Source organism: Salvia hispanica, chromosome 1, assembly GCF_023119035.1.
Source record: "Salvia hispanica cultivar TCC Black 2014 chromosome 1, UniMelb_Shisp_WGS_1.0, whole genome shotgun sequence".
In the NCBI taxonomy this organism is placed as follows: Eukaryota; Viridiplantae; Streptophyta; class Magnoliopsida; order Lamiales; family Lamiaceae; genus Salvia; species Salvia hispanica.
In genome coordinates this window covers 28117284-28250979 of record NC_062965.1, presented here as the reverse complement: position 1 = coordinate 28250979, position 133696 = coordinate 28117284, and the positions used below count along the sequence as shown (strand labels likewise).

The following is a 133696-nucleotide window of genomic DNA, read 5'->3' as shown; positions in this document are numbered from 1 at the left end:
TTTCATTAATCAACTTATAAGTTATTGATGCCCATATGTAGTTTTCGAAACAGAAACCCAATTAATCTTCTCTAAATGGAAGTTGTTTCATCGGGAATACTGAATACGTAATTTTCTGTAATTATTACGTTACATTTTGCATTGATTTAAAGCATCCACTCATCTAAAATTTGGCTTAATTTACTCTTTACTCTCCAGTGCCTTATTACTTGTCCCATTTTAACCCATCACAAGTTTTAAGAAATATATATATATATATATATATATATATATATATATATATATATAAAAAAGAAATTAAAAATAAATGAGAAAAAATATTTATGTTAAAAGGGTTAATAGAATATAAGATTTTTACCGTAATTAAAATAAAATTTAACAATTATGGCTAGGATTAAAAAGAAGGAGATAGATCAAACTAAAGGGAGAAATATCATGATTTATTTTGCACGACAATTGAATTATACTTCAACGCATGAATCATATTTCAACATCTCAATAAATCAAAACTTCATTATAACAATGAATCACACTCTATGACATCATTGAAACATACTTCTAACACAACAATGAATGATATGCAGTTGTAAGTATGATACAAAATAAAAATTACAAATTACGTTTGATTTTAATAACATATTCTTCTTTTTAATATGAACATATACAATTAGAATTTCATTAGAATCCATATAAATTTATATATAAAAAATAATTTAAAATAAGAGAGTTATATAAGATTGAAAAGTTTTGAGATGTTTTAGAAGAGGGAAAATAGGTACACCCTCTTACGAGTTGTCATGCGAATGATCGAATTACCACACACACAATAATAATTAAAATCGAGAGAGGTATAAAATTTAAAATATTGAATGTTTTAAAACATTGTAATGACACATTTGACCTTTACATTTTGCCAGTGCAATCTTCTCTCTAAGAACAATGTTTGTTTGGACCTCTACATTTTTCCAATGCAATCTTCTTTCTAAGAACATCTGTTTGGTTCTCATAACTCTATCAAGTTCACTAATACCTACAGAGTTTAAAGTGTTTCTACGAGGAAATCATTTTATCTTTAAACATCGTATGTCAATCTTAATGCATTAGAGATGCATATAATCTTGTGTAAATGATGTTTTTCTTTGACCTCGATTTATAATTTCATTTGTTTATTATTTTTGTTTAAAAAAATTTGATCTAGTTAGTAGTACCACTTATACAACGACCGAGTCTTTCCCCTTTTTGTAACAATTACTCCAATGAGAAGAATCTCAATTTTGGTAGGCCTGTTAGAAACTACTATTATTCTAGTATATCATTAAAATTTAATGAACACACATGAGTATGGAAACATCCACAAGGAATGGTTTCCTTTATTTTTCCATCTTGAACGTCATATTTTTAATTATAATTTTCACTTTATTGAAATTGCCTATTATTAGTTAAAATTACTTGACTAGTAACATTCTTGTTGGATTGTCTAACACATCTTATTTTTAATTGTATTTTCACTCATTAAAATTGTCTATTATATTAGTTAAAATTAGTCGACTAGTAGCATTCTTGTATCATTGCCTAACCCTTGTTAGGTTGTTCGTCATCTCACACGTTTAATTTCTTTTCAAAACTCAATTGTAATACCAAAGTAATACCCAACTAAAATTAATGATCAAGTGTTAGATAATTTTATTCATGCTAATGAAAATATGACAAATCATATTTCGTAATTCTTATAAGACTGTTATTAGTATTGACCGCCTAACAATAAAATCAAGTGGTGATATTATCCTCCTATTATTTTTAAAATTGCCAATAAAAAATAAATATAAGGAATCGGAATGAGTGATACTCCGTATGAGAGTTGTCTATTCTTAGTTATCTAATGATTAGATATTAAATAGTATGAAACAATCTTAAATTTTTAAGTTAGATGTCCTACCTTTTGAGATGTTTATAAGTCAGTACAGAGAATAGTAACTAGAATATAGATAATAACAAACAAAAAAAGCCAATAAAAATACTTTACTTGTTATCTCCAAAAGTCTTTCAGATTAATATATTCATATAATTTAAAAATATTGGTTGACCTATTATTATCGCATATCAAAGGATATATGTTCATTACTTTCGTACCAAGCATGAATAATGCTTTATGATGTATAACGAATTTGACTTCTCAATCCCTTTAGCAATTTGTGTAATAAACTCGATCACTAAGGAAGGTCCTCTACAATTTGCATAATCTTAATAAGATTCCACACTTCCCTATTTCCCAATTAGATTATAAACATATTTAATCTAAATTGCAGATTATTCAAAAGGCGATATTCTTCCATTGTACCCGAATAAATAAAATAGCACTATTATAGGAATTGTGACCATAATAAAATAATGTGAAGAGAATGAAAACGAAATCTAAAATCCACAGTTTCAAGTCTTCATTCTTATTCCTCCTCTTAAACACAACATGCTGTGAAAATGGAAAAATATCAGAAGAAGCAGAAGCTTGTTTTTCGTCTCAATACATTCATTTTACTACTTTCCTTGCCTTTGCTCTTCTTTGGTCTCGATTTCTTCGTATTCGGGCAGAGAATTTCCTTCGATCAACACTTTTCCGGCGTGAAGAAGACGGTGGATGAGAAGGAATTCATCAAATTTCATTTATCAAGATTAGTTCGAGGTATCTACATCGTTCACAAATCACAACCTCTCTGTTTTTCATTTTTTTTGAAGAAGAAAAATTGCTCTGCTTTGAAACAGGGGAGGATCGTAGGAAACTTGATGAGACGGGCTTCGCCTGCGACACGGCCGTCCACTCCGTCCACTGCGTATCCACTAAACCCGTAAGAATCGACACACGGAACATGACCGTGTACATACCCTCCTGTTCGGACTTGCAGAACGAGACGTCTCTCCGGCCGTACGCGCGACAAGAAGACTTACCTAAAACGGTCTCCCTGTCCGGATGATCTTGTATAGGAACAACACGGACCCGCCCCGTGCGAGTTCCACCACGGCCTCCCGGCCGTGGTGTTTCCCGGGAGCACGGGGAACGTGTTCCACGAGATTAATGACATCATCATCCCCCTTACATCACCACCAAGCAGTTCGGGTCTCGCGTGCTACTCGTCGTCGAGGACTACAAGCCCTCGTTTGTCGCGAAATACCCGCAATCCTCTCCCGTCTATCGTACCACGAGCCCATCAACCCGGCCGCAAAGCTACAATCCATTGTTTCCCATCTACTATAGTCGGGCTAAAGTACCATGACAACCTGGCGTGAATGCCAGTGACATCCCAGGAGGGTACGGAATGCCAGCATTCGTACCTTCCTGCCACCTTTAGCCTGCGGTACGCGCATGTGTCGCAGGTACCCGGGCCGAGGCTGGTGTTTCTGTCGCGCACTGGCACGGGAGGATCCTCAACGAGGACGAAATGATCGAAATGATCAAGGACGCCGGGTTCCAGGTACTCGTGGTTAAACGGTCGAAACAGCGTCGAACGTCGAGAAATTCTCGCGGCTAATAAACTCGTGCAGCGTGCTGCTCGGTGCCCACGGCGCCGGGCTCACGAACGAGATATTCCTGCCCACGGGCGCCGTGATGATCCCAAATGGAACTTCTCGGCACCGAGTGGGCTTCCAACACGTATTGCGGTGACACGGCCCGCTGATGGGCGTGCGCTACTTGCGCTACCGGATCGACCCGACGAGGCTCGCTGGTCAAGCTTTACGGCCGCAACAGCTCGGTCGTTACCGATCCGGGATCGGTGTTCATACAACGTGGTCTAATACCTGCGAGAATTGTGTTTCTTGATCAACAGAATGTAAGAATCAACGTTGCTCGATTTAGGGAGACAATTGTTGAAGCGCTTAGTATTGTTACGGATTCATTTGCTAGATAATATGATTGTTTTGGTTACAGTCACAAAGGATTTAGTTTGTCTTTGTAAATACATGCATACAAGAATTGCTAGATAACATTTTGTTTCTATTTGTTATGATTTTCTAATTTCAACAAAAATGTATCTCATATGAGAGATTGATTTGTTACCTAGTATAACTGGTCCCAAAATATACTAGTCCATCAAATTGTCGTACACGTTGAGTAAATATCGATTTCATTCTAAGAATCGACGTGGATATGGTTGTTTTTTCACGTTGCAATGGAGTTCGCAACAATACATGATAAAATCGATTTGGTGTGATTAGGATGTAGCATTTGTACTAAGTGAATGTTGGGATTGTGTATGTGTTAGTGATGTGAAGACTAATCAAATGCAAAATAATCGAGATACATTTCATTTAAGAGATGCATTCTACTATCCCCTAGATAGTGAAAAAGAAAGGATGAGGATACCCCATTTGATAAACAAAATGGTAATTCCAACTCATTAAATTCGGATCATTTCTTTTTCGACACAGGGACTTACATCACATGCAATGTTGTTTTTGACTTTTGAGTGAGCCATCACGAAAAAAATACTCTCTCCGTTTCTTCATAGTTAAGTCATTTTTCCATTTCGGAAAATTTTATTATAGTTGAATCATTTTCATATATGATAACTTTTTCCTCTTTCTTACTTTACTTTCTCTTACTTCATTTCCTTTACTTTATTCACTTTATACTCTATTCTCTCTATAGTTTCCTTTCTCTTACTTTATTCACTTTATACTCTATTCTCTCTATAGTTTCCTTTCTCTTACTTTTTTATCTATTAATTTAACACACTTAACATTCATTTCTAAAAGTCCGTGCCAACAAGTTTCGCCTCAATTATGAAGAAACGGAGGGAGTACTATGTAACTTGAAAGTGCTATTGAGAAAGTATTTGTATCATGATAATGCTTCATTAATACTACCTCTGTCCTTGAAATTTTTTCCTATTTTTTCATTTTCGTTCGTCCTCCAAAATTTGTCTCATTTCACTTTATACCATTTTTTGTAGTGGACCACATATTCCACTAACTCATTTATACTCATATTTTATTATAAAACTAATATATAAAAGTAGGACTCACAATTCACTAATTTTTTTCAACTCACTTTTCATTATATTTTTTAAAATCCGTGTCGGGTCAAAGTGAGACAAATTTTAGGGGACAGAGGTAGTAGAGTATATATTATATCTACGTAGGCGGTCACACATAGAAGCAACGAGAGAGTTAAGCTTACTACAAAAATACTTAGTATTTTAGAAATACAAAAACTGAGAGCAATCACTTGTGTTGAAAAGTTTTACAAAATAACAACAATTTAGGACGCAAAATAAAATGTCCCTAAATTAAAAATAAATTAACTTAATATTTTGTTTGTTACGATGCTTCCATTCGCGTCCTTTAATTTTAGTTGAAACACCAACAATAAAAATATTTTTTGAAGCATCAGTAGTATATTTAGAAACACAAATTAACGTCCTTAATTGTATTAAAAAACATTCCTTAAGTTTTTTTAGTGACTCTTACTAAGATAATTTTTTATATACAAACAATATTATCAAATTTTTAATATTTATATGTGAATTGTTGTCAAAAAGCTCCCATGATCACAATAAAATGATTATAAAATTATTATTGTTTCAAAACTACGAAACTAGAAACCTATATAATTTATAAATATGTCAAAACTAATTTATTTATCTTTTTGGTGGTGCGTTGAACTTCCACACCCATTAAGCCCATCTTTTTTAAGTGGGGGCATTTCTAAATAAAATTACACACACTATTTAATAGTAGTATGTATATATAATATATTCGTTGACAAATTAGCCTCAATTATTACTACAGTAGTCTCTCTATGCAGGGTATATGGTAGTCAACTAGTATTAAAAAATTAGTCATTTAAATCATAAAATTTTATTAATTCTAATATGCCAATTTTGAAATGGGAATATTGTTTCAATTTTTGTGAATTATGTGATCCACTCACAAAATGTGTAGTATAATGTATGTATATATATAGAAGTGGCGTTGCAATGCCCGCCTTGCTCAGAAACTGCATGCCCAGTTGCAACTCAATATATATAGGCTTCAACTCTCAAGTTTATCCATAGCTCTCCTCTCCAACTCTATCTTCTCCTCTCCACTCTCTTTCTCTAACTGCTTTTGTCGCAATCCCCACAATTAATTCCACTGCTCCATTTCTCTTTATAAATGATATCAACAAAATCAATTCCATCTCCAATCTCCATTCCCTCATGTCCGCCCCAGCGATTTCTACGATGAGAACCTCTCGAATGCGCCTCATGTCCGATTTAGCTTACGATCGAGGTTGAAAAATTTCGAAACATTCAGATCAATAGATACAAATTCATACATATACAGTAGATTTAGGAATTAATGAGGAAGGAAATCAAGAGGTCTGTGATGAAGAAGCTGGATCTGTGGATGCGCAGAGGCGGCGGATCGAAGGCGGTGGCTCCGGCGGGGTGTTTCACGGTGTATGTGGGCCCGGAGAAGCAGCGGTTTGTGATAAAGACGGAATATGCTAACCATCCGCTGTTCAAGATGCTGTTGGACGATGCTGAGCTGGAATACGGTTACAACTGCGACGGGCCTTTGCTGCTCCCCTGCGACGTCGATCTCTTCTGCGGGATAATCGCCGAGATCGGCGGCGACGAGCGCGCTTCCGGCCTCGTCCACGCCTGCAGCTGCAGCCCCTTCGTCAATCCGGCGCGGCGCCTCGGAAGAGCTGGTGATATGGCCAAGAGCTGCGGCGCGTACGGACTCCTCACGCCGCCGCGATTGGTTGGGATTGATCGAGTTTGACGGAGAATTAGGGAATATTCCGGTGATCGTGGCGTTTTGTGTATAAGTAGTACAAGTGTAGCTAACTAGGGTTTCATTCGGCATTACCTTATGTAATGTGTTGCTGGAAATTCAAAGGAATAAATAATTAGTGTAGCAAATTAGCATTTTCTGAAATAATATTTGTGTTGTTGTTTTTATAAATTTTGAAGGTCATTCATTATTTGGTTGAATTCATCTCCGCCAGATTTTTGTTGAAATTTTTGTTTCTATCAATAAACAGTAGTACTCCACAGCTAATAAAAAATGTACAAAGAGGAAAAGAACATGCTCTGAGTGAAGTCAACTGAAAGAGCATATAGTGGGAAACAAAATAAAGTCACAACATACATATTAATGGCACATATATAAAGTTATTGAATTTATAATGACAATTTCATTATAAAAATAAAATTAAATGGAAATTTTGTTTTTAATGGTATTTGAAATTTTGAATACTATTGTTGCACTTATCCATTAAGTAAATCGATGAAATTGCTGTACGAACTTTCATCTAGTGCTTCATTTATATGCAAATAGATTCATGCACAACATATATTTGTGACGAAAAACTGAAAATAATTACTCATTCTCACAATTAATAATCAAGAGTTTAAATTTGAACTAGTCACCGTATACTTGACCCCATAAGCGGGACCAAGCATGTTGCCGCCAGAAGCCCATATTTCTTCTAGAGAATCTCCTAATTGTTCCAGAGCAACTAGAAAGAGATTCTTTAACCAGAAAGAATTCGGTACAGATGTAGCATACCTATCCCGAAGTTTTCGTAACTCAATCATAGATGATGGAATCATCAAAGATTTGACCTTTTCGAACTCTGTCTGTAACTCACTAGAGGCCCGGGAAACAAAGAAAAGATGTGTACGAACGAGATATCCAGCAACAAGAAGAAGGAAAATGATTGAATAGAGGAACTCCCAAACATTTGGCGATCTCGGGTGCACACGGATCCAATCCGATGTGCATCTGGTCCGAACCCGAGTCTGACCTGACTTGATTTTTTTATGAAAATGATAACTTTAATTAATTAATACAAGTATTTTTATTAAAACAATAGTCTCTTATGCAACTGCCATTTTGTATTATAAGAAGTGTTGGTATTTTATAATTAGAACACACTTTTAATTTATTCTTGAAACTCGTCGGGAGAGATTAAATTATGCAGTAATAGTGCACCTTGGAATGGACACATCAACCCACCATTATTAATTAATTAAGACAGTATTACTCACTATATACATGTGTGTATGATTGGAAGAATTTATTTTATATACTATATTAATAGTATATCAAAAGGTGGCAATTTAAATTTGACACATCCATCCTTTTCTCCTTCAAGACTTCAGCAATCGACTTGATCATTGATTCGTATTGTTCTCTCTGGCGTTCCACCAATTTGTATTCCACTCTAAATATTGTACAAACTTCAAACTATAAACTATGATCTTGACTATTAAAAAATGTCAACAGATTACAAAATAACAACAATAGAAAATATCAGCACAGTATCAACAGTTGACACCATGTTAATATTGTGTTAACATTGTCCTGAAATTGTAATCTTGAAACTTTACATTTATTTTGACATTGTGTTGGTACTGTGTTGAAAAATTTAGAGTCTGCACAATATATGAATTTACATTTTATTACAACTCACGGTGTAAATATATGTATCAAGCATCGTAACAAAGTAATATCTTACTCTTACCACGATCCTATTTAATTTCCCACTGTCACAAGTAAAAAGCAATAACATAAAACAAATAAGGCTAGCAGTAAAATACTGCACATTTATTACAGTCGTATGCTCCTATTACTAGAAAATTTATAAATTAATTTTACAAAATCAAGTATAATCATAAAAAAACCCTACAAATAGAACCCTAATGCCGCATTCAAAACAGAGCAAATTGCTAATGTTGTGACCCCATTTTGAACAGTCCTCCAAAAGATTAAACTATCAACTCAGATGTATATATATACTATACACCATTTGATCAAGCCTAGGCTTCATCATCCCCTCCATCTTTTCCCGATTCGTCGCCGGATTCGGAGGCTTCGTCATCCTCGTCCTCTTCATCATCAGACATATTCTTTATCACTTCCGTGATTATATCTTTTACTTCGGACTTCCTATGCAAAAGATCTACGCTAAAGTGGTTTCCTGATTGTCAACCGGACACAAAACAGTTAGTAAACCAGAAACTAAGCTTATATAGCAGTGGGCGTGTTATAGAGGTCATACCAAGTTGTCTGAGGATATCAGATAGTGTCGCCTGCATTTCACAAGCAAAAACGGAACGACTCATAAATAACGAATAATGAATTTAAGATTAATCATAACACGCAGTGTGTATGGCAAGTGGATAGCTTACAGTATTAAAATCAACTTCCTTGAGTATGTTCACTACAACTTCATGCATTTCTTCCCGGGTAGGCTCTTCTTTAGCCTTTTTACTTTTGCCTTCACCTGCTCCAAAACGAAAAAACAATGCTCAATGAAACTATGACACTATAGATGAGATTATTCTCAAGAAATCTGACAAAGGTTACTGGGTCGGGTGAAAAACATGGGACCATGTAGAACCAAAAAATGGATTTTGACTCAAGGTGCATTAAAATGTAGTTAAAGTTCAGTCAAGTAGGGACGCTTCAATAACTGTTGGCATGACGACTTTCATGCCAAAGATAACTCATTGCAGTTTTAACAAAGGATAGAAATAGACACCGTTTAACTGCAGATACACAGGATAGGTATGAATTGCTTCCTCTCTATGCATTTTACATCATCCAGATGAGCAGAAAAGACTAATAAGCATAAGGATTGAAGACCATACCTTGATTCTTCTTCAAAACTTTGGTTGAAGACTTGCTTGTAGCTTTAGCCTTTGCAGGTGGACTTGTATCGACCTCAGTTTGCTTTTCAGCTTTTTGTTTCTTAGCTGAAGTCACCTTCTGTTTACTCTTTGACTCAGTGTTAGCAGCACCTTTCTTTGATACGGAACTGGACGACTTTTTAGTCGATTTAGCAGGAGTATTAGAAGCATTTGTAGGGCTTTTCTTACCAGCAGACTTCTCAGCTGTCCTACCAGTATCTTTTTTAGTCCTCTTCTTTAAAGAACTCGGCTGGGTATTGGGTGAACCATGCTCTTCATCTGTGTCTTCCCCTGAGTTGGTCTCTTTATCATCGCTGTCCACCTGAGCAACTTTGTCATCCTCATCCTGATCTTCTTTACTTTCTAAAGATTCGCTTTTGTCATCAATTTCTTCGTTAGTTGAAAGTTTTCTCTTTTTTCCAGAATCAGAATCCGTTTTTTGCTTCTGCAGGAAATTAAAAATGCAACAGTAAGGAAGCAGAGGATTTTGAACATAGACCCATCAAGGCAAGTCTACAATTCTCACTACACTCTAGAGACCTAGAACTTTCTTAACATGAATACTCCCTCCGTCCCATAAAAATATGTGCACTTTCCATTTTCGTCCGTCCCATAAAAATATGGACATTCCATTTATGGAAAGTTATCCCAATTTATTACCCTTATACATCAAGTTATTTACAATTATACCACCATTAAAACACTAATAATAATATGGGTCCCACTATCCACTAATGCTACTTTAACTACCCTTCCTCTCTTCTCTCTTACTTTACCAATTTTGTCTTGATTCCCATGCCATATCATATGCCCATATTTTTATGGGACGGAGGGAGCATTATATTAACGATGCGATATTGTAACTATTGAAGATACTAAGCAAAACTAATGTAGTATTTAAATAGGGCTTCATTCTGAAAGTTAGCAATTTCAATCTGCACAGCGAGTTAGTAGGTTCCAACTTCTAAAATCTACAATTGGAGACAACTATTTATAGCCTAACATTGAGATTAAGGTAGGAAACAAATACAGAGCTAGCACCAATGTGCAACATGCAAACAAGTATACATGCATCACAGTAAGCCATAGTCAACACAGTATAACAGTGATGACACAGAAGAACGGAGAAAGATAACCAACCAACTGTCCATTGAATTGACTTTCACCACTAACATTATTTACACACAACCCTTTCAACTGAACGAGAAAGAGTCCAACCTTGGTAGATTTCCCTCCAGCCAGGTTAGAAGAACCAGGGCTTTTGATTACTGGGTCATTACTCTTTCGCTTCTTACCCTTCAGATGTTGTAATGGAAGAGAAATATTAAAAAAAAAGAAAAAAATATTGTTATTACTTATCAGGTAAAACATAACATGCAGCAACAAAGGTAAATGAAAACATTGACTAACCTTTTCCTTGTCAGCAAGCAACATCTCTGATGTGACATGAGGAGATTCCAGGAATTCCAATAACTTCACTGAGAGTTCTTCCTGGATGATACAAAATAATATTAACAAGTGGAAGAGATTTCAAGAATTATAACATAGTAGAACACATTACAAAAGCTTACCTTCTTTACAGAAGCCTTATTGTCAATATTAAGAACATCACAAAAATCTATCAATTTTTCTTTGACACATTTATCAAGCTTCTCCTTAACTTTGGTCCTCTGTTTTCCCTGTTAAGACATATAGCATATGCTATTCTTAGTGCAAAACTAGCTGTAGATACAAGAATTTAAAAATTCAAATATAATAAAGAAAAAAAAATACACATGCTCGTGCCGTAAAGAAGTTTCTCAAGCACATGAGAAACAACATAAATATCTCATCTTAGTAGGTGATCATATTTGAGAGTCAAATCTTGTATATCCAAACACTATCACATTGGAAAGACTTGAAGAGCACACTATAAACAAATAAGGATCTGCTTAAACTGCAAATGACTCAATTTTTTTGTCTCAAGACACTGATATGGATATGCAGAAAAGATATCTTTTAGTTTGTTAATTACTAGTACTATTAGTTGTTTATTGTTATCAAGAGTCTTGTTATTAGTGGAGTCTTAGAGATAGGTTTATCTGCAAGAGTTTTATTTACGTTGGAGTCTTTTATAGAGGAGTCATTTATCTTTTATCTTTTTTTACTATCTAACCTTCCAATCCTATGTTGATATCATGCTGCATCTGATGTTTTGTATGATGCATAGCAATGGAAGGCTTAAAATGAAAGTCTTATTTGAAAGTAGAAAGTAAGAAACCTAGGGTTTCTTAATAGAAATGTAAACTTAAAATAAAAACATATAAACATCGGCCTACGTGCACAGAACCAGTCACACAGTTTAACACTGAGAGGGATGATTTAAAAGATGAATATTTTGAAACTAGGCAATTCTCAGTAGAAAAGACTACACAATTGATGCTTGTCACATCATCTGCTACCAAATCATAAGGTTCAAAAGTGAAGTGCGATCAATCAGAGTATATTAGCAACCCCTATGGTGAGTGTATGATGGCACAAAAGATTATTAAAGCCTTTCTCATCAGAAAGCTAGAAGAACCATGCAAACTAATGTATTTACTTAATGAAATCAATCAAATAAGGAGTACAAAATTATTTTACCATATGAAGGTTTCCTGAAGATATTAAATTTAAATCTCTCAACCAATCAAAGGATGTGAGCAATAAAAAAACTATTTATCTAGTTGATACAGTAAGATAGCCATAAGACTCGAACAATGTAAACCTCAAAAAGAAGAGAAGAAAAAGAGAGAAACACCCCACCTCGTTCTCAGTCCATACAAAACCTGAAAAGAGGCCGATATTTTTCTTCAGATTATGCACCTGAACAGAAGGGGTAATCATGAGACTCCAGATGATGACAGAAAATCAACTGGGTAATTCAAAATCACTATTGCAGCGAAGTTGCAGGATAAGCACAACAAGATATATTTCAATATGAAACCTTTGCTTTTTTCCCATAAAGAATGGTGTGAAGAAGGTGCAGGTTCTCATCAGCTTTCCTCTTGGACAACTTGAAGGCCACTGAAACATGCATAAGATCATAGAAACAGCATGACTCATTTTAGCATAACAAATTAATTCGTTAAAAACATCAGTAGATAAAGCCATATACCAGAAACACATCATTTGTAACTACAGCATTATGCCATTATATATGCTCATAAGGCATAAGCTATCAGCTAGGACTGTCTTGCCCTATCGTAGAAAACACATGTGATGCACTCACTTCATCCTCAGGCTCCGGATGCAGCCATGTATAAACACAAACAAAGCTCATCACATGATAGTCATGTTTTGGCGACCTACTAATGACAAGACAACTAGACTTGTTCGTTGATGTAAACCATTTGGATCTTTATAGGAAATACAAGTAGCAAAATTAATAGTAAAATTTTCATAAAAGAACTTTTTAGTAGTACCAAGCTAGTTTTATAAGTACATGAATGGACAACTTACTAGTTCATGTTCCGCAACTGATGTAATGCACATAAACTCAACTAGATGAGGGACTCAGTCATCTCACTCCAAGTCATATAAGAAATTCACATAAGCAAAGATCTGCTTGCAGAACACACATGACATCATATATTTGAAGTTTCAAAAGAAAACAACAAAATTTGCAGCAGCAATCATCACACAAAAATGAATTTTGAAATCACAACCCAGCTTATAGATTTCCATTATCTAATACTATCTCCCTACTTCATTGACCAAAAAAGGTAAATCCAAAATGACTGAAATATACCATTGGGGATGTCTTTGAGCTGTGTGCCTTGACCCTGTCAGAATACAGCGAAAGTAGCAATTAGAAATCTTAAAGACAACCCATATAAAAAACAAAAACTAATGATATAACAGCGAAGAACATCGAACAAGATATATGAAAATTAGCAAAATTTCCTTCTACTGCAGTACCATTCAGTCCGCATAAAACATACCAAGTGCATGCTATCAAGGTAAGAGCATTCTTTTCAGTAAAAATACATGTCCAATTTCAGGAAAGTAGTAACTTTCCGAAGGCAGGATATATAAAAACTATATTTATGTAATGAGATTGCTGCTAGTTAGATAAAATACTTATTCTATCTCAGAAATTATTAGCTTGGATCGACAACAAGCATGTAATGAGATCATTCTCTCTCATTCATGTCCGCTATTAATTCTGAAACTTTACTGTTAAAGCAAAATGATACTCCCTACTATATCTATTCTTATGAACTTAATTGAATCAAAACTATGAAACAATTTCTGTATCAGTTTATCGTCTCGACTTTCAAAATAAGACATGATTGCAAAAGATAACAATTTTAACCAAAAAAAATTATGTTAATCACAGTAAGTAGACGGATCATGGTACCTTCTCAATTGCCAAAGGCTTGCGAGCAGAACTCTTTGCCGACTCATTCACCGTGAATCTCTCAACTGTCTTCCTCTCCCTGGTCGGCCTGTCACTCACAGGCGTCCTAGGTGACGACAGTTCGTCCGTCTCGGCCGCTCTCTTTTTTCGTGAATTCGTTGCTGCACTCTTCTTCTCTTCTCTATCTTCGCCATCTTCTTCTCCGCCACTTTTAGCCTCTTCTACTACTTGTTCCTCCCCCTTTTCCTCTACTTCTTCGTCTTTCGCTCCCTCGTCTTCCCCCGCATTCCCACCTACTTCTGCCATCTCATCATCCTCCACCTCCTTCTCATTCTCCTGTTGCGTTTCCTCAATTACCTCCTTTTCCTCCAGTTTCGCGGCTTCCACGAAGCCAGCATCGTCCTTGAGTACCCCTTTTTCTTCAGCCTTCTCCTCCTCTTGCTTATTGCATGCTTCCGACGTTTCCTTCTCCGATTCCATCAGAATTATTCGGTAGCGATCAACCAAAACCCTAAATACCTGCTCACGGTGGTTTGTATGTATGAGTGTAGCAGTGTGTTGAGGATTTTCAAGTAGATTTTGTGCAGGAAGCAGTAGATCAGGGAAGCTAAAGCTCTTCGTTGTGAGTGATTTTGTGATCTTAATCAGAAATACTATAATTAAAAATTAGGGCAAAAAGTTGGGGTCACAATTTGGGGATTTCGGGATTTTGTAAATACATCATGAATTAGATTATGATTTATTTATGCCATTTACTAAAAATAAATTGTTATGGAGGAATTCAATTTATTGGGTGATTAACACTTACTAAAAATAAATGTTATGGAGGAATGCAATTTATCGGGTAATTAACACTTACTAAAAATAATTGTTATGGATAATTGCAATTTATTGGGTAGGTATATCATGAAAAGTCTATCCAATGGGCATATATATTTAGTAGGACTATTCAAAAATTAAATAAGAAAAATAATCAGAATCTTATAACTAAAGACGGTGTAATTTTTCATTAGTTTTTCTAACTCTTCTTAATTAATACTCCCTCCGTTCCATAGTAATGGAGACATTTCTTTTCGGCACGGAGATTAGAAAAATTTTGTTAGGTGAATTAAGTAAGAGGAGAGTAAGGTGGAAAATGAAAAAGGTAGAGAGATGAAGAGAGAATAAAGTAAAAGAGAGTAAAGTATGTGTAGAAAAATGTGTTAACTTTTACTGAAAAAAGAAATGACTCTATTAATATGGAACGTACTAAAATGGCAAAATGACTCTATTACTATGGAACGGAGGGAGTATTTATTTCCAATTTTAAAATACTTACAAATTTAAATATTTAAGGCTCCATAGCAATTATTAAAAAATTAATAGTAGTAACTATTACTCCTAATTTTTTGGAATCATTCTTAATATAACAATAACATAAATAATAATTATTAAAATAACTATTATTGTTATTATTATTACAATTAATTAATAATTTATGAAAAATAAATTAATGTAATTAAATTTATGAATCAGAATCAGAATCATATAAATAACAATATCACTACTTATTATTTTTAGGGATATTGGCACCTAATATCATGGAACTTTCAAAAAGTTAGATTTTTTCCACAAATTTTGAAATTGACAAATAATATCCACGAACTTTACCCCGAGTCTGTTATTTCCCACTAATGAAAAAAGTCCGGCTATATTAATACATTGAAGAACAAATTTGGAGGGTGTGCTTCAAGAAAAACTATTCTCAAAGATTGAAAATCTTGAAACTCTCAAAGTTGTTGTCGAGAAATTAAGAAAAAAATCCGTATCATGATGTTAGTTGCGGGAATTTTTTTATTGGTGAAAAATAACAAACTCGAGGTAAAGTTCGTGATATTAATTATTTGTCAATTTCAAAGTTCGTGGGAAAAATTCAACTTTCTGAAAATTACAAGATATTAGGTGGCAATATCTCTTACCTTTATTATTTCGCTAAATAAATTTTAGTATAATTTTAAAATTAGTAATAATAAGCTTAATTAAAAACTCTAATATTTAGTTAAAGAAAAGCTTGCTTTGGTTTTTATATTAGTTAATTAATTAAAATTAAATTATTCAACACTGTAAATTGATAACTCTAACAAATTTTTTTTTTAATGTTTCCAAACACGTGATATAGTATATCAGGAATCATATTTCGTACCTGTATTCTTAAACACGTGATAGGACATATTTTTAATAATAAACAATTTTTTAGAAGAATCTAATTTTGTTGTTGTATTAACTAAAATTATGCTCGGATAAGTATCAAATTAAACTGTGCATAGAAAAAAAGTTAGAGATTGGATTTGCTTTCGAATACGGTTTAACTCTCAATCAATTCTTGCGAATTTGGCACATGGCGGCCATCTGTTCTCTTCCTCATCACCACCCTGTTCAATCACACAACTTATGCTCAACAAAAAATGGAGCTACAAATATCCAAAAAAAAAGAAAATTTGAGCATTAGTTTACCATGATTCTCTTGTTTTTAGGCTAAGACTTCACAAACAGAGGTTTCTTGGTTCTCAATCGCCAGCTTGATGATTTATGATTTTATTTAAAAAAATAATTTTGATGATTAAATAGTTAAAAATTATTTAAATTGGTCTAAATTTTGATTAAAATTGTTGCCTGTTAAATATTAACGGAATTGTTAGCAGATGACCAATTGTAATCCGATTTGAAATGTACAAAATCAAAAAATTCAAAAGATAAAGTTTATGACAAAAATGAGGCATATGTTCAGGACCAATTTTGAGCAATACTCTTAAGAAAACTAAAATTTAAATTTATAACGTTAAAATAAAAGAAATTTAGCATAATTTATTTTATTAAGATCTTTAATGGAGTATATACTGTTTTAAGGGCAAAATCGATATTTGCTTCTGAACACATTTTAAACCCCCAAAAACAAGACCTATAACCCCAAAATTCAATCTTGCTTCGCCATGGAAAGAATCACTCCAGAGTTGGAGCTCTACACCATTCCCAGCTACTCCAGTAAGTATCCATGAATCCACCATCCCCCCATCTCTCCATAGTTATAGCACACACGACTACAATTTCGCACTTCATTAGCCCTAATCTTGAAATCTGTGTTTTTTTATTTCTTGATTTATCGAAAAAAACAGGTTGGTTCTCTTGGATTAACATTCACGAAGTCGAGAAGTTTTCTCTGCGCGAATTCTTCGACGGCAGCTCAATCACCAGAACGCCCAGAATCTACAAAGAGTACAGGGACTTCATCATCACCAAATACAGAGAGGACCCTTCCAGAAAGCTCACTTTCACCGAGGTCCGGAAGTCGCTAGTAGGCGACATCAGCGTTCTCCAGAAAGTTTTTACGTTTTTGGAGAAATGGGGTCTCATTAATTTCAACGTTTCTGGTAGTGATGTGGGGGGAAATAGTCGTGAGGGGGGCTCTGGAACGGCGTCGTTTGGGGATGAGGAGGAGGAGAGGGAGGGGGATTGGAAGGGGCGGATGAAGGTTGAAGAAGGTGCTCCTCATGGGGTGAGAGTGGTGGCAGCGCCCAATTCCATGAAACCGCTAGTGGCGCCGCCCCAACCGCCTCCTTCTGTGGGAGGGGATGGCGGCGGGGTTGTTGGGGAGGTGGGAGAAAGTGGGTTTAAGTGGCCGCCGTTGGCCTCTTATTCGGATGTTTATGGGGAGTTGATGTTGCAGGAGGAGAGGAACAAGGGTGGTGTGGTGTGTGGGAATTGTAAAGACAATTGTGATTCTAAACAGTATGAGTATACGAAGGTACCGTAGCTATGCCTATACCTTTCAAGTTGTGTTTTCTTGTTACAGAATATCGAACTTACTATCTGAACTAGTCAATCAGGATTCAGGAAAAGTGCAATGTTTCTGTTTTTTCATGTATGTACGTTATAATATCATTTTAAGAGAAACTTTGTATGCCTTACTGTTTATATGCCATCCATGACAAAGGATTGTTGCCTTGAATTCTTGCTCAAGTTGAATTACATACCTTTAATTTGATGCCTAGGAAACAGATAAGCATCCTCTATGTAACTAATTGGTTTATGATGATTTTGAGTACTTGCAAATGAGTTATTCTAACTCCTTAACACTAAAGCCAAAGCATATACCTTGTCTCTTCAGCTGGCTGAATGAATTTATCATGTATCCCTCCTATCAATCACCAGTCTCTCTCCTATTAATTTGTTCTTTCCAATTTATAATAAGAAAAGTTATGATTATATTAAAGCTTGGAACCCTCTAAATTATGTGATTTGGAAATTCTCAGATTCAATCTGTCTGTTTTAACAAAATTTATGGGTGTTAAGTACAATTTGGATAGCTATGGCCTGAACTGCCACGGGTAGCTATGTCTGTTTCCACTTCACTCCAATTGTTACTTCAAATGCTCCATAGGGTCATTTTAAAGAGGTTGACGGTTCTTCTTGTTTTGTTAAATGAGATGTTTCTTCTTGCTTGCTTTCCTTTCTACAACATCTTGCTTTGTCCGCGCGTACACACATTTACACTTATGCATAGGTTTTAGAAAATATACCTGGTAAAAAGGGCATATTATGCAGTGATTCTAGAAAATAACAATTGCTTAGTGTTAATATGTAGCTATCTGTTGAAGATAGGTTGTAGTGTTAGTTTGCATCTTAGATGCTGAAGTAAACCCAAAAAAGAGACATACAGGTAATATGTGATGACTTGCACTTCTTCAAAATCACCATTTCTTTCTGTTTTGCCTGTATCAGGAGGCAAGTTTTATTCTTTGTGAAAAATGCTTCGAAAGTGGGAATTATGAGAAGGAAAAATCGGCAGATGACTTCAAGTTAAAAGATACTGTTAATCAGGCAGTTGGCTGGACAGAGGAGGAAACTCTACTTCTTTTAGAATCTATCTTAAAGCATGGAGATGACTGGGATCTTGTTTCTAAGAATGTTCAGACGAAAAGTAAACTGGAATGCATCTCAAAGCTTATGCAGCTGCCATTTGGCGATCTTATGTTGGGGGCTGGTCTTAGAAAGGGTGGATTATTGGATATAATTGGTGATGGCAAACAAGCACTGGTACCTTCTAGTGAATCACTAGAATCTGTGAAGGCTGAGGAACAAAGCTCCGAGGTTCAGAATAAGGATCAGCAGAACGGAGATGCCAATTGCGAAGGTCCTCCAAGGAAACGAGTGTGCACTGGACCAACTTCTGATGCTGGAAATTATATGATGAAACAGGTGCTTAATCAACTTCTACGAAAAGCTGTATATGTTGTTTGGTGTTGGTCTATTGACGTCAAGTTTTTCATATCAACCATTCTGAAAATCATAACTTATACTGCTTGACAATGATGAGATTGCATTTAATCTTTTTGAAGAATTAAATAGCCGTGTAGTGTTCTGGGGTAACTCGCATTTAATTATACTGCTTGTTATGATCTGATTCCCTCTTTACTAAGCTATTGTCAAGTTTGTTGTTATTTGTGTCTGTGTTGGCTTTTGACATCTAGTCCACCAGGTAACTCGCATTTCCACGATGTTGGATCCACATATCACAGCTTCGGCAGCTGATGCTGCTGTTACTTCCCTTTGCTACGAGAACCAGTGTTCAAGAGAGCTATTTGACGACAATGATGGCAAATTTTTTGACTCAATAGCCTCCCCTGAAGCCAGTAATCCTGAGAGGTATGTGTCTAATTTTCTGTCAGGTCTTACATCTTCAGATAAAGTATTGAATATTAAAGTCAGATTAAACTTGTTTCTACTCATCAGAGACGCAGATTGCGATGCTGATAATGCAGAAGAAGATAAAAACCCCAATCAATCAGGTATAAAGAGTTACATTTTATTTGATTCCAATCACGCTCTTCTTAATCTGTATTACCTCCGTTCATCAGAACTTATGGAGCTGTTGTTGATATACCAAATATATGACAATTTTTTGCAGAAATTGGGGGGATATCATCTGTGAAGAATATAATACCACTAAATTTGAAAACGCGGGCTGCAACTGCAACAGCACTTGGTGTAGCTGCTGCAAATGCAAAGATGTTGGCTGATAAGGAGGAGAAAGAGATTAGAAACTTGGTTGCTATTATGATTGAGACTCAGGTTTTATTCTTGAGATAAATCACAAAGCATCTGACTTTAAAACTAGGATTCTGAAGTATGAAAGAAATTTATTTGACATGTTTGTTTTATAAATTGTTGCAGCTCAAGAAACTGCAGGACAAGGTGAAGCATTTTGAAGATCTCGAGTTAATTATGGAAAACGAAAACACCCAACTTGAAGAAGCCGAGCAATCTCTCATCATGGAGAGACTGGACGTGTTACAAAGGGCGTTCGATGCTGGTATACCCAGATCAAAAGGAGCATAACTTGACCAAGTTACAAACAGATTCTCTTTCACATTTGCCTGTATTTGTTGTTATACATTAGTTCTACTAATTGATTGATAAAAAGCTAAGTAAATGCACGATTTGTAAACCCTAGTGGCATTCAATATTTAACTCTAAATTGAATGAATATATTCACATTAATCTATTTTTCATATAAGATGTGTTATATTGCTAACTCACTCTTAAGTTGATATCTACAACTAAATAATCGATAATCAATCATTGAATCAAGGTATAAGATCATCCACGAATATCAATACAATGCATAAATAATGTTGATTAATAAAAAGTTAGTTATAACTAACTTTTAAAAAATATCTTAAAATTTAAAATGATTATAACTATACCAATTTATATTATTTTTTATACAAAATATATCAAATTAAAGATAATTTTATAATGATTCTAACTAGATATCACTTGCATATGTTCTGATGTCAATTTTTTTTTATTTTTAAATTTCGTAATTATCAAGTAGCAGTTTAATGTCGATGTAGCTATCAAAATATGTCAATATAATACATATACAATGTCCATATTAAATTGTGTTGACATATTCAATGAATTGTATTCATGTTTAGTAAACTATATTGACAACTTGATTCAAAACCCTAATTTTGATAGGTTTCTCATCTTTTTTAAAATTTAAATAAAAATAAAATAAAATTACACATGAAAATTTATAGAACACTAGATCTTTATAAATCTTATAATTTTAAATTAGTTATAGTTAACAATTAAATGTTAAATTAGCAATTGATCACACATCTTTTCTAGTTTCTTTTTTAATCCCTATTAATTACCCTTAAAATTTCAAAAAATATGTCATTGTTGGTTTATCATGCATCGCGAAAAGTGCCAAAATAAATCACAAATTTCTGGAGTAAAAATTCTATAGTCCATCCACACCAAAGTGGCATAATGACTTGGTGTACCTCACCAATAAATCCTTGACAAATGGAAATAACATGCCACCTCAATTAAACACCTACTCACTAATCTAACGGTTAAATCAAGCTATCCGTTAATTTCATTATGGAAAGTGGGCAAAACTATTAAATATGGTGATCAGAATTTGCGTTCCGTATACTACAATTTATATGTGATTGGCCTTATAATATAGGACTAATATTTTATACATAAAAAAATAATCATATACATTACTTTTCATGTTAAAAAAATAAACTGTACCGTCCTATTACAACTCTCTGTTTGATAATACTACAATTTTGGAATTTTATGAGTATTATCTTTTTTTTTGTTTTATACATATATAGATATGGGTTTGTGTTAAAATGACAACTCCTCTTAAAGTGACACCGTGACACTACTTATACATCAATATTATAAACGCTACACAACAATATTACAAATACTACACAACAATCTATAGATTGCTGTATAGTGTGTCGGATATTGCTGGACAAGAAAAATTATTGTATAAAGACCAGCAAATTGCTGGCCGTCTTTATCAAATTTTTTTATTTTTTGCCACGTGGCAGCTTATTATTCGTCCACGTGTACAAATGATTGGCTAAGAATGGTGGTATGGTGTTATTTTAAGGAGTGGTGGCACCCTAACATGCCCCGATAGATATGTATATAAATAGAAATTATAGCTATAACTTATATTTTGTTAGCATATTAAGTTATAGTTTTCATTATATTTTTGAAAGAATGTAAATCTGAGTTGAAGCATGTTGAGGGACATCATTATCCTGATTTCTCATGGTGTTGTTTGTGCTCTTACAAACCGAGGAGACATAATTTCTAATCTCAATATCAAGCTCATGGAGTTTCTTTTTTGCAATTTTAACGGTTTCAACATCATGTACACTTAAGCTCATAACGTCAAAAGATTGACACATCAACTCCTTCAGATGAAAAGTTCTTGACATTGTCAAATCGAAGGAGCATGAACCACCGTCGTTACGATGAACTTCTCGTCTTGCACATTTTGTCCACCTCTTTAGTATGTATTGCATAGGAATAGCAGTCATATTCAAATGATTATTCATTACCGTCAATGCATGGCAACATAACCATCCCAATAAATCAAATAACCTGCATGTGCATGAGATGATAACATTACTTGAATCAAAACTTACAGAATGCTCTGCATGACCTAATTCCCTCCTCAAGGTGTAAGTGTAAACTCCGCCTTCATGCTTAGAACTTGTCACATGCCATGACAATCCTTGAAAATACTCAACTTGAAATTTTTTGAATATCTTCAACGTATACACTTGTGCCGCTTGCCTCTAAATACCACAATCCACACCGATTCTTGGCACCCCTCGAGTACATTCAAAATCATCGGCCACTTGATTATCACGCATCTTTTCTGCTTGCTTCTCATAGTGATAAACAAACTCGGTCAATGTCATTGTCTTACAAGACAAATGTTTGAAAACATTATTCGTGCTTTCACTTCTCTGTGTAGATCTTATGCCGGCCGAAAAACTAGCACGGTTAAACGCGGGGCACCATTTATGACGCAACGAGTACAAATTACACAACCACTTATTTTCCCCAACATTCCATTCTTCACATAGATCTCTCCAAAGCTGCTCCATCTCATTCTCCATTTCAACTTCATACAAAATTTTATTGAATTTTGCCTTAAACCGAGAATCCGAAAGAAGATGCGAAATACGTTGGGTGGAATTTTTAGAGATATGCCAAACACATAACCGATGAAAACTGTTGGGAAAACCTTGCCAATAGCATTGGCCATTGCACTATCTTGATCAGTGAAAATTGTTTTAGGTGCCTTGCCTCCCATTGCCTCCATGAACGTCTCAAACACCCAAATAAATGAGGTTATTGTCTCATCTAGCATAAAAGCACAACCAAATAAAACATTCTTCCAATGATTATTAACCCCCACAAAAGGCGCACATACCATGTTATACTTGTTTGTACGATACGTCATATCAAACATGACAGCATCACCAAAACAATCATAATCTATTCGTGAAGCACCACCGCACCAGGAAAAATTAGTCATTCTATTCTGGTCATCTACCTGGAACGAGTAGAATAGATTACTTCCAGAAGCTTGTAAAGAATGTAAATGTTTCAAAAGGCTTTGACAATCTCCTGCACTTATTAAGTTCATCCTTTTTTATTGTAAAAAATTTCTACAATCCTGAAGAGCAAACCCCACATTTTGTGCTCCCCCCGCTTCATTTGTTAGGTAAGAATAAGCATCTGTAGCTTTTATCCCAGAATCCACCATAGTGTTAAGAATGCTTCCCTTCGTTTCCGTAATCTTGCGACATGATCTAATCAAATGCTTATGATTATCATCAACAAAAGGATGATTATGGAAATCACTAAATTCAACCACTTCCCAAACATTTTCTTCGATATGAAATCTAATGCGAGCCGTACACCCACATCTTTTTAACGATCTTTCAGTTTTTCTGTCATCTGAGGGGGCAAATTCTGAGTATCCCTCACAACAGCATAGAAACATACATCCCCGAAGCTCATTTTTACGGTTATAGGTTTTCTTACCTTTTCTAATCCCGAATACCTTGTTGAATGCATGTGCATTATACGCCTTGTATGCTTCTTCTTCATTTGCAAATATCATTCCAACTTTGAAAATAAATTCAGTCTCCATGACCCGCACGTATGAATCAGCTGGAATTTCTATAAGAGAAAAAACATGTATAATTAATACTACAAATTTACGGAACCAAAAATTCTGCTATTTGCTAATTAATTCAAATAAAGGATTCACTATCTTATCTTTATACTATTAAAATGAAATTATTATATTAATAAAAGAATATCAATTATAAAATCAAGAACAAAGAGTATTTTTTAATATTTATTAAATACATAAACAATATCATACTCCCTCCGTCCTCGATTAAGAGTCACACTTTTATATTTTGGTCCGTCCCCAATTAAGAGTCATACTTCATTTTTACCATAAATAGTAAGTAGGTCCCACATTCCACTATCTCAATTCACTCACATTTTATTATAAAACCAATATAAAAAAATGGGTCCCACATTCCACTAACTTTTTCAACCAACTTTTCTTTACATTTTTTAAAACCCGTGTCCCGGTCAAAGTGTGACTCCTAATCAGGGACGGAGGGAGTATCTCACTAGCTATGCAGTTAAACAAATAAATACGCATATACACCGTATATTATAAAGAAAGACGTATATAGAATATAAAAAGGGAGAAAGACCTACCCATGGAATTCAAAAGGATGGTGGTGGCGATTTCTTCTTTGTATTATTATGAAAAAGAAGGAATGACAGTTCAGTACAGATAAGAATATTTGTTTATTATGAGGGAGATATGTTATATAGACATAAGAATATTTTATATTATTAGAGAGATACTCCTATGTTATATTCATATATATTAGGCACGCATATTATTACATTTGGTGATTACCACTATATTTAATAGTTTTGCCCACTTTCCATAATGAAATTAATGGATGGCTTGATTTAACGGTTAGTTTAGTGAGTAGGTGTTTAATTGAGGTGGCTTGTTATTTCCATTTGTCAAGGATTTATTGATGAGGTACACCAAGTCATTTTGCCACCTTGGTGTGGATGGACTATAGAATTTTTACTCAAATTTTTGACCAAATTTATTCATTTCTATTTTATTTTTAGTTTCTTTAAGATAATAGTAGTAAATTAATTTAAATTGGTTGCCGGGCGTGGCCGGAATTTGCGGATGAAACCTATAATTTGTATCTCAAAAATCAAAATTTGGGGGGAAAGTGAAAAATGAATAGAAGGCGCCTCCTTGTAGTCTCCTCCTCCGACGAAGACGACGATGATAACCTCCGCCCTCCTCCTCCGCCTCAACAGCACTGGTTAGACGAAGACGACCTCATCGCCGATGACATCGACTCCGATTTCCAAACAGTTACACTGAACTCCGCAAATCCTACTCCCGGCAGCAACAATTCCTTCACCGCACCCCCCACCGCCACTCACACACAAGGAAACCACCGATTCGAGCCGATTCCACTTGATATCTCCGACGAAGATCCGGAAGATGTTTCTACCGGCGGTGACAATGCCTTCCCTCAAGCCACGAACGCTAATCACGGTCATTTTCAAGTGTCGGAGTCGCCGGCGGTGGATGGGGTTTTGAAGAGGCTAGGGCTCAGTGTTAGGGGAGAGTGGCTGGATTCGTGTTTACAAGGTTTGCAGGCATCCACTCCGGGGTTTCAGAGAATGGACGATTCATCGAAGGCTAAGCTTTGCTTTAAGCAGTTTTTGTGGTCGGACATGAATTTCTGCGGCGCAGGGGTGCTTCCGCCGAATGTGCACACCTTGCATTTGGTTGATCTCAAGGGGCCTTTTGTTCTTCAGGTGAAAATCGCTCAAATTCTACATCAATTTTTTTAATCAAGAGGTATTATAAACACTGTTTAAAACTGGAATTGAATGCGTGTGGGACTTACTGTAGAAATCAGTGATGGTTGTATTATAGGCAAATGCGAAAACAATTAATTCTGAGGTTTTAGACATTATTAGGGCTAATTGCATGTTTACGTAGGTGGATGAGGCAGTAAACATAAGCAACCCTGTTCGCGGGAGGTACCAAAACGCTGCTCCGGGAATCAAGAGATGCCTTAAACTGTCCATGACAGACGGAATCCAACGTGTGTTTGGCATGGAATATCGACCCATCAAAGATCTTCAAGTTTTGGGGCCGGCAGGACTGAAGGTCGTGCATATGCTTCTCTATGTTTCATGGTTTTCAGTCCTGCATATGCTTATCCATTCATGATTAGATATGTAGGAGGTTGTAGCAATTGATTAAATTATGAAAAAATTGCAGGTAGTTGTTTGTAATGTACATGTTAGGCGTGGGCTCTTGATGCTAGTCCCTGAAGTTATTGAGGTGTTGGGAGGAGCCGTAGATGAGTTGGAAGCTGCACGACAGAGGCTTGTTGAAGAAGTAAATAAGCCACCTCGGGGAAGAAGGTACTGATGAACATTTTAAAATTGAGTATCTGTTGCATTTAACTCCATTGAATGGTATTACATACATGAAAGTTGGCCATTTAGTTTGACTTGGCAATCTTTCTTTTGTTCTTGCTGAAGTTCTCACTATTTTCTAGAGAACAGAAGGAGATGAATGTAGGCAACTATATATCTGTGGCTTATGCTTTTATTTGCATGCTGATTGTTCCTTCTGATGGGCATTTCTGCAACCGGAGTTTGGAAGATTTAATTTTCCACAGTTTTGGCATAATCTGATTCATCTGTAGTCTACCCTTTTCCATGTTTCATTTAAGCTATTCTTGACCTTCTGTGTTACATACCTAAAGTAAGAAATACTAATAGAATTGCCTCGGCTGAATGAATTGAAGTTTTTTTCAGTGTATATACCGTAACAGAAGGTACTGTTGATGACAGAGGAATTGTTTGCATCACATTAGGATTGTTTGAAAGTGTATTACAAACTTGAGCAGCACTCTAAATTGCGAAGATGCTTGTAAAATTTAAACCTTAGAATTCAAGGGTGGGATTGGTCAAATAAATTTACTACTCTTATCTGATAACCCACATAAACTCTGTAAATTCAGAACTTTTGTGTTGCTTTGGATAACTCTCCATGACTGGGAGATGACCTATATTTAATAAATGCAGAAATAGGACAGGGGAGGTTGTTCCTCTGACAACTAGGGCAACACTTGCTGCATGGCCTCCTAGTAATGATGCAGTTCCAGGGCATGTAGATAATAACCGCCCAACGAATGTAATTCCCCAGCAAACAAGCAGGCAAGGTATGGCATATTGAACAGACTTGCAAACTCAGACCTATGTTCTGGTTCTCATATTTTTGTCCACTTACTTGTTGCTTACCAACTTGTAAAGGATATGCAGCTAGTGTACCTACCAATGATGTGCACAGACAAGACTTTGCTACTCCAATTAATAGAAATGATGCTGTGGCCAACACTTCACATACACCCTGGCCACCTGAACAAGATGAAATTCAAGGGCATACTGATCCTCCTATAACTACCCATTCACGACAAGGTTCTTCTATAATCTATAATAAGAAAACTGAATATCTTTTTCCTGTAGCTATCTCCCAATGCTTGGACGATTTTCCTATTTTTTTTCCATGATACTATAGGCCCTGACAGACGCGGACAAGACACTGAAGTTCCTGTGTATCAAAGTAATCCTCAGCCTAGTACCGTGCCTGCACTGCAGCGTGCACAATCTGTCGCCACTGCTCAGCATATTAATGAACCCTCATCAGAAGTTTTGACACCTTTAGGAGGGACTAGGCAAGGTATATTGAACTAATGTACATATTTCTGGTTGTATGACTCATGAAATGCTCAGTTTCTTATGAAAGATATTAACTTGCTCCATCATGCGAATCTCCCAGGCACCCCTGCCAGTTATATGCCTGAGGAGGATGTTCATGCACCTGTCAGCATGGATGATGACGAGGCTAACACATCTTCCATACACATGGATGTTGATGATATATCTACTGTGGATAATCCGGAACCGCATTTTATACTTTCTGGAGATAAAGAACCCCCTTTCATATATTTGGCTAGTTTATCAGCAAAGTATGCGGCTATTGATGATGAAACATCTGTTGTTCGAGGAAAAATAAAGGTATGATCATAGCTGGATTACAAATTTTATCCACATTATTTAAGAGTTCCTCTTCTTCTCAACTTAACAACCATAGATAGACATATCTTCTAAGAAAACAAAGAGTTATAGACTTGGAAACTCTCATCTTGAGCTTGTGCTTATATGGATTTCATTTGATTTCATATGAATTATGCTTGAATATTCAGCATAAGTGTATCACCTGCTTCCTTTGCAGTGTATAATAACTGGTGTCAAGGGATTTCAATTCAAAGGAAGGTCTACCTTTGAACTTCGTGTTTATATCGACGATGGCAGTCTTATCTCTGAGATCCTCATCGACCACAATGTGAGTAATTCATTCATGACTGTCCTCCTAAATGGTTACTTCTGTCTAATTGTTTTCTCCTTTAGGTTGTACGAAATGCAATTGGTTATTCTACTCAGGAGGTTTCAAAGGCCTATGAGTTTCCGGAAATCAAACAGATCAAGGAGGCAGCAAAAGAATTTCAAAAATTTCTAGCTAATTTTGAGGTCAAATTCTGAGTTTGTATCTATTCCCTTCCTCTTGACAATATATCTCTTTCTTGAATTTAAGATTTATTGTTTATCAGGGGACATTGCTTGTAGAGATGCGCAGAGAGTCTCCCGTCCCAGTTGCCGTGGAGATGGACCAGGGCTGTCCTACCTCTGATGCTCGGTTGCTTCTTGGGAGGGTCAAGTCGCTCACTTCTACCCCTGTCCCCCTAAACCCTAAACCCTAAACCCCATAAGCTCTAGACATTAACAAGAGGTACATGCATATATATAGATACATACAGTAATTACAGCTGGTGACATTATTTGCAACTGTCTGTTTCTATGCTGCAAATCTTAACTACCCTTAAGATTTTGATTCAAAGAGAAGTAAAGTAGTACTAACTGGATTATCCTCTTCTTGATCAGTAAGTCTTGATGGTGGGGGATCGAATGGAATCTGGCCACATGATGTCCTTTATTCCGGGCAAGTCTACTACTTTCTTGCTTATAGCTTGTGTGGGAGGAACTCCAGGGTCAGTGAGCAGGTACCAATGGTTGAACCAGTCGACAGCCTCAGGGCACAGCGCCTTGACGAAGAAGGTGGCCCCCATCCAGGGCGGCCATGTCAAGTATCTGTCTCCACGGCACGCGCTCTTGACAACTGCCTCCGCACATCGTCCCACCGTCTCTACTGGAACAGCACTCATCACTACCTGGAGTTTAACAAATTCACTGCTCAATGTAAGATAAATATTCGAAAACTGGCTAATGATAATGAGATATCCTTACATCCCTCATGTCTTGGTCTACCACCATTTTGCCTTCCTTGTTAAGGAATTTGCCTTTTGTGACCTCGGATTCTGTTAATCCGGGAGTGACGATTGTGATCCCAATATCGGGTGCAACCTCTACCCTCACAGTTTCTAAGAAACTCACCACTGCAGCTTTACTCGCCTGTGAACAATGATCGGGCATTGCTTAGATAAAGAAGAGAGGCACGTGAAATAATGAATATATGTATAATGATACATTATATCATTTGATACTAGACATTGTAAAAGCTCAGCCTCGGTGCATTGAGCCAGCTCGTGGAAGAAGCGATCACCACCATCTTCCCCTTTGTCATCCTCAAGTAGGGAGCACCATAGTAAGTCGCATACACCACACCCCAAAAGTTTGTATCCTGTCAACATAAATATTATTCTCTCTATCCCAACGAAGATCAAAGATAGCTTACTTTTCTTTTTGATTTGTTCTATTGATGGTCACCCATCTTTAAAAAATGAAATCTTTTTACATGATCTATTTCTAAAAATGAAAATACACATCATTTTATTTTTTTGATCTCCTACTTTATTATTTTTTCTTTATCTAAGAGGTCATCCTCGTTATGATCCTGCATAAATCGGTGTCCCAGTTGGGCACAAGGAGTATTATAGTTGGATTTTCAAATAAAGAACTAGGATTGACGGATTTACCATTGCCGGTGAGAAGTTGTCAACCTCAAACGTATCTTCAAACATGCTAACCGGAGTAACACCGGCACTCACCACAAGATGATCCACTAAACAAATTAATTTGAGAAAAATCATATTCATGCAAAATCAAAACATGATAGCAGTTCATACATAGTTAGTTACGTACATCGGCCAAATTGGTTGATTGCCTCCTCGATCAATCTCCGACACTCTTGATCATCGGAGACATCAATCTGTAGAGGCACGACACCAGGGGACCCGAGCATGAAGGCTCTCTCGGCCACTTCACTCAGAGCATTCTCTCTCCTGGCCCCGATGACCAGAAACGCACCCCTCTTGGCATACTCATAGGCTATGTGCTGTTTACAAAAATGCATTAAAATGACTGTTGGGTTCTCATATCGGAGAATTAGAAAATGTGCAAAACCGTGAGACATTTGCTTAAAGCGGAAAATATCATACTAATGTGGAGTAAACGAAGAGAAGGGTAATGACAAACCTCTCCGATGCCGGAAGAGGCTCCGGCGATGACGACGACCTTTCCGGCGACGTTTTCGGGGAAGATGGAGCGGCAGAGGTAGCTGAGGGATTTGAAAGCGAGGTAGGGAGGAAGGAAGAAGAGGAATGCGGCGGCGGTGAAGATGTTGAGAGTTCCGGTGATCAAATCCATGGAGAAAGTGAATGAAACGGTGAAGCATTGTGATCTGTGATTGAAGAAGGAAATGGTAGCATGAATCTATATTGACACGTATGCACACTGTCGACAGCTATTGTAGTTTTCAGTAACTTAACAACTTTTAAAGTCACCATCAGATGGCAAGTCAAATGTAAATACTTCTACCTAGTGCACAAAGTGGTTGTGAGACTCTTATGAGAATGCTCGCGACCTTAGTTACTACTCCAAACATATTAATTTAATTCTAATATTAAAAGAATATTTATAAAAATAATTAGGGAGTAAAAAATCAGAATTAAAAGTTTAATTTGGTCAAAATCAGGATTAAATCCGTTGACCATTAGTTTTTAACGGAACAGTTAGTCCAGGATCAAAATGATCAAATTTTCATATGTTTAGGACCAAAAAATCCAAAAGATAATGTTTATCACAAAAAACGTAGACCAAAAAATCCAAAAGATAATGTTTAAGACCAAAAACGTAAAATGACCATATGTTCAGGACCAAAAAATCCTAAAGATAATATTTATGACCAAAAACGTAAATTGGTCATATGTAAAAGACCAATTTTGACCTTTACTCTAAAATGTGAGTAGGAATGAGTTAGTGGAATATGAGTCTACTACCAAAAATGGTAAAAATTGAAATGGGATAATCTTTGTGGGACGGAGGAAGTATATTTTATGGAAACTAATACGTACTTTTATGATGCTTTCCAATTATTAATTAATACTGCTTCACTCCTGTAATAGTATATGAGTAGATCCAAAGTTTTGATTTAAGGAATCATATAATTGAAAATGTTGTCACACAAAATATTACTACTACAATTACACTTACACTTACCAACATTATGATATTATTAATAATCTTATTCAATTTTCAATAACAAACACCTTCATCATTCGCCCTCTATAAGACGATTCCAATCAAACCTTATCTTTGGATTGATCTCGATAATATATATGATATGATCGAAAAATAGAAAAAGTAAAGTAAACCATACTTAAATTACATTATTAATGAATCAAATAATTACAAGTGGTGGCTATAAATAGAGATCCGGATAGCCCAAGGCTTCAAAGTAGGAGTTGAATGGAAAAGATGAAACAACGACCCGATTCAGCCGTCTCCATCTTTGACCGCCACGTGTCACCACCGGTCAACCCCATCCTGACCATCGGACCACGAAACCAGCGTGCACCGCGCCGCACCCGAACAAGATTCCTCCGCATACAAATACTCCCATTTTATTATACAGCATGATTGGTTTTTGGGTGTGCGTCAACTTTCAAAACAAAGTGATAACATTTCAACACCTAATTTTATTCCTGTTACTCTTTAGTGGCTAATAAAAGTGATCAATCCTTCATTGGTGATCAAGCTCTGTGTAGTTTTTAAGAGAGAGGGGAGAGATGGCAGTGGAAGAGGGTGAAACGCCGAGAAGCCCAGAGGCGAAGCTGGGGATGCAGGTGGAAGATTTGTGGGATGTGATGGAGCCTCAGCTGAGTCCCACTGAGAAGCTCAATGCTTGCTTTGAGAGCATCCCTGTCTCTTCTTTCCCTACTGCTCCTTCATCGGAATGTAACCATTTGATCTCTAATGTCCCAGAATTTCTTCTTCTTCTTCTTCTTCTTGTTTTGTTTGATGGGTTGGACTAAAGATTTGATTTTTATTCATGTATGTGCTGATCTGGACTATCAAGATGAATAACTGGATTACATACCTTAAAAGGTTTGATTTGTATTGGTAATTTGTGGGTTGGTGTGTTGATGGGGATTCTTGCAAATATGGTTTGTTAGCTTTGATTTCTAATGTCCCAGATGCTGTTTTTCTTGTTCTTGTTTTGTGGGTTGGAGTAAAGATTTGATTTTTATTCATCTTGTTTCTTTGCTTGATTTTGTATGTGCTGATCTGGGCTATCAAGATGAATATCTAATTACATACCTTGTAGGTTTGGATATGTATGTGGTAATTTGTGGGTGGATGGGCTCGCAAAATATGATATTAGTACATGTTTTGGAAGCTCTGTTGCTTATTGTTTCTTGGATTGGTTTAGGGTTCCTTTTATGACATCTAGTGAGTGAAGGAGACAATAATGCTGATTGTTTGATTTTTGTGGCCTTATTCTTTGCATCTTTTGTGTGATAGTTATTGAAATAAAGTCAGACACAACTGTGGCAGAAGCAGTCAAGTTGCTTGCTGGGCACAGAGTTCTCAGTGCTCCGGTGGTGGACTTTATGGCGCCCGACGACGCCAGTTGGATCGACAGATACCTCGGCATTGTGGAATTTGCGGGCATTGTTGTGTGGATTTTGCATCAGGTTCGAATTCATTTTTCAGCATTTTGATGGGTGATGATGATCAGATGCAATGTGTAAGATGAGGTAGCATTGAACTTGTATTGCAGTCTGAAAATGTGGAAGGCGGCACTCCTTTCGAGGCGGCTATGAATAGCCCGGACCGTGACATTGGCCCTGCTGTTGCAGCAGCAGCCGCCTCTGGGATGTCTTCTCCGAGATATATAAGCATCAACCCAGACTCTCCCACAGCAACGTGTGGGAAATTCTTTGAGACGCTCACTGCTTCTGATCTGTACAAAAATACGAAGGTCTTTTACTATCCGACTTACTGTCTTAGAGACTTACCCTATGTCTGCAGATCGTTCTTCCTAAGATACGTGTGTGTGTGCTCGTTTGGTAACCAGGTTGGGGATATATCAGGGTCTTTCCGTTGGGCTCCGTTTCTCGCCTTGCAGAAAAACAACTCGTTCTTGACAATGCTCTTGCTGCTATCCAAGTACAGAATGAAAAGCGTCCCTGTGGTTGATCTGGGGGAAGCAAAGATCGACAACATAATCACTCAGAGTGCGGTGATTCACATGCTACAAGAGTGTGCCGGCCTCCCCTGGTTCGAAAGCTGGGGCTCCAAGAATCTCTCTGAATTGGGGCTTCCATTGATGAAGGCCAGTAGCATGATAAAGGTAAAGGTGGGGCTATAATAACATCCAATGCGGCATGAGTGCTTTCTGAGTGGTATGTATGTGCAGGTACACGAGGACGAGCCTGTGCTGCAGGCGTTTAAACTCATGAGACAGAACGGAGTAGGAGGCGTACCTGTGGTTGGCGATGACAATAGCAAGCCCGTTGGTAATATAAGCATTAGAGACATACAGTTCCTTCTTACTGCACCTGGAATCTACAAGGAATACAGGTCTGTCTCATGATGATAAGCAGAAGAATATGGGAGTTCAGTTAGTATTATTAGGGGTTTCGCAGTGAGAGGTAAGTGGTGTTTTTTGTGCAGATCGATTACTGCCAAGAACTTCCTGACGGCTGTGAGAAGCTACATGGAGGAGCAGCAGAGGACAACGCCTCTCCTGAGTCGGATGGTTACATGTCGCAGAAACGACACGCTGAAGGATATCATCGCGAAGCTGGATGAAAAGAAGATTCATCGCATCTATGTGGTGGAGGAAGAAGGTGGGGAGCTCGAAGGAGTCATCACTCTACGAGACATCATCTCCAAGCTGGTGCACGAGCCTCGTGGCTACTTTGGCGACTTCTTCGATGGCGTCTTGCCACTGCCTCCCAATAGCAGGGTCTAACAAACTCGACATGGTAATGTTTGGCTCAACATTGCACTTGATTTGGTGAAGAATAACTGAGTGGATTTGCTGATGATATCTGTTTTGATGGGAGACTAATAATAGGCTAAACCCCATTGCTTTTTCTTTCCTGTTTCTTTGTATAGGGGAAATGGAACCTTTTGTCATTGCTCTCTTGAGAAATTGCAATAACGATATTTGTCTTTTCATTTGTGACATGGAAAAGGGTCCCTCCACAAATGTCAAAAACCATATGATCAATGTAAAAGGTGGTGGTTATTTTGATGAGTAATCACTTTGAATAGAAACCTACAAAGTGATTGTAGAAAGATACTAACTCATCATGCACTACCTCTTAACACCACTGATTCAATAGTGGATGTGTCAAGGACTCAAGATCAATGGCTTAAACATGATGGAGTACCACAGAACAAGATTGTTCTGAAATGACTGGGTGGTGTGATGGAATAATACCTTAAATAGGACTTTGATTCTACATTGTCTGGAAATCTCCACAACTATTATTAGGGGAATAGAAGTGGTTCCCCCACTACCATCACATCCATACTCATTCCTTACCCCCACTAATCCTAAAGTTTAGACATAAATTAGGAGTGTACAAGTAATATGCAGTCTTTGCAGAGAAGGCTGGTAGCATATCTTAAAATCAAACCACAAAGACTAATTACAAATCAGGAACTAGAATCCTATAGAAGAAATTTCTAAAACAATAGCCTTTCCTACAATGATCAAATCAGCTAATCAAGATCTAATTTCTGAATTCATACTGCGCACTTTAGTAGTAAAGGCAGATGATGCAAATCTAATCATCCAAGGAATTGAGCATATTGATGTCATAAAATGTCCTAGATACTTTTTCATCATAATTCAAGTTGACCTTTTTCCTAAGACAAAGAGCAGTCAATATACTAGTTCCCATGCCCAGACCACCAGCAATTATTAGTAGACAGAAATAAGAAAATGAAGCAGAGAATTTGAAAAATACACGACACAGGTTGCTAAACAGTGTCTGGACATCTCTACATCTTAACATGAAAGAAGCACACAAATTAGTAATTCCAGGACAGTCCCATGATCCAGCATGAACAAACCTGAGAGTGGGACTGAGAGTTAAGTGAGCATCAATATTCACACACTAAAAGATTGCCCAAAATGAACAAGTCATACCCAAATATCATGTAGTCCAACTCTAAATGTGGTTTCACAAAATAAGTACAAGGCATATTTAGTTCCACAAAGAGGACAAGGTAAAATGTACAAATTATTACACTACATGTAGAAGGATGTGGATATTTCACAAAAAAATTGCGTTCAGTACATCCAACCTATGGAGAAGATTACAACACCAAGCGGAAAGTCAAAGTTGCATTACTTCTTGAAGAAGCCAGAAACCATACCTATAACCACAGATCTGTGTTTTATGTACTTTTTCTTCTCATATGGTGGATGATAAGGGGCGTTCCTTCAAATAAATCCAATAAATAATTCTCTAAATCCTCTGGATTATATTTGATGTATTTTCCCGCATGCCTTCCACTTTCCAGGTGACTCCCAAACCTTCCCATGAATGAGCGATAAGCTGGAATCACTTTTTCCGAAATGGATATCCTGAGTTCTTCACGAAGCTGAGGATCAGGGACTTTCCAAGATGTTTGAACCCTATAGATTTCTTCAAAACAAGCATTGAAATTCTTGAACCTCTCCTTCAAAGCAACCTTTGATGCATTACTCGAGCCCCCACCAATCCCTTCATCCTTCAAACAAGATAAGACCTTGGTCCATGATGCTCTGAGGTACTGTGTGGCATGCTGTCTGATCAATCCCCGCCGCTTCCTAATCCAATTATCACCCAAAAGATTTCTCAGCTCTGAGTCCTTCACCTTTTGCACAATGTAAAGTATGTTGTTCATCAAGAATATGTATTGCATTGCAACATCCTCATACACCTTTGACTTCTCCTCAATATTCGATTCCAAAGACATCATCAAGGCAGACAACCGACGGGCAAAAGGGGACATGCTTTCCAACTCTGAATTATTAGAATTCCCCCTATCCGACTCACTCGTCTCAGCATCCAAATTCTTCAATAATAAGTTCAGAGTATTACGATAATCCCCAAGCAACTTTGCATAGTTCATTACATATCGAGCAAGAGGATGAATCTCAGCATTCTGGATGGGCTTCCTTGAAGCTTCCCCCTGAACTGCATTCTCAAACTCCACAAAAGTCGCAATAGCAGCTTCTCCTAGTCCATCCAACACACCCTGAGCCTCCTTGCACACCATATCACCTGCATCTTCATCCATAAATAATGCCTGCAAATTGGGTAGAACCTGGGCCAATGCTTCATACATATCAAGAAACCTAAACAATTTCTCCACGGACCTCCTTCCAATCGCAACCGCCTCACCAAAATTCAATAGCTGCATCACACAACCTTTTGCAGTCTCTAGAAAACAGACTTCCTTAATCAAATCAGACCCATCAAAAATCTGCTCGCATAAATGCTTTTCACTCGATAAAAGACCTCGAACAACTATTTTCACTGCCTGAATCCATTTCTTCATCTTATCATCCAACGATTTCCAATCAATCTTCTGAACCTCCTCGATGCTCAATTTCTCTACTCCAAGAATAGACATACAATCCTCTAGAGCATCACGCCGAACACTACAATAGACCTGACAGCATTCCTTCTCATACCCAGATCGGATCATCCTATCAGCAATCACTCCCAGTTCAGTCAAAGCATCGGGGTGAATCAATTCAAGGGACATATCGTCCCCTCCAAAGCTCACACCCCTACCATGGCTATGATTGCTATAACGCCCGCTGCTGACATCTTCAAGGCTCTCACTCGCATCACCATTGAAAAACTCCGTCGCAGCAATCGCGATTGCAGCGGCGGATGAAGACAGCGTTGAGCGGTGGAGGCGCTCGGTGTCAAGGGGGACGGTGTTCTGGATCAGCACGTGGCGGAACTCGTCCTCCAGCCGCGTCATCGCGAGCTGCAGCGCGTTCTCAGCACGTTCCATCACCTCCTCGCTGGCGTCGGAAGTGCCCAGGTTCAACTCCTCGGTCAACTGTATGATCTCATCGACCGCATCCAAGTAGTTGTCGGGAAACGAGGACGAATCGGCGTGGCTCAAAATGATCCGCTCAGCATCGTCGAATCGGGAAGGGGTGGCGGAGGACTCGTCGCCGGCGGCGGAGGAAGGATTCTCGACGAAGGAGGAGAGAGTGGAGAGGCGGTTGTCGAAGGCGGAGAAGATCAGAAGCATATCGTCGGTGTCGGAGGTGTTGCCGAGTGACTGCACGATCCGCTGCGCGGTGGCCAGCACCTTGTCCTCGCCTCCGATTGCCGCCGCCATCTGCTTCAGTGCTTCCGAATTGAGTGTGTGAAATTGATCGAGGAATTAGGGCACAGAAATTGGGGGGAAATGGAGTCCCTTTTATCGGGAGGTAGTATTAGGAAGGTGAGAGGTTGCCTTGTTTGGGGAATTGACTTAGTTGAGAAATTGAAATTGAAATTGAAATTGAAATTGAAATTGAAATTGAAATTGAGAAATTAATTAAAGTTTATTTTTGGAATTTAAAATTAGTGGAATCAAATTCGATTTGATTCTTTATTATGTTAGAACTAGGTTCTCAAATGATCTCATTAGGTTCCCTTGCCTAAAATAATTTGATTATGATCTTATTTCCTTTCTTTTTTCACATACTAGTACGATCTAAATTCACTAAAAATAGTCGAATGAAAGTAAATTAATTATTGTTAGGCATTACAGAAAATAATGAATTTTAGTGAATGAATAAATACTAATATTGGCGAGTCAATCGAATATAAAAAACAAATTTATTTTTATGCAAGATCAGTATTTTGGATTACGAAATATTTGACGATCGAATGTATGAAAGTTAATTTTCTTTTCTAAAAACAGTAAAAAAACATTAATTAATTATTTAATTTGCATGAGCCATCACGTTCATGAAGGCGTTGACTTTTCAACGAATTTAATTCAGTTTCACATTTATATATTTCGACATAAATCTTGACACAATCATATGATAACATTTCTATATACCTAATTATTCAATCTTATGTGTTTGTAAACTCGTGTTATGCATTATTATAATTTTTAGTTTTTGTAGCTGACTTTTCAGCAGAACTGACCACGATTATTTTCAATCCATCTTGTTTCTGAACATACCGATTTGAATGAATATTTTAATCTTATTACACATTACTAGTACTTATTTTCAAACTTCACGAGTTCAAATTAAAGGAATAATCACAGTTTCACACCATCTAATTGGTTCCTGCTCATTAATTATCGCGTATGCAATGATGGATGCATAGATTTACACTTACACAAAAAAAGAGTGATTAGTGTAGAATGAAGTCACCAATATTTTTAAATATTATTAGTTTCTATTCTTGTGGGCATGTTAAATCATTTTATTAATATATTTTATTTTATTTTTCTCAAAATAACATGGTTTTATTTTCAAATAGTCCCCTGCACGTATGTATACTAATTTTGATTTATGACGGTCAAAGAAGAAGAAGAAACTGACGTACCACTAAATAGAATTTTGAGCAAGCATAAACATGACGATATGGAAATTATTTAGTGCTGATCCTATTATTTCATAATATTATCTGGTTGTTGTGTGTCATGATTTGATATTATTGTGATAGTTGACTATCAATTTATGATTATAAGGGAAGTTTGTTGGCTCAACTTTTAAACCTAATTAGGATTGTTAACTTTGAAATGGAGATTTGAGTATCAATGTATCATCCATATTGATAAGAATACATATTTGCTCAAAACATGCCTTGAATAGAAAAAATAAATAATGCCACGTGGATTATGATGTGTGTGATGTGGCTACTATTCTGTATGAATATGATAAACTCAGAAAAATAATTTTAGTGAGGTGAGGTGTGTGATAGTATCACATCATTAACACATTATAGAAATAATAGGATCAACATCAACAAGTAGATGAAATGATAGGATCAAGATGATTGAAATGATAGGATCAAGATGAATAAAACAAAATAGTCTCGATGATCAAGTAGTACAAACAAGTAGATGAACAAATAAACAGCTTTCTGAAGACCGATGTTCGGATTTTTCATTGTGTCAACGTAACTCAACGATGTAGTCAACGACCTAACAATACAAACTTATAACCAAAAAAACAAAAGGGTATGCAGAAGAAGCCAATACGAAGGGAAGAGCCTGGATTGGCAATACTAGATATGCCAGAATCAGGATAATCTGAAACAGACAGAAGAACTAACTACATTTACCTTTCTAATGACTGCTATTAGAGCTGAACCACGTTAATCCTGGACTAAGTGTCGTTATGGAGTTTCGTCCTGACATGAGAAGACGGGTTTGAGGGATGATAGTACATTGGACATGAATATAAACCCGGAAAAAAATGCAATTGCACTTACAGGTTCAGATAGCTCGTCTCGTATACTGTACATGGACTTCAACATCATTTCCATAGTGTCTTTCGCCAATAGGAATTTAACGTCTCGTTCACCCATACCTGGTTGAGCATCACTGTGAAGCTGGAAAAAGCATAGTAGGACTTCAGAATGATGTTGCAAGAATCAGCAGTTCATCTCATATGCAAGCAAAATCATACCTGCAAGTTCATAACTGCAGCAGGCCCTGTTTGTTCCCCACTTTGATTTGCCATGTTCCAGGTCATTGACTTTTGCCGGGGCAAGATGAACTAACCGAATGAAAGGAATGTTGGTCACATATGAGCATTTCGCTTAAGTAATTTGCACTTCACTCTCTCTAGTTTTACTATGAATGCAAGAATTCTCACCTGGTCTTTTGAAATATCCTGTCGCCACTCCCTTTGGAATTTTTGCAGTAGAAGTGTCAATAGTCTTTGCAGTTCGGGCAGAACTTCAGCAGGGAACAATTTATGAATCTCGTCTTTATTAACATTGTCATAAACACACCTCCGGATCAATACTCGTAGACACACTAATAGCTGCAGTAACACACTATCCATCAACTTATTTTTATTTGAGTTTTTGGATAAGACAAAATACAATTTACTACTATTTCACAATCAAAATGTCTACAATGAGTGGGCAAGATATCCAGTATAACTATACACAATAAAAACACCCCACGCTCGATGCTTGAAATATATCTACATTTCACATATATGCCTGAAATCTTTATGCCTTTGCAGCCTTAAAGACACCCAAACTTAACTCTATCCTAGCAACATCTTTATCCTCAAATACTTTTCACTTTCCTTGAAGCCACACACACTAGCATGAAATGGGAAACATGCCATTTACAAACCATTACCTCTGCCTCCCAAGAACTTCCCTACATCAATCATTAAAAGGTCCAAGCTAAAACTGGGGGATACCATACAAGATCCATCTCAGTGAGCTCCAGAAGCAGAGAGACTCACAGAATGGCAGTTAAGAAAGTATACCTCCCGAGCCTCCAGACACTCCTACAGAACACACACACCAATTCGAGACAAACAATAATTGGAATTCAGAATTCTCACCCATGAAACCCATGAAACACTAGAATTTCGAGGTATTAGAGGATTGATTTAAGTAATGTGGGAAGAAAGAATTAAAGCAAAATTTTAGATAATGATTTCCAATGGCTCAAAATTTGTTCAACTAGCCATCATATCTGTTATCTTGCAAGCCATAATTACTAGGAGTAACATTTACCCTTTTCCACAGAGAAACCCTTACACCAAAAAAAAGGCACCACCTTTACAAAGCAACCACACAATTGAAGTAATCAATCTGGAATAATCCAAAAGGAGGTATAGTCTGCTAAGCTACCCACTAAAATTATATTTGAAACAGTTCTGACCGTGATGTCCAATGCCATTCATATGCTATGTTGTCGAATAGCTCATCAGATGATGACACACACACTAGGAGAAGTCTCAAATGGCTCAATCAAGCAGTATACAGAGTCTAAAGACACTCTATTAAGCTAAGTTATAAAGAACTAAAAATGAACACATGAGTCCCAATAAAATCCAATGAAAAAGCGACAGCATAGCATCTTCATGTTAAAGAGAGGTATATGAGTCGTAGCAGCGAGTTTTGTTTTGCATACCTACAACAACACTATTTGCATAACCATTCTAGAAAACACATGTGTTTCTCATAATAAAGCATATTCAATATTTCTAATTATTTCTCCTCCCTCCTCTACAACATGCACCAGCGCCTAGCATTACCAGAATTAAACCTACCCAAACAGGCTAGGACTGGTATTTCCCCTTTGAATTTGACCGTTTTTCAATCTCAACAACAGTGTAGCAATGACGATAACACTAGCTATTCCCCCGCCCGAAACCAATCCCCTATTATTTCAATTCAGCAGCAACAACTATAAACCAGCTCTTCTACTGCCCTAGAATCAAATTCGTCTTATAAAAAACGAACAGCATCACTTTGTAGTTTGTAGGCATATGTATACACGATTGGGATTGAGCATTCAAGGCATATAGTGAAAATTAATGAGGAAATCGGCAAGGCGAAAAATGTAGAATAGGGGATTACTGACGGGGTCGAGGTCGGAGTCGTCGGAGAGTTGAAGAATATCGCGAAAGATTCGACGGTCGGTGGCGTCGAGACCGGTGAGTCGGGTGCGCCAGAGAGCTTGGAGTATGTATTCCACGGATTCCTTGGAGCTAGCTCTCACCAGTAGCGGTAGATGACCCCACATACTGTGATTCTTTCCATCTCCCATTCTCCTCTTCGCCTACTGTCTTCTCTTCCAAATATTACACTGTTTTTTTAAAGGTCAGTTTTGGTTTTAATTATATCTAAAATATTCCCTTTTTGAAAAACAGATCCATAAATATCGATGAAGTAGTTTTTTTTTTTTTTTACGATTTCGTTAAAAAAACTAAAAAAACTAACGGACGCTAATTGCATTAAGCCATTGAATTACTTGGAATTCCATAAGGGCTATTGAAAACCTAAATAGGAAAAAATTTGCAATTACATACGAAAAATCAAAATAAAAAGACGGGATGGTTTTTAAAATGTTACTATGGTCTGAAAAAGTTTCAAAAAAGCAAAATTTCTTTTAATTAATGGACCTTCGATGATATTCTTTTAGGGATTACGAATGCTAGGCATGCAAGTCAAGTCCTATGTAATTCATTCTTATTTCAATTGTATATTGTAACGGAGGGAGTACATGATAAATATTCCATATGTGATACATTTCTTTTCGACTCTGAATTTAAGAAAATTGTATTAGTTGATCAAATGATTATATAATAAATAAGATAGAGAATAATAGGTGAGACTTTAAAATTTTATTTTCTGTATGTAACCAATTCACTAATATGAATATCGTTTTCCACATGCATTGCGCGGATATTGATTTATAGTAGCATTTCTAAAATTCATTGTGACGATAATACATAATTATGACTCGTTTCTTTACTGTATTCATTTGATACATTACAGCAGTGTATTCCCCTATAAAATACAGTATAGTACATACATGCATTAGGTGTTTATAGTATTTTATTACTTCGAGTATTATTCTTTAACTATAATTCATTTAATATATCCTAATAAATATTTAATTCGTTAACTATATTTTACAGTTGACTACAGCTCTCACATTGTGCAATCTTAAATAGAGAATGGTACAGATGAGTTTGTGAATTTCTTGCCAACATCTTGGCCACTACTCTCAGCAATCTCCTTCAGACTCGTCCACGTCCTCTTCCTTCTCTTACTCGAAGCTTGAGTGCTCTTCTCCGTATCTGCTGCACCCAGGCTGATTTGAGGTTCATCGGCTTTCTTTGCACCGGGTCTATTTCTTTTCCTCCGCTTTGAATCCAATAAAGAAAGACCACTTTTCGACAGTGGAGTGGCCAGAGAGCTTCCTTCAAGATCCTGTCCATCTAAAGGCAACAAACCACTGCACTCGACAGTAGTTGTAGCGTTTTCCGAGCTAGGGTGGTTCTCCCGCACTTTCTTTAAGCCCGGTGCTGGTTTAGGCTTTGGCGGACGTATCTCTTTGACATAGCCATTCGGTGTTCCTCTCATCGTATTTTGATGAGAACAAAAGTGACATCTGTAAACAATATTGTTCTGCACTATAATCTTCGATCTCTTTCGCCTATGCCTCCCTTTTGACTTGTTATTCTCAATCCGAACACTGCAATTGTTACCGGGTTGCAGAATAGATTCACATCTGTTGAACAACAAAGCGTTCAAAACCTCATCAGTCGATTTCAAATGTATGCAGAAACAGTCCAAGGGAAGAAGTAGGAGAAAGATGAACACCTCTGACTAACTTAAAAAGCAATAGCATACTTGAATAGTCAACCAGTTATCCATATAGGGTCCGTTCGGTTTGAAAGATTATATCCCATTATCGATTATGTAATAATGTATTATGTTAGGTTTATGAGATTGAATCTCACAACTTAATCCTAGATGGATAATCATATGATAATGAGTCATAGCAACCGAATACCACCATAGTATAGTATTATCTCCCAAACAATGCTGCAAACTTAAAGAAACACATGAATCTATCAAGTAGAAACACAGGAGTGTCACAAGTTGAATGAACAAAAAAACCAAGTTACTTTAGCAAATTATGGAGCTCAAATTACAGAAAGTTGGAACTGTTTTTACTACATTTGCTGCTGTGTTAAAATCTTCTTCTCACCACTCTCAACTTTTTAGATTCTGCCATGCTCAATCTTTGCAACACGAGTTAGGCTCCCATATGAAGCATTAAACAAGTCACTCAAGTTAGCAACACAAGTATCTCTTGTTTTTAAAGCACAACTAATTGCTTGACTTCTCTAATCCTAGCCTTTCAATGAGAAGATGTAAATAACCGATGATTTTCTCCAATTCTACCCTTTCAATGGCATATGAATAAGCAAAAGTAGTTCAAATTAGATAAGTTATTAAGCTAATCCTCAAAAATTAAATGCTAACTAAATGCATATTAATCAACTAAACAGACATAATACCAACCGTGAACAAGATAAAATTTTGCAATCCACTCCACGCTATAGCATAATAAACCAGTAAAGGCTTAACCTTTCGCAGACAAATAAAGCAGGGTCGCCCCGAACACCCAGTGCTTCGTTGGTGGCAGAGAGGCGCTCCCCGAAGTAAGCGGCGAGGGAAGGAACAGAGGCATCGGCCGCCCACAATGCTACTTCTTTCAGATGGTCGATCTTGCACATGGTTTTGGCATTTATGTTGCCGTGTCTTTTACGAGCCGATTCTTCTCTCAGCGTCATGGAACCGCGTTGCCGTGTCTTTTATCCGGTGAGAAGAAAAAAAAAAAAAAAAAAGACTGGCTGAGTCATGAACTCTTGCACAATTTTGCAATCATGAATATTTGGAGAAGTGAGAGTTGGAACTCTTGCAGACAAGTTTGAGAGCATCACATAATCCAATCCCAATTCGAGCTCATAATATTTGGAGAGGTAGAAATACCCCCAATTGTAGTCATAAATTCAAAACAATTCTACCAGACAAATTTGAGCATTACATAAAGCCAATTACTATGAAGTCATAAACTATCGCCCCCCTTCGCTAGCTCAATTCAAGAAAAAATTTCACCTACTTTAGTATTTGAATTTTCAATTCAGTTCAATGTTAGTATACAAGAGGAATAAGGTATATACAAAATTGTTACCAATGTTTGGCAATGGGTGTGGAGCTTCAAGCTTTCAAATATTCTTCATGTAGGATGGAGAAGTAGTGATACAGGAAGAGGCAGAGGCGTTGGAGAACACCGGCGAGAGTAATTTGTGAAGGAGAAGGAAAACGGTAAATGTGATGTAGAATTTAAAAGGGCTTTTTCTATCTTGGGCTTCTCATTCAAAACTCATTCAGGCCCAACGATAACGACTCTATATAGAGTAAAGGCCAAAATTAGTCCTGAACATATGACCGTTTTACCTTTTTGCCCTAAACATTATCTTTTGCATTTTCTGGTCCTGAATATATGAAAATTTGATCATTTTGGTCCTGGACTAACTATTCCGTTAAAAACTCAACGATCAACGGATTTAATCCATATTTTTACTAAATCAGACTTTTAATTCTGATTTTTTACTCCCTAATTAATTCTCTAATTAAAATTAGTAGATATTCATTTAACAGTCTAGTCAGCGGCTCCGTGATGGAATCTAATTTTGCTATTGTTGTTATTAATAATATTATTACCAGTCTCCTCGTCAAAATTGGAAGGGTGAGGGGTGGGGCCACGGGAAGGTAAAGCCTCGCCGGCGCCGAAGTTGGAGTTGCGGTGGGCCATCATGGAGTAGAAACGGTGTGGTTGAAGCTGGAGCCTCTCGGGTGGGGTTTCGGGAGGATTGGAGGGAGTAGATCTCGGTGTTGGTGAGATTGGAGGGGCGGGGGGTGTTGGAGGAGAATCCCATGGAGCGTCTGGAGAAGATGTCGGATCTGGAGGCGTTGGATTTTCATACGGAGACGTGGAGTTTCTGTCTTCTTTGACTTCGGCCTCCGTCACGAGGGGGTGGCAGCCGTCGAGGGACATGACGTCGGAGTCGACGTGGATGGAGACGATGGAGGGTGTTGGGGAGGGTTGATATTAATTAGGGAATAATTAGAGATTTAATTAGGGAGTTAAAAATTAGAATTAAAAGTCTAATTTTGTCAAAATCTAGATTAAATCCGTTGACCGTTAAGTTTTTAACGGAATAGTTAGTCCAAGACCAAAATGATCAAATTTTCATATGTGCAGGACCAAAAAATCCAAAAGATAATGTTTAGGACCAAAAAGATAAAACGATCATATATCCAGAACCAATTTGGCCTTTACTCTATACTCTTATTTCATTCGAAACTTATTTTTTCAAAGTACTCTAATTAGAAACAACACACATAATTATTAAAATAAATTTCTAGCATATTTCGATCAGACCCATTTTCAGGGCATTACTGTAACTTACATGCCGATATACTCTCTTCCTTTTCTAAGTATTTCTTTAAACTATGATTCATAATAGTTTATTAATATTATAAAGTGTCAAATATGTTTTAAAAATACAACTAATTTATTTTAAATAGTGGTAATATTTCAATTAGTACAAGCATCGCTATTAATTTGTTAATATCTGATTTCCTACAATGAGAAATCTTGATTTTCAATAAAAATAGTTTCCTTTCACATTTGAGTTTTTTTTAATTGAAAATTAATATTTATTACTTTAAATAATTAATTTACTTTAAATGTTGATCTCAAAATCCTTTAATGCAGTGTTTTGAGATTGTTTTAGTATAAATCTAAAATGAGTACTTAGGCCATCTCCAGTCATTTACGCCAAACTCAAATCCATTTTTAAGTGTATGTCACACCAAAAAGTAGTTTTACTCCAACCATTTATACCATCTTTAAGTTTATACCATTTTTGAGTATTTATCTAACAAAATTTTGGCGTAAACACCATATTTGGTGTTATTCTATTGAAAAACCCAAAAATGGGTTTGAGTTTGGTGTATGGTTAGAGAAATTATCCACACCAAAAATGAGTTTTAGTGTGCAGTTGAAGATGGTCTTACTAGTATGACCATGTAATATGAAATGTGGCTACATGGAGTATATATTTTGAATTTTCAAATCCTGGAGCAACAGCAAAAATCCCAAGAGATTTTCCATTACATAGTGATGTGGTCATAGTTCTATACAGTCAAAAGAAAAATGATTGTTTCAGCAGAAACAACAATTTCAATAGTGCAGCAAACAAAAAGATGATGGAACTATTTGAATAGATATAGAAACACGACAATCTGCGAGTAACCATCAAATATTATATATAATCACATATGTCGAAAATGGAATATTATACCAAAATTTCCATTAAACGTGGAGGGCACAACAATTAACAATCATTTATGTTTAAAACATTGCTAGTGCTACTCTGTGATTATAATTCACAAGCCCTTCATTTCAGTGGACCAAAATTTTCTGGCTCTCCCGTCATCCATATATATGATTGTAGTTAGAATCTCCAATTATACACTAAAATGAGTTTTAATATAGAAAATTTCTTCAGTAATGCATTAAATTAAAAACCAGTTTTTGAGTTTTTCTATGGAACAATATCAAATATGGTACAACTACAAAAATTTTGTGAGATGTATAGACTAAAATGGTGTGAAATTTGAATTTGATGTAAATATTTGGAGTAAAACTACTTTTTGTGAGATATGCATACTAAAAAATGGGTTTGAGTTTGGTGTAAATGGTTGGAGATGGTCTAAACACAACATAATTGAAATCCAGAAAAATATTAGTTTGCCGTGATTTAAAAATAAACCAGAAAAATCATGGAGTTTGAATTTATTCATAATAATACTACGATGAAAAAACCAGGTCATTTGCATATATTATTGTTATTTTCAACAAAACGAAGTCTTTTTTTATGAATAGCAAGATTGTTTGACTAGCAGTCGGTGACATTCACATATGTTTTGGAGTGTTATATCAAATTTAATTTCACCAAATTTTTTCGCATTGGGAGAATTGTGAATATGCCGTTAATTGTTTTAAAAAATATAATGGAAAAATTTATGCAGCTAGGCCGGAATGTGATCTAACGTTATGATTTTTTGGACAATTTGCGCATGATATTAATACTGATTAATTGTACTATTAGACTTCAATAATTTTCTTTAATTACATTTATACAACTGGCTATAACAGTTTGGTATCCAAATCAATTTATCTAATTCTTGATCTTTTTTCTTTCTTGAGTACTTGATCTCTTGTTGATTCTTGACTCAATCTCTTAATTATTTTATTCCTGATTGCTCAATATAAATATTTCTACTATTAAAACGTACACTTGGAATCAATCATCAAAACTTTATGTTTTTTCTGAACTTTTTGGTTTCCAGTAATAAAGCATATCCAAATCACCTCTCTTATTACATGCATGTTACGTTCTAGCTATGGTGTTATCCTCATATCCATTTTGCTAGTGTGACTGAGTCCCACAAAAAATGAAAACTTGCCCACCTTCAAAAAAGTGATGATGTCATGTTCCTTTATAACAAATGTTTCCAACATTATTCAAAATAGCAAATGGTTCCGATATTAATCAATCCTCCCAAAATCAACCTCTTTAATTTTTCTTAATATTCTTATTCAAAATAACCCACTATTATGCTCAAAAATCAAAATTAATGGCATAGCCAGCAATGTATATGCATGTGATCCCCCAACTTGGAAATGTTTGTCGCATTTATACAAGTTAATTACTTGAACAATACCTCGAGTTTCAATAATGGAATATATATGATGATACTCTATTATTAATTCAACAGTTATATCGATTAAAGCAATGGATATAAGTTGTTTGGATTATGTAAAGCCCACTGTGTGTTACACATATCCTGACAATTTGATAGGACAAAATGCTAAGGATTTGTCATAATTACTGTGTTGATGATCCTACAAAGAGCCCATGTCCTACAACTTTTCAAATTGAGTGTGATGTGTGTTGCTTTCCATCTAAATTTTGGTTGCTATTGCAACTCTCTATCTTCAGAGTCATGCATAAATCAAGTGACAGCACGACTTCAATATTATACAAATATTTTTAACTTGATAGCATATATACAAAAATATGGATCAAGAAAAACCCTGACCCAGTCGATCTCTTTTTTACTTTCACATTTTCGACCTAATTATCTTTGAAACATGTCAAATGGGATGCTGTTGATGTTACTACAAATGATCTTATCCAGAAATGTTTATATATTTTGCGTTGGATCCCAGACATTGGTAGTGGGTATTTGGTTTCTTGGGATAATTTTTACTAAAGTTTAACAGTTAGAATACAAAATTTATACAGCTATCATGTATTATTTGTCTCCTTTTTGTTCTGATTCATTTGCCTTTTCCAATCTCTGCAGGGTTCTCACCTTGACCATTACCATTTCTCTAATTGTCACTCATCACATTTTCATTATTCAATCTAGACATATTCAACTCTATTAATTGCATATTGTGTAATGATTAAAATCTCGAATTTTATCGAAAAATGTTACTTTTAGCCTACTTTTAGCCTATTGAGAACATCGTCTTAAGGTTGAAATAGTTTTTGGACATATTTTTCTGAATTTATTAGTTTTTCATTTTATTTCTTTTTGAGTTACTAGGGTATCAAAAGCATAGTGAGATTCATTATTAGTTAATTTTGAATTCAAGAAATCAGGGTTTATGTGTTTCTCCATCAATTTCGGCCATTCGGCCTCGTATATTTCAGGCAAGAATCTGGCGAGTTGATTTAAATTTCGTTGCCGGATTTTAGGTTACAAGCCAAAATTGGAACTTTGTGTGAACTTCAAGGGTTTTTAAAAAAAATAGACATAGGTTGAACTCATCCAAAATTAAGACAATGAACTATATTTTGCCTGTTGATGAATAAGATTATTTACAATCTCAAATATTGTCCCACATGACTCATAGATATACTTTTGAAACTTGGCTCACATTCTATGACTAACTTGTCTACTTGCATTACAATGATCATCGAGGGCAGACAAAGGGCTACCTCCATAATGCTGTGTCCTGGACAAGATTGAAAACTGATAATTTGATTTTGACCATAAATTCATAATGTAGGAATGAGATTAATGATGAAACCAGAACTAGATTTTTTTTTACTTTAATTAGCTAGATTTTTACTTTAATCATGTTAGTACGTCTAATTCAAAGATATCAACATTCACCACTTGATCAGGTCCATTAATTCATCATGATTTGGTTTACTAATTATACAGGTGTTAATTGTGTTTTAAGTTTGAAAAATATGGTAAAACCAAAAATTAAGACAAATTCAGAAATGGAAATATCTGTATATCATTCAAGAAATTTAGGTCGTCTCACAGTTATCTTTACTGAAGGAAAATGTATAGAAACTAATAAACTCCAAGATTATTTCATTATATAGTTGTAGGAGTATAATATAGCTAGAGTTAATTGCAGAAAAAACAATTAAATTTTGATTTGTTCTCAATTATTACACAACGAAAAAATCAGGTCACTTATGTGGAACATACTATTGAGTATTGATGATTTTCAACGAAACGACATCATTTTTTAAACAATACTAAATCGTTTAACTCACTGCCGGTGACGTCCACGTATGATTCCTCGGCTTCCATATCAAATAATTCCACCAAATATATTTGGCTTGGGATAATGATAAACAAATCAATACTCTTTATTTTTCTGACTTATTTTCAAAATTGCAAGACTAACAAAAAAATTGGCAAACATTCGCTCATGAAAGCATAGAACGTACCATCTCAAAATGGGTAGATGAAGACATGAAGTGATCATGAGCCACAAATATGTAGGAAGTATACAAAAAAATCTTGTACAACTTCAATCATGGAACTTTGACACCATATATACAAGAGAAGCTCAACTCAATTATTTATATTTTTGCACATGAAAAACTGATATCTCTTTCATCATGATACATGGCGCTGCAAAAATTTATGTCATATTCAAAGATGAAACTAAAAATCAAACCTAATTTGGAGAAGAAGAAAAAAAAAGGAGTTTTAAGGTCTAACGTTGTTGGGTCCCGCAGGAGTGACACGTGGCGGAGATGGAATCCAGCCTCTCCTTGATCCTCTCGGCTCTCTGCAGCTCCTCGCGCGCCCTCTCCCACATGGCGCGCGCGCGTGCGAACTCCGACTGCGCCATCTCCATCTCCCTCCGCGTCAGCTCCCTCACGCGCTCCGCGTACGCCTTCTCCGTCGTCGCCAGCCGAATCTGCTCCGCCGCCTGCCACCGGAGAGCCTCCACGCAGCTCGGTGGGGCCCTCATCTTCCTCATCGCCGGCGTGCTCAGGCTTATGGACAGCTGGAGGTCCAGCGGCGGATCGTGATCGCCCGGCTTTGACAGAGGAGATGCGGCCGCGGCGGCGCAGGAGAAGAGCTGCATCTCTTGATGGCTTCCTTCCATAAGTATCTATATAGAGAGCCAAGGAATGTGAGCTATATTTATATATGGTGGGGTTGCTTGGTTATTGGGAAATGAGGGCGATGTATTATGTATGCATATATAAGGGTGAATTAATTGCGTGTAAATCACCGAGTTTGGTCAAATTCTAAGTCGTTTTCATTTTTCAAAGTTTAATGACAAATTGTGAAGATCATAAATTCGTAATTGTTCCACGACGATTTAATTCTTCTCTAGTAAATATGGTGCTAAGTTGGCGCAAACATCTAAAGTTTGGTGATGTGAATGAGTAGTGATGAATAGTGACGCAAACACGTACTTATTGATTAATATTGAAACATGAGTGATTGAACGATCTAAAAACCTAAAAAGTAAAAGTATATAGAGATGATCGTCATTTTAAATCACATTTTTTTGTTGACGATCTATTTGATCTCTTAACTTTTGAAACTTAAATATAAAGTTGCAACTTTTCAATTTTGCAATGGTTCCATAATGGTCAAAATTGAACTAACTAATATAATAAAATGATCAAATATGATGTGAAAACAAAATAAAGTTATTTTGGAATAATGTCGACGTGGTTTTGTTGTCGTCGTTATTAATTTCGATTTTGACCATCACATTGCAAAAAATAAAATAAAAAATAATTTTATGTTACAGTTTAAAAGGTTGTAGAATTGCTAAAAATCAATAAAAGATTATGGTTTAAAAATACTCCCTCCTCCTTCCACAAAATAATGTCCATTTTTAGTAAGTGGCACACTTTCCGTTAACACATTACACTCACATTTTATTATAAAATCAATATATATATAAAGTGTGATCCACATTTTACTTAATTTTTTCAACCAATTTTCATTCACATCTTTTAAAACCCGCCCTCAGTTGAAGTGGAACTTTAATTGATGGGCAGAGGAAGTGTAATTACTTCAAAATTATTATAAAATAATTTGGTCAAAATAGAATAATTGCATGAGAACTTTAAAGTGGTGAAATTTTAAGTGTTTGCTAGAAAAAAGGCTAAATTTTATTTACAGTATTGAGTCCATTTTCCCATGCAGAGAAGAGGACGGGGGACCAGCAATCATGTAATTCTTGCATCTTGTATGAATAAAGGGATCTTGGACTATATATTTTAGTACATTGTAAGTTGTAAATGTGTGAGTGTGTGTTTGTTGTTTGAAATTCAACTAGTAGTAGTCAAGAATGTGTTCAACCGATCCATGGAGAAACGACGAGAGTATTGGATTTGGTGGTACATTTGGTTTTTAACTTTTTATCATGTGGTGCATACAAATAGAAGAAAGAAAACAGTTTGAATTAATCTGTATATTGTAGCACAATATGACACATCACATAAGCAACATGTATAGCAAATGTTGACAGGTATTAATGCTCCTCTTGACTATAGATATAGCTAAAGGTGTTCTAGATCGAAACTGGACCGGAACCGGTGTTTCACGGCTCTGTGAAAATGGAATCAAAACCGGACCGTGCAGTAGGGTTGGCAATTTTCGACGAACAATGGATGGAGTGACTAATTGAATCACTTTACAAAGTTGATCGCACTCTATATATCATCGGCGCCATATGTATTCATAATTTGTAAGAGGGCTGCACAAAAATTAGGAAGATTTGAGAAGAAGATGAATGTTATGAAGAATACTGGTTCTACATATCAATTTTTTCACTAACCACACAAAGCTACTTTTGAAACAACATATAATGAGATATTGCAGTATTTCAAAATTATAGACATACAAATTGATAAAAAAAAAAAATGCATTCATTGACAATTGACTCCTTCAAGTTAAAATTTACTTATTAAATTATTGAATTTGCTGATGAAACTGAGGAACCAAAATCTCTTCTTAGTTAGGTCTTTGATATTAATTCTTGGTAATAGATACACGTATGTAAGTGATGGCATAATTATGTAATTTGTGTCTAAAACAAGTTGGGGTAGTAAGTTTAATTTTTGTAAGGACAATTGATTTTGTGTGGTGGACCTAACCCGTTGGCCCTTAAAAAAAAGAGAGAGAAGAAATAATAAAAGGATATCAACTTTTCTTGAACACAAAAAGGCCACATTGTGGCAAGTGGAAGACTTGGGCTTTAAAATAAAGTTGATATAACATCATCAAATCTTTGACATGTGCCGCTGCCGCCAGTTTGTCAATAAATTTCACCTGCATATTATCTTGATGATGATTTTTGTTTGGAATCCATTTCAAATTTTTTTCTACTATAAATGATTTTGTGAAAGTTAGCATACAATCTAACGGTGGATTTAGGAAACAAAAATCATAGTCAAAAGATATATGTAATGCAGCACTTATCACTGATAATGGATCAGAATAGAGAGTAAAAGTGAACCTTAATTCTGAAGATTCTAGTGGCGCTATTGCATCATAGATTGACGATAGAGTGAACTACAAAAATGGTCCCTGGACTATGGGTTTATTTCGTCCATAGTCCCTGGACTTTAAAAATATCGCCAGTAGTCCCTGGACTAAGGGTTTATCTCGAAATTGGTCCTTTTGGCTTTTTTGGTACGAAAATACCCTTTGATATTATTTTGGGGGTTTGGGCAATTTGGTCTTTTTACACTTTTAACATTTTAAATCTGATATTTGGGGTATGTTATTTAATGAGCTCATCAATTAAACAAATCAAGATTAAATACTCCACTACTAATACTACTTTAGGAGTGAAAAAAAAAAATCGAAAACCGAATATCCAAACCGATCTAAACAAAAATTTGAAATTCGGTTCGAGCGGAAAAAAAAAAGAAAAATCGAATTGTATTTTAAATATAATATTATATATATACTATTAATTTAATACATTATATTACATAGGAGTATATAATATATATATTCTTTTAATATATTTCATATAATATATAGTATTACAGAGTTGTGATCAATGTCGAACCATTCTTAAGGACCGAACTAGAGACCAAATTAGGGCCCTCCATGTTTTTAATCTTGTGGTTAGGATTAATTTACCATTATTTTATTATTTTATCTCAAAAAAACTTGCTGAAGGGTATTTTGGGAAATCAATATATTATGAAACATAAATACTTGTTTCCTCCTATCTCTCGATTCTTCAATTGCCGATCTGCTTGAATCGATCTATCTCCTCCATCTTCATCTTCATCGATCTCCTTCATCTTCATCGATCTCCTTCTCGTAATCGCCTTCAATCTTCATTGATCTCCATCATCGGACAATTGTTTTGCCTCAATTGTTTCAATCGCGATCTGCCTGAATCGGAGTCACTGGTGTCTTCATCAATTGCCCCTCCGTCGTCATCGATTGCCCCTCTGTGGCATAATCGGAGTGACTGGTGTCGTCAGTCAGGAGTTTCTCTCCGTCATTCCAGACAGAGACTACCCCTACCAATCCCTCAATTTGCTCGCCTCCACGCGCTTCGCCGAAAATCGGATTGTTTGTGAAAAATTAGTAATGATGTGATTGTTTGTGATAATTAGTAATATGAGAAAAATTAGCGATGGTGCTTGTGAAATTAGTAATGATGTGATTGTTTGTGATAATTTGTAGAAACCGCATTGGATTTCAATTACTCTGCACTGCTTCTGGCTGCGATCTGGACGAATTTGGGGATTGTGTTGTTGATTTATTGTTTTATTGTGCATATGTGTTTGTTTGTGGATAATGAGCTGCGTGTGTACTTCAATTTGCAGATCTAGCTAGTTCATGCACGAGTTGTGCATTTTTTTCAAAAAATAAGAGCATTTTTCACTGCTGAATTTGGAAAATCTTCTTTTTTGATAAAGAGCTGAACAATTCTGCAACCAAACCTTACTTATTAAAGGCATCATCTTTTTTTTATTGATACAACAGCTATGCAAATTGCACTTGGAACACGGACACACACACACACAAGCATGATATATACAAAATCGAGAAGAGGAAGAAGCTGCAGAGTAGCGTTGTCTTCCTCAATCGCCGTGGTTGATTGAAGACATTTCAAATTGGAGAAGAACAAGTGTGGAAATCGCCAATATTTAGATTTCTATATTACTTCATTCAACTAGGATATTACTTCTTTCAGTTAGATTATTACTTCATTCAGTTAGATTATTAAGTACTTCATTATTTAACTTTCTTATTACTTCATTAACTAAGTCATTACTTCATTTTTTGTTTTACTATTTCATTCAAATAGTTCTATCACTTCATTCGACTAGTGTATTACTCTAAAGGATTTTGGAGCAGATAAGAAAGAGTGATCACTACTTCATTCAATCGTGCAATTAATTCATTCAACATGTATATCACTTCATCAAAATAGGTTTTTATTTCATTGAACTTCAAGTGAGTTATTACTTCAGTCCACTACCTTGTTAAATGAGGTTATAACTTCATCAACACTGACATACGAATACATAATAATAAATAAAAAATACTTCATTGTTAAAACACTTCGCATTGTCCATTCACTTTAAAGTTTGCAAAAAGTTTAAACAAATTTAAATTCAAAGTGGAATGAAGTAATAAATTACTGAAATGAAGTAATTAACTACAATAGTGAAGTAATAAACTTATAATGTAATTTGACAAAAAAAGACCCTTGGTTGAAGTTATTCTGATTCAGAATCTCATAGAAGAATTCTGATTATGGATGATCTACAAACACCAATTGGCACTCTTCTTCATACAAATTCAAATTTAGAGGTAGAAGAAGACGACAACTCATTTGAAGGTTCACGGTTTTTTCGATTCATTTTTTTTAGATACCTGATGTGTTTTTAATTTTGCTAAAGTTTTTGAACACATCCGATGAAAAATCTACGTTTGGACCTTGTTTATGAATGAATTATATTTAACAAGAGATTAACAATTTGTATATTTTTTTTATTTTTTCGCGTTTGTAGTAATAAATAGATAAGTATGAAGTAATGGTTTATCTGAATGAAGTAATCACCAGATTGTACTCATAATGAACTAAACTTTGGTTATCCTGAAGTAATAACAAGTAAAACTGAACTTCTGTTCTTGTTGAATATTAAATGCTGATATTATTGTAGTGTATATGCGATTTGTACTCATAATGAACTAAACTTTGGTTATTCTGAAGTAATAACAAGTAAAACTGAACTTCTGTTCTTGTTGAATATTAAATGCTGATATTATTGTAGTGTATATGCTGACTTGTTTGCACATTAAAATGAACTACATATTCTTTTTAATGAAGTAGTAAATTGATAAGATGAAGTAATAAACTATGATAATGAAGTAATATAATTGATTTGTTTATATAGTTAGGTATATTACCAAAATGAAGTAATAAAACATGATAATGAAGTAATAGTCTATAAATATGAACTATAATGTTTACTTCACCCCCAAATTAAATATGAACAATGAAAAAAGAAATATCAGCCCCAAATTAAAGTATGATTTCTAAGACTAGTAAAGTATGCTGACATGCTCTGAGTCGAATTAATGCGGGCGGTAACAGCAGTGCATACTTTTCTGTTTGATGAAGTAGTAATTTCATAAGATGAGGTAATAAAACATTTGTAATGAAGTAATAGATACTAAATATGAACTATCTATTTACTGTGTTGCATGGGTTTAGGGTTTTAGGATTTAACTCAGCTGCTGACTTGTTTGCACATTAAAATGAACTACATATTCTTTTTAATAAAATAGTAAATTGATAAGATGAAGTAATAAATTATGATAATAAAATAATATAAATGATCTGTTTTCCTATTAACTATAATCTAGTTAGTATGAAGTATTGAATTCATATAATGAAGTAATAAGTTGTGATAATGAAGTAATATAAATGATCTATTTATACAGTAGGTTTTATTACTAAAATGAAGTAATAATACATAATAATGAAGTAAATCATAGTAAAAATGAAGTAATAAAACATTATAATGAAGTAACATCTTTAACTGATGTATTGTTTGCACATTAAAGTATGCCATCAATTCGACTCTTATTGAACTAAATTGTTGTTATAATGAAGTAATAACACAGCTGAATGAACTAAATTGTTGATATAATGAACTAAATTTGTAGGCATAAATTGTTTGTTTTAATTTTCCACTAACAGTAGTTTGCATGTTTTATATCAGTGTCATACTTACCTGACTGTCCATCCCAACTGAAGCCCTATATAGGACAGATTTTTCCTAAACTTGATGATGCTACTGAGTTCTATAATAAAGGTTAAATTTTGTAAAAAGGTTAAACAAATTCAAAGTGGAATGAAGTAGTAATCTACTGGAATGAAGTAATTAACTATTGGAATGAAGTAATAAATCTACTGAAGTAATAAACTATAAATATAAACTATATTATGGAGCAGATGAGGAAGAGTGATCATTACTTTATTCATACGTACATCTACTTTATTCTTTGCGTGTTAATTCATGATTAGTTGTCAAATTCACATTATTTGAGTTACTTCATGATTTGTTGTGTTAATCTTCGTGTGTGTTTCTTATTCTTTCTTGTTTCGTATATTTTAGTTGTTATGCAGATTACTGGAAAATTTATACATTGGAAAATAAAATACTACTCGGGAGAATTGCTCGAAAAAGAAATGCATATATTGCTTGATTCGGGCTAGAGAACAATTTATCGTCATCTGGTTCGATTTTGAAGGATTTTTGTTGGAAATCATAGCGGTAGATTGAAGGAATTTTTTAGAGTGGGGAAGAACGGATGGAGAACTGTGTTGTATGTATAGTTTGTGAAGAATTAGTATTGTAATGAACTAAATAACACACGTGATGAAGTTATAAAGCTCAAATAATGAAGTAATATGAACTGAACTGTATTGTATGCATAGTTTGCGAATAATTATAACTGTAATGAACTAAATAATGCATATGATGAAGTTATAACCTTAAGTAATGAAGTAATATGAACCGAACTGTGTTTTATGCATAGTTTGCGAAGAATTATAATTGTAATGAACTAAATAACATACTCGATAAAGTTATAATCACATGTAATGAAGTAATATGAATTGAATTGTGTTTATGTATAAGTGTGCAGTTGGACTTGTACCTGTATTGACTAAATAACCTAATTGATGAAGTTATAATCTCATTTAATAAGGTTGTGAACTGAAGTAATAACCCACCTGAAGTTCGATGAAGTAAAAAGCTATTGTGATTAAGTGATATACTTGTTGGATGAAGTAAATGCACGTATAAATGAAGTAGTGATCACTTGTCCTCATCTACACTTGAATCCTTTATATCATTGGTTTATAAACTTCATCTCATAAATGATTTAATTTATTTCTTCTGTTCATTACTTTGAGTCAACATAAAACAAGACAAAAACTATTGATAAATGATTGTCCAACAGAACACTTATCATGATAATCTTATCATATACTATATATTTTGTTTGGTAAGAGATTGGAAGGTTACAAATAATGAAACAAAATGCATAAAAGTACTTCGTTAGTAGAGTTATTATGTGTTTTTTGAAATGAGATTTTATTTTACCTTCAAAAATTTAAACAACAACAAACTATACGAATACATCATAATAAATACCGTGGATGTGGAAATACCTTAATAATGCAGGCACATATAGTTTTCTTTAAATGAATAGGTTCAGTATTAACATATGAATAAAAAACTTCATACAGTCTATTCACTTTAAAGTTTGCAAAAAGTTAAACAGATTCAAATTCAAAATGGAATGAAGTAACAAAGTATCAAAATGAAGTGGTTAACTACTGGAATGAAGTATCAAACCTATTTGAATGAAGTAATAAATTACAAACAAATAAATGTATCACAACATTTTTAGAAAATCAAAATCCTAACAAGAGAATATCAATAAAACAACTCATTACTTATAGTTGTTTTTTCTTCTCATCTGTTTTGTCACAATTCCTTGAATGCCGACCAACCACGTAGCATTTGGCAAATCTACGACCAAGCTTGGACAAATCCTTTATTTCTTCATTTGGCACATCTACGACCAGGCTTGGACATATACTTTATTTGGCAAATAAAACAAGACACTGGTGTAAAACATAAAAACTAACTGTTTTTAGTCAAACACAAATCAATCCGGTATATAATAAATTAAAAATGAATAGATATTTACTTCATTCTAGTAGGATTTTACTTCATTTTAAAACATTATTACTTCATTGGACTACGGTTTTACTTCATTCCAGTATTTGACCAAGCAAATGCCATGTACATACGAAAAACCAAGTTTCCCTACGTTTTCACTATATATGAATTAATCAAACCTTTACATTCTTTGAAACATTTCTACGAACACATCAAAGGCACAACTCCAAGCAACCATCTCTTACCTTAGACTGCTTTCCTCTTTTACTATGTCTCATCATGCTCGAATCACAATTGAAACCCCACAGATACTCCAAGCAAATAGGCAGTTTCACCTTCGATAAACGATTTGTGAGTGTCAACATTTCGAGTGTCAACCACAGATCACATTTCGACTTGAATAGGTTTGAGATGTCGTCAATTGTAGAAGAGGAAGTTGTGGAGTCGTCGATTTTGGCAGAGAAACAACGTTTGAGCATTGATTTGTAGTAGAAATGAGCGTCGATTTGCAGTAGAAATGAACGTCGATTTGGAGAAGAAGATTAGTGTCGCTTTGTAGAAGAAAACGTGTCGATTTGTAGAAGAATTCTTCGATTTGGAGAAGTATTCTTCGATTTGTAGAAGAAGAGAGCGAGAGAGATGAGAAAGAAGATGCGCAGCGTGAATGAGGAGAAACAACGTTGAAATTTTTTACCCTAGATGTAATTTGACCGAAATACCCCTGATTTGAAGTATATTGCTTACATAATGAAGTAGCAAAATTCATGAGGCAAGGTTTAATCTCATCCATTAAAATCTAGATCTAAGGGCCCTATTGGTCTCTAGTTCGGTCTTTAAGACTGATTTGTGAATAATTGGACTCTAGTATTACATATATATTTCATTAATTTTATATTATGTATATATTGTATGGGTTCTGTTAGGTTGAGATTTTTAGGCCTAATTGAGAATTGAGATGCAATCTCAGCCACTCATTCACAATTTGCATGTGATGTCAACAGCGTGTAGTTTATGTCAACAAGGGGGTATTTTTGTCATTTTCGCGCGATGTCAACAACGGAGTCAACAACAAACGTTATTTATGTCAACTACGATGTCAACAACAAACTTTATTTATGTAAACTATTATGTCAACAACAAATATTTTCATGTCAACGATATATTATTTGTGTCAACAATAACGATTTACATATAATTTATGTCAACAACAAACATTTTCATGTCAACAGCTTATAGTATAATTTATGTCAACAATAATATTTTAGGCAATATCACAAACACATTATCTACACAACTCACGAATTTCAGCAACACAATCGAATGAAAAAGTGCATCCATATATTTAAAATGCATTAACTATCAAAGTTTGGCTACTGCACACCCTGGATCAAGAGCTCAATCTATTGAAAAATGCCAAAAATTAGAAATAGAATTACAATTGAAAAGTCTAGATACTAAAATTGAATCTCGTTTCCAATTCCAGAACTAAGAATTCATCTGTTCCTAACCTGCGAAGCAGAAATCCTCAACAATCCCCTACGAATCCTCGAATCAGCGGCCTTGGAAATCCTCATCTGAATCCTCATCAGCTCTCCAATTGTCACTGGCTTCTTCACCTTCCCTCCTGAGCCCAAATTGGCCGAATCGGACTCTGCTTCGAGCTGGTGGATCTCATTCCCAGCGCCTTCTTCATTTTCGACGTCGCCGCCGATGTCAGAGACCTCTATAGATTAGAATTCGAGCCGCCATTGGAGTTGCTGCTCTCGACACATTTCATGTCGTTTCTAAGGTACGGCTGATTTCGATTGGATTCAGAATTGGCGATTCAAATTTCTAGATCATGAAGTTGTTCCTTTGAAATTTGTAGTTTAGGAGTTCATATTGATTGGATAATGTTTGATGAAATGTGAATGTGTACTGCATGTCTTTATTTGGTGTGAAATGTAGCAATATCTCTGAAGACATTGATTTTGTTCCTTTGTATGTTGTAATTTAGGAGTTCAAATGGATTTGATAGTGTTTGATGAAATGTGAATGTGCGTGTCTTTATTTGGTGTGAAATGTAGCAATATCTCTATGGACATTGATTTTGCCCTAGTGAATCATTTCAAATCATAGCTATCATACACTGCTAGCCTTAACTCTGAGGAACAGAACAAACCACTTTGCTACTGGTATTTCTGGTGAGGGTCCGTCCATGAATATGGAGGACGAACGGCGCTGGAGGTTGCATTAGAAATATCTTGTTTAAAAAAGTTTGTTTGAAATGGATGTGCTACTATCATGTCGGATCACACACAAAGTGTTAGAGTACTTCTTTTCTTCACGACCCAATTACAAGAGTCGGCCTTTGACGACTGATCTGTATATCATTTTTGTGGGCTATATGGTTTTTATTTTCGTGTAAGGTGCAATGAATGGGGATATATGGTTTGTAAAGGAATTCCTATTTTGAAATTGGAGGAATATGAGTTAGACTAATAAGCATCAGATAACTAAGGGAGCTCGATGCTGAAGATAGTTGCAACTCTAGTAAAGAAGTTTTTCAATTTACATGAGGCTTCCACTGTCTTACATATTGGTTCTTAATTTCTTATATTGGTTCTTAATGTCTGCTTCCAGGTTGAAAAATTGATAAAGGAACTGCCAACTGTTCCAGCTGATTGGCCAAAAGGCAGTAACATCAACTCTGCTGAGAAGGGTCAAATAAGCAATAGTATTTCTTTACAACATGCAGAAAACGGAACCAACCTCCGTGAAACACAAAGCATGCTCCTGGAGAGAATTGCTAGTGAAATGAACCGCCTTAAGTTTTATATTGCTCATGCACAGGTCTATCTTGCTCCATCTTGTACCGAGGCTTACATCCTTCTCTTCATTATAAAATTATGGCAAATGCACTGAAGACTTTTTTCCATGTTTTGATAAAACTATACTGGACTTTTATCATTGTGGATTTTTGTTCAACAACTTATTGACTCTATAGTAATTTGACTCTCGGCTGTTGAAAAATCGTATTTTACATATAGAGACCTGTAATACTGATTCTGATTCTGTCTGTGATGGCAGTACAGAACATGCCCTTCATAGAGAACATGGTGAAGAGGATTCAGAATGCTAGCTTGTTGCTAGATACAAGCTTGGGGCACTGTTTCATAGATGGGCTGGAGCACAAGGATGCAAGTGTTATCTACAATTGTTTACGTGCATATGCTGCTACTGATAATACCAATAGTGCTGAAGAAATTTTTCGCTCAACCATTGTAGCACCATTCATACAAAAAGTCATCCCTCATGGCTCATCTGTAACTGTTGGAGGGTCCACTGGAGATGATCTTGAGCAAGACTATGAAAGGATCAAGCAACATATTGAAGATGACTGTAAATTTCTGTTGGAGATATCTTCTACAGGTGTTCTTGTTTTTCAGTCAAAATAATGCAATTCTCCAATTCTGTTCTCCTGAAACTATCATGTTACAATGCTATACTAGTTGTTGCTAGTATCAAACTGTAAAAATGAGGATTTCTTAGTTGATTTGTTTTGCTTTGTATTTTCATTTTTCATTTTTTGCATTTATTTCTGGACCCTGTGCAGTGTGTGCATGCGATATGGACTTGCATCTCTTCATGACTTGATGTATCAATAGTATTATAAGTTTCTTAACACATGTGCTGATTGTGTCAGTATCTCATTTTTTGCAGAAAATTCAGGTCTTCATGTTTTTAGCTTTCTGGCAAATTCTATACTCAAGGAGGTCTTATCAGCCATCCAAAAGGGGAAACCTGGGGCCTTCTCTCCCGGAAGGCCCACGGAGTTTTTGAAAAACTATAAGTCAAGCCTAAGTTTCTTGGAATATCTTGAAGGTGGTTGATGGGCTTTTAACATTCTATTTGCTCGTGACTTTTATCCTGTGTTACATTTTATGCTCATGCCCTTTGGTATTTTTCAAGGTCACTGTCCCTCTAGGTCTGCTGTTGCCAAACTCCGTGAAGAGCCAGTCTATATAGAGTTCATGAAGCAATGGAATACTGGAGTTTATTTCTCATTGAGGTATGTATGACAATTTATATAATTTCCTATACTTGATGCAAGGCCTTAAAAATCTTGGTATGGTTGAAATTTGAACTGTTGCTTTGTACCCTCAGGTTCCAGGAAATAGCTGGTTCTTTGGATTCTGCACTCACGTCTACTACACTTGTGCCGTCCCCGAACCTGGAAAACTCTCAAAGCTTGGTATTGAAGCAAAGTATCTCTCTTATGGATTGCTTGAGATCGTGTTGGAGAGATGATGTTCTCCTGCTTTCTTGTTCTGACAAGTTTCTGCGCTTATTTTTGCAACTTCTTTCAAGGTCAGCTTGCTCTATAGTTTTGGTTAATAAACTCGACCATTAGGATTTCAACCTGAACTAAAGTTTTTGTGTGAGATCTAATTGTTTATGGTGCAGATACTCCAATTGGTTGTCAGCTGGACTTAGTGCTCGAAAAGCTGGTAATGCAGCTGCCACTCCTGGATCTGAATGGGCAACATCTGCTTCCCCAGATGATTTCCTCTACGTATGTATCTCACCTAGTCAGATGATATCTCTACAAATAGATTTTCTTGCTGCCTTTTCCCCCCCGTATTTAGCTTTTGTTTACCTACCAAGTTGAGGATGCCATATGCTCTATGGAAGGTAGATTGCTATGTCCTGTAAGACCTGAAATGACTAACTAACCAACTGACTCCTGAAGAGGCTCTTATTCGAATTACCTTCCTGTCAAATAAAATAAGGATATTGTGCTACTTGTCATGAAGTTCTGTAGCTACTCTTTGCCTGACAAAATAGGTTTTATGTTGCAGATAATTCATGATTTAAATAATCTTGTGGAGGAAGTTCGCAGTGATTATCTTGACCATGTACTAGGGGTTCTCAAGTCTTGTTCCTCTGAAGTACTTGATCTTGTGAAGCAGAGTATTTTACAGGGTAGTGATTCCCTAAAAGTTCTTCAGACTCCTGTAATCAATTCAATCGTAGAAGCTCTTGTTGAGAAGTCTGTGGAGGTTAGTGATCTTTTTGCCAATTTCATTTTAATTCCTAAAAGATAGTATTAGAATGTAATGCTGCTGCTAGCAATAGAACCTTTTTGCAGATTTTTCTGGCAGATCGGTTTATCCTAACATTATTTGTGGATATTGCGTTGATGTGAGATGAAAAATTCTCTACACCAGAACCACCCTTATGCATGTTTCAATAATTTGTGTAGGATTTGCGACAAATCAAAGGAATAACTGCAACATTTAGGATGACGAACAAACCTCTTCCTGTTAGGCATTCACCCTATGTATCTGGGGTATTGCGCCCTTTAAAGGTAAGAGTGCTTTAGCTCATGAAACTTTACATCTTAGCAAGATCGAATTTCGGTCTACTTTTCTTAATTACTGGGAGCAATTGACTTGTTAGAAGTATTGTTTTCAAATGTACATACTGCTATTGCCTGTTGACCCTGAAACCACTGATTTGAGAAACTAGTCTGTTCTACGTCATGCTTTGTGCAGCTTTTTCTGGAAGGGAAGCAGGCTGCTACATACTTGACCACAGAGCACAGGGAGGAACTCCTACAAGGCACTGCTTCTGAGATCACTCGTCGATATTATGAATTAGCTTCTGACCTTGTTAGTGTGGTAAGTGATACCATCCGGAGAACTTTTTCTCCTGGTTCTGATTGTCCATATTTTTGAGCTCTTCTCAAAGTTAGTTTCCTATTCCTAGCTCTTTCTTAGGTGTTCAATAATATCATATTATGCGAACCTCATGGAAAAAGCACTAACATAAAAGCTACATTTCTTGTCATAATAGGTTTGAATTTAACCAACCTGAACAATTATGATATATAGTTAGATCTCTTAAGAATTTTTCTTGCGCCCTCTTTTGAAACCTACAATAGAAGAATTAACACAAGGTCCGTGTATAGGATTTATTGTGCTATTAAGAAGGTAGTTGTAGCTGCACTCAAAAAGTTTTAGGCATCAAGTAAATCTGCGATTTCTGTTTTATTTTCGGGGAGATCACCTACAACCTGATATTCAATTGACAGGCCAGGAAAACCGAGACATCACTTCAGAAAATACGTTTGGGCGCCCAAAGACGAGCTGGAGCAAGTTCAGATGTCTCAGACAATAACATATCTGATACAGACAAGATATGCATGCAGTTATTTCTTGATATTCAGGTGATATATAACTCTCATCAAATGCTGTGGAAACCGTAAGCCTGGCACTTTTTGGCTCACTCTTAGGAGTTTTATTTGATATTCAGGAGTATGGGCGTAACCTTGCTTTGCTCGGGGTTGATGCTACTTCTATGCCGGCATATCGTTCCTTGTGGCAGTGTGTTGCCCCTTCGGAAAGGCAAAACACCATAAGCTTCTAGTGCAGAATTTCGACAAAAGTGGACTCATGCTAGAAGAAGAGGAAACGTGAACCACAGCGGCCAAGATATACTGTTTTTGTTGTCCTTATATTGAGCCATTTTTCATGTGTAGGGTAAATTACTGGCTTATTTTATTTCATCTTCCGAGGTCATTCTGTGTTTTTTTAGCATTCTTATATGTATAAAACTGAATGACCGATGGAATCAGTGCTTTCTTGCAATGGTACTGTTGTCAAGTTTGTTTCCGATACAACAAATATACATACATATCTTATGTGATTACCATCTAAGAGCATTACGCTAGTCAATTGCATGTTTATTGTTGTTTGTTTTATTTTATACATTTAGTTTGTTTCTAGTATATTAAAAATTGTTATTCATATTTTAAATTTTTTAATTTTCCTGTTAATCAAAACTATAAATTCATATTCATTTATTTGAAACTGTAGAGAAAACATACAAATTGAATTTTGATTTTTATCAAAATTAAATTTGCTATTAATATTTTTAGTGTATTAGAATCAAACTAAATATATATAACAAAATAAATAATTCTAAATGTGCAATAACCGAGCGTGGTGCTTGCATAAGGTAGGTAACATGTTATATACTTATATTAATCTACAAATGTTAATAGATAAAAATAAATTCATTGACAGTCCTGTGATTCTGTCTGATCCATTGTTACATTTGTGTTACTACATCCAATTTGGTCACAAAAATTAGCAAAAAATTTTTTGTATGCACAGAACAACTGTTGAGACGAATAACAAGGTCATGAAATTCAACGACTTACTTAATCAATCAAAGAATTAGGATAAGAGATTAGCACTAACAAAATATGGCCAGCTAAAAGGAGTTAAATTTACAGTGTTACGAACATAGACAAACTTAAAACTTGTTTACACAACTAACCTCAAACAACTAAGCCTCATTATCTCTTGTGAGATAACTCCTTCATCTCTGACCACAGCCCGCATCCAAAGCTCCATAATTCTTTGAAAAAAGATTCATATAAGTAGTACAATCCCACCACCTACAAAAACAGTGTTAACACAATCTCTCTAAACCAAATTCAGAAACAAACAGGATCAGGTGATGACCTCGCCATAGGCAATGTACGATTCACACTGTCGTCTAAGGCCATTCAATTCGAACCGATCAGCTGCTGCAAGAATCTTGAGAGCGAACGAATTCGAACTAGCAATAGCCTCTACATCTCGTTTGTGAATCAATTGATTATATATAATCTTGAGAGCAAAGAAATTTGAACAAACAATAGCCTCTATATCTCGTGTGTGAATCACTTGATTATATATAAACCAGAGGACAGCCTGCAAAAAATGAAATGAAGAGTATAATAAGTAAACAATCATGGTTGTTGTTTTGTATCTCAAATCGAAAGGATTGATGAAGTGAATACCTCAAACACATTAGTCTTCACATTTGAAACGACAATGTATTCGGATTGGGATTGGGATAACGAAAGAAGGTAAGGGCACCGTGCTGCTATAACAGCCTCATCAGCATAGTACATTCGATTTCCCACTTGGAAAACTAGGCAGCGCGCCAGTGGAGGGCCAGCCTTGGACGGCTGATCGACAAAAACACCTAAGGTTGCTCTGATTGTGATAGAATCATCTCTGACATACTCACTAGATTCGATATGGAAGTCGATCTCCCCATATCGTTTCCCAGCCCCTATAGTGACAACATGCTTGTAAACTTTTCTATCATCAAAGCAAGAATATCCAGCATGAACAGCAACATTTCCTCGGTCCAAAACCTCGAGAGAAGCAACGAGTTGCACGCTCGTTGCACTCTCATTCTTAATGAGTAACGACACTAGGCTACGGTAGTGCGAAGATATGTCCTTCCCTTCAGGATAGAAATGTAGTCTAAATCTGTGGCCTCCTACAACAAAAGCTCTACTCTGAATCCAGTTACCCATCGCAATTCCTTCATATGCAGAGTAATTCCTCACCACAAATAAGTAAGACTTCTTTTCCATCATTTTCACTCTGGTTTGCCCCTTTTCCATGATAGAAAAGCTTTGCATACGGCGTCGTTTTTCCTCTTGAAGCACCAAGGAGAAAACCTTGCTTAGATGTGGTAGGGGTTCCGATTCCTCGTAGATGAGTCGCGAACGTAGCTCGGAATAGGAGTCGTTGAGCCCCATCAGAAACTGGATAACACACTCTTGCTGCTGAAAAACGGACGCAATCGGCTGAAATTCCAGCAATTCATCCCAACATGCTCGGAATTTGTCGTGGTACGAATGTACATCCATGGATCCTTGCTTTAAATTCGCGAGCTGTCGCTTTAATCGGTAAATGCAAGCTGCCGCGTTACTGTGTGAGAAGCGTTTATGGAGATCCTTCCATATCTGAGCGGCGGATTCGAGGTGGAGCAAACTCGATCGTATCTCTGGATCGACCGAATTCCGGAGCCAGGAAATCGTAATGCTGTTGCACCGTATCCAATAGTTGTAACTAAGATCGAGCGTATCTGGTTTCGGGGTGGATCCGTCGATAAAACCTAGCTTGTTCTTCGCGGTGAGAGCCGTGAGCATACAGCGCCTCCAATCGTCGTAATTTGCACCGATCAGAAGATCGGAAACGAGTATTAAGCCAGGTGAATCGCCGTCGTGGACGTAGAATGGACCGCTGACGTCTTCCAAAAAATTGACTCCTCTTGAATCCTCGTCTCTTTTCATTTCAATGCATGAAATTTACAAACATCGATTGCACGATCATTTTTTTGATCGATGAAGAATCAGGATTGAGCTTTGAAGAAGAAAACAGAGAGGATTGAAGAGTTTAGAATGGAAAAGGAAGATACTGTATTTCTTCATGATGAAAAAAGATATTTTTGAACGATTTAAGGTTGGTGATGACAATAATACTCTCTCGATTCGTATTCTTTTTTTGAGACAATGCAAGCTAAATAAGTCTTTTCGAGCTATTTCGTTATCTACTTATTTTATCTTCATTTTACTCGGTACCACTTTCAATCTCGTGACGGAAAAAAATGTCTCGACATAAGGTAGTAGGGGAGAGGACAAATTAATAATGCTTATTCTAACTAAATTATCTTTATATTCATGCAACAGCTTTAACTAAAAATTGCTAGGCTACAAAATTGGTTATTTCAACATATTCTTCCCGCCAAAACTTTCAAACGGGTAACACTATTTTTTAAACTTAAAATTCTAGATTTTACATGAATTCTTGAATAAATCTTGTTGATACCAATTTCCCACGAGCCAGGCAGAATCATTTGGAACTACCACTTGTTTCCAAACTTGATAAAATGTTGTCTAAATCTTGAAAATATGGCCAGCTCGACTGGTTTTGTTTATCGCTCTTGCTTTCCTGTTCAAAACGGATCAGATGTGAGAGTCGAAATTAGTCACAGAAACATAGGATACATGAGACATCTATTGAGGAAGTAAGAGATGTACGTATGCGTAGATTAGGAAACGAACCTCGTATTTTTGAACAAGGGATGTCCAGAGAGATTTACATTGTCCGGGGCTTCTACTGACTCCATCTGCCAACAAATTAGACGATATCTCTTCCCAGAGAGCCATCCGTCCTTTCTGAACTTGGAATCGATTATGAAGCTCCCCGCGCACTTTAATCAGCTTCTTGATCTCTTCGGGTCTCCACTTGTTCCTTTTCACAGTCTTGGATGATTTAGCACGCTGGTCTGGCAACCCAGGGTCAACTTCACTACGTTCGTCTTTGCCTTTTTCTTTGACTTCTGCTGCTGGAAGCAATTCGCCATTAGGTTCAGCTTGAACTGGCTCTGATGAGGATACAAATGGCTTCCAAAAGTTATCTGATTCATCGGTTTTTGGTGCTCTATCTGGCAATCGAGAATTTGAAGCAGCTATTTCACCTCGAACCTCATCAAAATCCTGATCTGTAAAATCAGCCATTAAAAATCTTAAGAAATGTACAGACAGGGCTCCAAACAGATATAAATGCTATGTGATGACAAACAACCAGCAAAATCGCAGAGAGTCGTCTTAGAAAACTAACCTTCTAATTCTTGTACTGATGTACTTTTTTCAAATGCAAAGTCATTGCCATCTTCCTCTCGCCTAGCAATTGGTTGTTTTCTCTTCTCGTGTCTATCGATTGCTTTTCGCGATGCTGAGAACTCAGGATTGATATGGGCCTTTCCAGATAGTTTTTCATTGATTTCATCAGCAACCACTCCAACTGGATTCTCAATAGCAATTGCTATCACTTCCGGTCTTTTGCTACTGTACTTCCTCACCATTTTTCTCAAAACTTCCGACACTATTCTTTCCATATGAGCTAGAGGGCAACTCACTGGGCAGCTCGACAGAGCAGCATGTGCAGCCTTATGAAGTGCATCCAAAAGCTTCCCTTTATCTAGCCATAAGCATCGCGTTGTAATTCTTATTTTTCCTTTCAATGTCTTCTCACCCGAACCATCTGGACGCATAATTTCCATGCTGCATTGATAGGCGAGGCTGTAATCATGCGTTCAAAAAAGCAAAGACCAGTACAGGCAGGATTTCTGGATGACATACCTGACAACTATAATGCCATCCGATGCAATTCTCATTCTCTCATCGATACATAGTTCAGTTGCTGTGCCAAATGCTTTGTCACCATCGCTGTACATCAACTGGTGTTCAAATACAATAAGTAGGATATTTATTAGCTATCTACAGGTTGTGATGTGCCCTCATCTAGATATATGTACGAAAGAGAGAGAACAGATGAGGAGTTCCCTTAACCTGCAGATTCTCTTTACCAAGGGCAATGAACCCATTTGATAGAACTCTTCTATTTCTCAGATGTGACACCCCTAGCATCTCCCCATTCTTTATAACCTGAAATCGAAAGGGGAGTTACATAATTAACGCCATGTGATGCAAGAATTCAGTGTTCCATTTTATTAAAACATCTGTGGGAGATGGACATGAAAACATTAGAGATGGACCTCCATAACTAGTGTCTTAATCAAGATAAAGAATGAAACTTACAGGAAATATCATATTAAATGGAAGCCAGATTAGAATTTAAACTGAAATTAATTACTTACAGTAGTATGCCGAACCCCAGTTGATCTTCCCAGCAACTCATGCTCTTTCAAGAATAAGAGCTCTCCATGAATAGGCAGGAAGTGTTGAGGTTTAACAATTTTTAGCACTTCATCCTTACAAAAAGAATACAGTAAAACTTCATTATATGAATCCAACCAGCTAATTTTGGGGACATGAAAAGTGATAACAGCATCATTTACAAATTATGTCAAGGAAATATCAGTATCTAAAAATGCCAGAGAGATTAGTAGGCTATTTAAGTGACATCATTAATAATGTGTACGGTAAAAGATCCACTTGGAAATGTGCAAAACATGATGGATGGGAATGAATAAACCCCCTTCAGCATTCACACCAAGGTACAAGGCACACTTTTAAATATTTTAATCATTAGAACAATCTAAAGCTAAAACCGTCAGTGATGGTAACAAGAATTTGTATGCAGCGAACACAATAAGATCTGTGAGCTGAATGATTGCTTCTGAACTTTGAAGGTGCGGCATATAGAACCCAACCTTACATCATCACTGCGTGAAGTAGCACATTACAAGGATTTTCTAAAGCAATCAAATGTCTTACCAGTTCTTCACGATGGGCGTGACCAGATGTATGCAGCAGTTCATTCTTCCCCATAACTATTTGTGGTCCAATTTCTGCAAGGCGATTCATCATTTTCATGACTCTTGTCTCATTGCCTGGGATTACCTATAATATAGAAGTTATAAGCAGTCCACATGAAACTACTCAAACAAAAGAGTCAGATATAGAATTAGGAATGCAAATACTTAGAGAGCCCATAAATCCCCCTGAAATGAAAGATCTGGATGCATTTGTGAACAATGATGGGACAAGTTTTAATTCAAAGAACATACAACAATTTAGTTTAGAGTCTTCACTGCAAGGATAAGGAGCATGTAAGATGGAATTCGGTGAGCACTTCAATAGGAAAATTAACCCACTGGCCAATTTTTACCGCAAAACTAGGCTTCCAAAACCAAGAGGCTTGTTTCGGAAATGCTTAGTTTCAATATATGAGGTATCAGTTCACATACAGTAACAGAAACATTCCAATTGTCTTGAAGGACATGTAAACTATAATTTCAAAGAAATAAGTTCGGATATTTAGGAACTTTTAAGATCAGAGGATGTGCTTTCGTGTTCCATGAATTCAGTAAGTAAAACCAACTAGAGCTCTAGCATCTTGCACAAGCATAGTTTTGTTTCCTTTCTCATCATATGATGAGGAATTGAGATTTTCTGGTGCAAATGTAGCATATGCAGAGTTTTAACATCATAGTAATGAATAAAATCTCAACAGAAGACTTTCTTATACTAGTATGTTATTTATGACAACAGTGAATCGCAAGATCTCTAAAGACCAAGAATTTCAAAATTAGTCTTAAATCTATCAGAATATCTTTTACCTTAGCAGAATATAAGATTAAATCTTCTTTGTTCAACTTGAGGGAATGGCTACTTCCATGTGAGGCAAGATTCAGTGCTGCACGTGGTTCTGCCTGACAGAGTTGGAGATTAATTCATAAACCAGACATTTTACAATCAAACATTAACAGAAAAGGCTAGAGTGGCCTACTTGAGAACCAGTGGTGACAATTAGCAAGTCTTTTGGGGCATAAGCATCAATATCTTCCACTTTCACCTGTTTACCAAAACTTTATCAGAAAGTTGACAAAAGTACATTACTTATAACAAGTGCAATATAGGGGAATAATCAAAGGTATGATTGACATTCTGCTTTGATATTTGATAATTACACGTGAAAGCTAGTAATCAAAGTTCCATCAGGGTACAAATAAAGCAAGGATATGGCAGCTGTTTATTTTATTCAAGATATAATTTACATAAAATTTAAAAGGCTAACATCAACACAGGGTGAGGTGTTGGGAGGATCTCTGGAAGATGGCGTCCTCTTTCTCCAAGTTGTTTCGATTGATGTATCACATTTTTTCATTCCATCATCAACTCATGGCTTCTATTTTCCAACTCTCCTATTCAAACTTGTTGGATCCTGAGAGATTCTGATTGTACGTCCTACTATTTATAGCTAACAAGAGCGCTATGACAAACACATGGACATGGTTCCAATGCAACTAAAGATTGTCTGAAGAAAGACTAAATTGTAGCGAGTGAAAATGCAAGACATTACCAGAGTTGAAGGATCAATGGGTGCCTTTCCATCTTTCCACGCAGCATCAAGGTAAGTCCTCAAGGACATGCCAACAAATACCTAAATTATGAATGCCAAAAATTGCCAATGCAATTTCTTTCTCAGATAATTTCGACAGTAAACTTCTGAGTGAAAAAATAGGGAAAAATAGATGTAGCATACCAGCTTCCGCCCAGTCAGATCAGCTGCAGCCTTTACACTGCCAAGCCGATGAATATTCGAGGCAAATTGAGTGGTGATAACCCTTCCTTTCGCAGCTGATATATGTCTCAATAATGAATCAGCCACGACTGTCTCACTTAGTGTCCTTCCTGGTGAAAGCACATTTGTCGAATCACTCATCATCTACAAACCAAGAGACAGAAAAAAAAGATAGCTATTTGAGCCTTTCTGAAGAATGATTCATGAATATAATGTATTTATTTTAATAATACAATACTAACAGCATTATTAATTAGTATAAAAGAATGTATAAACTTGGAGGGTCTTCAAAGTTTTCCTACTTTATTGCATCGTCTTCGAATTCAAGAATATGTTATGGTCATGAATGAGCAGTGCAAGAATAGCTCACGCGAAAATTGGGCAATATCTGACACCCTTGAGCATTTTTTGGTTAATCATGATTATAAATCAGTAAACATAACTTTATACTCCGGAAAAGATTTACTATTGAGCAGAGATTAACAAAGAAGTTGAACTGCTCACCAAAGTCACTCCTTCCTTTGAAAGTTCTTCCAGAGCTTCACGATCAAAAACATTCCCATCTAATGGCGCCTCATCTATCTGAATTTATTTGTTAATATCAATTATCAAAACACTGAAAAAGTAAAAATAATTATCCACAAAAGTAAATATCCTAAAAGAAAGGAATGATATAGATATGCAAAGTACCTTCCAGTCTCCTGTGTGAAGAATAGTACCATCAGCACATCGGAAAACCAACCCACAGCAATCTGGAATAGAATGTGTCACTCTTATTGGCTCAACTTCGAAAGGCCCAGCAACAAATCTTCTCCGTGTATTGAACACCTTAAGTCTAGATGGGAGAAACATCCCAAACTCCTTTAGACGCTTCTTAATAAGCTGTTTTAAAAAAAAGAATGGACATGGGATTAATAAGTATCAACAGTTTGTGGTCCTTCCAATACCTCATGCGGATGCATATTGAGATATAGAAATTAGAACTGCTAGATTGAAAGAATGATAGGACGTCTAAAGAACCTTTAGCATAATCACGACATTTAATAATGCCAGTATTGAATGGATTGAGTAAAAGTGAATCGCAAATGAAAATATCACAAACCTCCATCGTGAAGGACGAAGCAAATATTGGTGTATGAGAATCCAAAGCTGGAATAACCTGAAGTGGGCAAAACCAGTGAAAACATAATACCATGATTCAATAAAAAGCAACATTGTCAGGAACTTATAACAAAACTACTAAGGATTTGGAAACTCTCCATAAGTCTCTTACTCTGTAAGAATATGCAAGAGTATAAGATGGAGATACATTCATAGGTTGCACTGTTGCAGAGTATTGAGTGTCCCCAATATTTAGCAGTTACATAAATTTCCAGCAGCCTCAAAGAAGGTTCACATATCAGTTTTTCCCGTGATAAAAAAAATGCAGAAGTAATTTACAAGGACCAGACGTAATTGGTGAGCCCAAGATCAACAAAAAAGCTCATGCAAAAATCACTTAACACTAACACCACCCCACTTTGAGAAATGAAGGGCAAAGTAGAGGCTTAGTTAAAACAATTTGTTACATAGAAGGAAAGCTATAAATTTCAGAGAACCCTGCATTTGAGGACTTCCTCGGGCAGGAAATGTATCACATAACCATAAACCATCACCAATTCACTACGTCATTTCACTGCTTAGTCAGCAACCTTGAAAGTTAACCAGCTTTAGATCTACCCTATTTTAATTGCAGGAGCAAAGAAAAAACACAAACATCTACACACATCTTAAAAAGAGCTTATCTAGGCTAGTTCAACTTGCATCAAAACTTCAGAGATGACTGCACTTTTAAGTTTTCATGCACTCTATATTTAGCAGGTCTACGCTGTCAATCATGGCATAATATATTGCAAGAAGTAGAATTAGAAACTTTACCCAAGGCAACGCACCAATGTGATCTTCATGCCCGTGAGTAATAACTACAGCTTCAATTTTGTGGCTCCATTTTTTGATAAAAGTGGTATCAGGAATAATCTTCTGGATACCAAGCTCGTCATAGCTGAGATGCACATATAGAGCATTATCAAGATTTAAAAATGGACAAAACAGTAGTGATTAGAAAAGGATTAAAGGACATTGATGTATCTAGAATTATAGAGTTTCTGGCGGTTGGACTTAAAATAAAAAGAGTCTTCACAAGGTCATGCGATAAACTAAAGTTTTACTAGTTTTTAATGAGATAAGACAGAACAAGATCAAGAATATGCCGTTCAGAAAAAACCCAACGTATAGATTCTCAACACAACAAATACTAACTACTCGCCAAGAACAACTATGTCTAAGGAAATAGACTATATGTACGTCCTTGCGAGCTTCCCTGTGGTGTAGCCGTGTAGAATGTTAAAAAAAATTACAGTTTCGTTAGAACTTACTCTGGGAACATAATACCAGCATCGATTAGAATATATCTGTCGTAATTCCCCACTAGCATGCAATTCATCCCTATTTCTCCTAAGCCACCAATAGGCAGTACACGTAGAGGCGGTCCATCAGAGCCTTCATAAAATTGCTCCATCTTGCGTTTAACCGAATCCTCCATACTCTTTCCAGCTCCTTCTCTTCTTCCATACCGTCTGTTAGGTACCGTAGAACCCCTTGTACCTGTAATTCATACACATGAGACACTTCTCGCATTGCTTGGGATCAAGATACCTCATTAGTACAACTAAAAAGTAAAAAACTGAGAGAACAAAGCATAAGTTAGTCATAGCCATTCGTTCGCGCCCGAATCCCTAGTTCGAACACCGTGGGTAATGATCAATCAATCAATCAATGGCACGTCCAAGAACACACAATACAGTGATAAAAGCCACAATAAATATTAATACATCCACGTTTTCATCCTCATTAAGTATTAACAAGTGTAACAAATTTAAAAAAAAAAAAAAAAACTTACAGTTTATCCCCAAATGAATTGCTTGAACAAAGTTCACATTTTTATCGAACTCGACACAGATAAGAAGCTAAAACAAAAACACAAAACAGACTAGAATTGTATGAAGCACACCTTTTACAGAAGGGACGGATACACAGCAGGTAATGAAGCGCCGTCTGGGCTTCGGCTGACACCAAAAGAGCTTGTTCGGGCATAGCGAAATTGCGCTCAAAGCCGCCATAATTAACAGTGACACGAGTGTTGACGATAATCTATACGCTATACATAGATTCGGGAGAAGCGAAAATTGAAGCTTAAATTCAAAACCCTGAAGAAAATGTGTGGGCGCGCGAAATGAATGTGTCGCAGGGTTTAAGGCGGATTGCTCACTTCACTTTGCTATGGTGGCCAACAAATATCTTTTGCTTATCAACAAAAAAAAGAGAACACCAAAGAGATTAGATTTTAGAAGCGGCACGACACTTTCCTATAAACAAAACGCGACTTTCCTATAACTAAAATGCGACTTCTGTCTAACTAAAATATGGTAGTACTTGTCTACCTTATAATATATTGTGATTATACAATGGTTATTTTCACAGAATAACTTCCATAACTGTCTAGCATTTTATTGTAACTCTTTTTCTTTTTTAGGAACCAAACTCTTTCGTCGTGTATAAACAATAGCGTGCTAACCACACATGACGTGAGTCGAGAAATGGGAGGGGAGATGTAATACATTGAGCTATTCATATCAAACCAAGTATAGTAACAGCCAAACATGATTTACAGTTGACAAAATCTTGTACTGATCAAAACTTAACAGATATTAACATTCACAAATGAATGCATATACTACCAATCAAGATAGAGAGGAGAATTTCAAGTTATGGAGACATCAGTGCTTTCACTGATGCGGGATCAACGTTTGGTGTCGCCTGAACTTGAGCCGCGTACTGCAAGTTCCAGAGAATATCCTCAAAAGACGGGCGAGTTGATGACTCGGGGGAAATGCAGTTGCTCGTCAAGGTTATGGCAATGGAAAGTGACTCCTGCGAGCAAGATGCCAGCACGGTCGGATCAACTACTCGCCTCTGCCCCTCTGGATTGCCAAGATAAGCCTGTAAATTGCACAAAACAGTTATTCAGATTGACAAACTCAATGATCAGTAAATATGTTCCAATTCTAAGCCATCCAGGAATATAGTTACCATTTCATTGAGTAGAAACGACTCGTTTCTTGAACGAACAGACGGCCCAACAAGCGACTCAAGTAGTATGATGCCAAAGCTATAAATATCATCCTCCAGGCTCTTCGTCTGCCTGCAAACACGGGTTCGAGTCAAAACCAATGCAACCACAAAAGGGCGAAAAACAACAACTATTGATGGATTTATGATGGAGACGCGATCTTACCATGTTCTCAGTGCTCCTTCTTTCTCCTAAAGAAAAATGATCAAGACACAAAAGAGTGAGTGATTACAGTGGATTGCAATATCTTCAACCAACTAATACACAGAGTGAGTGTCAAACCTTGTCATTGTCAATATCTTGAGCTACAACAGACAATCCGTAATCACTCAATTTTCCAATCCTATGCTCATTTAGCAAGATGTTGTTGGCCTTCAACCGGTTGCTGTAGAAGCCGGGAATAACTCCAGTATGCAGAAAATGGACCGCCTTGGCAATGCCGATCAATACAGCCAGCCTATCCGACCAGTTGAGCACCTTCTCTGGATTCGTTTCTGAGATCGCAATGCAAAGAAGGCGTAATATTAGTTCTGTTTCTGACAGAAGTTGCTAAAAAGATATTTGGGGGCGATCCTCACCAGATAGATGAGCTCGATAGTTGCCATTCGGTACATATTCATAGATGAGGTAGACATTGTTGGCACCAGACACTTCTTTTCCTTCACTCTCGATGCAGTGTCCCAAGAAGCAGACAAGATGAGGATGCCTGAGCTTAGCCAGCAAATCGAGCCTTAGTTTGAGATTCCGGATTGTGTACTTTTTCGACACCACCAGGCAGCGTATAGCTACCAGTGTGCCATTGTCCAGCCTTCCTTTGTACATCTGAGTAGAAAACAAGATATAAAAACTTGCAACATTTGGGACATTTCGTTTCAAATAGTGTTCGATCAATCATGTATTCACAACATTAGTGGCCTATTTATATACAAGTAAAATGATCATCAATACAAGAGGCGTTTGTACCTTTCCGGTCGACCCTTTGCCCATCAACGCAGAACTCTCAAAGTTGTTGGTAGAAGCCTTCAACTCGTCCAGAGAAAACGGACGATGAGCTGGTGACTCTTGCAGGCTTAACTTGCCCGAGACGGAAATATACCCTGTGGAGTAAAATGCAATGCTTTAGAAAGTCTCATGAGGTTCAAACAGTTAAGTTGGGATGGGAGCATACTAGCACTGGTCGGAAACTCTGCATTGTATCCGGTGACAGATATATTATCATGAACTGCATTCTGGAGCAAGTGCTGCTCGGACGTCCCATGAGTGCAATACTTTCGACACAACACAAGAAAAACAACTGCTAGAAGCACCACAACTCCACCAATCACACCTATCACCACCCCCACACTTTTCCTCCCTCGTGATTTCGCCTTCTCTTGGAGAATAGCCGCACAGTATGTTTCAGAATGCTGCTGATACTTTGGATCAGTCGCCAAGCAATTCCAACTGAACTGCACTGTTCTATTTTTCACAACAGAGCTCAAACAAGGCGGCAACATGCCTCTCAGTCTATTATTGGACATATCAACCAGCTGAAGCTTGCTCCCACAGCTCAAACGCGGTGGTAGAACTCCATCCAGCATGTTCGACTCCAAGTTCAGCAAAACCATATCAGGCAACGAAACGAGCCCCTCTATACCAGCCACCTCAGTTAGAGCATTGAAAGAGAGGTCAAGCTGCTGTAGCTGACTCAATTTTCCATACTGCTTAGGAATTCCACCTGAGAAAGAGTTGTTGCTCAGCACAACCGCGGCTATGCCACTTGGCAGGCTAGGAAGGCCGGAATCCAGCTTGTTGTTGCTCAAATCCAACGAATGCAAGCTCGTTAAACCACTCAGATCCATCACCTTCCCGGATATCACATTGTTGGACAGATTGATATCAGTTAATGAAAATGGACTTATCCAATCAGGGAAAGTGCCATTCAAGAAGTTCCCTTCGAGTTTAAGCACTCGAAGAGTGGAAATTCTTGGGAAAGAGACAGGAACAGATCCATACAGATAGTTCCAGCTCAAGTCCAACGATTCGAGAGAATCCAGCCGATAAATCATGGCCGGGATGGGGCCCCAGAGGCCCAACGAGACGAGGGTGAGAGCTCTCAAGCTGTTCAATCTCGACAAAGTGGCCACGAGTGAGTCCATGGAGAAGTTCCCAGACAGTGTCTGCGGAGGAGATGGGAATCCATCGAAGCTAGGTGGCCTTGGCTTCGTATCACCGTATATTCTGATCTCAACGACGATGCTGTTTTGGCACGAGACGTTCACTTGTGGAGTGGAGGTGAAGCAGAGATCAATGCCGGGAGTTAGCCAGTGATCTAACTGTTTTGGATACTCTAATTGCTTTCTCAGCTGTTGAAGAACTTGTGTTTGAGAGGATTGGAACTGATGTGTCTCCCAAATCAAGAAACTCCATGATAAACAGAGTGACAGAATGAATCTTGAGTATGAAAATGACAGTTTCATGACAAAAACACAGAGAATGCAGAGATAGAGCAGAAAGCAGCAAATGAAGTTGCAATAAAAAGGTAACCAAAAAAATCCAAGAATTCAACAAAATTCACCAAAAAAAGTGAAGTGAAAAAAATGAAGGAATTTTGAATTGAGAGTGTAGTATTTGTCGAGGCACGTTTTTTTTCTTGTTCTTGAAAATTGGTGGAAGCCAATAATGGAGAGGAATTTTCAGTGATTAATTAAGAAGGTGGAGGTTGATGAAATTTATTGTTGTGACTGTGAAGTCAATGCTTACAGTGAGGATATATAGTTGGTGTCTTTTTATTAGATTCTCTATCATATTGACTTATTTGTATATAGTATTTTTTTTGTGGTAAAAGAAATCTTTTCTTCATAGGAGTATAGCTTTCTCTTGGGATAATATTGTGCTTTAGCCTTTTAGAAAGATTCCATGTAAAAAAAGGAATTCAAATTTGTTTTCAGAGCAACCAGTCAAGTGATATGTAAGATTTAAAAAAATTATTGCAATATTTAAGTAGTGAACTATATGGATTTTAATATAAATTTGATAAAATATGAGAGAGATAAAGAGAAAAAATGATTTAGAGTATTTATTAGTGAAAATTGTAATTTACGTTATTAAAAATAAAAAAAAATGCCTAATTTTATAAATTGTCCAAAATGAAAATGCATGACCATTAATTGTGGATGAACATTTTTTGTGGCAAGATAAATTTGAGTACTGGAAAGGTGAGTATTATTGCAAAGTTGGGATAGTCTTTATTCTTGAAGATATAAATGCGTCGAATGTTTGATGCATACAGCTAGCATACCTTGAAAAGGTATGAATGAAAGGATTAGAAGATTAGTACTAATTTCCCATACAATTAAATTGTGCATTTATTATGATATTTGTTGCAACTTGCCATCAATGAGACAAGTTTCTAATCCATAGTAGTATTATTTTTTCAATTATTTAGCACAAAATCGTTATACATTTTTTCAAATGAGAGCTGGAGCCTGGATGTGTCACAATCATCATCTATGTGTTAAATTTGTCAGATTGTCGATGCAATATAATTTCCTAGTATCTCTTTGTGTTTCAGTAGATCTAATCTTGTCGGTGCCATTAGGAATTTGACGTTGGATTGGATTAGGTAAATTGATAAAGTCAGAGTTCAAGTATTATTACTGAAAAATAATAACTACTCGTAATTGAGAAATTATTAGATTAGTAGTATTAGTGAAAACTGATAGTTATATTAAGTAAATTGATAAAGTTATTGTCGTGCCATTAAGAATTTCACATTAGAATATAATATTAAGTAAATTGATAAAATTAGAGAAAGATAAAATGAGAAAATATTTGAAGTATTATTAGTGAAAAATAATAGAGTAATCATAATAGAAAGGAAATTATTAAATTATTAGTATTAGTGAAAATTGATGGTACTCATTATTAGAAAGATAAATTCACCGTGTATAGATAGAGACAAATTTAACGAATGTCTAAAATAAAATTATTTTGTATCATTGTGTGGACAATCGAGTAATATAAGATGCCAAGTGAGACTAATTGCTTCAACTCATTTTAAAAGACACGTTCCTTTAATTCCATTCTAGATGACATACTATTTCTTAAGATAGAACTATCATTTTCTTCTCTTAAAATAGAGATTTTGGTGGAACTGTTCGAGCGTAACAATTTGTTATGTTAGTCATCTAATAAGTCAAATGGTTACAAGATTCTTCCCACTTAATTTTGGAATTTTGAATTATATTTAGTCTATGAATATCTTTCAACTCTCAAGAACAATTCAACAAATCATCTAAGAACAAAATCTATAATTAGATCTGTGTCGATGTTAATATGCTGCAATTGAAGCTAAGTCCGTTAATTATTTTTTCACCGAATACGTAATGTCATCTATAAAGAATATATGTCATGTTTGGTTGGCGGGAAAGTAAAGTTGTCAAGGAAAATAATTCCTGGGAAAATAAATCCCGGAAATATGATTTCTAGTAACTTTACTTTCCTGTGTTTGGAAAATATCAAGATTTTAAATTTATACTTAATTTAAACACCAAACTAAAAATATATACTTATTATTTTTTTATATATAAAAAAAATAATATTGTACAATTTTTAATAAATTATGAATTATAAATAATAATTATTATATTATTATATTAATTACTACAATGGATAGTTTAAATATGGATTATCCATCTTATATAATAATATAATTATTATTATAGTTACATGAAGTATTATACTCATTTATTATAATAATAAATATAATAATTATTATATTATAATTATAACACTTACAGATATTATAATTGAATAAAAAATTTATAATTAGATTTGCACTATGACTTTATTGATTAATTATTAATTTATAAAATATAATAATTATTATGTATTATATTATATAATTATATTTTAATTATTTAATAAATTATTGATTTCTATTATGAATTATTATAAAATATAGTTATAATTATTATAATTTTAATTATAGTTATTCATTATAGTAAAATTAAATATGATTTATAGTTTTAATTTATTTTTAAAACATTGTCAATAATAATAGTAATAATAATAATAATAATAATAATAATATACTCCCTCCGTCCCACAAAAGATGTCACACTTTCCTTTTTTAGTTTGTCCCACAAAAGATGTCACATTTCTTTTTTTAGAAAAAGTTCTCTCTCACATGAATATAAAAATTATATTTTCTCTCTCCATTTAACACACAAAACAAAACCTCATAAAATTCCGTGTCGTCCCACAAGTGTGACATCTTTTGTGGGACGGAGGGAGTACTGTATTGCTTAAATATGTAAGAATCCTAGAACTGGGAAAAAGAATACCTAAGAAAAGTTAGGATTCATAATCTTGGAAAGTTGTACTAACTTTCCCTGTTCTCGGATTCTGATTACTTTCCCAGTTAGATTAAAAACCGAAACAAACACATAAATTTAAAATTTAAGAAATCAGATTACTTTCTGTTAGATTAAAACCGAAACAAACACAGAAATTTAAAATTTAAGAAATCAGATTACTTTCTCTTCCTGGCAACCAAACATGACCATAGTGGCATACACTGCTAAAATATTCAAATAATATCTCCAAATTAAGGGGGCTGAGGATACCTACTACTACAAATGATTTAATGCATGAATTTATGCAGTAATGCAAAACGTACAATCACAATTCAAATCTACATGCCTGTCTCATACGACAAATTATGAGAACGAGAGTGACCCACATACGTCCTACTCAAATAATTGAATTTCATTTTATATCTTCACTTTACAGTAAGGAATTATTTGAATTAATTCCTCAATTTAACCTTTTATTTTTCTCTTTATATTTTGACTGACGACATTATCAAGCTATCGACAGATTCGGTAAACAAAACTCGTAAAGTCTGATAGAGTAGAAAAGATCATCATCGGGATAGGGACTAGTAAAGTCTGATAGAGTAAAAAATATCATCATCGGGATAGGAACTAGGAAGACAAAAGAAGTGAACTTACAAATTAAAATTGGATCTACGAGCTTAAAATTATCAAAATTGGATGGGTCCAAAACCCGACCCGAAAAATTATGCACCATAAATAGTGTGCAGGCTAGTTGAGTTCAAAATTTTGGCCCGGTTTATTTTCAATTGGCCCAGTACCAAAGAGATTAGCTATTTAGTTCCTAATGAACTCTCAAGTAATGTTTCAAGAATGTAAATGCACATTCTCAATTCAAAACCCTGTAAACAACAAACATTGGTGAGATATTTTAACTACTTGCAATCTCGTGGCATAAAGTATTGAACAATTGACCCTATACACAAAACAGAATGTCACATACCAACAAAAAGTTTGTTTCTTCTATTTTCTAATAATCCAACCTCAAATTTGTTTCTCTCTTTTTAAGTGGTGAGCTTCATTCTCCACTTATAATATTCCAATTGCTTTTTCTATATCTCTTTTATTTGACCAATTAATATTATTGTTTCTAAAATCTTTATTTTTAGGGTACAAATGCAATACTGTTTATTCAAATGGAGGCTATAATTACAAAATGGTAGCTTCGTACAGAATCATCCATCAAGTAATATATTGGTCCAGAAATTGAGATGAAAAGCCCAAATCTGAAACGACGATAGCCGAAAGCCCACAAGAACAGCTTGTTTATACAAACCCATATAATGGTGAAATTGAGAGGTTTCAAGAGAGTTCAAGATCTTATATTATTCAAATTAATACTAGTACTCATATTTTTTTTTAAAGTTCCCAATACTATTAATTTATAACGTGACTAAGAAGCCTGCCTTAAAAGTTAAATCTACTATGGTCTAATTACTTTAGTAAACAAATACATTAGAAAAAACAATGAACAAAAAGTCAGAGTTGCCATTAATAAAGGTTGACCAAAACATGTACATTTTCCAATAGGCAAGGTTTACAAATCATTTTTGGTTAATTTTTTTAATTGCCATCTGCATTTTGTAATTGCAACATTGGTTTATGGTTATGGACTTATGGTTATAAAACCCTCCTTGCCCTCACAAGTCACAACGAACTATAATTTCATGAAAAAATGGGCTCACTAAAGATCTTTATTTTGAACTTTCAGCCACCTTTTGCTTTATTAGTAAGCGCTTTCAAGTTAATTAAATACTAGTAGTATATTTAACAATTAATAGGCATTAATTCTTCTCAAGGTTTCACATTTGTATGATAGGGATTGTGATCAAAATTGACACATATCTTCTTGTAAAACACAAAACCATCATTTTCAAAATTAATATATAAGTCAATTTTTTTATAATTATCAAGGATATCGATCCCATAGCTAAAGGAGTGATCGATCCCCTGATCATTTGATTAAAGATGGACAAGTCTGATGCCACTCGACCACATCCATTGGGTTCTGAGTAATTTTTAGTTCATCTTATAAAAGATTATCTAAAATTGTATAAAAATGACTTTAGTATTTTAATTATGTATTCCCTCCGTCTCAGATAATTCGCCTCAATATTCCATTTCGGGCTGTCCCATATAATTTGTCACACTTCACTTTTACCATTTTTGTAGTGGACCTCATATTCCACTAACGCATTCCTACTCACATTTTATTATAAAACTAATACTTTAAAAGTATGACCCACGTCCCACCAATTTTTTCAACTCACTTTCCATTAGATATCTTAAAACTCGTGCCGGGTCAAAGTGTCCCGAATTATTTGGGACGGAGGGAGTATGTATTATGTAATAAGATTGAGCTAATAAATAAATGTGAACAAGAAAAAGGAAGAATAAAATAATAATAATAATTAAAAATAAAAAAAAAGGCAGTGGGTCAATGCTGTGCTTGAGTTTGAAGCATTGGAAGGTCCGAATTCTCAACTCCCAAATTGCAACTCCTAACATTTCCTCACCCACCAACTACCTCAGTCGTTTGAACTTGAATAGAGAGAGAGAGACAAACAACAATGGCGGCAGCGGCAGCGGCAGATCTTGAGGATGTCCCTTCCGTCGATCTCATGACGGAGCTCCTCCGCCGAATGAAATGCGCCGCCAAACCCGACAAACGCCTCATCCTCATCGGTGCCTTTTCTCATCCTCACAATTCTCGCTTTTTTGCATTCTGTTTTGCCTAATTACGCGTTTAGGGTTTTGGTGGTTGCGTTTTGGATAGATTAAAGTTGTCCTTTTGACGAGCGCCTAACAGCATATGCCGGAGAAAGTTCCAGAATCTTTATTATGTTCATAACCTTTGAAGTCTTACCGATATTGTTAGCTAACACAACGAATAAGCATAGTTTCCTCTTGGAAATAGATCCCAATTGGCAATTGTTGTACACACTTATATTGTAATTTCTTTGTTTCAGTGCCCATCAAGATAAAGCATACTAGTATGAACTTTTGGACTTTTAGTCCATTTAATAGGATATTGAAATATCATAGTTGGGGGAAAAATTGAAAATGGGTTGTTATGATGTACTTGAATTTTGTTTGTTTTGGATTATGTGCACTCCAAGAGATGCTATAATGATTAGAAATTATGCATAGTCAGAGTCCAGTAGGATTACATGGATGATAATAATAATAATTAGGTCATATTCAAACTTGAGTCAAATATTTGCCAAGATCAGTCAAGACAACTTCAAAGGATCTTATGGCGTATCTGCAATTATGGATCTCGGCTACCTGATTTCTTGACAGTGAATCAGAGTAAAAAAGCATTTACTTTCCTCAAGGGCTCATTCAAGCAGTAGTAGGTTCTATTTAACGATTATTCTGATGCTTTGTATCCGTCACGTTGATATTCAGGTCCACCGGGATCGGGAAAAGGTACCCAGTCACCAATAATCAAGGACGAATATTGCTTGTGCCATCTGGCCACTGGTGATATGCTTAGAGCAGCTGTTGCTGCCAAGACACCCCTTGGGGTTAAGGCCAAAGAGGCCATGGAAAAGGTACTCTCGTCTCTCTCCATGACATGTTATTCTGCCTCCTGATAAAGACTTTAGAACTTTTAACTGAAAGTGCCTTCTTGTGATTTTTCAGGGAGAACTTGTTTCTGATGATTTGGTTGTTGGGATAATAGATGATGCATTGAAGAAGCCATCTTGTCAAAAAGGTTTTATTCTTGATGGATTTCCTAGGACAGTTGTCCAAGCACAAAAGGTCAACTACTTGTAATGCCTCTTTTTCACTTTGCGTGCAACAATCATGACCTAATGACGGTGTTTTTCTTATATCCAGCTTGATGAGATGCTTGATAAACGTGGAGTCAAGGTTGACAAAGTCCTTAACTTTGCGATTGATGATGCTATCCTGGAGGAGAGAATTACTGGTCGCTGGATTCATCCTTCTAGTGGTCGTACTTACCACTCGAAGTTTGCACCTCCAAAAGTGCCTGGTGTTGATGATGTAATTAGTGACTCATCTCTTTTTGACATTGAAAATGATACCATCAATGTTATTATGTACTATTGATTTGCTTTTCTTGATGTGGGTAACATCATAGCATGTCATACTAGTTCATTGTGTGTTAAAGAAGTATTTCTGGTCTTAATCCATCGTATTTCTGGTTACTTTGCTGTAAACTTTGCTTCTTAGGAGCTGATTCTGTTTCGTCATGTTTGAAGGTATCTGGGGAGCCTCTAGTTCAACGGAAAGATGATACAGCTGCTGTTCTGAAGTCGAGGCTGGAAGCTTTCCATAAGCAGACTGAGCCAGTATGTTTCCCTCCCTCATATTTCTATTGTTCTGCATCTCCTTTCAACCAAGTTGCAATTGCTGTGCAAATATTGTTAGATATGCTTTCTCTAACCTGTTACTATTTACTTGGAAGACTGATTGAAGTTAATTTCATGGTCTTTTACTTGTTCATGTTTTCTATGCTCCTCCCCAAATGCTGTATTTATAACTTACCCAGCTTTGCTTAACAGATAAGCCCAAAACTTTCAAGTGACTTTTAGTATGAGAAAAAATCGTAACATACTAAAATTAGGTTCTTGGTTTGGTCAGATTATGTCATATTCTATAATGGATGATTTTGTGATTACATTTACTAGAGGAAAGAAAAATAAACTAAAAAAAGAAGACAAAAAAGTTGATAGTTGAGCATTGCCAATTGTTTAACTAACATCGGTTGTTTGGTAATCCTAGTCAGAGATCATCATATACTGCTAGTTACAGCATACAAGACATGTCGTAAGGCTAAGTTCATGGCTGCTATTGCCGCGAACATTTTGCTTTCTGCATATTACCCTGTTTCTTTTAGCTTGTAATGGTGCTTGCATTTCACTTTGGCTCCTTGGTCTCAAATTCCTCTGATCCACTGGTTTTCGACTGCGCAGGTTATTGACTACTATAGCAAGAAGGGCGTTGTTGCTAACCTTCCGGCAGAGAAACCTCCACCAGAGGTAACAACAGAGGTGAAGAAGGTACTGTCGTCGTGATTGAAGACTCAAGTTGTATTCCACCCTCAATAAACATTTGATGCCTGCAGTTTCTGGTCATTTTTATTCGGATATGTCACCGCGACTTATCGGTTCCTGTACTTTACTACAAAAGCACTAGTCGGCATTAGGTTTAGATTTTCCTAATACGAGTTACGAAATTGTTTCAGGACACTTTCTGTATGAGGCTAAAATACAGTTTTCTCTTGGTAATGACTACTCTCTGCATACATCTTGGATTGAAGTCTAATGGATTTTCGTTTATGACAAACCAGCACCTATAATACTCCATTTGTCTCACAATAAGAGTTCATTTTTGCCATTTTGGTCACTCCTACAACAAAAGTTTCCTTTCACCATTTCTCTTTGCATTTCTTCACCATTTCTCTTAAAATTTGTCGGGAGTACACATTATTTTACTAATTCTTAACGAAACAAGTTTGAGAATGGAATCCCCATTAGCTAGGAGGGATGCACGCATATCTTCTAAATTTTGAGTTTGAAAAAATCTTTTTCTAATATTTCACGATGATAGGATGATAGAGGTTTTTATATGAGAATAGGAAAAGAAATTTAAATTCAAAATGTCGACAATATTATGAGAATAATGAGAAGAAAAAAAACTTTTAGCTTTTGGAGAATCACTTTTGGGGCAGAAGCTGCTGTAATTTCTTCTATTAAATTTGTTACAAACATAACGAGGGCTTACATTTAAAACTTTAAAAGTATTTTAACAAATATATTAAGCAGATTAAAATGCAAACATAATAATAATTATATAAAATGACAAAAGAAGAATAAAATTATAATTATAATTATAATTATAATTATAAAAAACAATAACTACTTCAAATTTAAAATAGTATTGGAAGCGAGTTCCTTTCCAGAAACACCATTCTTGATATAATAATTAAATTGAATAACAAAAAAACAATGTCAAAATCAAAATTTAAACTAGAATTGATGGGGGGTTCCTTTACAGAAACACCCCTCCAAAAAAATGGCGTATGCCGCTTATAGGCGACGAGCACACGGTATTTAAAAGGGGAAAGAATAGTTCGCATTTAAAATAGTATTGGAAGCGAGTTCCTTTCCTGAAACACCATTCTTGATATAATAATTAAATTGAATAACAAAAAAAACAATGTCAAAATCAAAATTTAAACTAGAATTGATGGGGGGTTCCTTTACAGAAACACCCCTCCAAAAAATGGCGTATGCCGCTTATAGGCGACGAGCACACGGTATTCTTTAGTAAAAGGCGAAAGAATAGTTCGCTATGTGCTCAACGCGCGGCTGCGTGATTTAACTAATCTGTTCGCCTCCTTATTTTATAGTAACGTATGGCTACTCTTGTGTCTCTCGTTTCCGATGTGGGATATTCACTCTTCAAACCAAACCACTATTCACTCCCTTCAACCAACTCTAATTTCCTCATCTTCATCGCCCCATTCAAGAATCACAGACTTCCAATGGCGAAGCAGCTTCAACACCTCATGATTCGCCTTCAATCCATCAGCAAGAAGCGCCTTCAACACCTTCTTCTTAGTGGGATTTCGATGCATTTCTTGTGTTCAAGATTGTGAAAAAAGTTTGATTTTTTGCAGTGAGTTTTCAGACTTGGAACATTTCAAGAAAAGTTTGCAAGCTGATGTTGGTGTTTTATCATCACTCGCTTCAACTCTTTCGAAGCAATGAATTGAAAAGCAAATTCCTTTTCACATTTCACCAATGTGGATTCCAGCAAGATTTATTCACCAAGTACTACTAATAAACTTGGAATAAATGCATCTTTAGGCTTTATCTTTACTGGTTGATTCTGATGAATGCAGTTGAATGAAGATGGTTTTCTGATGAATGAAGCTCCGGTTGTAGGTAGCGTTCAACGTGCTCAGATTCGCCTCGTGTTCAACAAGTGAGGAATAAGATTGCAAGAAGAATGTGGACTGAAGGGCCTTACATTGGTATGCATCTAAGGATGTGTGGATGAGGACAGGCTGTTGGGAGACGAATACGACACCAGCATAGCCAAGGAACGGAGGTCTAAACCTTGCTCTGCCCTCTCAGTGCACAAGAGGCAGCAAATGTGTGATTGCTATCAAAGAAAGGAAAAACACTTGACTTCAAACAACTACTCTATGTAGATTTGTGAAGGCCTTAGGGGCGCCTAGGAATGGTCGCGTATAAATCGCAGGAGAGGAGCCGTTTGGAGGCAGGCGCGCACTGCAGCCTCTTGTGGATGAGTTCCCAAACGTAGCAACAAAGGAGACGTTGGCACGATGGAGAGAGCCTCACTCCATACCTCAACCGGTCCTCCATTCTTGCAGCCATAGACTACATTGTGTCTCTCAGCAACGATGTGTTCGTGCCCTCACACGGGGTAACATGGTAACTAGATAACGCCTAACAAGAGCAGGAGCTGAGGCATTGTGGAGAAGCTGCACAAGTACTAAATGAACAACACACATATATATGATAATATTTCTCAGCATTTTAAGAGCATTGTTTGTGGGTAGTATATTCTTGTTTACTTGCAATTACAACACTTCAAATGTAAAAAGCGAATTGGCCATTTTGACTTGGTTCCAATCTCAGCAAAATGTGTTGGTGCATCTTGTCTTTGTGTAACTTCATGTTGAGTTTCATTAAATACTTTTTGAGTTTAGAATTTTTGTGGTGAATTGGTGTTTCTTTTGAGAATTTATATTATCACTATCTTATTAACACTAAAAATGATAAATATATTATAAATGAAAATTGGGCCTAAAATATCTAGCTTTCCACTTCATTTAATTACAATACCTATTTTATCAAGCACATGTGCATTTTTGGGTGAAAGTGAAGAACAATTTCTTATTTTTGGGCAACAGTCTTTTTCTGCAAAATTTCGACGAATTTTTCTCATCCCTCTCCGTAATACAATTCATTCACGCAGAAATCTATAAAGGTGGGAGCTAACCCATTAATTTAATTTTGTGTATTGCATATGGGTTCTTGTTCTTATGGATCTCGATTTACCATTGGATCAAATCGTCTTTTCTTCTATCTCATTTAGATACTGAAATTTCGTGAAGAATTGTTTATAGGCCATTTTCCGATGGGTTGTAGGAGATATCTAAGAGAAAACCATGAAAAAAAAATGTTAAGCATATTATAGATCTCTTTTTACAGTATCTACACCATCAATTTTTCTGTGGAATTGTTTGTGGTTTTAGGGTTTTGCTTAGGATTGTAGTCTCATATGTATAGGGGTCTCACCTCTCTTCTCTATCCGAGCTCATTTATGCTTAATTACATATTCTAGTCCTGTTTTTGTGTTTACAGAGCTGAGAGTTTTTTCTTTATTCAATATATGTGGATAATTTGTTACCAGTATTAGTTCCAAAACTTTGAAGTTGTGATACTTTCCCAAAAAATCTTGATATAAACCAATTCAAATTGCAATGTTTAGAATTTAATTTTTGAGTTTCATGAGGCTTTCATGCTTTCAGTCTAAACTGAGATTGAATAATGATTGACATGAAGAATCTGTTAGGGCGCATCACAAGTTGTTTGTCGTCGACCGGCTATATGCTAGTATTATTTTTGCTCTTATAATCGACATGCTAACGGTAATGGTCTGTTATCAAGATGAGAATAATGTCCTATCTGGTTCACTATCAGATGATGGACAAAATCCCGGCGTCTAACTTAGGGGGTGTTCGGTTGGCAAGACTAAATCTCATGATTAAATATGTATCATGTTTGGTTCATAAGATTGACCCCACAACTTAATCCTAGATGGATGGTCTCATGATAATTAGTCATAGCCTCCCCCTCCAACTAAAATAATCCCACAACTTAATCCTAGATGGATAGTCTCGTGATATTAGTCATGGCAACCGAACGCCACCTTAGTATACAAATTTGTCTGTGCATTCACAGTTTATCTCACCATAAGTGAGGCTGTTTGGCCTTTTGCAACTCTTAGTGTTACATCTTTAAAACCACAAGCCACGATTGCTTGCTTCTCGGATGAAATTTTAGTCCTTGATGGTATCCTTTTGCCATTCCACCTTTTGTTTTCTGTTTTCTTGTAATCTGCTCTTTCAATGCTCAGTGTCTCACTAAGTTAGGCCTGAATCTGTATTATGAAAAGTTCAGGGGTCTTGAGTTGCCGATTCTTCCATGGCTTCGTTTAGAGCATTCTTGAACAGTCCCGTTGGTCCAAAAACAACTCACTTTTGGGGCCCTGTTGCTAACTGGGGTTTCGTCATTGCTGTAAGATCTTTCACCTGGATCAAAACTATTGAATATAATTGCATTTCATGCTCAATTGTTTCGATTGGTTTCACTATGCAGGGACTAGTAGACATGCAAAAACCTCCGGAAATGATTTCTGGCAACATGACTGGAGGTTTGGAGTTGGATTTCACAGATTGGTTTTTATCTTAAAATATATCAAAACGGATTTGTTTCTACTTCATTCTTTCTATGTTTAATGATGCAGCAATGTGCGTGTATTCTGCATTGTTCATGAGGTTTGCTTGGATGGTTCAGCCGCGCAACTATCTGTTACTTGCCTGCCATGCTTCAAATGAAACCGTGCAACTCTATCAATTCTCCCGCTGGGCCAAGGGTCAAGGGTAAGCTCTGACCCGAGGCTCCTAGCTACTATATTTTGAGAAATATGCATGCGTGTCTGATCATATATTGTGAACTGACAGTGCGACTGATGTTCGTCTTCATGGCTAGGTACTTGGGAGAGAAGAAAGCTGATGCCTCGCCTCAGTGAATAGAATGGTAGTGCTTTGTGTTCGTGCTAGAGCTGGAATCGCAGCTTACCTTCCGTCTGCAACAATGGAAACGGAGAATAAAAGGCTTGTATATCATTCAAATTTGTTTTTATTTTTCCTCAAAACTCCCTGTAGACTTGTGTGTATCAAAGATTTACCAAATCAAGCTTAGATTTTTACTTATGTGAAAGATGTTTTGATTTTTACAGAGTTGTTCAATTGCTCATCTTTCTTAAATCGTACCTATCCTTTATGTCTAAGTTTTTCGTAAAGGCATTGCATGAATTGACTCGTTGGATCAATTGTCCCAACATCCAAAGTCTTTATAAATCAGCACGGACAATAGTCATTGAGTTTGCGGTTAATACTCTTGGTCTAGCAAAAAAAAAGATAACTATTGATTCTTCGTTTATGTCGTAACTATTGATGCTTCGTTTATAAATCGATTGATATTCAAACATCTAACTAGTCAAGTTTCATGATGCGAAGTTTCATTATTAAGTTCCATGGTGCACAAGCATCAAAGAAAAGACTAAATTAAGCTTGAATTACTGATAGAGATATAAACTTCTTACTAATTAAATTTTATGATGTGAACTTTCACACTCATAGTAATTAAGTTGCCAGGAGTGAAGTTGTGAAGATGAGACTAAATTAAATTTGGTACTGTGATAAATTGAAGCACATAAATGCACAACTTAAAATTGAGCGCACCTAATACAAGTAGAATCCACCTACTCCATCAAATTTAGAAGCTCTTACTAAAATAAGCCATTCTACCATTTTAATTCAACCAATCAAACAAAATAATTGTAGATACTAGGTATAGACGAGAGACAATGGTTCATAGAATAATTATAACAACAATTAGGTATCAATTAAGTTAAACCATCATTTGTCTCTTGTCTTAGTGAGGTGAGAACGTGAAAAACTTTATCTCAGCTTTTTGTATCTCTTTGTATATAGTGTTTTATTGGTATTTAGTCGATTTTCTTTGATTGTGACTTCTGATTATAATTAATTACTAGTAATTATTTATCAGGGTTGATTATGCAATAATAAATATTGATTAGTAACGTATTATATTTTAATAATTACTTTTGATGAGCAATGTTACTTATCCCATTTTCCGGCCACACGCAGCTAACAATGTTACTTTGGACACATTGCCTTATTATAAAATTGATCTTTGATTCATTAATTTCATTTTTCTATACTCCTTAGTCCCATAAAAATATGAACAATTGATATAGTGCTCGCAAGAGAAACGCAGTTGGCAACGAAGGAGCAAATCTTGCTGGAATAAGTTTGAGTTTAAATTCCACTACTGCCAATTGATATGGTACATGAATTAAGACAAAATTGGTAAGTAAGAGAAATGAAAAGAGAATAATTAAAATAATATTAGTGGGATAGTGATATTTACTTTATTAGTAGTGTTTAATGATGATATAAGTTATTAATAAATTAATATATAAAGATACTAAAATATTGGAATAATTTTTCAAAAATAAAATACATAATATTTTTCTGGGACGAATAAGAGAAGATTATTACATAGAATAGTTGACTTGCCATTAGAAGAAGACGACAAGATTCACTGTTTATAATTTATTTCCCTTGTAATCAATAATCAATTTATATCTTTTTCCATATTGTTGTTTTCCTTCATTTTTGTAACAGCTGACAACTTCAATTAACTCCATACCTCTAGCATATTCATTGTACTATCTCTCTACATTTCAATATAATCTGGGAGATTATTTTTAGATACAAAATTTAAGAAATTAATATGTTAAAAACTTAAAAGGAGAGACTAAAGTAAATAAAAAAAATAAAGTAAAAGAGAAAAGATAACATAAAGTATTATTGAAAAGGATAAAGTTTTGCTAAAAATAAGAATGATTCAACCATATTAGAACAATTAGAAGATTGAATATTACCCAACCATCGTGGGACGAAGAGAGTACTAAATTTATTACTTGTACAACTAACTTTGGGACGAAGAGAGTACTAAATTTATTACTTGTACAACTAACTTTAAACTTTAAAGTTCTTGAAAAAAATCAATTCTCGGTAAAATTTACTATCAGTACCTATTTTTGCTAACTATTCCACAAAAAAATAGTTTTTATTTTTCATTTTGGATCAATAACTAATACTCCCTCCGTCCGCCATTAGGAGTTCCATTCATGGGCGGCACGAGTTTTAAGAAATGTTAACAAAAGTGAGTGGAAAAAAGTTAGTGGAATATGGGTCACACTTGTATATATTAATTTTAAATGAAATGTGAGTGAAATGAGTTAGTGGAAGGTGGGACCCTATTACCATTTATGGTAAAAGTGAACCGGAACTCTTATTCGCGGACGGACTAAAATGAAAAAAATGGGACTCCTATTCGCGGACGAAGGAAGTATTAGTCTATATCTTTAGGATCTAGCCTTGTTTTCCTTCTATATCTAATTTACGAATTTTGGGGCAGAATAATATTAGTACCAATTTACTCCCTCCACCTATATCTCCACCTATATTAATGGGCACCAATTTTCTTTTTCGTCATTTCCTTATTAATTGACATCCTTACTTTTTACTATTTTTGGTTATGAATCTCATCTACCACTAACTCATCATTCATATTTTAATATAAATTCACTATATTACTTCATCTGTCCCTGATTAATTGTCACTCTTTTCCATTTCGGTCCGTCCCTCAATAATTGTCACACTCACATTCCACTAACTCATTTCACTCACATTTTATTATAAAACCAATATAAAAAAATGTATCTCACATCCCATTAACTTTTTCAATCTAACTTTTCTGTACATTTCTTAAAATTTGTGCACGGTCAAAAAGTGATGATTAATCGGGAATAAAGGAAGTATAAAAATATGATTCATATTTGACTAACTTTTTTCATTCGCTTTTTTACTAAATCTCGTGCCAAGTTAACTCGTGCCAATTAGAGGATGGAGGTAGTATTTTGTTTATTAAAAATGACGATATAAGTATTTTAAACGTTGAAGTTGCATCAGTTGTTACTCGGAATAAATAATGAACTTTGGAGAAATGGCAGCCACGTCATTACACAAAAAGTTTTACTACTACTATTGTTAAATAAATCCGCTGATGTAATTCCAAAAGTATATTGAATAAATAAATAGAGTGACGATTCACGTTTGTCATTTCAGTATACACTCCTTCTTCCTCAGCTTCACAATCACCTCAATCTCCAGCAGCAGTCACCTCCGATTTCCATGGCGGAAACTCAATCCACCCACCCCAAAACCGGCTACTGCTCCGCAACCAGAATCTATCACAGCCTCTTCCCCCCCTCCCCCCTCCCTCCGCCCTCATCCCCCCTCTCCATCTCCTCCTACGCCCTCTCCCTCCTCCACTCCCCCGCCAACCTGACCTCCGCCGCCCTCTCCACCACCGCATTCCTCATCGACGCCGACTCCGCCGACCGCCTCACCTACTCCGCCTTCCTCCAGCGCGTCACCTCCCTCTCCTCCTCCCTCACCTCACTCATCTCCCTAAACGACGTCGCTTTCGTCCTCTCCCCGCCCTCGTTTCACATCCCCGTCCTCTACTTCGCCCTCCTCTCCCTCGGCGTCGCCGTCTCCCCCTCCAACCCCCTCGCCTCCCAATCCGAGCTGGCACACCAAATCCAGCTCAGCAAACCCTCAATCGCCTTCACCACCTCAGCATTAGCTCACAAAATTCCCCCAAATCTCCCCGTCCTCCTCCTCGATTCCCCTGAATTCCTCTCCATGCTTCAATTTAGGTCTCCAATCACCAACACCACCGCCGCCGTGAAACAGTCCGATCCCGCCGCGATCCTCTACTCGTCCGGCACCACTGGTAAAGTAAAAGCGGTGGTGTTGACTCACCGCAACCTGATCGCGGTGATAGCGGGATACTACCATAAGAAATTATCCGACGACGCGAAACGCGGCGTTTTCGAGCATCCCGTGTCGCTGTTCACCCTGCCGCTGTTCCACGTTTTCGGGTTCTTCATGCTGATTAGGGCGGCGGCGATAGGGGAGAGCCTGGTGCTGATGGGGAAGTTCGATTTCGTGAAGATGCTGGAGGCGGTTCAGAGGTACAGAGTGATGTATATCCCGGTGGCGCCGCCGGTCATCGTGGCGATGGTGAAGTCGGATTTGGTGGACAAGTATGACCTGAGCTCGCTGCAGCTGCTGGGATCGGGCGGCGCACCGCTGGGTGAGGATGTCGCCGAGCGCTTCAAGGCTAGATTCCCCAACGTGGATCTTATTCAGGTGCGCAAACGCAGATTTTCTGCCATTTTTGCGCATTAGTACTACTCCCTCCGCACCGTTGCAGTGGAAGCATTTCTTTTTTACATGCGATTTAAAAAAAATTGTTTTAAATGAGTTAAAATAAATGAAGAATAAAGTAAGAAATGAAAAAGTTAGATGAACAAAGACAGAATAAATAAAGTAATGAGGAAAAAGTAGTAAGTGAAAAGAAATGTGTTGACTTTTATTTAAAAAAACAAATGGCTCCACTACTGCAGAACGTACCAAAATGACAAAACTGCTATGAACAGATGGAGTATTTAATTGGCTTAATCCTTTTGTGTATTATTGGTGTATCTGCATATTCTCTCTTAAAAGCAAATTTTCTTTTTTGGTGGTAACAATTAGTACTTTTCAGGCAACTAGATGCTGTACTTTGTTGACACAATATTTTGGGTTGTTGAGTGGGATGTGCATGTGCCTGGTCAATTTGTGCTTTATTCTATAATTTGTTGGATGTTGAAGTTTTTGTTATCTTAATAGAGCACTATTGTAAGGACTTGGTTTATGCTAGTTTATATCTGAGGTATGCACATTTGTCTATTTGTGACCGTTTATGGGTAAGATTGGAAGTTTAGGAAATGTAACACATGGATCCATTTTAAAAACCATGAATTCTTTACAGTGTGTGTGTGTGTGTGAGAGAGAGAGAGAGAGAGAGAGAGGTGCATTTGGTAGTTTGGCTGAAGAGCTTAAATTTGGATACGCTGAGAACTTTATTTCAAATTTGGAAGAGAATGCTTTTCTGCCTATATCATTCATTAATGACTTGAATTAAACTATTAAGAAGCTCATCATATGTTTTTGTCATTCTGGTTTCGATTGGGCCATCGAGCATTAGACCTTCCTTGTCCTGTTTTTATAAAAAAATCTTTATGATCCTTGACTATGTTCCGGCTTGAGGACTTAGAGTTCCGATATAGAGTGGTATAGGAAAATTACCTTTTAAACCTCTTTAATTCACTATAAGATCGACATCGTGAAATCTTCCAGCATGGTTGAATTAACTCGAGATTCAATGGCAAATGTATTAGACTTATTGCATTTTGTATAGTGTATTCTAGATAAGTTCCAAAATAGGTTGACTGCATAGTCGCAACCGAATATTTCCAAAAATTGGACTGAGGAAGAATAGTTCGAACCACATATTTCCAGAAAATTCATGGACTTGTGTTCATTTTAAATATTCAGACTTCTAAGCTCTAGGGGAAAATAAGTCATTTTAAGGAATACTTTCTTTTGGTTTTACTTATTGTTGCTTGGCTGTTGTTCATTTTGAGTGTACTTTAAATTATTTTAGTAGTAATATTGTTTTCTCTAGGGCTATGGTATGACTGAGACTGCAGGAGGGGTCACGCGCTCAACTGAACCTGACGAGGTCAAGCGATATGGATCTGTAGGCCGCTTGGCTGAGAACATGGAAGCCAAGATAGTTGATCCTGAGAGTGGGGAGTCCTTACCTCCTGGACAGCGTGGCGAGTTATGGCTACGAGGACCTGCAATTATGAAAGGTACTTGATTAAATGACCTGATGTTTTCCTAGCGTTTTCAGGTTCTAAAGATATTGTCAGTTGCCCGTGTAATTCATGTCCTGTTCATGGTTAGAAAACTATCCTTGTTTAACAAGTGCTCAAATTGGTTCACTCTACTCATTAGGGTAGAAGCATATATATGTGTTTTTACTTGTTTATCTCCTAAATGAATGAAAACATGAAACTAAATGTATCTGATCGGACAGTCTATGCCTGCTCGGATGAGGTACCTGCCAATGGAGTTGATCAACAACCTTCTTTGTGTCTTGATGCGAAAATGTAAAAATAGAAGTGGATGAATCATAATAGTGTGTTGAATTGAATCCGTAAGTGTTGGCTGGTTTGATGAGCAATATTCAGGAGACGGTGATCATGGAAATTGGACAAGAGAGGCCCTGGTGTTTTAAATTGCATATAGAATGTCTTAGATTATATCTCTTGGACTGGATTAAAATTTGAACTACAAGATGATCTATATGATATAAGTATAATTTAATGAGCTCAATGTGCGACTCTCACAGGTTATGCAGGAGACGAGGCAGCTACAGCTGCAACGTTGGATCCAGAAGGGTGGTTAAAGACTGGGGATCTTTGTTATTTCGACTCTGATGGTTTACTCTACATCGTTGATAGGTTGAAAGAATTGATAAAATACAAGGGATATCAGGTGATCCTTTTTAAACTTTTTTTGGTTGGGATCGGATTAGCAATGGGTTTATTTCGTCGCTGAATGACATGTTTCTTCTGCAGGTTCCTCCAGCAGAGCTGGAACATTTACTTCAGTCGATTCCTCAAATTGCTGACGCAGCAGTGATCCCGTAAACGTTCTCACCTCTTGATTCTAGTTTTAACTATCACTTAATGCACTCATTCGAACGGCTTAAAGATTTTGATTGTGTTGATTTGCTACTTCTCATTGGCTTTTGCTATCCGTGTCCGAGAGCAGATATCCTGATGAAGAAGCCGGTCAGATTCCCATGGCCTATGTTGTGCGAAAACCCGGTGCCACCATCACCTCATCTCAACTAATGGAGTTAATCGCGAAACAGGCAAGTCGACTTACCTCCTAATCTCTACTCTTCCACTTGTTTAAAGGTGCTAAATTATCTCACGATGTTCTATGCTACACAGGTTGCTCCATATAAGAAGATTCGACGCGTTGCATTTGTGGATGCAATCCCAAAATCTCCAGCAGGAAAGATCTTGCGGCGCGAGCTGGTTCGTCTTGCTCTCTCCGCTTCTTCATCTAAATTGTAGAAAGACAAATACATCACATTCTGTTGGTAGCTCTCGATTTAGAAGGAAACATATGTTACATTGCAACATTCTTGTTACCAATTCTTCCTTTTTTTCCTTCTTGTAATCGCCCAATAATTAAATGCCGAAGTGAAAATAGATAAATGAAACTTTTGGTGTTTTGTTTAACTGTAGTTGGAGCTTGTAAATTTTGCCCGTTATTGGCATGTGAATTTTCATCTTTTCCGATTTCAGTCAGCAAAAACAGTTGATGCCAGTTAGTCGAATAAAATTGTTCATTGTACCCTTCGTTTTCTCACTTTGCTTTAAATTTGTTTGGTAATTATATCTTTCGTATTGTTCAGTAGTGTGTCAAAGACTCATGGAGGTTTCATTAAAACTCGTATCCAACCAATAATGCACTATTCACTCTTATTCTTTCCACCAAAATTATTAATATGCAAAAATAAAGCATATTATTATTTTTTAATAATTAATTAAACCACTATTTTATTAATCTATGCGAATTATACACTAGAGAATTTCATCATATCCATAATATCCCACAAACAATACGACGCCACATATCTCATCGATGATGCAAATTTGTGCACTATTTCTGGTATATTCACCATACATTTTTCTTCCAATCGCTCAACCTATTTTGCGAGTTTCCAAAGCTTCATTCTTTCCTAATCATTTAGAAAATTGTTTTTGCTACGAACAGGAATCTACACAACTCCAGGTATATTTTATCCTGATTAATCTTGTATTTTTCCTTGTTCATTTTTTGTTGAATTGAGATTCAGATTCAATCAGCAAAATGATCAGATCACATTGATTATAATCAAAATTTGATGCATGTGTTTATGCATGATTGATCATTTTAGTTTTGTATTGACTGTAGAACAATGTTGAGGCAATCGCCACGTAGGAATCAGAGGAGCAAAGGGATGAAGGTGAAGCATGTGTTGCAGGTGTCTGTGCTCCTTGGGGTTTGCATCTGGTTGGTGCTTTACCAGATGCCTCACCCCAGCGATGCCGGATCCTTTTCTCAGCACGGCATCAAGCTCTCCCAGAAGCTGCGCGCTGCCGGCGATATCAAGCTAGGGAGGAAGGATCTCAAGCCGAGGACGACAACCCTAGTCGGCGAATTGGATGGCCAGAATGCCACCAAGGCAGAAGAGGGCGGCGATGCCAAGGAAAAGGATGCAGAGAAGGAGAAGGAGAAGCCGAAAGAAGAAGGTGAAAAGACGTCTGATAAAAAAAAGATAGCAAAAGGTGATTGGGATATCAAGAGAGAAGAGAAAAAGGTGGATGATAGCAAGAAAACCGAGACAAAGGTGGATGATAGCAAGAAAACTGAGACAAAGGATGGCGGTGACAAGGTAAAAGAGAAGACGACAGCGAAGAAAGAGGAGGAGAAGGGCAGTGGTGGTGGTGAGGAAGCAAAGGAAAAAGGTGGTGAGGAAGCAAAGGAAAAGGATAAGAAGAAGACGAAGAAGAAGGAGAAGGAAGATGGTGGTGGCGAGGAAAAAGGGAAGGAGAAGACGAAGAAGGAAGGTGGTGAGGGCAAGGAGACAAAGAAAAAGAAGACGAAGGAAGAAGGCAAAGAGAAGAAAAAAGAGGACAAGAGCAAGGGTGAGGACGCGGAGAAAGGCAAGGGCAAAGAGGAAGAAGATACGGGTGGAAAGAAGGGTGAGGGTGTGCAAAGGGAAAAAGGAGCAACTGAGGATTACTCTGCCTCACCAAAAGCAAGTGAAGAAGAAGCTGAGTCTCCATCCCCAGCACTTGCAAAATGAGATCTCACATAATTAATGAGGTCTCAAGTAGACTTGTATTTCCCATCTTGAGTAGAGATGCTAAGTTTTATACATATTTTGTTTTTTGTTGTGCTTTGAATTTAGGTTGGAAAGTGGATGTTTAAAATCCTAGGGAGTAGAAATTACCTGGTAATGGCTTAATGTAAATATATTGGCAGCTGGTTTCACAAAATAATAAAAGCTCCAAGTTTTATGTTAGTAGTTGTTTGTCTTGTTAAAATCTTGAAACTTGTAATATGAAGTTTCTACATGCAAGAAACATATGTACATTACTAATTTAAATCCATTTGAACTTGTATGTTATATATAGACCAAACGGAAGAACACGTCCCAAGCAGAGTTCCCAGCCCACGGGATAAATTTCCTTATATAGCATATATGGAGTATGTAACATAGTTTTACCTATAAATAACTTATTTGTTTTGTTTTGAATGTTTAGAGTTGGAACGAGTGGTGGAGTATTCGCCGAGCAACCCAACAGCCTTGTCATACAAGGATTCCCCCGAGGGATTTTGTAAATTTTGGACTTTTTAAAAATATTTTAACTTTGAATTTTATGTTTTCATGTGATTAAAATCTTTAATTTTTTATATATATTTATATTATAAATAGAACATGCTTAAATATTTTAAAATACAAATGTTAATTTTTTTTATAATGATTTTTCAGGTGCGACGCCTCCCACAAATCTCCAAATGCATTCAAACTTTTCCACCGTTGATATTTCCGCAGCGATCCTAACCGTATATGTTCTAAACCCTAAAAACCCTAATCCAAAATTAATTTCTATATAAACCATTCGCCGTTTCACTTCTTCCATAAAACACAGCGGCGGAGGAAAGCAGCTCACAAGGCACAAATCACCGCGGCCTTCCGCCGCCGTCCCGATTTATAGCTCCGTCCAGCTCCAAAGCTACTACTCTTCCCCTTTCTACTAATCTTAGTCTGATTTCAATTTATTCAAATTCCTTTCAATCGCCGTTTTATTTTTTGAGAGGGATATGAAGATTGATAATTGTCGCCCCAGGCTTAATTTGCATCTAAAATTAGTTGCAACGTGGTGATTGACACTTTAAAATTCTGATCCCTCTCCTAACATTTTCGTAGTGATGTTCCATTATTTTAGATCTGAGATTGATTTTGCAGATTTTATGGTATTTGAGATTTTGAGTTATATGATGATTGATTTTTGTCGCCCCAGGCTTAATTTGCATCTAAAAATCAGTTGTAATGTGGTGATTGACACTTCTAATCTGATTCCTCTCCTAATTTTTAATATTTTACAAATTTTTGAGATATCCAGCACGAGATATGATGATAATCTACCCATATAGATATTATCTGCATCTGAATGATGAATACTTTCATGCACTACCATCTGATCTCGTGTTCGTTTCTCTAAGTTTATCCATAGTTTTTCAAATTTTTTTTGCAAATTGCAATCTATGATGAAATTTGTTGTCAATTGACTGATATCCAGTGATTATCAAAAACAAATTCACCATCTTTCGACTGAGATTGCTCCTGGTACCAATTTATTTTTATTCTACTTTTCTAAAAGAATTGTTTGATTTATGCCCATGGTATCTAATGTCAAGGACTATTAATTTCTTGATGTTTCGTTTTTGAGGGCATAAACCAATTTGAACAGACCTTGCGACACAGATTGCTTCCATACAATAAGCTTTCTGTTACTTTTTTCCTGTCTACATATTCATTCAAAGATTTCATTTATTTCTATATCCTTTTTTATTTTTTATAAATTCCAAATATGCCCTTTTGAGATGTTATTTTTTGCCAATTGTATTGCATATTCAATTGGATTAAACAGGTAAAAAGGAATTTTATTGTATTGTCAATTGATTATCTAAATCTTTTCCCTGTTATTTGAATTCTTGTAATATTTCACTGCTAAATGTAAATGGAACTTGATCGAAAAATATGCAGGAGCATTTCTCTTGCAATCACTACCTTCAAATACTAAATGCAAATTATAATTGTTCAAAAAATAATACTGCAGCAATGAATATGGAAATGTGACGAGTGACAAATTAAACTAAAAATTACTAATGCTACTAATCTGACATGGCTTCAATTTTTGCAATGAAATGTCAAATGAGCCTATTGGGTCAATGAAAGTGGCCTTAGTCACAACAAAATCTTTCTGAGTCTCTTTTGGAACAATCAAAGTGGTCTAATTTGAGCATGTAATGGTTTATCTATAAAATTCTGTTCATTTGGCTTAAAAATAATCTAGCCCAAAAGAAGTAACCATTAAAATAGTAACTATGTTAATGACTTCCTGTTTCGGTTTTGATTGATTCGGTGAAGATTTCTTGGATTTTTGGTGGGAAGAAGATCGAGTCGAGCATTCCATATTAAAAAGACCATTAGAGTGCTTGTTGATTTCACTCCGATCCCTACCATCTCTGCGAACACTGTGTTTCCTTCTCATGTGATCGAGTCTGCTGATCATCGTAGTCCACAAGATCTTCTCATGTGATTGAGATCACATTTATATCTGGCATTGGCTCAAACATTGAACTCTCCTCCTCCCCTGCTCTCCCTTTTTGTAAAAAAGCCATGGATCACTGCCAGCGAACAGCCCTTGCCCCTCCTCGACCACCCTGTTTGTTAAGAAACATGCTGATCATTGTTGACCAAGAAGCAATGTTCCTCTCAGGCATTGAATAAATTCAGGGCCATTTCTATTGTCCTGCAGCAGATGCAGCCTTTGATCATCAAATTCCACATGATTAAATCTTTTTAACCAATTTGAAATTGTTCATGCAGTAAGAGTACACACCTTGAGATGAAATCGTTTGATTTGAGTATTGTTGATGACAGCAAAGACGTTTTAGAATAGAAGATTTTTTCTTGAAAAAAGGAAAATTTTTTAATTTGGTGCGAATATGTTGTACTCCTTCCGTTCCCCATTATGAGTCACACTTTTTTTATTTCGGATTGTTCCCAGTCACACCTCATTTTTACCATAAATAGTAAGTAGGTCTCATATTCCACTAACTCAATTCACTTACATTTTATTATAAAATCAATATAAAAAAATGGGTCCCACATTCTACTGACTTTTTCAACCAACTTTTCTTTATATTTCTTAAAACTCAGGCTCGATTAAAGTATGGTTCTTAATCGGGGACGGAGGCAGTATTTCTTTAGAACATTTTTAATTTACGGAACAAACATTGAGAATTAATTTATATCTGCATATGTTTTCTTAAATATGTCATAATCGATTTACAGAATTATATGAGTACTCCAATCAACAATAATAGTACAGTGGTACATAATTTTATTGGTGTTGTAGAATATCCAATATCTGGCAAAACCACCTCAAACGGAGAGAGAAATGGAATCAAATGCGATAGATGCTTATTTTTCTTCGTTTAAAAGAATAGATTTGGCCGGCTTTTGACAAAAAATGGAATTAATAATGGATCTATTTATTCATTCAGACAAAACACTTTTGTATTGATAAATAAACTGAAATTATAAAGGTGATGAACTCGATCAATAAAAGCACTATCAGTATTCTTTGAGTTTGTTTACTCTTGTCTTTTTTACAAATTGATAAGTAGTAATAGCCATGACGTCAGTTAATATCACAAAAATAGATAACACTTTTTAGAAGATAAAGGTTAAGAAAAAAAGAAAAAGAAAATAATAGGAGTGAGAAATGAGAAGCCGAATAACAATTGGCATCTAGAAAATTGGAGGAAAATAATGTAGCATTAATAAGATTTCAAATTGATTTACGTTTGGTTAATTTGACATTCTATTTGGCATATAGTAAAAGGGTAATAATATAGAAAGATTGTGAATGCTATCAGGATTAATTCATAACCCGTGTCAACTAGTAGTGTTACATAGAGAAAATATCTTGGGAGTCATCTATGATCATACATGTAATTAGTGTTACATAGAGAAAATATCTTGACAATCATCTATGATCATACATATAATCAAGTTGTACTTCCTCCGTCCACATTAAGAGTCTTGATTTGTCATTTTAGTCCGTTCGTTATTAGGAGTTCCAGTTCACTTTTAGTAGGTAAACTCACTTTCCACTAACTCATTTCACTTCTATTCAATTATAAAATTAATATATAAAAATGAGACTCACAATCCACAATCTTTTCTTGCTAACTTTTCTTTATATTTCTTAAAATTCGTGTCAAACTCAAATGAGACTCTTAATTCCTAATGGTGAAGGAAGGGAGTGCAAATTTAGTTGTTCATCTAGTTATATTCAGCTGTCTCTCAATCATCTTGTTGGGATCTCGTTCAATATCTATGGGCGGACCCATGTGTATTGAGGGAGGGGTTTAAGCCCTCAATGAATATTTTTTTATGTTTTTTTCTTCTAATTATTTTAAAATTTTCTTCAAATTTAGTGTAAATTATAATATAAAAGCTCCTACAAGTTATCTAAATTACTTAAAAATATACTTTAAAATAAAATTTAGAAATTTTAGTCTTTATCGATAAATATTTCTGCGTCCGCCCCGTAAATATCCCATACCCAACCAATAGATTGGAGGATTTGAGTAATTACCATCGCATGATAAATAAGAAAACATTATTTACTCCATTTTTGTTTCTCTTGCTAAGACTAAAATATACACTCAAAAAAATGAAAAGGATAGAAAAAACAAAGTCTTTAGAGAGAGACTAAATGAAATGAAATTGTTATTTTCAAATGACTATATTTTCTAGCAATACGGCCTTCAATTTTGCATGAGATGTTAACGTGGTTTGTATCATCTATTTGAATATATCACATCACTAATCCATCAAATTAATTACACAACAAATATTAATTCAATCGTGTTCCCGCGGGATACGTCAATAAAATTAAATTCCACAGCAACATATTTGTCAAACACGTGCAAAGTTTAGACCAAGATACTAATTACTACCTCATGCCTACAATAAGAGTCTACATTTGACTCGAAATATAAATAAAAATGAATTGAAAAATATAATAAATTAAGAGTAACATAAGTGAAATGAATTAGTGGAATGTATGATATATCTATCATTTATAGCAAAAGTATCTTATTATGGGACGGATCAAAATGACAAAAGTGGAATCTTACTGTGTGACGAAGGTAGTAATAGTATTAACACTAAGGTGATGTTCGGTTTCCTAGATAACATAATACCAAAATACAATCTAGAATTGAATTGTGAGATTATTTTAGTCATAAATAGTTAGCTATGACTAATTATCCCATGATTATCCATCTAGGATTGAATTGTGAGATTGAATTTCATAAACCAAACACATTACATATTTAATCCGGGATACAATGTTGCAAACCGAACACCCTCTTAATTATACAACTATATTAGCATCTGTTATGCCTAATGCTAATGCTAACTAATAATAATAATAATAATAATAATAATAATAATAATAATAATAATTAAGGAAATTACTCGCGGAGTGGGCGACGAAAATGATTTTTGCCGAACTATTTAATAACAATATGATAACTCATAAAAAAACATGAAAATGGTCAGTTTAAACGAAGTAATCCGTTAATGGAATCGCATTGGCATCGTCGCAGCTCCAACCTTCCGATTTCCACACCACCATCAACCCCAACGCAATATCAACGTATCGATCATCGCCGTTTTTGCAGTCCACTGCGATAATACATACAGGTCTCTGATTTGAGTTATTTTTTTTCTCTCTTTTTTCTTCCTGTGAAATATCGTGTTCCGAAAAAAAAAAGAGGTGTTTATCCGTACGATCGAGGGCGGAAATGACGAGCAGGAACCGCGGGAAAGTGTCTATGCGATGGATTATGGTCCTCTGCCTCATCAGCTTTGGCCTCGGCATTCTCTTCAGCAACAGGTTTTCACAAATCTCGATCGTGCGTGTTTGTGTGTCTGTGTTGATGCTTAATTAAGTTTGATGATCCAGCAACATGAATTTATTATGTGTGTGTGTTTGTGTTGATGCTTGATTAAGTTTGATGATCTAAATGTTTCAGCAACATGAATTTATTATGTGTGCGTGTGTTGATGCTTAATTAAGTTTGATGATCTAATTGTTTCAGCAACATGAATTTATTGATGCTTCTTCATGCATTAGGATACTTACTGGTGTGTGGTATGTATTAACAATGGAGAAGTGAGTTGATTTGTGATGAGTTTCGTTTCTCATTGAAGATTGATTAGAGGAGTAGCTGATTTTTCTGTTGCTATACAGTTATGCTGCTCACAATATTGGTTTATTTGTGTAATTTTACATATTTAATGGATTACTCTGTAATGCAGAATGTGGATTGATTTGCAATTAGAAGATGGACTTCTTTTCACAAGACGACGTTTGGGTGAATTTGAGGCTACTTTGGATGAATGTGTCTCTGATAAGGTGGAGTTCATTTCATATTTCATAAACCAGCAGGCAACAGCTGCTTGATTCTTAATGTATTGCGTAATGCTTAGGTAAAACTAATTCCTGATGAGGAAGTGATCAAAGAGTTCAGCAAAGCACATGAGGCAATACAGTGAGTTAGATAAAGCACATCTCTAGATAATAATCTCAAATTTCTTGTAATTGCTGTGATTGGTGGTGATAGAAGAGATTGAGTGATACTAAGTTCTTTTATGGTTTTAGTAAGTCATAATTGTGTGGTCTTTCAGATCTTTGGATTCTTCTGTTGCCAAGCTACGCATGGAGCTTCCGTCCAACAAGAAACATCGCAAATTGGGAAATTTTGAGAATTTAAATGGTAATTCCACATTTGCTGGAAATGCTGTGATGAGAAAAAAAGTGTTTATGGTCATAGGTATAAACACAGCATTCAGTGGCAGAAGGAGGCGTGATTCTATCAGAGAAACATGGATGCCTAGAGGTTGTTTTTGTTCATCATAAACACTGATATATTGATTGTACTGATATCTGTTATGTTTACAAAGTTCTGAATGTTTAATCAGGTAAAAGTCTGTTACAACTTGAAGCAGAGAAGGGTATCGTGGTTCGTTTCATGATTGGTCACAGGTTAGTCTTAAGTTCTTCAAATGCAAGTCTTAATTTTTTTAATAGAGAATCCCCTGTGTAACATCTTTCATATTGTTCAGTGCAACATCCAACAGTATTTTGGACCGTGCACTCGACTCTGAGGAGAGCCAGCACTATGACTTTATTAGGCTTGTAAGGAATTAATACCTTCCCAGTGCATGCAGTTTAAATTTTGTAGTGGATACTGATAAGTATTTCATATTCAAGAATCATGTTGAAGGGTATCACGAGTTATCAGCAAAGACAAAATCATTCTTCTCTGCTGCTGTAGAAAGATGGGATGCTGAGTTCTTTGTCAAAGTGGATGATGATGTTCATGTCAATTTGGGTATGCAATACTTCTTTCTTCTTCCTTTCATAAACATGTTACATGACTTTTAAGTACTTTACACGTAGTTAAATTTGTTTGATGAGTATAATGCAGGCACATTAGCTGCAACGCTGGCACGTCATCGTTCCAAACCCAGAGTATATATAGGATGTATGAAGTCGGGACCAGTTCTTCATCAGAAGTATTTGCTGCTTAACTCTCTCTGCCATTTCATCCGTCGTTATATTTTGAACACAAAACCGTAGCTCCATTTTACGTATTTCTTTTTTAAAAGGAATCTAAAGTACCATGAGCCCGAGCACTGGAAGTTCGGGGACCCAGGGAACACGTACTTTCGACACGCTACTGGGCAGATATATGCCATATCAAGGGATCTGGCTAAATATGTGTCAGTCAACCAGTAAGACTGAAAGCAACCTCTTACCCACCTATCAAAACTTGCATTGCTTTTTCCCTGATAAGCCGTGTTAACTGTGAACATCGTCAGACAAATCCTGCACAAGTATGCTAATGAAGATGTGTCGCTTGGAGCATGGTTTATCGGTCTTGAAGTCGAGCATGTAGATGATCGCAGCATGTGCTGTGGGACTCCACCCGGTACAGATTCCACCAGTTTCTATGATTTTTGTGTTTAAATGTTGAAGGTAATTAGAATTTGGTTGTGGTAAGTGCAGACTGTGAACAGAAAGCACAGGCGGGCAATGTTTGTGTAGCGTCGTTCGACTGGAGCTGCAGTGGCATTTGCAAATCTGTGGAGAGAATCAAGGGAGTTCACTCTATCTGTGCTGAAGATGCTTCCACTCTTTGGAATGCGCTCGTCTAGGCAAACCTTGTAAATTCGAATACACTCACAAGGAGGAAAGCTTGATGACGGAGAAGTACATATATAAAGCAATGTTCAAAGCTGAAACGAATTGGGAAGATTGAGAAAGAAGATGAATAAGGTATTTTGAAATGCAATTACTTTTCCCATTGCTGCTTCTTGTTTCTTGTACTGGCGTGTATACACCAACTAATAAGCAATTTTCCAATAAATGAATATCTTCCAAAAACATTGAGATTCATTACCACTAATACATTTTTTTTATATATATCTCCGATTGATGAATGCTGCTTCGGAATGATATAACCTGAGATTTTCTATACACAACGTGGATGCAAAATCACAATACCTCCTTTTCAAGTTTCAATACTGCCATGAATGCTTCTTGTGGTACGTCGACCTTACCGATTGCTTTCATTCTCTTCTTTCCCTCGGCCTGAGTTGGAAGCATACCAAAGCAAATGATCAACCACTACATAACATGTTTCAGAGCACAATGCACATGGAAATTTCTTGAAAGTGTGATATGATAACAAGGCAAATAAAGCAGACATAATTCACCTGTTTTTTCAGAAGCTTCTTTTTTCTTGAGATGTCCCCACCTTCATGAAAAGCAAAACACAAATCAAGAATGCGGCATGATTGGGGAATAAAAGATATTTTCTAAGAGAGTATCCATAGAGTGCTGGAAATGAAATAAAACAAAACATCTACCAAGGTGATTCGACATATTGTACGTGTTCAAGGGCATCAGACCTTAGAAAAGGAAATCATATTAATCTTCTATAGCGAGGGAGGTAATCTCACCATAGCATTTGGCAAGAACGTCTTTCCTGATAGCAGATAAAGCTTCACTAGCAATCACCTTGGCGCCTATGCATGCCTGCCGAGCTCAAAACAAATACAGAATTATGGTTTATAATTAATACAACAAGAAAAAAACGATATAAAGAAAAATGAAAATTGTGAATGATACCTGGATTGGCACTTTAAACATTTGTCTTGGAATTAGTTCCTTCAATTTTTGAGTTAAAGCTCTTCCGACAGCATAAGCCTGAAAATGAGTGCGCGATTTAATTGTAAAATGAAATGAGTATGGAGAATGGATAATATTTATATAAGTGAGAATGGTGAATATCTTTTCTGGTACAAGGAAATAGTTTCATAGTATTGACACTATCATTAAATAAAAAATGCTAAGATTTAGCAACTCATAAACCTTATACCAAAGAAATTGATAGCTGTAGGTTAAAAATTAAACTACAAATCTGTTAAAATATATTGACAATATAACAATCTTGAAACAGGTCCTGATTGCATAATGAATGACTCAACTTTAGCGACTCAAACAATAAGAAAAGAAGTTGCTTACCTTGTCTTTATGCACAATAGTTGATAAAGGCTCTACCGGCTCCCCGTTAATTTGAATGTCAAGCTTTATTAAGTCACTCTCCCTGTACCTGTTTATATATTTGAATATAGTTATTGTGAGGTCATGTACATTATGGAAAGTCACCACAAGATCAATTTCAGCTCATATCACATTGAATTACCCAATGAAGGAGTACTCCATGCTAGCATAGCCTTTGCTCCTCGACTTCAGCTGATCAAAGAAGTCACCTACCATCTACAGAATGAGCCGTACAAGTTATTGAAATATATGGCATCTCCAAAACAAGTGTAACTTCATTTTAATATCAATGGCTACTATATCTTTTTCACCAAGAGAATACCTCAGCCAGGGGTAACTCATAAAGAAGTGATGCCCTAATTTCAGTAATGAACTTAATTTCTTTGAACTCTCCTCTCCGGTCTTGAGCAAGCTCCATAAGTGCACCAATATAATCTTTTGGAGTGAGCATTTCTATCTATACAAGAAACATCAACTTTATCCTCAAGAAACAGGATGAATACTGTGTGGTAGGGACCATAAATAGGCTATTAGAAATTCAGACAACCTTAACATATGGCTCTTCAATTAACCTTCTGTTGCCAGCTTCAGGAAGTAAGGATGGATTTGAGCATTCGACCTAGATCAGATCATCAGAAGGATGTGATATATGAAGAAAATGTTCAAACAATGTTGTAAACTTAGAAGAAACACTAGAACAAGTGGGTCACAATCATTTAGTAATTGCAAGAGAATAATTATTGAAATATGATGCCCAATGAAACAGAATATCTAAGCAACGAAGTCCACCTAAGAAGTTGAACAGTTCTACAAACTTCAATAGTGTCTAACTAGGTCACACCACCTTCTCAATCATTTACTCAGTACCTAAAAGGCTCACATGCCAACTGATGCTGATATATAAAAAAAATTTCAACGTAGTTATTGCCCAATCATTATTCTTTCTTTTTCGATAATATATTTACTTTTAAGTTTGATACCATATGTGACCGATCATTCCAGACAAGGACCTACCACTGATCTTTTTTTATTAACAATGTCTAAAATCTGGCTGGTTTACTATTTTCTCCTACTACAATGTTCCATGAATAACTAGATTTGTATGCAAGCTACATCCAGATTAAGTCATGGATCGGCTTGATATTATACAAAAGCATTTCAGCTAATAAAAGAAATAACAGACAAAAGAGTACATGCTCAGGAAATACACGGGTTAATGCTGAAATTATCAACAATGACACAACTAGAGCATGATACTTGTTTCCAGAACAGTAAATACTTCAGCAGCTTCAAAATGAGATAAGCGTCTTGAAAAAGGAATAGAGTAGAGGAATCCAAAAGGGAATTAGCAAACTATAATAGGCAATTAAGCATGGGATGTGGAAATTACAATATCACCACTTGTGCAAGTCACTCTGTAGACCACACTTGGGGCGGTGGTTATTAAACTCAAATTGTACTCACGTTCCAGCCTTTCCTGCAGAATTGAATTTATCAATACAAGATTGCAAGCATACATAAACTAGTTTGGAAGGGCAAGGAAAAGTCAGAAAATTCTAACCTGAACAATTTCCATATGAAGAAGACCAAGGAATCCACATCTAAACCCAAATCCCATGGCACTTGAGGTCTCCGGCTCAAACTACAAAACAAACTGAAGCTGTTGGGAGATTTTACCAAGGAGCACATCTATTACATAGAAGTATCTCAGCTAATAGGCAACCACGATCTAAACTTCAGAAACAGATGACTCAGCAAAATTTAATTGGATTAAGACAATGAAAAACTTACTTTCTCAAAGTAATGCAAAAGGCATTACAAACTGTACAAAAACATTTGAACAGTATATCAAATTTGAAAAAGAAACACCAGGACCATGTCCTTATACTGTATAATGGGTGAAATGTTGCAACATGGTTCCCCTTAAATCAGTATAAAAATCACCAAAATAAACCCTTCATGACAGGACCTTCTTGTCCTCAATGGGAAAATAAAAAGCATTATAAATAATGACAATTTTTTGAAATAATGTGAAAATCGACAGCCTTATTATTTTCAGTAACTAGTCTTCCAGTAAGTTCAAGACGTAAGTTAAGATACCTAGACACAAACATGTAAAAATCTAATCATTTAAAAGAAGCATGCCTACCTTTAAAGCAGAATCATTAAGCTGTAATTTCTCTAAAGCATCACGCAACTCATGAAACCTATGTAACAAGGTTAGAAAACAATGCAGTTCAACATATGTATGGATTGTAAAAGTGAAAAAGGAGTAAAAGATAAATACTGGTCAGCGTCAACAGGAAACAGGCCACAGAAGACCATTGGTGTGACCTCCTTGTATCCAGGAAGAGATTCTTCAGCCTTTCTGCTATAGTGTGTGATTGTATCACCCACTCTAGCATCTGCCACTGATCTTATGGAAGCCGAAAGATAACCCACCTGAAAGGAATGAAAATTAAACAGTTAAAATGAAATGCAAAAGATTGAAATGGTGAAGAATAGCAGGAGTGAGTACAACCAAACCAACACCGAACATCAAACTGAATTTACAGTCAGTTCGATTTCAGTTGAAATCATATGTTCGGTTTACAAGAACCGATTGATTTTTCATGAGTTCACTACTTCACTTAAGAGCAGATGCATTCAGTGTTGACTATACCGATCGAAATTTAAGAATTTATTTTTTATATCAAGATTTGTTTTGGACTTGTGGATAAGGTTTGTTCATATTTTTTATTTAAATCATAGATTAGATCAACATTTTTGCCGCTACAAATTTTCTTTTATGTGTATTCTTTAGTGGCCAGATTAGATTTCCACCTCTCCAGCATTTAACCGATCAACTTGCAACTGGTTCGGAGATAAAAATCCAACTTCATCAGCATAATAATCCTGCAACCGAAATTCAACAGTGAGCTGGCATATAAACAGGTTTTACATGAGTTCAATAGAAATGACATGAAGTCTCATTACAATGTTTAGATAAGAATTACGTACAATGGTATACTATTTATTGTATAATAATGGACTGACTTAATTTATCAACCAAAATTAGAATTCAGATAAACGAAGTTGAGTTAACCAAAAAAGGACAAAGTAACAAGGATACTAGAAATTATATCAGAGAGTAGATATTTTTTTGCAATAATCTCAAAGGCCGATAAGGACTGGAACAATGATCCCACATAACAACTTCGCCTTTTTTACGAAAATCAGACTGCCTAGATTAGGAAAAAATTAATCACTGAATGTGGTACAATCCAATATTGGCCTGATTCACTGAACACTCTTTATGAAAGTCTGAGTGAGAAAGAGCAATGTAGAAAGATGGCCAATCCTAGGAAACAACTCCTTATACCTAATAGCCACCTCATGAAAAACAACAAACATAAGTGCAAGCTACTACAAGGACATTTGCTACCTTTCCACTGGCCATAAACAATATCCGGTCACCTCTTTTTATACACCCATCAATCAGTCGAAAATATACAATGACTCCTCTGTAAGCATCGTAGTAACTGCAAAAGTGTTTGTGAAACCATATGCTATCAGTAGCTCCGGAGACCCATAATCAAAGTAAGATCAAATCCAATAAGTGTGTTAGACAAATATACACATAAATTGATGAATGAACCACTTATCTCGTCATCTACTTATTTTTTGCTTAAGAACAATTACATTCTCTTTAGAAAAAAATTGGGAGCTTTATATCAAGGCCTACTAAATTTCCAACAAAACATTTGACTTTTGACAAGATATTTTCATCAACAGAAACATTTAAGCAAATCTCAGCAAGCCAGAAAAGATACAAATAAAAAGGTGATTAAATTGTGATTAATTAGAGGTAGTGGTACTTGATGGTGGGCTATGTGGCTATCTCTTTCCAATTGTAGAGTGGGGGTGGAGTAATCAAAACAGAAACAATCATGCTAATAATATGTATACATACTAAATAGATTAGTGGAACATTTAGATACTTTGATTTTCTCAACTTTGCAATAAAATATACGCACGCAAATTTAATTACAAGAAGTTTGATCATAGTACCTAAATAAGATACCTATCAAATATGAGAGCCCTCAAAGGCCTTTCTGCAGTGTCTGGAGGAGGAGGGACCTTTTGAACAATTGCACTTAATATCTCAGTGATGCCTATTCCTTCCTACAAGATAACAACAAATAATATTTGTACGAACCATATATGCACAATGGAGAATCCTTAACACATCCCTTTCCACTTGCATGTGATATTGAAAGTGCCAATATATTTTTTACAGTTACATAATGGGCAACAAGAAAAAAGAGGAGACAGTACTAACCTTTGCTGAGCAGTAAATTGCATCACTACAATCAAGACCCACAACCTATGAAGATGGGAAAAATTATTAAGATTGTTTACTTTTCAGCACAATTTAAGATTACCTTAATTATAACCTCATAAAATCAAGAGGGAAATGTTTTAAAGTTATATATTGCCAAGACAAAATTATGAGCCCAGAAATATTGAATAGTCTCATTGGTGAAGAGAACAAAAATCTCTTGTTTGTGCACAACCACTGAACCACACCAACCAACCTCTTCTATCTCTCGGCAAACACGTTCGGGTTCTGCACCTGGAAGATCTATCTTGTTCAAAACCTATAAAACAATTGCCGCGAGGAGGGGGGGGGGGTGATTCAGACAACTGAAACACATTGGATAAACTCAATTTAAGATTTAGGTATAAACTATAAGGGGTGTGATCAATTGCTAACTTGCTAACTCATCAATGCGATGTATTAAAAATGTGAACACAATGACATTAAAATGTCAACACATGATTTTGTTGAACTTCAATATAATGTGTTGATATTATGTGTTGACATTTTTAATACACTACATTGATGAGTTAGCAGAGTTAGCAACTTAAATAGTTAGCAATATAACGCACCCCTAAACTATAAAGTATATGTTTCTAATGGAAAAAACCTCACACTACCAGAAAAATAGAATTCCTACGGTGATAAGATTTTGCTAAAGATGGAACCTACAAATGAAAAATTCCCTTGATAAATTCATTGTGCTTCAGTAATCAGAGAACACTGTCAGATTGACTTCAATCTGACAATAACTGCATTTAATGTTGTAAGACCATAAAGCCTACTTCATCAACCACTGCTCTGTACTCCTCCCTCCCCCATGAATGAGATTAAATCCCTTGTTGAAAATATCAATATCACAGTAAACTGATACATTTACTTTTTAGTCCACTTTAGTAAATGAGATTTCCTATTTTTTGGTTGCCTTTTTTTGAAGTGACTTCTTCTCGTCCATATTTTGAAGTAACTTCTTCTAGTCCATATCAGCTAATCATACTTAAGTTACTTCTAAGTAGTATTATAAATTGTGGTTTGCAAGCTCAGATTATCAAAACCTGCATCAATTTGTCTTATAAAGAAGAAGTGCATATAAATCTGCAATTACAATATCAAGCACTTTGTTTTAACTTCCGCATAGGGCAATGAATAGCTTCTAACATCACTATAACTCAAATGATGGAAAGAATAGTCATTGAAGTAGCAACTTACTGGTATGATTTCAAGGTTGTTTTCCAAGGCCAAATACACATTGGCCAATGTTTGGGCTTCCACCCCCTAAAAGAGAATGTATAAGATAGGAGGAGAGAGAAACTGGATTATAAAAATGAGAAAAGAATCCTGAAGCACCTGGGAGGCATCTACAACAAGAAGAGCTCCTTCACAGGCAGCAAGAGAGCGAGAAACCTGAAAATATTCACAAATCATGATATGACACCAAATAAACACATACTCCTAGCAATTCAACGAAGGAACTAGACTACACGAACTGCAAATTAACAGGTCATCTGTGATCTCCATGAAAATAAAAGGATGTCGTGCTCTTCCATGAAAACAACAGTTTTCCCATATTCAGGAATTGTTCATACTATGAAGAGAAACACAATTGAAAGGAAGAAGTAGCACAGTAACTACTCAAAGGCTTTTACTTTAGGAGACTGCTTACCAATCATTGATAATATAATGATAAAAATAAGTGCTTAAATTGGAAAACCATTCCAACTGCAGATAAGGCATTTTCGTTATATTTCCTTGGCAAGTTGAATGAATTAGATGTCTATTCATTAGCATATCCACTACAATCTACCAATATCTCTAGAGACAAACAAAGTTTATTAATACTTTTCAACAGAATTATTCTTATGTGGTTCCAGACACATACCTCGTAGGAGAAGTCAACATGACCAGGTGTATCGATAAGATTCAGGACATAAGGTTCATTGTTATGAACATAACGCATCCGTGCAGCCTATGTAACAAAGACAAACATTTTTTATGAATTTGGGTATTAAGAGGACTTGCTTGCAAGATTGATCACATTGACAGGAACGACCATATTCTAGATGCTTCTCAGTTTAGATTTTACATACATAGACTTGAACATAAAACTGAAGAAAACAGATCATCAAAGAAAACATATAAGGCAAATGTTTTCACAATAAAATAAGGAGAAGTCAGATGAAATGTTGATATTCAAGCTTCTGTATAGCAGAAAAGGAAAGTTCATTTAAAAAAAAATACTACTCCTATTCAACCAACAAAGCATTATCTGTAAAAGCAGTAATAGAGAGACAAAAAACCTGCAATTTGATAGTGATGCCTCTTTCCCTCTCCAAATCCATATTATCGAGAAATTGCTCCTTCATTTCTCTGGTCTCCACGGTGCCAGTCATCTGCAGTAATTTATCCGCCAGCGTTGATTTTCCATGATCAATATGTGCTATAATGCAGAAATTCCTAATATTCGACGAGGGCACCTGCAGTGTAAATACACATTTGCATTCACTCAGTACAGCAGCTATTTCACAACGGAAGCTTGACAAATTTGATTCACACACACACACAATTCCTCAGTTTCCTCTGTCATGGATAATTGCTTTTACGTGCATTTTCCGGTTCAATTTCATCCATATCTCTTACTGTATTGAATTATTTTGAGTTCAGGTCATGTAACACTAATGACTAAGTGCAGAAGTGTATTGGGCGGACCTTGAGAAGGCGGTCTTTTCCCGCACGAATAGCGGATTCAATTTCGGCGGGGGAAGGGGGGGCGCCTTTGGGCTGGACGCCGGCGCCAGTAGCGCGGCAGGAGACCTTCAAACTGTGACGCTTTATGTTGTGTAAAACGCGAAATTCGCCAGCAGACGAATAGTTTTTCCGAAGGAGCTGAAATTGAGGTTTAGTCGAGCTGAAATAGGAGGAGCAGGATGATAAATTAGTGGCATGAGAACGGTGGCTGAGATATTTTGGGGCTAAAACGAGCTTTGGGGGGTAAAACTCCGGGATTGCCGCCGCCATTTAGCCGCTTCAATGGATGAATGTTTTGGTTGGTGTTAGTCTTATCGGAGCAGCTGAGGCCACACGAAATTAAACCAACAACAATTGCCTCAACGGCTAACGTTCTCGACTTCTTGTAAAATACCGCAATACAAGTAATTTTTTTTTATTAGACCAGGAATAAATGATTATTTTCGAAAGATGGTTTAACTCACAAAATTTTAATTGATATTTTAATATTCCCTCCGTACTATAGAAAAAGTCATGGAGTAATATTTCTTTTTTTTTCGTTCCATATAAATAGCTCATATATAATATCATTTATGAACCTCACCACCAATACCACCAATTATGCAATTTCAACTATTTTTCTCCTTCTATCTTACTTTACTATTTAGACATTAAAACTCGTATCAACCTTAAAGAGCCTATTTTTATGAGACAAGAGAAAGTATTTGAAAATAAAATATCAAATCCCGTCAAATTTCATTTATTCTCAATGTTCTCGTCTATAGAAATTCATTTATTCTCATTTTTATGTAGATAACAATTGCAAACAATTAGAGCACAATTGCAAACAATAAGATCAAACTTACTTCATAATTTAAATTACTTCATCCGTCCCCAGTATGTATCCCATTTTGATCATGCACGGTTTTTAAGAAATGTAATAGAAAGTGAGTTGAAAAAGTTAATGTAATGTAGATCTTATTTTTATATAAATTAATTTTATAATATAATAATGTGAATAAATATTAGTTGATGGATTGTGAGGTCCTCTATTAAAAGTGGTAAAACTAAAATGGAACCATTAATATAAGACTGATTTAAATGAAAATTTTGGACACATATGGAAGTACAAATTATTTGGATTATTTAAATACTTAGTAATCAACTTTGTTAAATGAATAATTTGGTAAAACATGGGTTGTCTAATAAATTTAACAATTTCATCAATTTTGGGGTGGAAATGGACCGCGTTTCATATTCTTAAGACACTAAAATAGCGTAAATATTAGTATTCCAAATCAAAATCATAGAATAGTCATATATTTAGACTAGTTTTTGCGAGAAAAAACACACCAACACAAACTACCAGTTGGTAAATTTAAAACACCAAAAACTGAAAAATCTAATTTGCTTTCGCTTTGATTCAGCCTGAAATCCGAACAATAGTGGGCCAAATTTCAAGTGCAGTAAGAGCTCAGTAGAAACATTATGGTCTAAACAGAGCACACTAACATCAAACGTTTCAGCTAGGATTACATAAGCATTAAGCGTAGGTGTACTACCCATTATTCAACAGCCGCATCTGGTGCACTTGTCGGTGTCGGTGGTTTCTTCCGCATTGTCCAAAATGCAGCATAGTATTGGTTCTGCAGTTACATAAAGAAGATGAATTAATCGCACCATCATGTCAATTGTCAAACATACAACAATCAACATCACAAAACAGAAACATCAGCAGCAGCAGCAGAGCAGAAAATGTAATGGTAGTAGTAACAATACTAACGGCCACCACGAGTGCAATGGTGGTTATAGTGTGACAGAACTATGCAGATCAACAGTTTAAGTAGCATTAAATATCGAACTGCTTTTGAGGTTTGGTTCTGTTAGTAGAAAAGGCCCAAATATCCTTTTAAAGCTACTTCTAACTTGAGATTTATTGTAAGTTTATCTCTGCTTAGCTATCTACTATTATAGTATGTTGAACTGAATTCCGCAGTAGCGATGTGTATATAACCACATATATGTTCAACCAAATCTGAATGTGGAACCCTTGCCTGCATCATCGACCTTTGATTCGTTGTATAAGTTGTGGCAATGGTTGATTCCTTCTGTTTACAGAAAAGAAAAATGGTTGAAAGAAATAAGTCAAAGTAGTAAAATGTCTTGATTCAGTAAGTTCATAACTAGATCCAATGATACCTCTATTTCAAATCCATGGTGGAAGGCAACCCTCTTTACGTCTTCCAAGCTCAGCTCAATTGACATCTCCTAGTAAAAGCAGATAGCATATTGAGAGAGCCCCAAATAGTGAAATATGGAGTAACACTTATTTCTTCATTTCTTTTTTTGAAAGAGTGCAAATAGATTAATAGACTTACATCTTCTTGATTATACGCATCTGCAAAATGATAAAGCAGGGGTCCCAAATTGATCCACACCTGTCAATTCACTCAGAATAAGAAATGCATGCAGGAAGGATTTGGGGCGTCAATCATAAGTAGAGACCACTCACACCCCCGTCTTTAAGAATTTTAGATATTATCTCAATATATTCCACAATATTGTGTGCCGTGTCAAGAAAGAAGCAAGTCACAACTGCATCCCAGGCTCCTGAAATTATAGTGAGCGTAATAAGACAAGTATCTAACAGCAGGTCATAAAGTTGCATGACTTGTGCTTTGAGTTTCCACTGGTTTTATAATCCACATTTCTTCAATTGTGAGAAATTGCTAAGGAAAATATACGTTTACTACTCCACACAACGCATATGAAGCTCAATTGTGGAATAGCAGTACCCAAAGCAGTTCAGATTACAGTAGTATCTACTTCAACATATACTGATTCCCTATGCTTTTCTTACCTACTTGACTTGGATCATTATAGACCTCAACGAAATCACCTCCGCACATTGAGAAGCCTTCTGTAATCCCTGCACTGTTCCAAAGGATAATATTACAATCCAGTTCCCGAAAAAGTGTAAAGTGGCTCATGATACTTCCAAAAACTACAAACATTCGCTACTGTTCGGCTTGCTACAGTATGAACATATGAAGCAAAAATATCATTAAGAGCTATCATGCAATTGCAACCAATAAAACCATCTAGTGGCAGTGTAGGAAAAAGCAGAAGAACAAGAGAGAGTAAAGTCAAGCATATCATTATCACAAGTGAAGGTAATAGGTATGCAGGTGACCAGATTGATACACAGGAGTTTTACAATAGAACAAAGCAAAGGTCACATACTGGGAAAAATTACATAATAATATCTTAGTGAGGGACAGCAGCAGGTTCATTTATTTGTTGAAGTAAATAAATGTTAAACAGTTAGCTTATGACAAAGTAATCAATTAGGTGTCTTAAATCTTAATTTGTATTTTGAAAAGCACAGATACAGACAAAAAGCGGCGGAAAAAACTAACTGTATAAAGCAAATGGCTACAGTAAAACAGAAACAAAGAAATAGGAAAATGCATATACAAACTAAATACTAATTTTAAATCAACACCTTGCTGGATGAATGTCTGGAATAGAAACAGAGCGAAGTTGATCTATGTCGGAAAGTAAATTGCAATTACTGTGGATCCATGGATATATTTTCCACTGCTCTGCAATTTGAGAGCTGATGAACTAATTAATTAGCACTAATGATCCAAATTTAGAAAGAATTGAATCATAAATTCATAACAACAGAGGTACTTACTAATTTAGTATAAAACTGGAGCATATCATCATGTAGTACGAAAACTCATTCCCTTGGCTTACGAAACCTGTCATAAAACAAAAGTCTCACACTGAAGGCAAAGACTTTATCATCTAAAGATGAAGAGTATTCCAGTAGCATACCCAAACATGAGATTTCTAATGCCAACCTCCCAAGTCCAGCTCCTGGAACTAAACATGCAGGAGGACTGCTTAAGAAGAAATAAGATATCAATATTACCAAAAGAAAACACCAGACAGCAGCCAACAGATTTGTTACGATAAATATAAATGTCAAGCTCGATTGGAACAAATATCATGACGAAATAATCTGTGAGTATCCTGACACCACCAGAGATTCTTAATAGTACTCCCTCTGTCCCGTTAAAAATGATACCTGTCACTGGAACGGTCTGGAAAAAGATGGTCAAGCTCTTGAAGAATTGGTCTATAGCACTCATCGCGCTCCTTCTGACCCTAAACATAGCAAGGAGAAAAACTGATAAATCCAAAACTTCCATTCTTTAAATATATATAATGCTTTTATTTTTTTATTGAATGAGGTTAGACTTTTGAGTCACAATACTATAACCCCCATTGTTAGAAATTGTATACTATAATTATACTTAAAGAACTTTTTTGTACAGATGAAAAGAAAAAACAAATGAATACCTCAGCTGCCCAATCTCTGACAATGTTCCTTATAATGCATCGAACCTGGGATATAGTACGATAGTTTAAATCTTAAGCATGGATGGATACTCAAAATAAAAAAGAATAGCTGACCTTATCTACGTCAGCCAAAGGAACATGAAATTGCAATGATGGGTCCAACCAATCAGGCGATGGCGATGCCTGAAATAACATATCCAGGGTATAAACTATTAATGAGAAAATAGAATAACAAGTATAAATGTAGCATTCTAAACTATGTCCACAAGCTTTTGTAGTTCTTGCATTCATAAAACATATGCTTGTGACTTTGTCAAGGTAAAACAATTTCTAAAAAATTTCATCACAAACAATCATGATAACCCAACAAGATAATTCAAAGAAAAGAAGAGCATAAAAACAGAAGTACATGGGAAATGCTAGAAGAGGTGAGTCGGTGAAAGAATAAGGGGACAGAGACTAAAAATACTGAATAATATTGCAAACAACATGAGGGTTATTGACTATTGAGTAATCTACTTGAAAAAGAAAATCTTGGAAAAGAATGCCTTACATGCCCATCACAACAATGTGTAGAAAATGATGGTGGAGAATTGTTAACAGTCTGATGATTATGGCCATCACCACCTTTTACCATTCCATTACGTTCAGAGGCTACAGAGCAATTCTCGACGTTTTCGCTCAATGATTGGATTTTCTTCTCCTGTTGTTATCTACATAGGTCAAATTTCATAATGAAAAGGAAATAAACAAATTGAACCAGAGAGAATATTTAAAACAAATCCTACGGGCATGACCCAAGATGTTAAGAGAGACCTTGTTGATAGTTTCAGGTTTAGGAGCCTCATTCGCTCCATCTTCCCCAGAGCTAAGTGCATCAACTTTTGCATTATGTAGCAGGGTGCTATTTGAGCCAGATTGAGAAGGATGAGGATTCATTTCAGTAGAAGAAAGTTGTTTAACTGGGGCATTTTCAATTGCATGGTCCTCAGCAATGTCAGTGTCCACACTCATATCAATAGGGGGATCAAAGGCCTGCCAAAATCAAGAGGTGGAGTAGCTTCAGAAAGATCCAAATATACATGCAAGCTTTCCACACCCCAGCGGAAAAACAATCAGATCAAGATACAAATCAAACAAGTAATAAATGAGGAATCACCTTAAGCATTTCAAATATGAAATAAGAATTTTGTGAAACACACCTGCATGAAAATAACACCAGAATCAGCACACCAAACATTATTCTTTAAAGGTAGTACCATATTTCCATTCTCCTTCATTGATATTCTTCATGATACATATTGATATATCTAGTACAAGGGTATGAATGGGATAATGTATATGCAGTTATCTACTGAAAAACATGCCAATATATAAGGTAAGGTACTTGAAGATATCAAACATGTAATTTATTCATAACGTTATTTAAGCCCAAGTTAACTATAAATAGTTATAGCCTGCCAAGGATGGAGGCTATTCCATCACACTCAAGACTTTCAGATACGAAGAGAGGATCGATACCTCTATTTTCAGAATGCTTCCTATTTCTATATTTTCTTATTCTGTTTATTTCATAAATATTTAATTAGAACTTCATCCTAAGTATTCAAAACAGAGATATGCTATACTAGATTTTACCATCTGAGTTTCTGATATTTCAGAGGAAGGTGTGACAACAGTGCCTGCAAAAGCCAAAATCATAAATTGGTGAAACTAATTATATTTATGGCATACTGCATGATATGCATACATAAATCAAAGTAAAGTAAGAGATTGCAGCACAAAGTAATCAGTCGAAACTGCAGGTAGATATAGAACATTGTCTGGAGTATTAAGAATTAGCAGTGTATTCACAAAAAAATCCAACATTGTCTTCATTGTCCTTTACCACATCAGAAAGCATAACCTAAACCAAAACTTTACATTTTACAACATACTTCACCAATCACCATAGATATAAAACATAAATTTTAACCTTGCATTCTACATAATATTTCACTTGAAATAGTTAACATGCTCACAATTTTACTCCTGTTCCTATTTGTTAACTAGAAAGAGACCTTGTGGGCAAGAGGAAGCCTCCTGAAGCATCTTTCATATCTTTTGATATCTTCCTCAGCAGCCTCCGGATAGCTGTGTTCAGAGCCCAATAAAAAATAAAACTACATTACAGGGATCCATATCCATTGAAGCAATAAAGATGATAATGAATAAACTGGAAATGAAACATTATACCTGACAATGAAAACATAAATGAAATACTAATATACAAGTCAACTACAGAAGTTCATCAACAAATCATCAAGGAATATATTGGCAGCGCCCACTACTGTAAACACAATAACGATCCTGATTCTATCTATCGTCACTCTCAACTGAAGTTACTAAACAGTTGAATTTACTACAGCTCAACTGCTCCACCATCGCGTGCAGCGTAAATTCACCGAAAATTATGTTTCAATATTCACCAAAAGAAGAGTTCAGTACCAATTAACCCTTCATATCCTCAATTCATCAAGCTTAAAGTAACAATAGCAATAACAATAGAGACAGAACACCAGCAATCACTACAACTTCGCAGACTATTGCAGAGGAAAATACAAATAAACAAAGGAACAATTCAGAGGATTAATCACGAAAAAGAAAGACGGAAGCACGAGTGAGAGTGGGAGAGGTGTATACTTTAGATAAGCACTAATGATACGGCGGAGGGATTTGACTTCGAGAGCCTCTTCCAGCTTCCGGCGACGCAATTCCTCATCTTCGATTGACGACATTTCCCTCTTCTGTAAATGTTCTCCCTTGCACCTCAACTTTCTTCGTCTCTAATAATTGGTTAAATTACCTTTTTGGGCAAAAAATAGTAGGAGTAGGTTTTTTAAGCATAGATATATTTGTGTTAATATATTTTCCACTGTTTCATCGAGTAATTATTTATTAATGAACTATATTTATATTTGTGTTAATATATTTTCCACTGTTTCATCGAGTAATTATTTATTAATGAACTATAATTAATATTTATCACTATAAAAAAATTAACAAAAATTGTACTCTTTTAAATGATTAACCTCCATAATCATTTCTTATTCCAATTTTCAACATTTGGAAACATTGATAATAATCATAATTGGAATAGGAACCTTAGGTAATTATGCATAATCTAATTTGAAAGAAAAAATGTGTAAAACTAAAATAAAAGTTAAATGTGACATAAAATGATATTCTCATTGCTACAAAAAAATCATACTATAGTAGGACTAATAGAATACCCTGAAATTGGGTTTAAATCGGTAGAGATGGAATTTGCTATTCAGGTTAAAAATTAGGAATTAGAATTTTCGGTGAATAAATAAATATCCAAAATAATACTAATAATTAATTAAGAATGAGTATTATTGTTATAATTAAAACAAGAAAAATAAAAATAAATGTGCATTAATGAAATAATGCTAGTTTTACAATTCTTTTACCAATGTATAATAGGGGGAGTGATCAATTGTTAACTCATAATTTAATTGCTAACTACAACTAATTTAAGGCCATAGAATTTTAGAAAACGTCTGGTCTACAATTTACCATGTGTAATTTTCATTTTTATTAATAAAATAAAAAAAGATTAAAAAAAAAACTCGAAATTAGGCTTTTGGATGAAAATGACAATATAGTGTTTCGAAAATATCAAGACAATGCTTTGAGAATGTCAACACAATGCTTTAAGAATGTTAACCCATTGCTTATATTGACATTCTACATGTATTATATTAATATATTTTATATAGTATGTTGACATTTTTGCTGTACGAAAAAGTTAAAAAATTTTGATTTTTTTTTCAAATTTTAACGTCGGAACATATGCATGTAGGATATCGTTGGAATCCTTATAAAATTATCTTTAATTTGATATATGTTATATGAATTTAAAGTTTTGGGATTTCTTTTAAAAGTTAGTTATAACTAAACATATAGTTAATTGACATTAATACCCGTATTGATATTTTTTGAAATTAATTCTATGGTCTTATTGATGTTTTTTGTTGATCGTATTGCCATTTCAGGTTGATGATCTAGGCCTTTAATTTGAATATCTAATGACTATTATTTAGTTGTAGTTAGCAATTAAGTATTAAGTTAACAATATAACACACTCCACCCGACCCGTAGTGAATATATATCCTTTCAACTTCAGTTTCTTGAAGAAAATTAGTACAGTCGTCTAACGCCATTTTTACGAATTAGAAGGTCCGGTTGCATGGTCGTAACTAAATCAAGGCATTTCTTCGATCCTAACCTAATTTTTTTTGCTGTAAAATTGTTAATATTGAGTTATGTAGTATAGTATGTTGATTTAATCTTAAATTATTGATTAATCTGAAATCGTAGTGCACATACACATGTTATTTTGATAGTCAAAAAATAAATACTACTAACAAATAAACTAAAAAAAATTACATGTGAGTTTGACAATAGCACAGAAATGGAAACCAGTTTAATAAATACCTCCAAAAATAGAAATGCATTTCTTCTTCCAAATGGTTTGGCTTTGGAACGTAGAAGCTCTACCAGAAGAGGAGGCTGAGAAGAAATAACATGAAATTATATCTCAACTTCTTCTCGCTCCGATTCGATTGATTAATTTCCACCTCACAACAACACCGATCCAAGTTTTTCTTCCAATTTCTCCAGATCTGAAGAAAAAATGGATATATTCCGGAAGGCAAAATCAATCAGGATGGTGAGCTACCGCGACAAATACCTAACCGCGGCGGAAGACGAGGAGAGCGTGATCCAGGACGAATCGCCGCGGCAGCAATCGCTGTGGACGGTGGAAATGGTGGCTGATCGCGACGCGATTCGGCTGCGGAGCTACCTCGGAACGTATCTGGCGGCGTCGACCATCCCGCTCCTCCCCGGGGTGACGGCGAAGAAGGCGGTGCAGACGTCGCGCGAGTCGCCGTCGGATCCGTCGATCGAGTGGGAGCCGATGCGCGACGGGATGCAGGTGAAGCTCCGGTCGTGCTGCGGCAACTTCCTGCGCCCTGTCGGCGGGCTACCGCCGTGGAGGAACATCGTCACGCACGATGTCCCGCACCTCCCCAATTCCGGCAACAAGCTGCTGTGGGATGTGCAGATCATCGAAAAACGGCCGCCGCAGAGTAAATTTGGGAGGTGCAGATCGGGATCGTTATCGGAAACCATGGATGCGATCGTACATTCTGAATATATTTGAACGAGGCTAATTAATCACGCGCACATTGGCTCTCTCTCGACATACAAAAGGTAATCGCTCTCGCCTCTCTTATATACAAAAAACTGATGAATCAGATCATCAATGGAGTCACATTACGGCGGAAAGAAACAGAGAAGGCGATATCTTATATCTATATATGCACGTACACACATAAATTGGATAGATGAAGATTGTTCTTCTGGAATTGAATTTTGGAATTTTGAAAATCTAGTCTGCCGCAGTGGCGTTGATGTTTATTGTTCTAGCTAGCTCTGCTGGACTTGTAGAGCAGATATGAGTAATGGATCATCATTTTGATTTGGCGCAGTTTTTCGTTACACAAGGAATTTAATCTTCTTTTCTTCGGCTATTTATATATTTTTGGATGTGTACTACAGAGGATTTTTGTATTCAAAAGAAAAAGTTAGAGTCAACAAGTTGACGAGCATCAAATCTGTAACAAACAAGAGGACCCAAAAAAACATAAAGCAGAAACATCGGAATAGCGCGAACTCTAGTGCTCAACCCAGGGGCGCTTGAGAAAGGGCAAAATATGTACCCTCTTCTTCCCATAAAATTTGTCATATTTTAAAATACCATGAATTTTAAGAAATACTCTCTCCGTCCACGAATAGAAGTCTCATTTCTATTCGGCACGGATTTTAAGAAATATTAAGAAAAGTGGGTGGAAGAAAGTTAGTGGAATAAATGCTCCATTTGTATATATTAATTTTAAATGATACGTGAGTGGAATAGAGGTCCCATTTGTATATATTAATTTTTAATAATATATGAGTCGAATGAGTTAGTGGAATGTGGGGTCTCTTTACCATTTATGGTAATTATGAACTGAGACTCCTATTTATGGACAGACTAAAATGGAAAAACGATACTCCTATTCGTGGACGGAGCGAGTATAAGTATAGTAGGAGTACTAGGAAGTTATTTGAATATGAATATATATTATAAAAAAATGATAAAAGTGAATCTATAACAAACTTTGTTAGAGTATCTCTAAGGGAGGAGGTAAATGGAAAGGTAAAAGGAAATAACTACCATATTTACCTTTTATACAAAAAAATTCATGCTCCAATAGAAAGGGTATATGGGGAGGTATTATATACCTTCTTTCATTTTGAGAAGGTATCTTTACCTCTTCTTGGTAGAAAGGATAAAATGTTAATTTTTTTGGTTGCCTTTTTCATTTACCTTTACCTTCTTTCCTTGGAGTACATTACTTTTTTAAGAGCTAACTCCAAGGGGAGAAGGTAAATGAAAAAGTGCAATATACCTTTCTAAAAATCAATAACTCCAAAGATAAAAGACATATAGAAAGGGTATATCATTTAAAAAAAATAAAATAATAAGTAGTACAAAAGAATTAAAAAAACATAAAGTGTAATACCTTCTCAAATACCTTCCCCATTGGAGAATGATTTTCTGTGAAAAGAAGGTAAATATGGTGGTTATATGATTTTACCTTTCCATCAAATATACCTCTTCAAAATGAAAAAAGGTATAATACCTTCTCAAATACCTCTTCCATTGGAGAATGATTTTTCATGAAGAAAAGGTAAAATATGGTAGTTATATTAGTTTACCTCTCTATTTACCTCTCCCCTTGAGATGCTCTAAGAAGGTATAATTACCTTTTTGAGAAGGTAAATGAGAAATATATCTTCTCAATTTTCCTTTCTCCCTTGGAGATGCTCTCTCCAAGGAGAAAGGTAAATAGAGAGATAAAGTTATATAACTACTACTCCCTCCGTCCCAAAGAAGTTGGCATACTTTGAAAATGGCACGGGATTTTAGGAGGTTTTGTTTGTGTGTTAAATAGAGAGAGAAAATATAATTTTTATATTAATGTGAGAGAGAACTTTTTCCAAAAAGGGAAATGTGACATCTTTTGTGGGATAAACTAAAAAGGAAAGTGTGTCAACTTCTCTGGGACGGAGGGAGTACTATATTTACCTTTTCTTCATAAATAATCATTCTCCAAGGGGAGAGATATCTTGAGAAGTTATTATACCTTTTCCATTTTTGAAGAGGTATCTTTACCTCTTCATTAATAGCGAGGTAAAATCTAATAACTATCATATTTGTCTTCTTTTCATGAAAAACCATTATCCAATGGGAAGATATTTGAAAAGGTATTACATTTTATGCTTTTTAATGCATTTTATTTTATTATTTTATTTTTTAAAATTCATTTATCTTTCTATATGGTATAGTATCTTTTTTCTTTGGAATGCGTTATTTTTTGGAATGATATATTTTACTTTTTTTGATGAGGTTAATAGAAGTTATATTTCTGTTCATTTACCTTTTACTAGCGTTTCGGACTTGGCTCAACCCAATCATTACCTACCCAATCATTATCTATCTGATGGCAAAATTATAGATTTGATATGTTTTTGGGAATTAATTATTCAAAATGGGATATTTTGGGATGAAATGGGCCTTTTTTATTTTTTAAATTCTTTGATAGGGTATTATGCATCTATCTATTATTAATATATAAAGTTCCAGTTTTTTTGGCTGCCACCTGGCAGCATTTTGGCGGGAAAATGGGTTTCTGCAGTTTTGCTATTTTGTATTTTTCTTGATTTTTCTTTTTATGAATATTTTTATCGTCACTTATGGTTCCAATGCTGCTGTGTTATTAGGCTTAATTGCATATTTTTAGCTTTATTTTGATTGGTTTTGTGTAGTTCACTATATTTTGCTTTTTTACATCATGTATTAAACACATAAATCCCACTTTTCTAAGATGATTGAGATTCAGTTCTTCTGCAATTTCCAAAGCTTTATTTACCTGAAAAGTATAAAAATACATTAGAATAAGTATATTCTCAATTTTTCTAATATTAACTATTGGAAACTAAACCTATTAATTTAATAGCACCTCATTAATAAATCACAGAATGTTAGTATTATATTTTTCATAAGCTCCTGTCCAAAATATACCATAATTTTTCGAATTTGTCAACAATATAACCTTATTTGTTGAATTCTGTCCAAAATATAACATACACATTAGATGCACACATAAAACATAATTAAGTCATAAGGAGTGGTATATTGTTTCAAAGTCACACACAATATTTACACATAACACAAAAGAGAACTCTGAAAATGCAAAGGATGAAGTTGATGAGATCTTAATAATGTAAAATTTATTCATTGAGTTCAGAGAAATATCAATGATATATATATTGTGTAGGTTAAGCATATATTGAATTCAAGATGAAAACATTTAATTACTACTAACTTGAATAGTATGTGTATATCTTCTATGGAATCAGTTATTAGTAATTGGATATGCCGATTTAAGCTAATAAATGGAATAAGTTACCAGTTATAAGTTGTTTCTTCTTCTTCTTCTCTCTTGGTTCTCTCTGTAATCATTGCCTATGTTTTTCTCTCTCCTTCTCCTTCACAAAGCCACCTATTTGCAGAGATGAAGAGGCTTATAGGCGTGGCTCCTCTGTCTGGATCCTATTCTTATTGGTTCTAGCATTGGCTCTCTCTTCCTTCTTAGAAAGTAGGGCGGCTTCTCTCAGATTAGGGTTTATATATTTGTTTTGGTATCCCTGCAAAATAGGTTCATTATTAATAGGAGAACATTAACTAATAGACATTAATTACGGCTGTCATTAGACCCAATAAATGCTCCTAATAAATAATATAGAAAGCATAAAATCCACATTTGTTGATTATATGTATATGTATATGTAGTATTTCTATAGACTAACATATATTATATTTTCAGCATTTATTGGTAATCGAAATGAAACAGGTTATTCCATTTATGTTATTACTTGATTACTTGATTACTTGAAAGGTTCTTCTTCATCTTATGGAATGTTTATGCTTAGCACCTGCAAAGAATAAGCATATGTATTAGTCTATATGTTTATGATTCTGAACTTTATCTATTTATCTTACAGTGATATATCAGTGTCCACCATGGCCCCCTATGTTACCTTGCTCAAGAATCTCCATACAGCCATTACTAATTCTGTCATCAAGGTCTATTGTGTTCGTGTGTTTGGAGGTCTTCCGGATGACAATAGAGATATCAGCACAGAATCTGTCTTTCATGATGCTAAGGTATGCCTGAAATTTACCATGTCTCTGTCATTTAGTAGTTTTCCTTTTCATCCTTCATGTCATTACCCTTTATCATATATGGAATATGGAATTTGGAATCTGGAATGTAATAATAATCACCTACAAAAGAATGCACAGTTAAGTTAGTTGAAGTGTTATGTTTCTGACATAAGTCTAATAAGTCTAATTAAGTGTAATAAGTTTAATAATTCTAACAGTAGTAATATCTATTATCTATTATATTCTTCCATTTCTATTGTCTTATATCTTTTCTTATATCTAAGGGCTTATTCCTCTTATTTTCAGGGTACCTACATCCAAGCCACATTCCCAAAAATGGTTCTACAGAACCTTCAACACAAGCCTAGAGAAGGAGGGATCTATTATATCAAAAACTTCTTTGTTAGGAAAAACACACTTAGAAACAGAGCCACTAATCATCTTTTTAGACTCTTTATGAACTATAAGACTGAGATGTATGAAGTCAGAGACAATGATTTTCCACCTATAGTGTATTCATTTAAACCATTTGGGGATATATCAAACATCAATGAGATTGATGAGCATGCACCTTTTTTTGGTATAACTCTTTGTTTATATTTATTGTTTTTGAACTTATTTTTCACTTTATTGATCATGTATTTCATTTTACTTTGCAGACATCATTGGTGTCATCACTTCCCCAGGTAGTGTAGTGAAGCAAAGTAGATACAGACTAATTGAAGTTCAAATCAGTGATGAGAAGTATGTTTTATACTTGCTGCTCATTTTTTTTGTTTGCTATTTTTTTTTTCTTTTTTTCATATTGAAACTAAATTTGCTACTTTTTTGACAGCCATAACAAGATATTCTGTACAATTTGGGATGCCAATGTGGAATCTTATATGTCTCAATTGTCTAAGGCTGAAGGGACTGTTCCTATAATCATTGTACAGTTTTGTAAGCCTAATATATTCAGAGGTCTGTTTCTATCTTTTTTATTTGTAGTTTTGTAAAAGTGATGTATTGGTTTAATGTTTCCTTATTATATTTTTAGGTGAGGTTGGTGTGTCTACTCATTATCAAGCTTCCAAGGTTTTGATTAATGCTGATCTTGATGTTGTGAAGGAATTTAGGAGCAGGTACTGTTACCTAATACCCAATGCTATATTAATAGTTTGTTTAGTGATTGACTATAACAAATTTTAAATGTAATCTATAGGATAAAGCATGATGATAGATTTGTTGCACAAGGAATGGTTGATCAATCTGGAGTAAAACTTAGTAGAGAGTTCGATGATCTTGATGTGAAGTCCCTTGGTGATATTGGCTGTTTGGAGGTATTTTAATTTCCTGTTTGTAAATAGTTTTGTAGTGTAAATGCAAATCTTATTAAAGGTCAGATAGTCATTTTATATCCAGAATTTTTATTTTTGAAGTACTAAATTTGGAATAGTATATTTCTTATTTTGGTCATCAGGATGGATCATATTGGGTTTTTGGAAAAGTGGAATCAATTGAGCCTCATTTTGGTGAATGGTATTATTTAGCATGCAAGACTTGTGTTAAGAAACTTAGAGTGTTGGATGACAAGAAGTATAGATGTGACTTTT

At 35.7% G+C, this 133696-nt stretch overlaps 24 protein-coding genes and 6 non-coding genes across 38 annotated transcripts; 17 read left to right on the top strand and 13 right to left on the bottom strand.

The window, feature by feature from the left end:
* The first annotated feature begins 2405 nt into the window (after window positions 1-2405).
* LOC125193256 lies at window positions 2406-2966 on the top strand. The gene is made up of 2 exons (XM_048091027.1): window positions 2406-2677; window positions 2758-2966. The coding sequence occupies exons 1-2, from the start codon at window positions 2476-2478 to the stop codon at window positions 2964-2966; spliced, it is 411 nt and encodes a 136-aa protein (XP_047946984.1). The 5' UTR covers window positions 2406-2475.
* A 3367-nt stretch (window positions 2967-6333) lies between these two features.
* On the top strand, window positions 6334-6762 carry LOC125193247 (auxin-responsive protein SAUR50-like). Its single transcript, XM_048091016.1, has one exon. The coding sequence runs from the start codon at window positions 6334-6336 to the stop codon at window positions 6760-6762; it is 429 nt and encodes a 142-aa protein (XP_047946973.1).
* A 1722-nt stretch (window positions 6763-8484) lies between these two features.
* Window positions 8485-14732, bottom strand: LOC125220243 (DEK domain-containing chromatin-associated protein 1). The gene is made up of 11 exons (XM_048122405.1): window positions 14059-14732; window positions 13447-13480; window positions 12643-12722; window positions 12462-12521; window positions 11249-11356; window positions 11088-11168; window positions 10896-10973; window positions 9639-10122; window positions 9177-9271; window positions 9047-9077; window positions 8485-8965 (listed from the first exon to the last, which is right to left on the bottom strand). The coding sequence occupies exons 1-11, from the start codon at window positions 14536-14538 to the stop codon at window positions 8805-8807; spliced, it is 1692 nt and encodes a 563-aa protein (XP_047978362.1). The 5' UTR covers window positions 14539-14732; the 3' UTR covers window positions 8485-8804.
* Window positions 14733-16979: 2247 nt separating this feature from the next.
* LOC125220234 (SWI/SNF complex subunit SWI3A) lies at window positions 16980-20606 on the top strand. The gene is made up of 7 exons (XM_048122400.1): window positions 16980-17079; window positions 17211-17839; window positions 18817-19293; window positions 19574-19740; window positions 19828-19883; window positions 20003-20166; window positions 20269-20606. Exons 1-7 carry the CDS (start codon window positions 17028-17030, stop codon window positions 20431-20433), a joined length of 1710 nt encoding a protein of 569 aa, XP_047978357.1. The 5' UTR covers window positions 16980-17027; the 3' UTR covers window positions 20434-20606.
* A 2109-nt stretch (window positions 20607-22715) lies between these two features.
* LOC125193237 (protein FAR-RED IMPAIRED RESPONSE 1-like) lies at window positions 22716-24085 on the bottom strand. Its single transcript, XM_048091003.1, has 3 exons — window positions 23977-24085; window positions 23171-23289; window positions 22716-23075 (listed from the first exon to the last, which is right to left on the bottom strand). Exons 1-3 carry the CDS (start codon window positions 24083-24085, stop codon window positions 22716-22718), a joined length of 588 nt encoding a protein of 195 aa, XP_047946960.1.
* Window positions 24086-25189: 1104 nt separating this feature from the next.
* On the top strand, window positions 25190-29393 carry LOC125202097 (recQ-mediated genome instability protein 1). Of its 2 annotated transcripts, none has more exons than XM_048100442.1 (11): window positions 25190-25818; window positions 26006-26176; window positions 26291-26436; window positions 27106-27242; window positions 27343-27498; window positions 27599-27760; window positions 27860-28098; window positions 28316-28426; window positions 28492-28611; window positions 28692-28870; window positions 29023-29393. In XM_048100442.1, the coding sequence occupies exons 1-10, from the start codon at window positions 25225-25227 to the stop codon at window positions 28839-28841; spliced, it is 1986 nt and encodes a 661-aa protein (XP_047956399.1). In that variant the 5' UTR covers window positions 25190-25224; the 3' UTR covers window positions 28842-28870; window positions 29023-29393. The 2 variants fall into 2 exon arrangements, with proteins under 2 accessions (XP_047956399.1, XP_047956394.1); XM_048100437.1 differs by having other exon boundaries at window positions 27334-27498.
* Window positions 28861-30766, bottom strand: LOC125202106 (11-beta-hydroxysteroid dehydrogenase A-like). The gene is made up of 6 exons (XM_048100454.1): window positions 30574-30766; window positions 30241-30433; window positions 30075-30160; window positions 29648-29779; window positions 29386-29550; window positions 28861-29309 (listed from the first exon to the last, which is right to left on the bottom strand). Exons 1-6 carry the CDS (start codon window positions 30742-30744, stop codon window positions 29019-29021), a joined length of 1038 nt encoding a protein of 345 aa, XP_047956411.1. The 5' UTR covers window positions 30745-30766; the 3' UTR covers window positions 28861-29018.
* A 1267-nt stretch (window positions 30767-32033) lies between these two features.
* On the top strand, window positions 32034-34575 carry LOC125202611 (SNF1-related protein kinase regulatory subunit gamma-1-like). Its single transcript, XM_048101056.1, has 6 exons — window positions 32034-32334; window positions 32902-33074; window positions 33161-33361; window positions 33458-33733; window positions 33800-33963; window positions 34057-34575. Exons 1-6 carry the CDS (start codon window positions 32166-32168, stop codon window positions 34355-34357), a joined length of 1284 nt encoding a protein of 427 aa, XP_047957013.1. The 5' UTR covers window positions 32034-32165; the 3' UTR covers window positions 34358-34575.
* A 756-nt stretch (window positions 34576-35331) lies between these two features.
* On the bottom strand, window positions 35332-37846 carry LOC125200760 (exocyst complex component EXO70B1-like). 2 transcript variants are annotated; one of them, XM_048098521.1, is made up of 2 exons: window positions 35776-37846; window positions 35332-35481 (listed from the first exon to the last, which is right to left on the bottom strand). In XM_048098521.1, exon 1 carries the CDS (start codon window positions 37747-37749, stop codon window positions 35797-35799), a length of 1953 nt encoding a protein of 650 aa, XP_047954478.1. In that variant the 5' UTR covers window positions 37750-37846; the 3' UTR covers window positions 35332-35481; window positions 35776-35796. The 2 variants fall into 2 exon arrangements, with proteins under 2 accessions (XP_047954478.1, XP_047954476.1); XM_048098519.1 differs by having other exon boundaries at window positions 35332-35469.
* A 1587-nt stretch (window positions 37847-39433) lies between these two features.
* LOC125201683 lies at window positions 39434-42189 on the bottom strand. Of its 2 annotated transcripts, XR_007172957.1 has the most exons (6): window positions 41977-42189; window positions 40238-40408; window positions 40049-40138; window positions 39852-39971; window positions 39702-39770; window positions 39434-39561 (listed from the first exon to the last, which is right to left on the bottom strand). XR_007172957.1 is itself a non-coding variant. In XM_048099898.1 (5 exons), exons 1-5 carry the CDS (start codon window positions 42160-42162, stop codon window positions 39756-39758), a joined length of 582 nt encoding a protein of 193 aa, XP_047955855.1. In that variant the 5' UTR covers window positions 42163-42189; the 3' UTR covers window positions 39434-39755. The 2 variants fall into 2 exon arrangements, 1 of the variants encoding a protein (XP_047955855.1); XM_048099898.1 differs by having other exon boundaries at window positions 39434-39770.
* An 807-nt stretch (window positions 42190-42996) lies between these two features.
* On the bottom strand, window positions 42997-45232 carry LOC125201628. The gene is made up of 3 exons (XM_048099817.1): window positions 45106-45232; window positions 44499-44722; window positions 42997-43632 (listed from the first exon to the last, which is right to left on the bottom strand). Exons 2-3 carry the CDS (start codon window positions 44702-44704, stop codon window positions 43065-43067), a joined length of 774 nt encoding a protein of 257 aa, XP_047955774.1. The 5' UTR covers window positions 44705-44722; window positions 45106-45232; the 3' UTR covers window positions 42997-43064.
* A 4600-nt stretch (window positions 45233-49832) lies between these two features.
* On the bottom strand, window positions 49833-51474 carry LOC125202545 (protein indeterminate-domain 16-like). 2 transcript variants are annotated; one of them, XM_048100955.1, is made up of 2 exons: window positions 51027-51474; window positions 49833-50013 (listed from the first exon to the last, which is right to left on the bottom strand). In XM_048100955.1, exons 1-2 carry the CDS (start codon window positions 51418-51420, stop codon window positions 49877-49879), a joined length of 531 nt encoding a protein of 176 aa, XP_047956912.1. In that variant the 5' UTR covers window positions 51421-51474; the 3' UTR covers window positions 49833-49876. The 2 variants fall into 2 exon arrangements, with proteins under 2 accessions (XP_047956912.1, XP_047956913.1); XM_048100956.1 differs by lacking the exon at window positions 49833-50013 and adding an exon at window positions 50768-50936.
* Window positions 51475-59797: 8323 nt separating this feature from the next.
* On the top strand, window positions 59798-66211 carry LOC125193227 (conserved oligomeric Golgi complex subunit 2). The gene is made up of 13 exons (XM_048090991.1): window positions 59798-59987; window positions 61273-61307; window positions 62141-62350; window positions 62593-62929; window positions 63221-63382; window positions 63470-63569; window positions 63665-63868; window positions 63965-64073; window positions 64360-64560; window positions 64764-64868; window positions 65056-65181; window positions 65595-65729; window positions 65816-66211. Exons 1-13 carry the CDS (start codon window positions 59798-59800, stop codon window positions 65927-65929), a joined length of 2028 nt encoding a protein of 675 aa, XP_047946948.1. The 3' UTR covers window positions 65930-66211.
* Window positions 66212-66609: 398 nt separating this feature from the next.
* On the bottom strand, window positions 66610-68865 carry LOC125202086 (BTB/POZ and MATH domain-containing protein 4-like). Its single transcript, XM_048100412.1, has 3 exons — window positions 67353-68865; window positions 67033-67263; window positions 66610-66965 (listed from the first exon to the last, which is right to left on the bottom strand). The coding sequence occupies exons 1-3, from the start codon at window positions 68643-68645 to the stop codon at window positions 66864-66866; spliced, it is 1626 nt and encodes a 541-aa protein (XP_047956369.1). The 5' UTR covers window positions 68646-68865; the 3' UTR covers window positions 66610-66863.
* A 113-nt stretch (window positions 68866-68978) lies between these two features.
* LOC125201259 (ribonuclease J) lies at window positions 68979-76726 on the bottom strand. 2 transcript variants are annotated; one of them, XM_048099297.1, is made up of 17 exons: window positions 76454-76726; window positions 75819-76047; window positions 75322-75445; window positions 74507-74563; window positions 74095-74286; window positions 73909-73986; window positions 73366-73548; window positions 73183-73263; window positions 72610-72675; window positions 72440-72532; window positions 71595-71720; window positions 71015-71128; window positions 70707-70802; window positions 70497-70594; window positions 69976-70418; window positions 69417-69856; window positions 68979-69303 (listed from the first exon to the last, which is right to left on the bottom strand). In XM_048099297.1, exons 1-17 carry the CDS (start codon window positions 76560-76562, stop codon window positions 69205-69207), a joined length of 2628 nt encoding a protein of 875 aa, XP_047955254.1. In that variant the 5' UTR covers window positions 76563-76726; the 3' UTR covers window positions 68979-69204. The 2 variants fall into 2 exon arrangements, with proteins under 2 accessions (XP_047955254.1, XP_047955255.1); XM_048099298.1 differs by lacking the exon at window positions 76454-76726 and having other exon boundaries at window positions 75336-75445; window positions 75819-75960.
* Window positions 76727-77028: 302 nt separating this feature from the next.
* Window positions 77029-80266, bottom strand: LOC125200984 (probable inactive leucine-rich repeat receptor-like protein kinase At3g03770). Its single transcript, XM_048098837.1, has 7 exons — window positions 78741-80266; window positions 78536-78669; window positions 78151-78394; window positions 77855-78066; window positions 77738-77763; window positions 77533-77644; window positions 77029-77442 (listed from the first exon to the last, which is right to left on the bottom strand). Exons 1-7 carry the CDS (start codon window positions 80029-80031, stop codon window positions 77209-77211), a joined length of 2253 nt encoding a protein of 750 aa, XP_047954794.1. The 5' UTR covers window positions 80032-80266; the 3' UTR covers window positions 77029-77208.
* A 5156-nt stretch (window positions 80267-85422) lies between these two features.
* Window positions 85423-88242, top strand: LOC125200985 (adenylate kinase 4-like). Its single transcript, XM_048098838.1, has 6 exons — window positions 85423-85635; window positions 86362-86507; window positions 86599-86718; window positions 86797-86964; window positions 87183-87272; window positions 87897-88242. The coding sequence occupies exons 1-6, from the start codon at window positions 85521-85523 to the stop codon at window positions 87996-87998; spliced, it is 741 nt and encodes a 246-aa protein (XP_047954795.1). The 5' UTR covers window positions 85423-85520; the 3' UTR covers window positions 87999-88242.
* Window positions 88243-89178: 936 nt separating this feature from the next.
* On the bottom strand, window positions 89179-89296 carry LOC125202920. Its single transcript, XR_007173250.1, has one exon. It is a non-coding gene; the product is annotated as a U5 spliceosomal RNA (small nuclear RNA).
* Window positions 89297-90790: 1494 nt separating this feature from the next.
* On the top strand, window positions 90791-92979 carry LOC125211631 (mitochondrial pyruvate carrier 1-like). 2 transcript variants are annotated; one of them, XM_048111512.1, is made up of 5 exons: window positions 90792-90945; window positions 92142-92258; window positions 92340-92394; window positions 92488-92623; window positions 92733-92979. In XM_048111512.1, the coding sequence occupies exons 2-5, from the start codon at window positions 92166-92168 to the stop codon at window positions 92770-92772; spliced, it is 324 nt and encodes a 107-aa protein (XP_047967469.1). In that variant the 5' UTR covers window positions 90792-90945; window positions 92142-92165; the 3' UTR covers window positions 92773-92979. The 2 variants fall into 2 exon arrangements, with proteins under 2 accessions (XP_047967477.1, XP_047967469.1); XM_048111520.1 differs by lacking the exon at window positions 92733-92979 and having other exon boundaries at window positions 90791-90945; window positions 92488-92627.
* Window positions 92980-95997: 3018 nt separating this feature from the next.
* On the top strand, window positions 95998-100170 carry LOC125222862 (4-coumarate--CoA ligase-like 9). The gene is made up of 6 exons (XM_048125750.1): window positions 95998-97057; window positions 98418-98607; window positions 99150-99295; window positions 99379-99446; window positions 99575-99677; window positions 99760-100170. The coding sequence occupies exons 1-6, from the start codon at window positions 96032-96034 to the stop codon at window positions 99883-99885; spliced, it is 1659 nt and encodes a 552-aa protein (XP_047981707.1). The 5' UTR covers window positions 95998-96031; the 3' UTR covers window positions 99886-100170.
* A 351-nt stretch (window positions 100171-100521) lies between these two features.
* Window positions 100522-101766, top strand: LOC125202407 (high mobility group nucleosome-binding domain-containing protein 5-like). The gene is made up of 2 exons (XM_048100797.1): window positions 100522-100609; window positions 100772-101766. The coding sequence occupies exon 2, from the start codon at window positions 100776-100778 to the stop codon at window positions 101664-101666; it is 891 nt and encodes a 296-aa protein (XP_047956754.1). The 5' UTR covers window positions 100522-100609; window positions 100772-100775; the 3' UTR covers window positions 101667-101766.
* A 918-nt stretch (window positions 101767-102684) lies between these two features.
* On the top strand, window positions 102685-102774 carry LOC125202909. The gene has a single exon (XR_007173239.1). It is a non-coding gene; the product is annotated as a small nucleolar RNA U31b (small nucleolar RNA).
* An 81-nt stretch (window positions 102775-102855) lies between these two features.
* LOC125202910 lies at window positions 102856-102947 on the top strand. The gene has a single exon (XR_007173240.1). It is a non-coding gene; the product is annotated as a small nucleolar RNA U31b (small nucleolar RNA).
* A 44-nt stretch (window positions 102948-102991) lies between these two features.
* On the top strand, window positions 102992-103075 carry LOC125202876. The gene has a single exon (XR_007173213.1). It is a non-coding gene; the product is annotated as a small nucleolar RNA Z195/SNORD33/SNORD32 family (small nucleolar RNA).
* A 49-nt stretch (window positions 103076-103124) lies between these two features.
* LOC125202877 lies at window positions 103125-103210 on the top strand. The gene has a single exon (XR_007173214.1). It is a non-coding gene; the product is annotated as a small nucleolar RNA Z196/R39/R59 family (small nucleolar RNA).
* A 49-nt stretch (window positions 103211-103259) lies between these two features.
* LOC125202902 lies at window positions 103260-103401 on the top strand. Its single transcript, XR_007173233.1, has one exon. It is a non-coding gene; the product is annotated as a small nucleolar RNA F1/F2/snoR5a (small nucleolar RNA).
* Window positions 103402-107236: 3835 nt separating this feature from the next.
* LOC125200720 (beta-1,3-galactosyltransferase 7-like) lies at window positions 107237-110124 on the top strand. Its single transcript, XM_048098462.1, has 11 exons — window positions 107237-107568; window positions 107994-108090; window positions 108165-108226; window positions 108363-108574; window positions 108657-108720; window positions 108801-108873; window positions 108949-109069; window positions 109166-109253; window positions 109347-109472; window positions 109560-109669; window positions 109747-110124. The coding sequence occupies exons 1-11, from the start codon at window positions 107477-107479 to the stop codon at window positions 109893-109895; spliced, it is 1194 nt and encodes a 397-aa protein (XP_047954419.1). The 5' UTR covers window positions 107237-107476; the 3' UTR covers window positions 109896-110124.
* On the bottom strand, window positions 110077-118770 carry LOC125200719 (translation factor GUF1 homolog, chloroplastic). 2 transcript variants are annotated; one of them, XM_048098459.1, is made up of 22 exons: window positions 118373-118770; window positions 117964-118140; window positions 117546-117632; window positions 117014-117070; window positions 116876-116941; window positions 115884-115946; window positions 115628-115672; window positions 115370-115470; window positions 114731-114827; window positions 114130-114201; window positions 113594-113748; window positions 113456-113513; window positions 112868-112948; window positions 112697-112783; window positions 111854-111925; window positions 111629-111763; window positions 111449-111522; window positions 111268-111355; window positions 110872-110949; window positions 110703-110778; window positions 110457-110497; window positions 110077-110331 (listed from the first exon to the last, which is right to left on the bottom strand). In XM_048098459.1, exons 1-22 carry the CDS (start codon window positions 118679-118681, stop codon window positions 110236-110238), a joined length of 2115 nt encoding a protein of 704 aa, XP_047954416.1. In that variant the 5' UTR covers window positions 118682-118770; the 3' UTR covers window positions 110077-110235. The 2 variants fall into 2 exon arrangements, with proteins under 2 accessions (XP_047954416.1, XP_047954417.1); XM_048098460.1 differs by having other exon boundaries at window positions 117964-118056.
* A 1014-nt stretch (window positions 118771-119784) lies between these two features.
* On the bottom strand, window positions 119785-125597 carry LOC125200495 (carnosine N-methyltransferase-like). Of its 2 annotated transcripts, none has more exons than XM_048098134.1 (18): window positions 125444-125597; window positions 124822-124894; window positions 124400-124443; window positions 123921-123963; window positions 123578-123796; window positions 123315-123464; window positions 122876-122944; window positions 122762-122806; window positions 122487-122566; window positions 122234-122301; window positions 122091-122157; window positions 121896-122009; window positions 121251-121324; window positions 120903-121000; window positions 120769-120828; window positions 120590-120658; window positions 120445-120498; window positions 119785-120036 (listed from the first exon to the last, which is right to left on the bottom strand). In XM_048098134.1, the coding sequence occupies exons 1-18, from the start codon at window positions 125536-125538 to the stop codon at window positions 119956-119958; spliced, it is 1503 nt and encodes a 500-aa protein (XP_047954091.1). In that variant the 5' UTR covers window positions 125539-125597; the 3' UTR covers window positions 119785-119955. The 2 variants fall into 2 exon arrangements, with proteins under 2 accessions (XP_047954091.1, XP_047954097.1); XM_048098140.1 differs by having other exon boundaries at window positions 122234-122298.
* Window positions 125598-127460: 1863 nt separating this feature from the next.
* LOC125193219 lies at window positions 127461-127991 on the top strand. The gene has a single exon (XM_048090982.1). The coding sequence runs from the start codon at window positions 127461-127463 to the stop codon at window positions 127989-127991; it is 531 nt and encodes a 176-aa protein (XP_047946939.1).
* Window positions 127992-133696: the final 5705 nt, after the last annotated feature.

What these genes read in the sequence shown, in the direction of transcription:
- LOC125202611 (XM_048101056.1), top strand. Translation starts at nt 32,166, where the DNA reads ATGGCAGTGGAAGAGGGTGAAACGCCGAGAAGCCCAGAGGCGAAGCTG. An exon ending in TACTGCTCCTTCATCGGAAT is followed by an intron (nt 32,335 to 32,901) that starts GTAACCATTTGA and finishes TTTGTGTGATAG; the next exon opens with TTATTGAAATAAAGTCAGAC. An exon ending in AGGCCAGTAGCATGATAAAG is followed by an intron (nt 33,734 to 33,799) that starts GTAAAGGTGGGG and finishes ATGTATGTGCAG; the next exon opens with GTACACGAGGACGAGCCTGT.
- LOC125202086 (XM_048100412.1), bottom strand. Translation starts at nt 68,645, where the DNA reads ATGAAAAGAGACGAGGATTCAAGAGGAGTCAATTTTTTGGAAGACGTC. An exon ending in TGAAGACTAATGTGTTTGAG is followed by an intron (nt 67,264 to 67,352) that starts GTATTCACTTCA and finishes CATTTTTTGCAG; the next exon opens with GCTGTCCTCTGGTTTATATA. An exon ending in CGTACATTGCCTATGGCGAG is followed by an intron (nt 66,966 to 67,032) that starts GTCATCACCTGA and finishes CTGTTTTTGTAG; the next exon opens with GTGGTGGGATTGTACTACTT.
- LOC125222862 (XM_048125750.1), top strand. Translation starts at nt 96,032, where the DNA reads ATGGCGGAAACTCAATCCACCCACCCCAAAACCGGCTACTGCTCCGCA. An exon ending in CCAACGTGGATCTTATTCAG is followed by an intron (nt 97,058 to 98,417) that starts GTGCGCAAACGC and finishes TGTTTTCTCTAG; the next exon opens with GGCTATGGTATGACTGAGAC. An exon ending in TAAAATACAAGGGATATCAG is followed by an intron (nt 99,296 to 99,378) that starts GTGATCCTTTTT and finishes TTTCTTCTGCAG; the next exon opens with GTTCCTCCAGCAGAGCTGGA.
- LOC125193219 (XM_048090982.1), top strand. Translation starts at nt 127,461, where the DNA reads ATGGATATATTCCGGAAGGCAAAATCAATCAGGATGGTGAGCTACCGC.
- LOC125200760 (XM_048098521.1), bottom strand. Translation starts at nt 37,749, where the DNA reads ATGGCGGCGGCAATCGGAGGCGAGGACAAGGTGCTGGCCACCGCGCAG.
- LOC125202106 (XM_048100454.1), bottom strand. Translation starts at nt 30,744, where the DNA reads ATGGATTTGATCACCGGAACTCTCAACATCTTCACCGCCGCCGCATTC. An exon ending in ACAACTTCTCACCGGCAATG is followed by an intron (nt 29,780 to 30,074) that starts GTAAATCCGTCA and finishes TTATGTTGACAG; the next exon opens with GATACAAACTTTTGGGGTGT. An exon ending in CGAGGCTGAGCTTTTACAAT is followed by an intron (nt 29,551 to 29,647) that starts GTCTAGTATCAA and finishes CATTGTTCACAG; the next exon opens with GCGAGTAAAGCTGCAGTGGT.
- LOC125193256 (XM_048091027.1), top strand. Translation starts at nt 2,476, where the DNA reads ATGGAAAAATATCAGAAGAAGCAGAAGCTTGTTTTTCGTCTCAATACA. An exon ending in TTTATCAAGATTAGTTCGAG is followed by an intron (nt 2,678 to 2,757) that starts GTATCTACATCG and finishes GCTTTGAAACAG; the next exon opens with GGGAGGATCGTAGGAAACTT.
- LOC125193247 (XM_048091016.1), top strand. Translation starts at nt 6,334, where the DNA reads ATGAGGAAGGAAATCAAGAGGTCTGTGATGAAGAAGCTGGATCTGTGG.
- LOC125201683 (XM_048099898.1), bottom strand. Translation starts at nt 42,162, where the DNA reads ATGGGAGATGGAAAGAATCACAGTATGTGGGGTCATCTACCGCTACTG. An exon ending in AGGATATTTCAAAAGACCAG is followed by an intron (nt 40,139 to 40,237) that starts GTGAGAATTCTT and finishes TCATTCGGTTAG; the next exon opens with TTCATCTTGCCCCGGCAAAA. An exon ending in CTGCAGTTATGAACTTGCAG is followed by an intron (nt 39,972 to 40,048) that starts GTATGATTTTGC and finishes TGCTTTTTCCAG; the next exon opens with CTTCACAGTGATGCTCAACC.
- LOC125220243 (XM_048122405.1), bottom strand. Translation starts at nt 14,538, where the DNA reads ATGGAATCGGAGAAGGAAACGTCGGAAGCATGCAATAAGCAAGAGGAG. An exon ending in TTTATGGGAAAAAAGCAAAG is followed by an intron (nt 12,522 to 12,642) that starts GTTTCATATTGA and finishes CCTTCTGTTCAG; the next exon opens with GTGCATAATCTGAAGAAAAA. An exon ending in TTGTATGGACTGAGAACGAG is followed by an intron (nt 11,357 to 12,461) that starts GTGGGGTGTTTC and finishes ATGTCTTAACAG; the next exon opens with GGAAAACAGAGGACCAAAGT.
- LOC125193227 (XM_048090991.1), top strand. Translation starts at nt 59,798, where the DNA reads ATGCTCGAATCACAATTGAAACCCCACAGATACTCCAAGCAAATAGGC. An exon ending in CTTCTGACCTTGTTAGTGTG is followed by an intron (nt 65,182 to 65,594) that starts GTAAGTGATACC and finishes TTCAATTGACAG; the next exon opens with GCCAGGAAAACCGAGACATC. An exon ending in AGTTATTTCTTGATATTCAG is followed by an intron (nt 65,730 to 65,815) that starts GTGATATATAAC and finishes TTTGATATTCAG; the next exon opens with GAGTATGGGCGTAACCTTGC.
- LOC125202407 (XM_048100797.1), top strand. Translation starts at nt 100,776, where the DNA reads ATGTTGAGGCAATCGCCACGTAGGAATCAGAGGAGCAAAGGGATGAAG.
- LOC125202097 (XM_048100437.1), top strand. Translation starts at nt 25,225, where the DNA reads ATGAATAGAAGGCGCCTCCTTGTAGTCTCCTCCTCCGACGAAGACGAC. An exon ending in AGGGGCCTTTTGTTCTTCAG is followed by an intron (nt 25,819 to 26,005) that starts GTGAAAATCGCT and finishes ATGTTTACGTAG; the next exon opens with GTGGATGAGGCAGTAAACAT. An exon ending in AATTTCTAGCTAATTTTGAG is followed by an intron (nt 28,612 to 28,691) that starts GTCAAATTCTGA and finishes ATTGTTTATCAG; the next exon opens with GGGACATTGCTTGTAGAGAT.
- LOC125201628 (XM_048099817.1), bottom strand. Translation starts at nt 44,704, where the DNA reads ATGACGCTGAGAGAAGAATCGGCTCGTAAAAGACACGGCAACATAAAT. An exon ending in GCTTTATTTGTCTGCGAAAG is followed by an intron (nt 43,633 to 44,498) that starts GTTAAGCCTTTA and finishes GTTGTTCAACAG; the next exon opens with ATGTGAATCTATTCTGCAAC.
- LOC125202545 (XM_048100955.1), bottom strand. Translation starts at nt 51,420, where the DNA reads ATGGAAGGAAGCCATCAAGAGATGCAGCTCTTCTCCTGCGCCGCCGCG. An exon ending in CTCCTGCGGGACCCAACAAC is followed by an intron (nt 50,014 to 51,026) that starts GTTAGACCTTAA and finishes AATCTTGTCCAG; the next exon opens with GACACAGCATTATGGAGGTA.
- LOC125201259 (XM_048099297.1), bottom strand. Translation starts at nt 76,562, where the DNA reads ATGGCGGCTTTGAGCGCAATTTCGCTATGCCCGAACAAGCTCTTTTGG. An exon ending in ACATTGGTGCGTTGCCTTGG is followed by an intron (nt 74,564 to 75,321) that starts GTAAAGTTTCTA and finishes TGCCCACTTCAG; the next exon opens with GTTATTCCAGCTTTGGATTC. An exon ending in TAATCTTATATTCTGCTAAG is followed by an intron (nt 71,721 to 72,439) that starts GTAAAAGATATT and finishes TCTATATTATAG; the next exon opens with GTAATCCCAGGCAATGAGAC.
- LOC125193237 (XM_048091003.1), bottom strand. Translation starts at nt 24,085, where the DNA reads ATGGAGACTGAATTTATTTTCAAAGTTGGAATGATATTTGCAAATGAA. An exon ending in GGTATTCGGGATTAGAAAAG is followed by an intron (nt 23,290 to 23,976) that starts GTAAGAAAACCT and finishes CTTTTATGCTAG; the next exon opens with ATGAGACAATAACCTCATTT. An exon ending in TGGCCAATGCTATTGGCAAG is followed by an intron (nt 23,076 to 23,170) that starts GTTTTCCCAACA and finishes TCTCGGTTTAAG; the next exon opens with GCAAAATTCAATAAAATTTT.
- LOC125200984 (XM_048098837.1), bottom strand. Translation starts at nt 80,031, where the DNA reads ATGAAACTGTCATTTTCATACTCAAGATTCATTCTGTCACTCTGTTTA. An exon ending in CTATCGAGCTCATCTATCTG is followed by an intron (nt 78,067 to 78,150) that starts GTGAGGATCGCC and finishes TTGCGATCTCAG; the next exon opens with AAACGAATCCAGAGAAGGTG. An exon ending in GAAGGAGCACTGAGAACATG is followed by an intron (nt 77,645 to 77,737) that starts GTAAGATCGCGT and finishes CCGTGTTTGCAG; the next exon opens with GCAGACGAAGAGCCTGGAGG.
- LOC125200719 (XM_048098459.1), bottom strand. Translation starts at nt 118,681, where the DNA reads ATGGCGGCGGCAATCCCGGAGTTTTACCCCCCAAAGCTCGTTTTAGCC. An exon ending in CAATTTACTGCTCAGCAAAG is followed by an intron (nt 115,471 to 115,627) that starts GTTAGTACTGTC and finishes GTTATCTTGTAG; the next exon opens with GAAGGAATAGGCATCACTGA. An exon ending in TGTTTAAAGTGCCAATCCAG is followed by an intron (nt 110,779 to 110,871) that starts GTATCATTCACA and finishes TGAGCTCGGCAG; the next exon opens with GCATGCATAGGCGCCAAGGT.
- LOC125200985 (XM_048098838.1), top strand. Translation starts at nt 85,521, where the DNA reads ATGGCGGCAGCGGCAGCGGCAGATCTTGAGGATGTCCCTTCCGTCGAT. An exon ending in CCAAAGAGGCCATGGAAAAG is followed by an intron (nt 86,508 to 86,598) that starts GTACTCTCGTCT and finishes GTGATTTTTCAG; the next exon opens with GGAGAACTTGTTTCTGATGA. An exon ending in CAGTTGTCCAAGCACAAAAG is followed by an intron (nt 86,719 to 86,796) that starts GTCAACTACTTG and finishes TCTTATATCCAG; the next exon opens with CTTGATGAGATGCTTGATAA.
- LOC125220234 (XM_048122400.1), top strand. Translation starts at nt 17,028, where the DNA reads ATGGAAAGAATCACTCCAGAGTTGGAGCTCTACACCATTCCCAGCTAC. An exon ending in CACCATTCCCAGCTACTCCA is followed by an intron (nt 17,080 to 17,210) that starts GTAAGTATCCAT and finishes CGAAAAAAACAG; the next exon opens with GTTGGTTCTCTTGGATTAAC. An exon ending in AACAGTATGAGTATACGAAG is followed by an intron (nt 17,840 to 18,816) that starts GTACCGTAGCTA and finishes TGCCTGTATCAG; the next exon opens with GAGGCAAGTTTTATTCTTTG.
- LOC125200495 (XM_048098134.1), bottom strand. Translation starts at nt 125,538, where the DNA reads ATGTCGTCAATCGAAGATGAGGAATTGCGTCGCCGGAAGCTGGAAGAG. An exon ending in AAATTCTTAAAGACGGGGGT is followed by an intron (nt 120,829 to 120,902) that starts GTGAGTGGTCTC and finishes GTGAATTGACAG; the next exon opens with GTGTGGATCAATTTGGGACC. An exon ending in ATCAAAGGTCGATGATGCAG is followed by an intron (nt 120,037 to 120,444) that starts GCAAGGGTTCCA and finishes ATGTAACTGCAG; the next exon opens with AACCAATACTATGCTGCATT.
- LOC125211631 (XM_048111512.1), top strand. Translation starts at nt 92,166, where the DNA reads ATGGCTTCGTTTAGAGCATTCTTGAACAGTCCCGTTGGTCCAAAAACA. An exon ending in ACTGGGGTTTCGTCATTGCT is followed by an intron (nt 92,259 to 92,339) that starts GTAAGATCTTTC and finishes TTCACTATGCAG; the next exon opens with GGACTAGTAGACATGCAAAA. An exon ending in TTCTGGCAACATGACTGGAG is followed by an intron (nt 92,395 to 92,487) that starts GTTTGGAGTTGG and finishes TTAATGATGCAG; the next exon opens with CAATGTGCGTGTATTCTGCA.
- LOC125200720 (XM_048098462.1), top strand. Translation starts at nt 107,477, where the DNA reads ATGACGAGCAGGAACCGCGGGAAAGTGTCTATGCGATGGATTATGGTC. An exon ending in TGATGTTCATGTCAATTTGG is followed by an intron (nt 109,070 to 109,165) that starts GTATGCAATACT and finishes AGTATAATGCAG; the next exon opens with GCACATTAGCTGCAACGCTG. An exon ending in GGACCAGTTCTTCATCAGAA is followed by an intron (nt 109,254 to 109,346) that starts GTATTTGCTGCT and finishes CTTTTTTAAAAG; the next exon opens with GAATCTAAAGTACCATGAGC.